The 144,179-nt window shown below is 36.4% G+C and overlaps 3 protein-coding genes and 1 pseudogene across 12 annotated transcripts; 1 reads left to right on the top strand and 3 right to left on the bottom strand.

Annotated features, from left to right (window-relative positions):
- Positions 1–25,917: 25,917 nt before the first annotated feature.
- LOC122294362 (receptor-like serine/threonine-protein kinase NCRK) lies at positions 25,918–36,045 on the bottom strand. Of its 9 annotated transcripts, none has more exons than XM_043103034.1 (12): positions 35,355–36,037; positions 34,998–35,155; positions 34,863–34,912; positions 33,852–33,938; positions 33,377–33,496; positions 30,184–30,297; positions 29,546–29,818; positions 29,112–29,353; positions 28,641–28,937; positions 28,003–28,239; positions 27,204–27,431; positions 25,918–26,618 (listed from the first exon to the last, which is right to left on the bottom strand). In XM_043103034.1, exons 4-12 carry the CDS (start codon positions 33,919–33,921, stop codon positions 26,238–26,240), a joined length of 1,962 nt encoding a protein of 653 aa, XP_042958968.1. In that variant the 5' UTR covers positions 33,922–33,938; positions 34,863–34,912; positions 34,998–35,155; positions 35,355–36,037; the 3' UTR covers positions 25,918–26,237. The 9 variants fall into 9 exon arrangements, with proteins under 9 accessions (XP_042958968.1, XP_042958965.1, XP_042958963.1 ...); XM_043103031.1 differs by lacking the exon at positions 34,863–34,912 and having other exon boundaries at positions 35,355–35,461; positions 35,548–36,035; XM_043103029.1 differs by lacking the exon at positions 34,863–34,912 and having other exon boundaries at positions 35,355–36,035.
- Positions 36,046–59,210: 23,165 nt separating this feature from the next.
- On the bottom strand, positions 59,211–64,261 carry LOC122294759 (E3 ubiquitin-protein ligase WAV3-like). Its single transcript, XM_043103691.1, has 3 exons — positions 63,688–64,261; positions 59,665–61,595; positions 59,211–59,519 (listed from the first exon to the last, which is right to left on the bottom strand). Exons 1-2 carry the CDS (start codon positions 63,910–63,912, stop codon positions 59,673–59,675), a joined length of 2,148 nt encoding a protein of 715 aa, XP_042959625.1. The 5' UTR covers positions 63,913–64,261; the 3' UTR covers positions 59,211–59,519; positions 59,665–59,672.
- Positions 64,262–66,179: 1,918 nt separating this feature from the next.
- On the top strand, positions 66,180–71,486 carry LOC122294760 (annotated as a pseudogene).
- Positions 71,487–72,629: 1,143 nt separating this feature from the next.
- On the bottom strand, positions 72,630–103,430 carry LOC122294255 (helicase protein MOM1). Of its 2 annotated transcripts, XM_043102845.1 has the most exons (20): positions 103,260–103,430; positions 100,372–101,028; positions 99,407–99,953; positions 98,379–98,463; positions 90,289–90,434; positions 89,869–90,065; positions 89,619–89,749; positions 88,706–88,957; positions 85,570–85,719; positions 84,956–85,210; positions 84,051–84,191; positions 83,614–83,922; positions 82,786–82,959; positions 80,594–81,509; positions 80,249–80,454; positions 80,022–80,126; positions 76,175–78,136; positions 75,489–76,079; positions 75,111–75,354; positions 72,630–73,681 (listed from the first exon to the last, which is right to left on the bottom strand). In XM_043102845.1, the coding sequence occupies exons 2-20, from the start codon at positions 101,018–101,020 to the stop codon at positions 72,966–72,968; spliced, it is 7,776 nt and encodes a 2,591-aa protein (XP_042958779.1). In that variant the 5' UTR covers positions 101,021–101,028; positions 103,260–103,430; the 3' UTR covers positions 72,630–72,965. The 2 variants fall into 2 exon arrangements, with proteins under 2 accessions (XP_042958779.1, XP_042958780.1); XM_043102846.1 differs by lacking the exons at positions 100,372–101,028; positions 103,260–103,430 and having other exon boundaries at positions 90,289–90,429; positions 99,407–99,461.
- Between the last annotated feature and the right edge of the window lie 40,749 nt (positions 103,431–144,179).

Consider the following 144,179-nt stretch of genomic DNA (forward strand, 5'->3'; position numbering starts at 1 on the left):
ACACTTGCAATCACCTTACACGTGGTGATTCAACTATTCCCCGTGTAGAACACTTTCTACACGCACAAGGGTTATACATACCCTTTTTCTGATACAAGAGCTGATAGTGGGTAGGTTATCAGAAAACACTCCTCAATCAGTGAAATAAGAACAATACAGCGCAAACTATATCTCTCAAAATGAATAAGGATTAAAGCTCAATGCTTAGAGAAGAGAGAATGAAAGCTTTGAATGAATGTTGTATGCTCTGGATGTTGTGAATGTGAAGCTCTCAAATGATCTATTTATAGACATATGAGACTTCATATTCTAATTTAAAAAGATTCACATGTCAAAGACAACATCATTCACTTTTTCAAAAAAAAAAAAAAAAAAAAAAAAAAAAAAAACCTAATCTTTTACTTTTGGCATATGACAAAAGGAGCACACTTTCCTTTTCAAAAAAATTCAAACCTAATCTTTTACTTTTTGCATATGACAAAAGGAGCACACTTTCCTTTTCAAAAAATTCAAACCTAATCTTTTACTTTTTGTATATGACAAAAGGAGCACACTTTCCTTTTCAAAAAATTCAAACCTAATCTTTTACTTTTTGTATATGACAAAAGGAGCACACTTTACTTTTCAAATTTTTCAAACAAAATCATCTACCTTTTGTATAAGTCTAAAAAAGTATCAATCACTTTTAAAAATATTCAAATAAAACATGCACATGTGAAAGATGACAATCAATCATGATTAATATTTTCAAAATTCAACCCTTTAATCAAGGCATGCACATGTAAAAGATGACAATCAATCATCTTTCAAAATTTTTAAATTTAATTTTCAAAAATATTCATGCACATGTAGAAAATGTATTTTAATGCTTTATGATAAAATATTAATTTTGAGCATTAATCCTAATTTCGAATTTTGAAGAGATTTACAACATTACTCTATAACTTTAATGTGAACTTGTTCCCTTCTTGCTCATACTTGTTTCCTTGATGTGCTTGACTCCATTGTGTAGACAACTTGAACTTGAGACTTCTTTATTCTTTGAATTCATTTGTTATCATCAAAATTCATATGTAGATATATAATTACACAAAACTTGAAACCTTGGGTTCAACAATTATTATATACTAGTATATGTTATAATATACATAATTTAATAATCATTATATCAAATATTATATATGTTTATATATACTAGTATAGTTATATAAATATTAAATTGGTGTTTAAGTTCTATTTTGTCTTCTCTCTTGTTTGAGCTTGGCAAACCAGAGGTGGTGAGCTAGGGGTTTCTTCATAGTTATTGCTTCAGTTATTAGTTAGATCAAACAATGGCCAGTGGAGAGGGTTACAGGATGGAAGTTTTGGAGGATTAGTGGAGGAAACTCAGCTTGACAGAGGAAGAAGAAGAGGTACTGATAGACAATAACAGTGCAAGTGAGGAAATCAAACATAAAAGAGAGAAAAGTCTTATAGGAAAGGTTTGCACCAATCGAGTGGTGGGGAAGGATCTAATTAGTAACACAATGACAAAATTTTGGAGGATTAGTAAAAGGGCCATATTTCAAGAACTGGGAAAAAACACTTATGTCATTACTTTCGGGACCCATGCAGACATGTATAGAATCCTTGAAGGTAAACCTTGGTCTTTTGACACTTCTCTATTTCTCATCATGCCTTACGACGGGACGATGATGCTAGGGAAGATGGTGTTCTATCATGAAGCTTTCTGGATGCAAATTTACAACTTGTATTTGGGCTGCATGTCAGTGGAATGGGGTACATGGATTGGAAATTCAGTAGGAAGGACTATCGAAGTAGGCACAGAGGATGACAATGTTGGTTGGGGGCGATTTCTACTTTTGACAGTGGAGTTGTTATTGCATAAGGCCATTCCTAGGGGTCGTTTCATTGACGTGGACAAGTCAAAGCATTTGGTTTCAATTTCGATATGAGAAGCTTCCTAAAATACGTTTCCAGTGTGGCTAGATTCTTCACGGAGTGCAAGGCTGCCTTGTCCACCGAACAGATCAAGAAGATAAGGGAGTCGTGACCCAACAATTTAGGACGTGGCTTGATGTGGAAAGCAAAGTTGGGAGTGGGTTTTTCCAGCCTAGAAAAAGGGTGGTAGGGTGAAGGTTCAGGAAGGGGACAGCCTGCATCCACCTTTTCCCATACACAGAACCAAACGACCGTAAAAATAGGGGGTAGGTCAACTGCAGATGATAGAGTATATACACTACAAAAAAATACAAAATTAGTGGCATTTATATGCACGGCGTTTGTTTATACGCCGGTAGATATATAAATTTACCGGCGCTTAATGTTTCCGCTAGTAAATTATTAAGATTCTCGGCATTTAAATTGCTACGCTAGTACTAATATATAGCTTTGGCGGTGTTTATAACAACGCTGCCAATATAGTAATTATGCGCCGGGAAATTAATAGTTTCCCGACATTTATATTGTTACACCGGTAATAATATAGATTTTTTGTGGCATTTAAATAAACTCCATTAATTTATTGATTATACGCCATTATATTAATCGTGTTTGCTGGCATTTATAATATTACGCCGGTGATAATATATAGCGTCAGCGGTGTTTCACAAAACGCCGACAATTGATAAAGTTTAAGCTGGTAAAGTGTTGAATTTTTCAGCATTTATATCGTTTGAACAAATGCCGGTCATTGATTAATTTTACGCCGGTACATTAGTAGTTTTCCAGCATTTATAGTGTTATGTCGGTAATAATTATATAGCACTGGCAGCGTTTACAAAATGCCAAAAATTGATCAATGAAACACTGATAACTGATAAATGCACTGGCGTCTATATTGTTACGCCGATAAGAATATATAATGTCAGTAATGAAAACTATTATAAATTTATTAGTAGTAAAATAAATAATAATAAAATTTTATTTAAATGATATGAAAATATCCACAAAATCTTAGTTAATTGAATATCTGAGATGCCCTATCGGTAAATGCTATATATCGCATTCCAATTCTGAAGGGAAGGAGGGAGGTTAAATAGAACTATAGAAGAGTAGGGCTGTTCATCCGAGTTTCGAACCGAATACCCTAGTATGCCCAACCCGAAAACTGGATTTCAAACCTAGACCAAGTCCAGCCCAGATTATCCGGGTTATGACCCAAGTTGGAACCCGGATGAATCCGAATTCCAGGAATCCGAGTTTCGCACTGGACCCAAGTTTTCTCTTTTTTCTTCTTCTATTTTTCTAATAAATAGAAAAGCCTATATATTATTAAATTTTTGCAAAAAAATAAAAATTAATCTTGAAAAGCTTAATTTTTTTTTTCTAAAAATTTTACAAGCATATATTTCAAAAAATCATACTAAAAAACATAATGCGTTGAACATGGTCCATAATAATAAAAATATATCAAAATAGAAAACTTTATGTAAAAAATAACTAAAGTTAGAAACTAATTACCATTTTAACTAAATGCATGCAAAAGAAAATATATACAATATTCATCATGTAAAAATGTATGCAACACACAATATAATTCACTACATTATTTTGTATTTATACATTGCATTATAAAATAAAAAAATTACAATATATGAATCATTTTGATTTTGGAGACATTGTTTTGGTCATGCCTCTCGGGTTTGGCAGTAAAATTTGGTTTCATCAAGTGGAGAGCTGGAATCTTCAAGTTTTGGGCCCTCTTCATTTGGATTTGCTGCAGCCATGGAATTCTCAAATCTCCAATCTACAAAGAATTCAAAATGTCTCTGCTAAAAATATATATACATGTATATAATTGATAAAGTGACCAATAACCAAACTGCAGTGCAGAAATTGACCTTAAATGAGATGGGAAGATGCAATTGGTTCACCTAACAACCAAACTTCATATCATCTGTGGGCTGCAAAAAATACCCTCTATTCTTTTTGTTACTCACGGTTGTTGGACGATTCAAAAAATACCTCAGGCTCATGACTTTTGGACAGCAAGTTTCATTCCATAAGCTTCCATTAAAATCATAATCTAGCTAGTCATCTCCATTTTATGAATAAATCTACCAAAATTCGACCAAAATCCATGTATATATATGCTTAAAAACTCACCAATAATTAGCTGAATTGAATAATAAAAGTAAACTAGATTGACAGTAGTCTAACTGCACTTGATTTTCATTTGCAACCCTCTATGGTGCAAGCTTATCCTATGCCTTTACAGCATAGGTTACAAATGCTTCAACCTTATGAGCAACAGAAAACATTCTATGGGCAAGAATGCAGATCAAAACATCTCATGTTTTCATACATTGATCTCACCCAAACATTTTTGCCAAATTAAGCAGAACATTACATGCCAAAGACTTTATTTCAGTTACCATTTTTGGCAAACAAAGATTAGCTCTCTGATCATTCATTTATATAGCTGTTAACAACAGATCTTAAGAAACAGAAGAACCAAAACGTAAACCCTCAAAAACTTACAACAACAAAAAAAAAAAAACTCATCGAAATAGACCCAAATCTAAAAATGTGTTATTCTAAGACATGAAAATCCTTCACCATAAACAGATCTAGCCAAACGGAAAACATGCCCAAACATCCTCTGCTAAAAGAAAACAACATAAAAATCCAAATAAAACAACATAACTAGACAAGAAATAAGAGGTACCTACATCTGGGAAGAGTCTCAAACCTGTTTCCAGCATTGCAAAGACCTGCAACAATTGCACTGTCACAATACATGTTAACCATAGAAACAAAAGGTGCCAAATCTCACAACCATAATAGTCATATGCAGGGTGCTTCTTCTAAGCTACAAACAAATGTGGGAAGCATAAAAAAATTGCTAGTAGCACCAAAACATTTACTAAAAGGTTGTTTTAGTAAATGTGCTTGTAGGAGAATTCTCAGTTAGTCTAAGGCATCATAATTAATACAACTCAACATAAGAATAATTATATCAGGATAAGGATTATATATGTAGGAGACAAACCATGAGGAAATAATAATGAATTTTAATAGATGGAACTTTACTTCACCCTACGAACAACAATGTATCAATTATAAATAAATAAAGAGCTTAACTTCTTTTTCATACCTGTAGTTTCCCCCTTTGAAGAAAGGATTGAAAGTGAACCAAATAAACTGGACATTCGCTCCAATGTTACTTCTGAAATGGACCTCTCAAGAGACTACAAAAGAAGCCAATAAACAAGGAAAAACTCTAGTTAGAACTAATTGGTTGAATTTCACCTTTAAACTAAGCACAATAATACAGAGAAGTAAATAATACATCAACTGCAGTGTAGAAATGAGTGACATTAAGTAGGAACCCCTACATTGAATTCATGCTAAACCTTCATTTACTTAATATTTGGGTATGCTTGGAAAAGTCTATGAGGTTCAAATGAACATATGTAGCACTTGCTTGTCAATCATTCCTCCACTCTTATTGAGAGAAACCTTTCATCTCTTCTTTAGATAATTGTAAAAAACGGCCTTCAGTCTCCACCTCATGTGCTTGACTAAATAGTGCTAGCAATTTACTTATTCTAGCCTGCATAACACAGGTTTACGACTAGTACTATAGAATACAAGGTTAAGAGTTAACCTTCAGTTCTGTATCCTTCATTTTGAGTAAGGCATCCTTGCATACAAGCACATGACCAAGTGTTTCTATCTGAAATAAGCAGTGTTGGGAGTTTAAATACAAAATAGAAGCATAAACCCACAACCAATTTGCATGAAAGAGTTGAGAGTTCAAAACCAAATTACCCTTTCTCTTCCAAAATTAAGTTCCTGCACAATCAGCAATGACAGTTACAATTGTTAAGAACCAGAATTGTAGCTATGAGATTAAAAGATTTTTTTCAAGCGAAAAGCAGGCGCACCACTAACATATGGCTATTTGATTGAGCAAGGTTTCAATTCTGAAGCTATAATTTTTGAAGACTCGCTCGTAGTTTCTGCAACTCAGCTGCACTTAGTTCTATTGTTTTACTATTGTAGTGTAATTAAGGACACCCACTTTGATTTGTAGGTAACAACAAACGTATGCGGGTATTTTCTTTTTTTCTTTTTTTTTTTTTTTGTGGTGTTGGTGGTGGTTTTTTTTTTGGGGGGGGGGGGGGGGGGGGGGGAGGGTTGCCATGAAGGGAGGAGAAGGAAAGGAAAAGAGATAAATTATGTTATATGAAAGTTTCCTCCGCAAACAAACATAAAACCAACCAAACAATAGACCCTCCAGAGCGATATGGAAAGATAGATAGATAGAACAATCAAAGGATACTTCCTCTCATAGATAAGTTTGAGCAAAGCCTTTCTCTCCTAGTGTGGAAATTGAAAACGTAAACAACCTTAGTAAGTGGAACCGCAAATATCAGAGAGTATCGAGAAGCAAGCAAGATTGTACCTGGAGGAGTTGGTCGATGTAGGCCTCATCTGGGGGCAGCTTGTCGTCTTAGCTGAGGAGAAAACTGTGATGGTGCTGTGATGGATTGGTGGGTTTTTATCAATTGGGACTGGAGAGAAGGAGAGAGAAGGAGAAAAAGGAAGGAGTCGTGCGGGAGAAAAGTGGACCGCGGGAAAGAAAGAGGGAAGAGAAGAGTTGCGGGAAGGGTGGGGAAATATAATAAAAAAGAATATAGTTAGAGGGAATGATTCCCGCATTTTTTTTCACGGCAAATTTTATTATGGACAGATTTCGTCTTTAAAAATTACTATTGGAACAATAAAATAGTTGTTCGGATTAAATTTTGAATCATAATATTTTTTGAGATGAAATTTAAATTTTGTCTCAAAAGATCTTTTAAGGTTGTAAATCCAATTGGAAGAGATACTTTTTTATTTTTTAAAAATTAAGAACAACAAGAAAGTCTAGATTGGCATATATGTAAATGCTTCTAGGAAATGATTCTAGAGTAGATTCCTTTGAGAATTGGAGGTAATGATCTAGTTCGTGTTTTTCTTTGAGGATTGAATATATTGAGCTAGTTTAGAAAAATATTTACTGTTAACCCGAGGTTGTAGTGGCAGATTTTAGGAAATGATTCTATTGATTCGAAAGATATAGGTCCATCAGGGTGTTGGAAATAGTAGATTTTGTGTTGGTGTTGAATACGATTGAATTTGAGGCTATACGATCCGTAGACTTTTGGGAATGGATTCTTAGCAAGTTTAAGGTCATTCTCGGTACCAAACTTTAAGCAATGACTAGTTGCTGATTTAAGGATATAAGTTTAGTAGATTTGGGAACGATTCTTGTTGAGTTGAGGATATAAGTCTAGGTGATGGAAATGTGATAATGGATCACTTGTACGTTTGAATGATTTTTGGTGTTGGCTAAGAGTGCATGAGATCGGTGAGTAATAATGGTACGTGCGTATGGATGTCGGAGAGTGCTGGTCCTACTCTCATCTATTTTTGGCTTGGTAGGGGTTGAAGAGGAATCTGTGTGGTAATATTAAATTCAAGAGATTTTGGCTTTGAGTTGTTTGGTAAATTGAACGGAATGTGCAGTCGAAGCGGGTTACCTATTGGGATGATGGTTTGAAACGACTGTTGTGTTTATCTTGAAAATTAATTGCGACTTGAAGTCATATGAATTTATATTGGTGAGGCTATACTTTTCTTTGGAGATCAAGTATCCAATTGGGAGAATTGGGGATATGGTTATTTAACTTGAAAGGAGATCGTTAGGTCACCATGTGGGGTGTATCAAGTAATAAATCTTGGAAGTTGAAACTTATGCATCAAAGGTGGGTAGCATGATCATATGTATGAAGTAATAAAGCAGTAGGATCCTTGAATGTTGTTTAATAGTTTTTGATGGATTGAAGATTTACACAGTATGACCTGTCTTGAGATGTTTTTTTTTGTGAAGTGCTATTGAAGGAATTAGTTATGCCAAAACTAGAGTTTTTGAGAGTACAAGTAAGTGGGTGAGTTACCAAGAGCGTTTTAATTATGTCTAGGTGAAGTCAGTGGTAGTTTATAGTGAGTGAGTTATTGCAAGATTATATGTTATTCAAAATATAGGTAATGAGTTTGAAGTATGGGATATCGGATAGAAGTTATAAGTGCTCTCGTTGGTTGGCCAGGAAGGACTTGGGACTTTTGGAGATGTTCCTTATCTTTAGAAGAGACAGGTGTATTTTGGGATGATGTTATGCAAATTGGGGCCTGGAGGTTGATTCGTACTGGTTTCCGTCATCAATCATTGGATGTATTTTTGCGGAATGTTGGTTTTCGTTAGGGCAGCGATGACCAACTGAGGAATGAGTGGAGATTTGTGATTTCTGGAAGTATATGATTTTCTATGGAAATGTGGTAAAAGTTTTCTTGTGATTAGGTGTGGATTGAGCTTGTTCTTCATGATAATAATTTTTGAGGATACAGCCTTTATGTATGTTGGTGAGTTATCAGAGTGCGCGTGAAAGCATGATTTTTGGAGATTTTTAGAAGTTCAAATTTTGTATCGATTTGAGGAATTAGTAGTGATTCAGAGTTTTAATGTGAGATTAATCTTTTGGTCGTGCAAATTTTATTTATTGATGGTTAATTTTAGGAAGTGGCTATTAGGTTACCAAGGTTGGAATAGGATGAAAATTCAGAAGGTAAAGCAGAGGCGTTGCCGATATTAGCAATTTATGGTGTGAAGATAATAACTTTTGGATTTGTTGGGAGTTGTCGATGATATGTATCTCTCAATTAGGTTCAGAGTTGTATCTTGTATCTTTTTGGCGTTGATGGTTGATCTTGCAAATTTCGAGGACGAAATTTGTTTTTAAGGGGGGGAGGATGTGATGACCCGCTTTTACGTGTATTTTCACTGAATGGTTGTTTTTAATTTAATTAATATATTAGTTTATTTATTTTAAATTAATGTATTTTAATTGATTTTAATTTATTTGATGTTGTGTTTAATTTATTTTAGTCGTTTTACGGTTTTTAATATCGTTTTCGGCGGATCTGTTTTGATTTCCGGAGTGAGGACTGGACCTTATTTCTTTTCCCTTATATTTTCTTTTCTTTTCTTTTCTTTCTTTTTCTTTTTTTTTTCTTTTTTTTCCTTTTCTTTTTCTTTCTTCTTCCTCCTCTCCCGCCTACGCACAGCAGCCCCTTTTTCTCCTTCCATCGCCGCTTGTTTGTCAGCCCAGTTCTCCGCCGTCCGGCCACTGTTTAGTTCACCGCCACCACCATTCTCTTTCCCTACCTCTTGCCAACCTAAACGACCCATTTCCGGCCTCGATCCGTTGCCGGAGCAGCTCCCACGAGCTCAACTCCGTTCGGCCCCTTTTTGGCCTTCGACCGCCATTTCCACCACCACCCACGGCCAAAACTCATTTCCCTTAGCTTCATAAATATCTCAAGGCCATTCCCTATCAATCCCGAGCCTTGGTTTATCCCCGTTCAAAAGTGGGTATTTTACAACCCACGGCCACAGTGAAATTTGCACTGTTACGTTGCTTTCCTTCCGCCGTTTGCAACGCCGCATGTTTTCTAAAAATACCATATAGCACTATAAGTATTTTTCAAATCCTACTTTCAGATTTAAATATATTTTACTCATTCAATAATTATTTATCTGTTGGTTGGCTGATTCCGGACTGAGTCCGAGGAGTTCGGGGGTCGGATGGATGGAGGACGGAGTTGCTTGTTTTATTGATTTATGGATGGTTGTTTATTTTTTGTGCATTGATATCGCATTTACATGGTGCATGCATATGTATTTTTATTTAATTGAGAAAAGCCTGTTTTATTGGCGTAGGTGGATTTTCGGGTGCGTGTGTATCACGACCCCAAGCCGGGATGGGGTATTATCTCGGTGGAGCTCCTCTGGTCACTCGGGAGCGGAATAAACTGAGTGACGTCCCCTGATTTGTCGCTGGGCGACGACGGGAGCGGGGGCTAGGGGATGCTTGGCTACGAATGCGCCGGGCGCGGAACTGGGCATCGCTCTACGCACCGACTCCATGGCCCTTCGCTGGCAAGGGCTAGAGGATGCTTGGCTACGAACGCGCGGAGCGCGGAACTGGACATCGCTCATTAGGTGTCACATGCATGGTCGTAACCTGTGATGTGGCACTGGAGCCAGGGTGTGCGGATGACCCCTAGGGGAGGTCATGGTGCATACGGATTAATTGGATAATGGGTTGAGATGGATATGGGCCAAATGTGATGTGACGCCCCCAAATCCCCACGCCCGAACACGGGGAAATTGAGACGTCCGGATGGTGACAACCCGGGTCACCATCCCATCGACGGGTGCCGAGTGTGTGCAAGCCAACATATGTGTACAGAGAAACACGCAGCGGATAACGAAAGTCATAACTAAGTACCAGAATTTTTCTTAACGTAATACAAGCTGTTTAAAACGTACATAGATAAAATATTACAAAACACAAATACAGTTTTAACAAATATAAAACACAGCATCAGCAGCCCGGCGGAGCCGCATCCTCGGGCTCAGCCTCCTCCTCTTCGTCCTCTAACTCTGCACCAAAGGCTACGGAACCAAAAATGGTACCGCAGGTAAGTAAAACCCAAACACTACCAGATAAAAACACATAAAACTCAAACAAGATGCATGATACATGCCCAATGCACAAAGCCCATAAAACACAAGTTTTCCACACACGCCAAAAACCCATTTGGCCCAAAAACACATCCTTTCCGAAAAACACGCCAAAAGTCACATTTGGCCCAATATCTCGCCAAAAGTCCATTTGGCCCAATACCACGCCAAAAGTCCCATTTGGCCTCTCAAACCATTATCCAATTTTAACCGCGTGCACCATGACCTCCCCTAGGGGTCATCCGCACACCCTGGCTCCAGTGCCACACCGCAGAGTACCACCACGCGTGTGACACCTAACAAGCGATGCCCAGTTCCGCGCCCCGCGCGTGCGTAGCCAAGCATCCTCTAGCCCTCACCAGCGAAGGGACACGGAGTCGGTGCATAGGGCGATGCCCGGTTCCGCGCCCGGCGCGTTCGTAGCCAAGCAACCCCTAGCCCCCGCTCCCGTCGTCTAGCGACAACTCAGGGGACATCACTCAGTTTATTCCGCTCCCGAGTGACCAGAGGAGCTCCACCGAGATAATAACCCATCCCGGCTTGGGCTCGTGATACACACGCACCCGTAAAACGACTCACGCCAATACACAGGCTTTTCACACAATTCCACAAACACACGTGCATGCACCATGCAATGCCATAACAATGCATAATAAAATAATCCAACAATCATAAATCAAATAAACAGGCAACTCCGTCCTCCATCCATCCGACCCCCGAAACTCCTCGGACTCAGTCCGGAATCAACAACCAACAACAGTAAATAATTGAATGAGCAATATATATTAAAATCTGAAAATAGGGTTTGGAAAAATACTTACAGCGCTATAAGGCAATTTTAGAAAACTTTCGGCATTGCGAACAGCGCCGGAAAAGCAACGTCACAGTGAAAATTCACTGTGGCCGTGGGTTTGAAAAACCCACTTTTGAACGGGGACAAACTAGGACACGAGATTGATAGGGTATGGTCTAGGGATGGTTGTGAAGCTATTGGAAGTGATGAACGGCCGTGGGTGGCGGCGGAATCGCCGGAAAATGGCCGAAAGACCCAAATCAGAAACTAAACTCGTAGGAGCTGTTCCGGTGGTCGTTGGAGGCCGGAAATGGGTGGGTTAGGATGGCAAGGAGTCGGTGATGAAGTGGTGAAGAAGTGGTGGCCGGAGGTGGAGCGACGGCGGCGGATCGGAGCAAAATCCGTGCGCCCTTCTTGGAGCTTTTCCGGCCAAACGGCCGACCGGTTGGGGGTGGGCTTTGGAGGGGTGGTGCGCCGGAGGGAGGGGAAGAGAATGGGACCGGTGGGGGGCCGAGTGGTGGCCGGACGGCGGTGGGCCAGTAGAGAGAAGGGGTTCGGCGTGAGGGAGAGGGAGGAGAGAGAGAGAGAGAGCTCGGGGGGGGACCGATCGGGGAGAGAGAAGAGAGAAAAAAGAAAAAGAAAAAAGAAAAAGAAAGGAAAAAGAAAAGAAGAAGGAAAAAGAAAGAGGAAAAAGAAAAAGAAAGGAAAAAAAGAAAAGAGATGTAGGGAAAAGAGGAGATCTAATCCTCATCCGGAAAACAAAACTAAACCGCCAAAAAGAGATTAAAACCACAAAACAACTAAAAGAAATAAAACACAACATCAAATAAATTAAAAACTAAATTTAAAACGCAAATAAATTAAAATAAATAACTAATATATTAATTAAAATAAAAACAACCATTTAAGCGAAAATACACTTAAAAGCGGGTCATCACATGTGACTTTTAGCGTGATATTTGGAAAGGATATGTTTTTGGGCCAAATGAGATTTTTGGCGTGCGTGGAAAAAAATATGTTTTTATGGGTTTTGAGATGTGGTTTATGAGACATGTGCATTGGGCATACTTCATGCATATTGTTTGACTTTTATATGTTTTTATCTAGTGGTGTTTGGATTTTACTTACCTGCGGCACCATTTTTGGTTCCGTAGATTTTGGTGCAGGGTTCGATAAGGAGGAGGAGGCTGAGCCCGAGGATGCAGCTCCGCCGGAGTTTTGAGTTGAAGTTGTGCTTTGTAGCTGTTTTTAAAACTATATTTGTGTTATGTAATATTTTATTTATGTATATTTTAAACAGCTTGTATTATATTAAGAAAAATTCTGGTACTTAGTTATATGACTTTCGTTATCCGCTGCGTTTCCTTTTGCACATTTGTTGCTCTTACACACACCTGGCACTCGTCGTTAGGGTGGTGACCTGGGTTGTCATCATCCGGACGTCTCGATTTCCCCGTGTCCGTGCGTGGGGATTTGGGGGCGTCACAAAGGTTTTGTTAAGATTAAGTCTTTGTCTAGTTACTTGTTCATAATTGCTGAGTACTTGTTGTAATCTACTCCATTTGGCTAGGTTGGATCGGCAAAAAACTAAACTATCATCTGCAAATAGAAGGTGATTCACCTGTATGCCACCTCAAGCAACTGGAAATCCAGAAATTAGGCCCTGAATCTCCACTCTGATTAGACTATGACTCAGGAATTCAGAACAAATGATGAAGTGTTAGGGAGGGAGAGGGTCTCCCTGCCTGATTCCTCTAGTAGGGGAGAAGGACTCTTGAGGAATGCCATTGATCAATAATGAGTAACTGACAGTTGTAACACACTACATCACCAAGTCTACTCGTGTGACAGCAAAGCCCATTTTAAGTATTACTTTATTCAAGAACTCCCATTCCACACGGTCAAGCCTTACTCATGTCTAGTTTTAAGGCCATAAAATCATTACGTTTCCCTTTTAACCTGGTTTGCATAGAGTGCAAAAGTTCATATGCAACAACCACATTATCAGAAATTAATCTCTCTAGAACAAAAGCACTTTGAGATGGGGAAATCAGGTTGAGTAGGATGGTTTTAAGCCTATTAGCAATCACTTTGGAAATGATCTTATAAAGTACATTGCAGAGACTGATGGGTCTAAAATCTAAAATAGATTGGGGGGATTTCTTCTTGGGGATCAAAGAAATGAAAGTTTGGTTGAGATCACTAATGCCCTTCCTGTTGTTGAGTGCTTCAAGTACTGCTCCTGTTACTTCCTTACCAATTGTGCCCCAATGTTGATGGTAAAATACAGTGACGCCCCCAAATCCCCACACACGAACACGGAAAAATCGAGACGTCCGGATGATGACATCACGGATCACCACCCTATCGACGAGTGTTAAGTGTGTGTATAAACAACAAATGTGCATGAAGAAACACGCAGCGGATAGCAAAGTCATAAACTAAGTACCAGAATTTTCATTATTTAATACAAAGATGTTCCAAACATACATAATAAAATATTACAAAACACAAATATAGTTTCAAAGCCAAATACAAAGCATAACCCAACTCAGAACTCCGGCGGAGCCGCATCCTTGGGCTCAGCCTCCTCCTCCTTCTCGAACTCTACACCAAAATCTACGGAACCAAAAAATAGTGCCGTAGGTAAGTAAGATCCAAACACCACTAGATAAAAACATAATAAACTCCACAATATGCAGGAAAGAATGCAAATGCTCACATCCCATAAAATCACATTTTTCCACGAACTCGCGCCAAAATCCCATTTGGCCCCAAAACATATCCTGTAAACATAGCCTCGCCATTATCCTCGATAATGGCCCGAAAACCAGACCGTCAGAGCACTATAGGCGGGAATCACAGGCGGGACTCTACCACCATCCCTATTCACCACCGTCCCTACGCAAGCGCCGTAGGCGGGAGTCACAGGCGGGACTCTACCACCATCCCTGCTCACCACCGTCCCTACTCGAGCACCTTAGGCGGGAATCACAGGCGGGATTCTACCACTGTCCCTGCTTACCACCATCCCTACGCGTGCACCGTAGGTGGGAATCACAGGCTGGACTCTACCACCATCCCTGTTTACCAACATCCCTAAACGTGCCTCTGACTCAAACCAGTCAGTACAACCGTTCACATATACCATAATTCATTTCTCGCTTACAAGCCCAACTTTCATTTTTCAAACATATGTACATGCATGCAACTACACGAAAAATCCAGTTTTTCCTTTTTAAACATGAACATGCGTGCACTATACAAAGCAAACATCAAGGCACAAATATATCAAACAAACATCAACATCAACCCAACAACTCCGTCCTCAATCCATCCGAACCCCGAACTCCTCGGATTCAGTCCGGAATCAACCAACCAACCAGATAAATATTTATTATAAGAGAAAAATCTATTTAAATCTAAAATTAGAGTTTGGAAAATACTTACAGTGCTATACGGTATTTTTCGAAAGCTCGCGGCATTGCAAACGGCGGAGGAAAAGTAATGTAACAGTGTAAGTTACACTGTAGCCGTGGGTAATAAATTCCCCACTTTCGAACGGGGACAAACCAAGGCACGAAATTGATAGGGAATGGTCTTGAGATGTTTATGAAGTTAAGGGAAACAAGTTTTGACCGTGGGTGGCGGTGGAAATGGTGGAGGAAGCGGAAAAAGCTCAAATCGGAGTTGAGCTCGTGGGAGCTACTCCGGCAACGGATTGAGGCTGGAAATGGATGGGTTAGGTTGGCAAGAGGTAGGGGAAGAAGCTGTGAAGAGATGGTAGCCAGAGGTGGTGCGACGATGCTGGAATCGGTGAAAAATCGTGTGGCTTAAAGGAGCTCGTGGTGGCTAACGGTGGCTCGGATGGAGGTGAAACTTGGTGGAGATGTTCACCAGTGAGAGGGGAAGAAAACTGGGTGGGTGGTGTAGGTCACGCCGCCAGCGAGCAGCGGTTCTGGGCTGAGAAAGCAACCTGCGACAGAGAGGAAAAACAGAGGTGGTGCCGTGACTTCCAGCCGTGCGTGGCGGCTAACGGCTGGTCCAATGGCTCTGAAAATTGGTGGGGATGATCTCTGGTTGGAGGGGAAAATTTTGGTGGGGGTGGTGCACTACACGGCGGCCGGACGGCGGAGAACCAGGCGGTCAAAGGGGTGGCGATGAGAAGAAGAAAAGAGAGCTGTTCGGCGTACGCAGGAGAGAAAGAAGAAGAAAAGAAGGAAAAAGAGAGAGAGAGAGAGAGAGAGAGAGAGAGAGAGAGAGAGAGAGAGAGAGAGAGAGAGAGAGAAGAAAAATAAAAGATGAGGGAAAAGAAATGAGGTCTAGTCCTCACACCGAAAACCAAAAACTGATCCACCGAAAACGATTTTAAAAACCGTAAAACGACTAAATAAATTAAACACTACATCAAATAAATTAAAACCAATTTAAAATACAATAATTTAAAATAAATAAACCAATATATTAATTAAATTAAAAACAATCCTTCAGTGAAAATACACGTAAAAGCGGGTCATCACAAATACAGCTGGGAAACCATCAGGGCCAGGAGATCCAAGAGGGTTCATGCCTTTGATGGCTGCTACCACTTCTTCTTCAGTGAAGGCCTTAGTAAGTGAGGAGTTTCATCTCTACATTGACTAGAGGATAGAAAGACTGTACAACAGCTTCTATATTCCTCATGTAAGAGGTGGAAAAGAGGTCTTGGTAAAATGATTGAAATGTCCTGGCAATTCCTTCTTGGCTAGATTCTACAACACCTTTCTCACTTAAGATCATTTTAATAGAGTTCACCTATTTCCTCTGAGTAGCACACTTATGAAAGTATTTGGTATTTCTATCCCCATCCCCAAGCCAACTTTGTTTGGCTCTTTGTCTCCATTTTAGCTCTTCCTCTTCTAGATACCCATCTACTTCCCTTTGAGTCTTGTAATCTTCTAAGCCTCTCTCTCCTTTGATTAAGAAGTCTTGAAAGTCTCCTTGCTCCAGGACTTGATTTTTTCTCTGCATACTTCCAAGCCTTCTCAAGTGGTTTTGAGCTTTGATCCATTCGAAATACCTTGATTCCATTCATCTTGGATAAGCTCAAGGCATCCCTCTCTTTTTCCCCAGGCCACTTCATACCTGAAAATCTTCTGTTTGGGAGCTTCTTCTTAAGCAGGGCTCATACACTGGATTAGGAGTGGATTATGATTAGAGATCTGGCCAAGTAGCACAAAGGCTTGATTAATTGCAAATAGATTTGACCATTCCTCATTTACCAAGGCCCTATCCAGTCTAGATTTCATAAAATCAGACCCCTTCTTTCTGTTACACCAAGTAAATTTGGAACCTATGAAACCAATGTCAACTAATCCACAGTCCAACAAGGCCAGTCTAAAATCTTCCATTTGCTTGAAGGGGCAAGTGTTAGAACCAAATTGTTCATCTTGGTAAAGAATTTCATTAAAGTCTCCCATACATAACCAAGGGCTTTGGATTTTGGACTGGATTAACCTCAAAAGGTCCCAACTTTCATTTCTTTTTGCAGTAACGTGTTTGCAATAAAAACCAGTAAGGGTCCTTCTATTATTCAAGTTATCTGAGTTGATCAAGATAGAGATGTGGTGATGTGAGTAGGAGTCTAGCTTAGTAGTCACCCCCTCCGAGCTTATACTAAGTTATAATATAAATATAAGAAATAAAATATATGACGCCCCCAAATTCCGTTTGGAATCGGACGGACATTTGAAGCGTCAAGACATGCAACACAAGGTTACCTGCCCCCGTTCATGACATATAAGATGCAATGTTCCTAATATGTATCTAACATTATGCAATATTCGCAACGGATATTTTTTTTTTCTTTAGCAATACTATGCACCAAATTGAAAATATCTCAAATGCTTAAAACATACTTCATACATAAAGACCCATTGAATAGATCACAACACTAGTCCAAAATGGTTATGATCCAAAAAATACTAGAGATGCAACTCCATTGTACAAGTAGTAATTTACGTTAACTACTATATTAACATTGACGTCGCACCGTCGCTTAGTCAACTGTGTCTAGTTGATCAGCTCCTGATTCTCCTTCAGGTCCTGTAACAAGATCTACCATTCGGGGGGAATGGTAGTTAGGACTACCAAAGTGAGATTTGATTACAAATCTCAGTAAGTTAACAAAAAACTTCCACACAAGCTAATGATGCATGGATGACAGTAAAAGCATAAATGCATAATCAAATTCATAAGTAATTAAAACATAACTTGGCGTACAACATAACATAATTGACATAACTTAAATTGAAACATGAACTGAACTTGACTTGACATGAACTTGATCTGAAACTTGACTTAACATGAAAAATACATACTCCACAGTTGTTGTGGTCCCATATATTTTACGTGTAAATACATACTCTACAATTGTTGTGACCCCATATATTCTACACAAACTTGACTTAACATGAAAAATACATACTTCACAGTTGTTGTGGCCCCATGTATTCTACGTGTAAATACATACTCCACAGTTGTTGTGGCCCCATGTATTCTACGGAAACTTGACTTAACATGAAAAATACATACTCCACGGTTGTTGTGGCCCCATGTATTCTACGTGTAAATACATACTCCACAGTTGTTGTGGCCCCATGTATTCTACGGAAACTTATTCTTTAACTGTTTAAATACATACTCCACAGTTGTTGTGGCCCCATGTATTCTACGTGTCACAATTGCTGTGTCTCACGTAGTGTATACGTCACAATTGTTGTGACCCCATACATAAGTAATCAAGATGAAACGTGACTGGAATATGAAATGACTGAAGCCCTGACGTAACATAACGTGACTTGAACATAACTTGAAATACATGACCAACTTGAGATAGAAACATTTCGTAACATGGCATAACATATAATAGACAACATATTTAACATGACATACTTGTAACAATAAATATTACATGACTTGATATACATGTAATAGATGGTATACTTAGCATGACGTACTTGTAAGGTACAGAAATACATGACAGAATATATTATGTAACAGATAAAAATTGATGACAGACTAAATTCTGTATAATAGACAATTACGTGATAACTTGGCATGGCATGACATATATGATAACACACATACATTCACTGTAATTCCTTTACTTAGCACACATACACAGTAGATTGCTAGTAAGTTAAAAGCTAACTTACCTCGATCTCCGCATTTCTTATAAAACTTTAAGCGCGATCACGAGGAACTGTAATTAGTGATTCTAAAAGTTAGCACTAAATTACTAATAAATTGAAATATATAAAATACTAACTTAAAGAGTAAAATTTCCATTTTACTCTCTACATGTAGGAAAATGACCGTTTTACCCATAACTTAAGGATTTTGCATACTAACTCCAAAAGTCACCAAAATTTACATGCCTCATGTAAATTTTATCCTCAACTCAAATATCAATTTAGAAAAATTTAAAACTAATCACAACTATTAAAACTCCATAGGGCCGAAATTCCCATATGCTATTTCCATTGATTTTTGTTTCCAACTTGTTTTGATCAACCTTTTGATCTATGACTTATAGATATGTGATCTTCAAACCAAACCATCACATGGTTTAAAAAGATGTCCTAAAACATATATTAGCTTCTAATTCAAGATCACATGGTTAAAAATTAACCAAAACATAAATTTAGCCAAGAACATCCACGCTTTGGCTTATTTGAATATCTCTTTGCATAAAATTTCATATCTTTGAAACTAAGATCAAATATCTTCAAAATAATAATATAACATGTATATAAGATGCTTAGGATCCTCCAATAAAATTATCAAAGTCATTGGAATAGGTTTAGACCACCAAAGAGTTAAACTTTCTCAAAACAGAAACTGTTTTTCCTCTTCCAGTTTCTAAGTTTCTAAATCTAAGAAAATATTTCATCAAAACCTTTAATCATGCAAAAATCCTCAACCAATAGTCATATATACATGTTAACAATACTCCATAAAAATTTCGGACCAATATCTATCCATTAGCTTGGTCAAAAACTCCAAACTATAACATATTCTCCAGTTTATCTTCCAGAATGACATTTCTATAGTTTACATAATATTTGACTGACCAAATGATCTTCAAATGGGATAAATAAGATATCCACATAAACTAGACTCAAAAACGAACAACTTATATGAAGGAGACTTTATGATAAAACACTTATAAAATCTTCGAAATGGGCATACAAAAGAACTCCTAAAAGCTGTCCGAGAGAGAGTGTTTGATATTCTTTTAATGGAAAGTATAAATGAAAATAATTTCATGGGGAGAGGTAGCTGGAGATACTTATGGATGAGATATGGAAGAGATGAGGCTGGAGTGAGAGTTAAGTGTAGGACTCTCTTACCTAAAGTGAGAGTTAAGTGTAGGACTCTCTTACCCGGAGTGAGAGTGGAGTGTAGAACTCTCTTACCTAATAATATCTACAAAAATCAATTCAAGATATTTTTATCCAATAATATCCACGAAATTAGCTTAAAATATTTTTATCTAATAATATCCACAAAATTAGCTTAAGATATTTTTATCCAATAATATCTACAGTTTTGAACAGACGTTTTGTCCGAAAATATGAAAAAATGTTATTGCGCCATAAGATCTTAAATAACCCTCCGAGTCTAATGGCACAAACCATAATACATTTTGACACTTCTAACTATCTCCAATAATCAAAAACACACTTCTGATATCATAGTAAATAATAACACTAACTATGTAGTTAGACAAAAACCTATACGATTAATGGATTCGTGAAAACTTATGGGGTCTTTACGAGGTTCGTAAAGTTAATAAAAAATTCACAATTGAATTTCTAGCGGGTTGTTACAAAATAAGTATTAATTATAATAACAATTATATAATAAAAATTATAATTATAATTTAAGAATAATAACAATTAAAATTATATAATAATCTGAAACTTCTTTTCCTTAACTAATAATTTTTATTTGTTTATAAATTAATAATGTCAAACAAATAAATTTGAGATATTGTTAAACTAGAGAGAGATGGAAGAATATGCTCACAAGTTTCTGTCTTATAGACAACGATTGAGAATTATCTTAAAAAAATGTCTGCCAAATTGCTTCACTGTCAAAGCCTCTCCAGCCTTGAGAGTTGTCAAGGCCAGAGAGTTTGCAACAGTTTAGTAATTAGACTAAAATTCAGACATTTCTTCAATATCATTCTCAATCGTTATGTACTGACAGGAAACTTGTGAGCGTATTCTTCCATCTCACTCTAGTTTAACAATATAACACTACTATTTGTTTAACATTGTTAATTCAAACAACCTAGAAATATTGTTTGTAGTGTATTTTGATAGATATTGTGTGACATTGTATAAATAACTTTAGACTTGTTTGAAAATTAATGTACATTTAGGTGTCTACTAATTCTTGAATTGTCCAGTGTGGATAATTTAGGATTATATTATCTGTATTATACATTTTTGTTACTCATACTAAACACGTTTATTATGAAGTTTCGGTATCTTCCTCTATTGTTTTTCGAGTATACTATTCGTAGGGTCACAATCCATCTATGTGAATACATATATACTTGGAGCACTATGGAAAGGTGCTATCAAAATTTCTACTAATGTGGAAAGTAGTAGAGTGACGAAATTTGTGCAATATAGATAATATAATTTCGAATGGGATAGGACCAACTATTTTATCAAAGAAGCAGTGAGACCTACTAGGAAGATTAAAGGGGTGTTAACTTATTTGTTAACCTCGGTGCACTCGAGTTACTCCCCTTGTGTAGAGATGACGTCCCACCTGTCCATCTCAACTCATCCAAAGTAAGTGAGGAAGAAGAAGAAGACGAAGACAAAGACGAAGAAGAATCTGAAGAGAAAGTGGATAAGAAGGACGAAGAAGAGGTTGATGATGATGACGAAAATGTTATTGAGGAACATTCTGAAACAAACATAGAAAATACATCCGAAGATGAAGAATAAAAGTACTAAATATTGTATTCATATAGGTGACTATACAATATTATACTTTTAATAATTTCTTCTAATTAATTTTATTTATCATATTAATTATTTTCAAGGATGTGACCAAAACGACAATGAAGAAATGTGTCTCCTCCGCCAAGTCCCAAACCTGTTGAGGACTCCCCATCCGAGGAATCCACTCCTAAAGAAGTTAACAATCAAAAGACAGACAACCAGTCGACACCTACCAGAAAGGAAATATCGTTGATAATTAATTATATTTTAATACTCTCAATAACTATATAACTATAATTATACTATTATCTATTAGTTGATGCATCTACTCGTCGTAGTCATGGATATCCATGTGGCATCTCTCTTGATAGAAATATAAGGCATAGAAAACTCAAGGTCATCATTCCTGATAATTCCACTTGGAGATTGGATGATAGTGCAATAGTGCTTTCTTCCTATATTGGCACAGTAGTCCAAGCGTATACTCCATTTTATGTGCGATCATGGCAAGATGTTTCAAATGAGATTAAGGAACATATTTGGAGTCGTGTGCTAGTGAATTTACTCTGAGAATACATTTTTTTCACCTAAAATATTATATGTGATACCCTATTTTTACATGTGTTTTTATTGAATGAGTATTTTAATTTAATTAAAATATTGATTCTTTTATTTTAAATTATCGAATTTTAATTGAATTTATTTAGTTGTAAAATTTATTTTGTAGAGTTTTCTTAATATTAATTATTGTTTTGAGTTTAAATTTGCTGTTTAATTTATTTTAGTTTTTTTTTTATTTAAAATTTTGTTGTTAGTTTTTACTAGTTATTTATTATATTTTAGCTAGATATTGTGTTTAGTTTATTTTATTCGATTTATAGTTTTTAAAGTTGTTTTCGTTGGATCAGTTTCTGGACTCCAGAGATGAGGACTGGACCTCATTTCATTTCCCTATCTTTTCTTTTTCTCTTTTTCAAAAATGAAGCTTACGAAAACTCTCATGTTTCCAAGGAAAGAATAAAGATTTTTCATGATAAAAATATTTTTTGAAAGTCTTTTGAGCCTTCCCAAAAATTTTTGTTGTATAATTCAAGGCTCCATTTGTTTCCTAACAAGCTTCGATCCCAATGGATCGGTCCATTTGTTATAAAAATTGTTTATCCTTTGGGGCCATTGAGATAGAAAATCCAGAGAGTAGTAATGTTTTTAAAGTTAATGGACAAAGGTTAAAACCATTTTTGGGTGATTTTACTCCAGAGGTTGAGTCCATTACTTTGGAGGATCCTACTTATCAGAATTAATTTCTGATTTCTCATTGTATATACCGTATTTGTTTGTTTTGTTTTTCTTTCTTTTACTTTTTGTATCTTCTAACTTTAACATAAATCTACTCCTTGTGTGCACTCAAATATCTCTAGTGACTTATTTCCTCTCTGTTTAATCATTTTCGTTTCAATATATGTTCTGCAGTGTTTATCTTGCTTTAATTCATGCATGTATAGCATACGTCACCAAATATTCATTTGCTAAACATTGAGGACAATGTCACATATAGTTGGGGGAGGGTCTTCTATTGAAAATGTGTTAGTTTATAAAATTAAAAAAACAAAAACAAAAAACAAAAAAAATTGTTGTGATGTGCATTGAAACACAAATGATTAACACACACTCCTTCTAGCATTTTTGTAAAATTTGAGCATATTGGTGGAGTAATTGAGCGGAATTATTTAGGAAGATTTATCTTCAACCCTAAGCGTAGAGCATGACTTATGATGCATCATATTTTGTTCAGGTATGACTTGAAACATTGGGATGCGATATTTATATAGATGAGAATTAGTATGATTTATATAGAAGGAATGACAAGTTTTGAAAGAACATTTTGGACATACTTACATTTGTAGTGTTCCTTATTAATGTTCATTGATTTTAAACATGAAAAATAAACTACAAGACTATCGAGCCTTATATATATATAAAGAGAGAGAGAACAAAGACGAATAAAAAAATTAAAAAAAAAACAAAAAAGAAAGAAAAAGAAGATGAGAGCGTGTTAGTTTTTCCTGAATAAAGGGTTAGAAACAGTTACCCAAAATTTTGGGAGTTGAGTGTTCAACCTTTAAACAAAGTTGGCGTGAAAACTGCTAGTTCCTTGAATTTTAAGGTAGTTAGAATCAATAATGATTAATTTTAAGATTGAAAAATCTTATGATAAATCATGCTTATTAATGAGGAACGCACAGAGGTTTAGCTACACACATCCGAGTTCTAAGACATTTATCACAATTTTATGTGAACAATTGTTGAGACTTTCCTTGTAGATACAACTCCTGGTGTTGAGTAGTTACGAATCGATCTTTTGTGAGAATTCAGAATTATGTTTGATTGCTTTTATTTGAATTTTGAGTTTTATGCAATTTCATCTCAATTAATTTTCACTATTTTGCTCAATGATTAGAAAAAAGCTAGTTGGAAGGTATGTTTGAGCCAAAATATTGCATGTTTTATATATTTAAAACTAATATATTTTAATTATTTCGTGACATTATTATTAGTTTTAGATAGAAAAATGATTAATAGGTATAAATTTAAATTGTGATTTAAATTGGTTAATATCATAGTTTATACTTAAATTTATAACATCTAATTTAATTAAGCGATATTTTTTTACATGAATAATATTTTTGTTGATATTTTATTTTTACTTTTTAATTTATTTTAAATTTTCTATTTTTTTGATGTGTCGTTTTTTTTCCTTATTTTTACTTTTCTTTTAATTTTATAGCTTCTGAATTCCTATATTTGAATAAAATGCACGTAGTTTTAACACATAACTGACTGGATTTTGGGCAGAAGTCAAAAGCGAATCACATGCAAACCGTGGGATCCAGTCGTTATTTTATGTGCTGGAAGCACATGGATTTAGAAAGCACAAACAGACACGGCAACTATTTCAACCATCAACTATGTAAAAAAGGCACATGCAGCGCACGTTTTGACCATGATGCAAACACATAAACCAGAAATTTTGGAAATCAGCTTGGGACCTACGTGAGATGCAACGGGCTTTGCAACGAGAAAAGAAAAGGCTAACATTTTCTTGTGCAGAGTATAGACTTACACAGACGGCATTTTTGGGGAGTGATTTACAGAGAAATGAAGGAAAGACGGCCAGGGACTTCACGAAAAAAATGGGGAGAAATTAATGGAGGAAAAAGGCGAGAGGGAAAGAGGTTTTTTTTGGGTTGGAACATGGAAGGCGCAATTGGGACTGAAAAAAAAAAGTAGAGGGAAGGACCGAACAGCTAGGACCGAAAACAGAGGAAAGGATACTTTTCGTGCGGGTTCGTTTTGACGGGCTGGCTGGGAGTGGAGCTACTGGGTAGTTCGGAGTGGTGTTCTTTTTCGTTTGACCAGATGAGTTATTGACAGAGGGAGCTAGAAGAATTTCTGCAGCTAAAGCTTTTAGTGCAAAGGGAAAGAGAAGCTGGACGTTTGGGTGGCTCTGTTTTTAGAGGGAGAGAGCAGGGGAGCTCTTGTTCTGGTCAGCTTTTAGCTTTTCACCATTTGGATATTATTCAGCTTTTCACAAAAGGAAAGCGGACAGCTTGTAGCTGAGAGAGGCTCTGGTTTCCATTGGGATGGAGACGCAGACCCGGACGAAGAAAAAGTGGTTGGACGGAGAGGAAAAATAGAGCTGGGACACTGGACGTGGGGAGCATTTCTGTTTCGGTTGGGACGCTGGACAGCTGACACAGGGGACTTCAGGAGGCACGCAGTGAAGAACACAAGGGGAGCTGGACGAAGCCTTATTTTTTGGGACTTTGTTTCATTTGAATATACTCAGCTGAAGAACACAAGTAGGAAGTATTGAAAAAGTTTGATGATCATATATGAATAAGTTTGGCGATTATTTTGGTACATCGAGTTATGAGTAATTTGAGTTTTTGTGGAGTTGTTATTCTATTTTATTAAGGATTTTTGTTAGTATTTCTGTGGAAAGACGTGAATATTTGTATGGAACAAATAAGTTGTTTTATGGAGTGCCTGGTTTATTTTTATTGTGTTAGTGGAGTTGATATGGAGTAAAAAGAACTAACTTCCTGGTCCTCTGGGACCGGGGCATTACACCCTACCCTTTTCGAAACAAAGACAATGAATGTAGAGTATCAAGACTTTTTTCAAATTTCGTTAGAGAACTCCTTTGATTTTGAGAAATATAATTCATTCAGATATAAGCTATTAACTTTTTCTTCAACTTATTCGCAAGCTGAAGAAATCCAAGATTGAGATTTTAAAATCACCCCTCAAACCTCAATTTATAGACAATTTTAAATATAATAATATTATTTATTAAATTTAAACCCATAAAATCAAAAGTAAAATTCAAAATAATATTTAAAATAATATTATTTTATTACATAATTGTAAACAAGTTGGTTATACAATAATAACTCTCATTTCTCTTTTTCAAATCTGAGAATTCACATCAAAATGCATATGGTACCACTTAGTTGTAAGAATTGTAAGTATATCAAATCTTTCACGAACTGAACCCATACCATGTGAATTTTCTATGGTTCCTCTTCATTTACATGCACGAGCAATATATACATTAACTACAACAAATAAACGTGTATGATTTTCTAATAAGAAAAAGCCTGTGACAGGATCTTCAAAGGAAAGAACACAAACAGCAAAGGGAAAAAAAGGACAGAAAATATCTGTTTGCTTCCTCTCTTTGATATCCTCTTGTGCAATCTACAACCGATAATGTATTTCAACGAACTCGTACACCAAATAACCGTGGAGTTTTCTTCCTCTTTTCCCAAAACCCCCTGCACAAGTCGGGTTGTTTTCGTCAAGTGGTCTTGATATTGGACATACAGAATGATTCGAACCGTGGTTCAGTTAAGTCGACCATCTCATCATCCGAGGCACGGCAACTCCTAACACTGGCACTCAAGAGTATCAGGCTCTGAATATAGTTGGCCGAAATGGAATCTGCTTCCTTACTGCTGTTTTCACTACGCAGAATACCGTCAACATCTACTGGCAGGTAACACGAAGTTGACTCTTTAGTTAATGGGGCTAGCCTTGCTTCCTCAACATCAATAGGACCTGCTGACAATTGTAGTGAGCATTGGGAAGACCGTTTACTGGATGGGACTGGCTTCTTCTCCACTTGGTTGTTAGGTCTCTGAATGTGTGAACCACTTCTTATCCCTTGTGGGGATGACCTCTACATGTACATGAAAGTTGAAACATCAGTTGACCACCTCTTGCTACATTGCCGAGCAGCTAGTGCTCTTTGCCAAGCTGTTTCTAGCCTCTTTGGGTTGAGTTGGCCATGCCTCAATGGGTGTTGGAACTTTTATTTGTTGGAAATGTCAGTTTGACAGCCTAGTCAGTGTAAACCCTGTGGAAATGATCCCCGATATTTCCCTATTGTAATGTATATGAAGGGACAGGAATGCTTGTAGCTTTGAGAATTGCGAGAAGAACAAGTATGAGCTGAAGGACTTCTAAAGTCTATGCCATTCCAGAGCAGCTTCCTCAAGTTTTTCCAACCTTTCGGTTTTGCAAGCTTTTTTCCCCTTTATACTTTTGTGTTTCTAACATATAGTTCATGTACTTGGTACTTGGTAATGCCTCTTATATTTTAATAAAGTTGTCTACCTTAAAAAGGTAGTGAGAAAGGAGGGGGGAAAGGGGGGGAAGGGAAGGGGGGGGGGGGGGGGGGTGTCAAAGATTAAGTAGAAAGAAAAGTAAGACATGTGATGGCCAAGTCAAAAGTACCTAGTGTATAGTGGCAAAAATGTAATACCTGGTAAAAATATAAAGGAATGTTTCTCCTTCTAGATTTCTGTGGTGCCATAGTTGAGAGAATTTGAACAACCTCACTCATGGTTGGCCGATCATCGGGATCCAATAGTAAGCACTCCTTTGCTAGGTAGGCCATTATCTGCATCTCTTCTTCCGGGAAATTCCCATTCAAACATGGATCAGCCAACTCCATAATTACTCGCCTTCTATCCTGTAAACGAGGGGTAGCCTACAAACACAAATGATATACGTGCTACATCAACATTAAATCTGCATATGATCAAATTTTATCAATAAATATAATGCAGATACGGAATGACCAAAAAAGGTGCTTGAGATAACCGATTCTTGTCAAATGTAAATATGAAAATTTAGTTAGCAAGATAAAGATAAACAAATAATTAGATAGATTAAAAAAATGCTGATGCAAAGAGTCAGACCGGCATGGAGTTATAGGCTCATCTGTTTGATCACATAAGTCCAAAATAGCATTCTTGTGCTCTCAACAAATTACCGAACATCATCGGGATGCTTACAGTTTCTGTAGTGAATGAAGGTGGAGTCTTTTATGCATGTGCAAATGTGTATCAAACAATGGTGGAGATGAATACCATGTCCATGTGCCTAGCATACAACAATTTTCCAATACAAGCATCCGATAATTCAACTTGATATTTTTATTATTCCATCCTTAGAAGTGAAAGAAGAAGAAATAAAAAAAACCTTCAGATAGCAGACAATATAGAAATTTCACTAAAAATATGGCTTTCTTGCAATAACATAACGTGAATTTACCATACCCATATGACAAGGCTTTCTTCTCCTTTGTTGGTTGATTTATATATGGGCTTCCGACCACTAATAAGCTCAAGAAGAACTACCCCAAAACTGAAAACATCTGATTTGAGTGAGGCTTTTCCTATAATAGCATACTCTGGTGCAAAATAGCCAAAAGTCCCTAGCATTTTTTCTTGAGAATTGGAACTGCTGGGGAGACCATCAGCTCTTAAGCATTTAGCCATACCAAGATCAGTTATCTGTAAATACGTATGAAAGGAAATAAGAAAAAAAAGAATATTATGTATGTCCACTAGCCAAACAGGAAATTCTAAAAGCACCTATTTCCCAAAGATTTCCCACGATATTTTACCAGGACACGTGAACTTCAGGTGCTAGGTGATTATAACATCACCTATTTTGAAAGATTTTCCATAATATTTCACTAGAATAAAGAACTTCAGGTGCCCAAGGCAATCAGTTGACTGATTAAAAAAACCAATTTCTCTGAAGATGAAAACGTTAATAGGATAATTAGACCCCTGAAAGCAAGTTCACCCCAGCAAAATCCCTTTTAGAACCTTGGCTATGGTCTTTCCCCCTCCCCTCTTGCTGATGTTTTATGATTGTAACAGATGTCTAATAGAATCAAGATTCTTACTTTTGCTCTCCAAGTATCATCCAGGAGAATGTTTGTTGATTTGACATCACTATGCAGAACCCTTGGAGCGGCTGCTTCATGAAGATATTCCAAGCCTCTTGCAGCTCCAATTGCAATTGCAACTCGAGTAGCCCAATCTATGTCTCTCCCCGAGTTCCCATCCAAACATTCTCTCAAATTACCATTAGGCATGTACTCAAATACCAGCAGCCTCTCAGTAGTTTTTCCAAAGGATTCTGAACAGTAGCCAAGCAAAGGCACCACATGACAATGGTGAAGTCTGGATAGTAGTTCAATCTGAGCAAAAAGAGAGTGTAAATTACACACAAATCTCTTCTTTTTTTCTTTCAGTGGTGTTATCCACAAACCTCATGAGAAGAAAATAAAATCACACTCTTATTTAAGAAACCTATATATGAGATAGTTTGAACCAAGAAATAAAACCTATATATGAAAGTTTTAAGGTATTACCTCTGTTAAAAATAGAGATTCTGCATCTGGTTCTCCCCAAGTTTTTAGTCGCTTAATTGCCACAGTTCTGCCATTTCTGAGCTGACCATGATAAACATAGCTGCTTCCTCCAACTCCAATAAGATTAGAGTTTGAGAAATTTTTGGTTGCGCTTTCCAACTGAGAATATGAAAATTGGATGATAGTTCCATGTATATTCCATCTTCTGTTTCTAAATAATGAAGAAGGGTTCTGAAAGCATCCTATGAGATTAAAAAAAAAATGAAGATTACAATGGTTTGATTATCAAATCCAGGTTGAGTAAAATTAAGCACATTAGAAAATGGTAAAAGCCAGAACTAAAACCAGGTTCATATCATAATCTGGTGATAGAAATAAACATTAAAGAAAATGTGGAAATTTTTTTTATCAAAGCATTGTAAAAGATGACTTGCCTGTGAAAGTACTTATGGAGAAATCTATAGTAGTTTCACTTTCCAGTGCTGAAGAAGTCCTAAGACTTAATAAGTTGGTAGCACTATTACAACTTGTTTCTTTATCAGATGAGACCATTGGTGCTTGAATAGGGCGCTTGTCCCTTCGATAGATGTAGCACAAGGCAGAGGCCAGAAATGCAAAAGTTGTGAGAATAACACACAGTAACAGAATAATAACAACAACTTTGCTTGAAATGTGCTTTTTTGAGACACGCGCCATGCTGAGAGATCCTGTTAAGAAGAAATCAGACACCCAAGAAGTTTTTGAGCACCTTGATCTAAACAAGCAAATACCTTTATCTCTAAAATAAATTTAATAGAAAACGGATGATTCAAGCACCAATATTCATGAAATACCTCAATCAAACACGAACACAAATAAACATGAATGCATATAAATTTGAGCATTATTGGCAATAGAGCAAATGGTCAACCACCGATATAAGCCATCCTCTGACTTTGAGCATGATGGAGCACCCAGTTCAGCAGTGAATTCATACAATCACATTAATCACCATTGAGTGATAATTAAGCGATTAAGTTATCAGAAAGGGAATTTCAATGAGGATTTCAAAAGGAAACAGTATTAGACATACCATAAGTGCATTGGCAGGCTGTAAAACAGTTGGTATCAAGATTTTCAGAAGCTAACTTAGGGAACCCTTTGGCAGTACATGTACACGTCCATGTGCTCCCATTTCCTCCAGAATCTACATTGGAGGGTAATGTATGCAGTTAGTGTTGCATATCAAAGTGATCACAACTGCCCTATGATACATGTTCTAAATAGAACATTAGCATTAAATGCATAAACAAAAAATGATTATAAATCAGATAGTAAAACAATTGTTGGAATGCAAAGCAAAGGCTCTTGCTAAATAGATTTGATAAACTAGAAATGTGCAAGGACTCAATGAAACATGTTTTTTCTAGGTTCTTCCATGGGAGCATAGTATCCAAACTTTGCAAATGATCTGGCGCAACTGATATCTCCTTACAATGGGATGAACAAAACAACTATGGGCATATAATCTTCAAAGGCAGGTCCCTGCACTACACATCATACCAAAATCTTGACTTGAGACCCGTCACGCACCTCAAATCTAATAATACAATAGAAATCCCCCATCCCCTCCTGATGTTCTTCCACACCACAACCCCCCTAAGGCCCATCAACCTCACAAACCCCAACCACCCCCCAAGCTACCATATTTTACTCCTGCACCATCCGCCATGAAGCCTGTCATTGTATTTTACTTCAACGAAACATGCTTTTGAGATATGCAGATCTCTACTAAGAGTTCTGATTGCAAAGTATATGAGAAAAACACACATACACATTAGCCATACAGAGTCGCCTTCCATTAAATACTCTATATATATCACATTGAAAAACTGACTATAGTGGCTATGGCTCCAGCATACTTCATCTGGGCAAAAGGGGGATATTAATGAGATTATTTCGTTTGGTTTAACATTTTCAAGAAAAAAGTAAGTTACACACTTCTTTATGTTAACCATCAACCACAAAAATGTATTGCTTATTTCAATTTGTAATACATAAAAGGTTCAATTAAAAAGAAAAAGGAAAATAAAACTGAATTATTAGTTACAAGCATTGAACTTTTGTCCAGAATGAACTATTATGCAAATGTACTTTGCCTGCAGGAGTGGCTAATAGAATAGAAAGGATATTCCGTGACTTCTTGTGGGGTGGATTGGAGGATGAGAAGAAATTCCACTTGCTCAAGTGGGATAAGATTTGCTCTCCTTTTATATTTGGGAGGTTTGGGGAATTGAAAGTTGAAAACTTCCAATAAGGCACTTTTAGGGAAATGGTTGTGGCAGTATCATCAAGAAGGGGATGCTCTTTGGAGGATTGTTATCGATGCCAAATATGGGAGTATTTGGGGAGGTTGGTGCACAAATGAGGTTAGAGAGGCATGTGGAGTGGGAGTTTGGAAATTCATTCGCAATGGATGGGGGAAATTCTTCAGAAATTTCAGACTTGAAGTAGGTAGGGGTAATTGGATCAGTTTTTGGCATGATTTATGGTGTGGAGATGTTGCCTTGAAGATTGCTTTCCCTTCCCTCTTTAGAATTGCTTTGGATAAAGGCGCTTCTGTAGCTGATTGCATGAGCAACACTGCTTGTCTTATTTAGTGGTCAGTAAGTTTTATTAGAGATAAGCTGTTTAGACATAAGGCACCACCGAAAGCGGCGTTTTTTGTGTGGACTGCCCTGCCTCCCTGGGTAAGATCCTCACAATTGATAATTTGAGGAAACGTAGGGTGATTATCGCATATTGGTGTTGCGTGTGTAGGAAGGGGGGTGAATCTGTGGCCCATCTCTTACTACACTGGGAGATAGCGAGAGGGTTGTGGAATGAAGTTCTCGGTAGATTTGACTTGTCTTGAGTTATGCCTAAGACTGTGGTAGCTGTTTTGGCCAGCTGGACAGTGTTGAGAGGTATCCAACAGATTAAAGCGGTGTGGAGGATGATCTCTATATGCATCATGTGGTGTTTATGACAAGAGCGTAATGATCGGACGTTCGAGGACAAAGAGAGATCGATGGAGGAATTGAAAGCTTCCTTTACTAGAACTCTTTGTACTTGGGCATTGCGGTCGACTTTAATGGCATAGATTTTGATAATTTTCTTATATCTATTGCTCCTACTTGGCTAGGGCAACTATACATTGTATCAGGCTTTGCCTATTCTTTGATTAATATATTATATTTACTTATCAAAAAGTTTTATTAGAGATGCCCAAGATTGGGAAGCGGGGGCTATCACTGATTTTTACAGCTTGCTCTATGCCTTAAATTAAAATCTGGAGGGGAGGATAGATTAATCTGGAATCAGCTTGGTAATAAGAAATTTTTGGTTAGATCTTGTATAAGGTCTTGGTGCCACATTATTCTAGTGATTTTTTCCCTTGGAAAAATATTTGGAGATGCAAAGTGCCTCTCAAGGTCTGATTCTTCAGGTGGTTGGCTGCTCATGGGAAAATACTATTGATAAGCTGAGAAATCGTGGAATTGTTGTAATGGATTGGTGCTTTATGTGCAAAAGGTGTGGGGAATCGGCTGATCACCTTCTTCTTCATTGCGATGTGTTGAGGGCTTTATGGGATGAGGTCCTTGTCAAGTCTGGCATTTCTTGGGTGATCCTAAGAGTGGGGAATCTTTTGGCCCGTTCAAGAGGGATTCAAGGAAATCATCCAATAGCAGCTGTTTGGAAGATGATTCCTCTTTTTCTTATGTGGTATATTTGGAATGAGAGGAATGGTCGCTGTTTTGATAATAGAGAAAGCTTGGTGGATGGGATTAGGGCTTTCTTTTTTCATACTTTGTTGCTTTGGGCTTTGGTTATTGTAATGGATGGATTTAGTTCCAATGACTTTTGTGCTGTTTTTCAGCTTTAGTTTGTAATTAGGTGTTTCTCTTTTATACTTTCTATGTACTTGGGCTATGCCTAATTACGTGAATTTTTAATAAATTTCTTCTTATAAAAATTTTTTAAAAAAAGAAAAAAGAAAAAAACTTTCCATTTTTCACCTTCTTTCCAGGTAAGTGTGCTGCTGCTGGTATAAGTTTCTAAGAACACAAACACATGAAATTCTATATATAAATTAACCAAGAGGAATGAATGAGTGTGTGTGTGTGTGTGTGTGTGTGTGTGTGTGTGTGTTTTCTGCAAAATGTTATCAGCAGCAGCAGCAGCTGTTTAACATGCCAGTCAAAGCTTCTAGATTGGTGCTTTATACCATAAAAGTAGTAGCATACCTGGAATGCAATCACATGATGTAGAACAGTTGGATTTAACAGCATAACTATGATTTCCTTGATATGTATAAGAACATTTACATATCCATTTGTTTATGCCAGAAGTATCAGAAAGTTCATCTGCAACCAAATATTCAACTTGAGACACAATCTTCATAGCTTTTATACATAGATGTCACATATTACTAAGCAATGCTGGGGAACGTATCAATTCAAATAAGGAAGCGCTTAACATACTGAATTAAAAGCAACACTATTTTGCCACAAATAGTTTAACATAGTGGGAAACCACTGTGTTATTTGGTTGACCTTTCCATTCCATGTTAATATTACCAATTACAGATTTCAATTCACAGGATTTGGGCCATTTTAAGTTTCACAAGCTTACTGGGAAACATTTCAGTCTGATTTCCAATTGTTATCCTTGCTATAATGAGAGATAAATTGGAGTGATTATATAATTGTTGATACCAACCACAATGAATCTGTTGAATCCAAATCAAGCTGCTGAGATAAGCAATGGCAACTGCTGTGTGAAGCTTCATATATTCCCACCCTCACACTAAAAGGAAGAAAATATGGCCATTAGTTATAATGTTGGAAATCATCAAAACTTTGCACTTCCTAGTTTTACAGATTAACGAAGAGAGAATATCTACATCAACATCTTACAACTGACAGCAGAATTTTCTCGTCATGTAAAAGCAAATTAACCATATGGTGTGTTCCAAAATCATTCTAAACTTACTAGTCAGATCTGCCAATTGTGGACTAAAACAAATAAAAGAAAACAAAATGTATAAAAAAGGCTATATACAAAAAAGAAAAGGAAAAAGAAACATAGACTCTTATGCTCTTGCAGCAATTATAAAACAAAATAATGGACAGGGAATGATCTAAATCAACCTTGACTAGGGACACGCTTTACACGTTAATTTCAGTGATTTCAAAACCCTCCAAACAGCATAAAGCCAATGATAGATGACATTTCAATTCCATCAATAATATATGTATCCATGCAGTGGGAAGGAGAAGTAGTAAATGAAATCAAAATAAGACGGACATCAAAGCAGAGTTGAAAACAACCGAGTCAACCGACTGTGGTTCAATTTTCAGCTTCACATCATTTATTCTAAAATAAAATAGGGGAGGAAGCAGGGAGGAGGGCTAAACCTTGAAGTACAAAACAGAGAAATAGGGGAAAAATCTACCTGAATATTTTAGCAGGAACAGAAAAATTCATGCTTGGCCAACAAACATCTGAAGCTACCAATTCATTCCGATCTAAAGTACTTAACACTCGAGCCATCTACCAGTAGTATAAAGTTAGAGTTCACTGAACTAGGATGCTCTCACCCCAAACATTTGGTACAGTCACTCCCCATAATTAATGATCAGCTACAGCTGGAATAGCTGCACCCAGTGAGATAATGATACACAACTAAAAGTTTAAATGCAGTAATGCATGAGAAACGAGGATGCCCACCAGCCGAGTTGTCCGTACAAGTTACACTTGTTCATTTTCTTAACAGCACACTGCCATTTGTTAAACCAACACCAACGATCATTTAAAGCTGTTACGGTAGTAGAGTAACATCTAATAAGAAAGACAACCGCTCACCTGGATACCAGCGCTACCTCAAAGTGATGTCCCTACAGACCCAGCTCCCCCAACAGAATAAAGCAAATTGATGGAGACAAAGGAGCCCAATGGAATTAAAAATGTTGCCTACAAATTGCTTGTACTAACTGAATGAAAGCAGCAAATGAGCATCTCACCTGTCAGAGTAGAAACAGGAAAATTCAAACCGACAGAATCCATGACTCCATGAGCTTATCGGAAAATTTACAGACTAATATAGAAGCTTCAGTTAGTTTAGAAGTATTCCAAGTATAGAAAAATCGAAATGAAACCCTTTCTCAGAAACTTTTCATGCTCCAAAGACGGGAAGATAGACCGAAAGTAGAACGTACGTACCCAGAAAATCGAAGTCCAGATTATATGGGCATACCCATCAGATATAATAGCTGTAGGTTCTTTTTTTTTTTGTAAGTCAGTGCAGACGCGACGTATGACAGCAAATACTGTGGACCGGGACAAATTGAGTGCTCGAATTTATTAAAAAACGATTGAAAAATGAAATGGGGATAATGAAAACAAGCTCATCAACCTCACAGAAAGCAACCCTTTTGCAAATCCGAAAGAGACTCCTCAACCACCATAGGAGCTAATCATCGTTACTTTTACTAGAGAGTGAAGTTCAGAAACCCACAAGTTTCATTCATTCTCATTTTGGGGAGCTCTGCGAATTCGTAGGAATATATATGTTCGGACCAAAATGGAAGTTTTCAAGATTTTGAAAGAAAAAAGACTGCCAACGGTTAAAAATTTATCTGTTGAAAACTTGGCTTCAAAGACATACGATGTCGGCTACTAGAGTGTCCCGAGATATAACCACAATGGGCCCAGTTTGACGCAGACAACCTATATATGATCCGCCGAATCAGGACCGTCGAATTTAATTTAACGGCTAACTTAGCAGAATAGGCTTTAGAAACATGGAATTTTGTTGATGAAGCGAGCATAGAATTCAAAACCTCGAAATGAAATAAAAACCTCTAGAAAATAACATTACAAGAAGAAAGGGAAGACTAGAGAATTGCGAAACTAGAAAAAGGAAACAGAAATCAGGTTGTCTGAGACACCTGTAGTCGGTAAAAGCAGTGTGAGAGTTCCACTAAACGAATTAGCTTCAGATCTGCTCAAAGAAGCTGAAAAACTTGAACATTTCAAAATTATAAATGTACTGAGCGACTGAGGTTAAGGTAACGAAGAAAGAAAGCCAAAGCTTCTGCCTTGTTTTGTTAGTCAAAATTAAAAATTTCATCTTATCTTATTTTATTTTAACTTATCATTATATTTTTTTAAAATTTTAATATAAAATATAATAAACAATCTAATTTTTTTAAATCTTAATATAAAATTAATATTTAAAAATTATATTATAATAATATTTTATTTATTATTATTTAAAATATCTTATTTTATTTTATTTTACCTGTATAATCAAAAGATACCTAAGTAATTTTTAGAAGAGAGAGAAAGAGAAAAGTCTTCGAAGATGAGAGAGGCGTCATGGATAAGTTTGATGCAGACTGCATGCAGCAGTGCCGAGGTGGTGCTTCGAGCTTTTTGCAGGTCCATCCACTGATCACGCGGCAGTCCCCATATGCATTAATTATCTTAAAACCATACAAATCTTATATGAATTCAGAATTCAGAACATTAAGATATCTTAATGAGCAAAAATACACACAACACTCAAAATGAAGGCATTTTTATAAAGTGATATTATTTTTATATAATATTTTACAATAATACCTTTTATTTTAAAACATGATTGTGAATAAAGTATTATGTATTTATTATTTTTCTATCTTAATACATTACAGTATGCAGTGGCAGTCCAATGCACTCCCACGTTTTATAAAAATATAGAGAAATTATATTTACTGAATTACAGTAATAAAATATATAATTTCTCTACATTCTTTTTGAAAAATAAATAAATTTAAAATTTATATAAAAATTTAATTTTTTTTAAGAATAGGCTCTATTTTTTTCTAAAAACAATACGCGAGACTTAAAAATAAAGAGATAACATTTCTTTCTAATCAATCTAATATGTTTAGTAGTATGAGACTAGGAGTTAGTACGAGATGGCCATAGAACCACCTCAACTCTAGGTGCCGAGGGCCACCTCACATCAAGGCAACTAGATCCACCCTAGCAACAAGATCAACTTAATGGTAAGGCCATTTAGGCCATTGCCTAAGGTCTCTACCCTTAAATTTCGCCCAATTTTTCAATTTGTTTTGAACTGCCCTAAAGCTTACGATGGGTGGTTTGCAAAGCAACATGTCAGGCCAGATTTGATAAAATGGCCCCATATCCTGTCAATGTTGGTGGTTTTTCAGTCAATGCTTGTAGCTTCTGGGCCAGGTCCGCTCCAACGGGGAGTGACTACCATGACCCTGTGACGGTGATTTTTTAAATGCACCCAGAGTGGAACCACCACCTCAGACATACGGTTGACCGAATGTAGCTAGTGGAAGTAAAAAATGTAGTAGTGTTCATATAAAATGTTTTATTAAAAATTAAATAAAATATTATAATAATATAACTTTTTAATATTAGTTTTATTTTAAAATTTAAAAAAATTAAATTATTTATTATATTTTGTATGAAAATCTAAAAAAATTATAATAATTATATGAGATAAGATAGTTTAATTTTGTATAACCAAACCAGCCATAAGCGTAGGGTTTGTGATTTTAGCATTTGGAGTTTATATGTATGAGTTTTAGAATATGAAAATTATATGGTTGGGTTTAACTTTTCTTTTAAGAAAAAAAGTATAGAATCTTTATGCGACATATGAGGATCTAAAGATGTAAATATAACTTTTTAAAATTCTACTAATTATCATTACACCACACAACTGTTTTAATTTTTAATTTTTTAATTTATTTTCTTTAGCAAGTATATGATATAGGAATGATGAATAGAATAACTCAATAAATTTGAAAAAAATTTAAAAAAAAAAAATTAGAACAAGCGTGTTATACGATATAGATAGCTGGATAGCAAAACTCTAACTTTTATACCTCATCCAGTAAAAAATTAAGGACTCATGAATTAATGGGATCTATAAACTATAAAATAATCATTCTAATTAATTTTTGGATTAATGATAAGTTTTTTACATTAATTAGTGGCAATGATAAACAAATACTACATGGAAGATGGGTGATCTTCTTTTAATGTCTTTCTACTTATCTCAGCCTATCCCCCGATAAGTAGATCAAGGCTTGCAGATACAATTATTGTATTTAATATCCATTATTGTGAAAATGTGTTGTAAGAATTTTATTGTAGAGATTTATCTATTTTCATGTTTGAATCGAGAACTTGAGTAATTTTTAAAAGATATTGTCTTCATAGAATTATTATTGATTTTTAATGTGTTGATTTGTACATCGTCGCAAAATATAGATATATAAAATTTATATATTTTTTAAGGTTTTTTCTTTTTGTAAAAAATTGAAACTAAACATTTACTTTATAATAAAAAATTGTGAGATTGACGATTGCCGAGATAATGATTATTATGAATGAGTTGTCATTTAAGGAAGATTGTGGAAGGGTAAAAGTTTAAGAAAGTGTATTAGTCTTTTGAGCCAGGGTGTAAGGTCTTATGTCATGTCATAATTGCAAAAATTGTATGAAATTGTTTGTATCGACAAAAGTTAAATTCAAAAAGCCTTTGAAAGATGGTGATATAAGGATTTCTTTGACTACTAATATATGAACAGAGGTACAAAATCTTTATTTTACGTGTTTGATTACACATTTTTTTTTATAGAGATTGGAAATTATTAAAAAAGACTCATAAATGTTTATTTAAGTGTTAATCATCGAGTGGACGCTATTAAAAATATGTGGAATCATGCTTCTTTAATTGAGGTATTGAGAGAATATTAACTGTTATAGTGGATAAATGCTTCTTCAACGTGATAATGTAATATTTGAGACAGTCTTATAAGAGTTTAAAGGAGTGTGATGATGCCATACAATGATTCATAATGTGGTTTGAAATGCATGTCTCTCCATAATATTTGATAAGTTTAAAAGGAAATGAGAAAAGTAATTATGAAAGAAATATTGTTCCTTGATGTGCCAATTCGATAAAATTCAATATACATGATGTTGGAGAAGAGACAACTAAAAAGTTTGAGATGACTTTTAGGTGGATGGAGGATGGAAATTACAATTTCCTCTTTTATTATATGATAGACATTGGGGCCCTCCTAAAGTTAAAGAGTGTTAGATAATGTGGGTATTTGTTAGATTTTTAAAATATTTTATAATACGACTACAAGATTTTTTTAGTTATTTGTTATCTCCTGACCAACATAAATTTTTAAGAAATTTGTCAATTTAAAAAAAGAGTTTATTAGGCCGACGTAAAAAGAGAACCATTATTTGATGAGTGTGCTACAAGCATAAAAAGGAAATATAATAAATATTAGAGATTCTTGGATAAACTAATTTATTAATGTTGATCGCTATTGTACTTGATCCTAAAAGCAAGTTAAAACTTCTTAATTTTTATTTGAAAAAAATTCATGACGAGACATGGGCGAATGAGTTGGTGTCAAGTGTGAAATAATTATTAGTAAATATATATGTAGAGTACAATACCACCTTCAAATCTACCACGACCGACAACATGAGCCATCTCCTTCCTCTACAGTCATAAATCATGGTAGGAGTAATGTCGAGATATGATAGTGAGATCAAGTATGCTCCACCTTGATCAAGCAAGGCCAAGGCCACACGTGATTTAAATAATTATGCACGTGTGAATTAGTTTAGCATGGTTGGGCTCTACCTCCTTAAATGAGAGTTAATTAGCTAGGCTGAAATTGTAATAAATATTACGAAAGGTGCCCTATAAACAAATACAGTACCTTTAACGATAAAAACATTTCTTTAACAAGGAATGCTATATATAATTGTTGAGTGCATAAGTACTGTGTAATAATTTTAAAAATAAATAAGATTTATTATTAAAAAATTAATTTTTTTAATGTGGATCTTATATTTATTCACTTTTTTAAAAAGATTGCATGACTTTTACATATTTTACGACTATAAATATCATTTTACTTTTTAGATTCTAGGAGGTTTTGTTTTCTAAAACACACTAGCGTTGGGTGAGTTTGAGTGGCAATGGTTGATTTGGATTTTGATTCCTCGATCTTGTTGTATTCTCGACCTCTAAGGAATTTAAATTTCTTAAGCAAAAACTTGTTGGCAGTTTTGTGAATGCTGGGGAGTCAATCTTCATTGAGTGTTTTCTTTTCTTTTTTTTTAAAGTGGGTTGATTGCACATTAAGAACAAACAAGATATAGGATTTTTGGATGGAAAAATCTTCTTGCAAATATATTTTGTATACCAATTTACATACCGATATTAATATATAACATATATATTTAACGAAATAATATAAATTGAAGATGAAAATAATTTTCATGAAATATGATATTTTTTTTTTGTCAAAAATTTTTTATATTTTTTTTTAAATAAAAAAATATTAATGTGTGAATTAATATACAAAGTACGTAACAAAACTCTTACTTAGAAACTTGGTGCACTAAATTTTCTGGATAAAATTTTGAAGGAAAAAAGATTGCCAACGGTTAAAAATTTCTCAGCTGAAAACTTGTCTTCAAAGACATACGATGTCGGCTATCAGTGTCCCGATATATAACCACGGCTTCAAAGACATACGTTGTCGGCTACTAGAATGTCCCGAGATATAACCAAAAATGGGCCCAGACGTAGACAACCTTGATATGATCCGCTGAATCAGGACCGTCGAATTTAATTTAACGGCTAGCTTAGCAGACTGGGCTTTATAGACATGGAATTTTGTTGATGAAGCGAGCATAGAATTCAAAACCTCGAAATGAAATAAAAAGTAAAAACCTCTAGAAAATAACATACAAGAAGAACAGGAAGACTAGAGAATTGCGAACCTACAAAAAAGGAAACAGAAATCAGGATGTCTGAGACACTTGCAGTCGGTATAAGCAGCGTGAGGATTCCACTAAACGAAGAAAGAAATTAAGCTTCGAAGTATTTTCTAGAAAGAGAGAGAAAGGGAGGAGTCTTCGAAGATGAGGGAGGCGTCATTGATAAGTTTGATGCAGACTCCATGCAGCAGTGCCGAGGTGGTGCTTTCGAGCTTTCTACAGGTCCATCAGCTGATCACGCGGCAGTCCCCATATGCATTAATTATCTTAAAACCACACAAATCTTATATGAATTAAGAATTAAGATATAGTAAACATAAACACAACACTCTTCGTAATAAATCATATAAAATGAGAACATTTTTATAAAATGATATTATTTTTATATAGTATTTTATAATAATATCCCTTATTTTAAAACGTGATTATAGAATATATTAAGGAAAATATTGTGTGTTTATCATTTTTCTACCTTAATAAATTACAGTATGCAGTGGCAGTCCAATGCACTCTCCCGAGCAGATCCTACAGTACGTTTTATAAAAATATAGAGAAATTATATTTACCGAATTACACTATTGCAGTAATAAAATATGTAATTTCTCTACATTCTTTTTAAAAAAAAAAATTAAAATTTATATAAAAAATTAATTTTTTTAATAATAAACTTTACTTTTTTCTAAATAAAATGAACAAGACTTAGAAATAAGGAGAACATTTCTTTCTAATCTAATATGTTTAATAGTATGAGACTAGGAGTTAGTACGAGATGGCCATAGAACCGCCTTGACTCTAGGTGCCGAGGGCCACCTCGCATCAAGGCAACTATGTGGTAACTCGTTTTTATATGTGTTTTTATGTGTATTTTTACTGAAAGAGTATTTTTAATTTAATTAATATATTGATTTATTTATTTTAAATTAATGTATTTTAAATTAGTTTTAATTTATTTGATATTGTGTTTAATTTATTTTAGTCGTTTTATGGTTTTTAATATCGTTTTCGGCGGATCAGTTTTTGGTTTCCGGAGTGAGGATTGGACCTCATTTTTTTTTCTTTTTTTTTTTTCTTTTTCCCTTTTTCCTTTTCCTTTTCTTCTTTTCTTTCTTTTCTTTCTTTTTCTTCTTCTTTCTTCCCCGTTTTCCTCTCCCGCGCACTGCCCCTTCTTTTTTCCCTTACCATTGCTGTCACTTCGGCCGCCCATCACGCTGCCGTCAGGCGACTGTGTTGTATACCACCCCCACCAATCTCTTCCCCTTCCACCAGAGTTCATCCCCACCAATTTTCAGAGTCATCGAACCAACCGTTAGCCGCCACGAGTCCCTGGAAGTCACGGCACCTGCTCTGTTTTTCCCCCTGTCGCCGGTTGCTTTCGCAGCCCAGAACCGCCGCTCGCCAGTGGCGTGGCCTACATTACCCACCCAGTTTTCTTCCCCTCTCACCGGTGAATATCCCCATCAAGTTTCACCTCCATCCGAACCACTGTTAGCACCACGAGCTCTTCCAAGCCACACGGTTTTTCACCGATTCCGGCGCCGTCGCACCACCTCCGGCCACCATCTCTTCACAGCTTCTTCCCCTACCTTTTGCCAACCTAAACCACCAATTTCCGGCCTCGATCCGTTGCCGGAGCAGTTCCCACGAGCTCAACTCCGTTTAGCCCATTTTTGGCCTTCGACCGCCATTTCCACTACCACCCATGGCCAAAACTCGTTTTCTTTAACTTCATAAACATCCCTAGACCATTCCCTATCAATCCTGAGCCTTGGTTTGTCCCCGTTCAAAAATGGGTAATTTATTACCCACGGCCACAGTATAAATTACACTGTTACGTTGCTTTCCTTCCGCCGTTTGCAACGCCGCGAGCTTTCTAAAAATACCATATAGCGCTGTAAGTATTTTTCAAACCCTACTTTTAGATTTAAATATATTTTGCTCCTACAATAATTATTTGCTGTTGGTTGGCTGATTCCGGACTGAGTCCGAGGAGTTCGGGAGTCGGATGGATTGAGGACGGAGTTGCTTGTTTGGTTGTTATGGATATTTGGAAATTGTTGGTTAATTAGTGTCGTATCATTTGCATTGCATTGTGCACGCATATGCATGTGTTAAATATTGAAAACTGAGTTGTCAAACGAAAAATGTTTTATTGGTATATATGAACGTATGGATTGATTGGTTTGATTCAGAGGCACGTGCAGGGATGGTGGTAGAGTCCCGTCTGCGATTCCCACCTACGATACACGCGGCGTAGGGATGGTGGTAAGCAGGGATGGTGGTAGAGTCCCGCCCGTGATTCTCGCCTACGGTGCACGCGTAAGGATGGTGGTGAGCAGGGATGGTGGTAGAGTCCCGCCTGCGATTCCCCCTACAGTGCTCTGATGGTTTGGTTAATGGACCATTTTCTGGGAAAATAGCAATATTGGTTTTTGGGCCATTATCTGAGATAATGGCGAGGATATGATTAAATGATATATTTTGGGCCAAATGAGATTTTTGGCGTGCGTGGTAAAAAATTATGGTTTTATGGGTTTTGTGCATTGGCATTCTTTCATGCATATTATTTGAGTTATAATATGTTTTTATATAGTGGTATTTGGATTTTACTTACCTGCGGCACCATTTTTGGTACCGTAGATTTTGGTGCAGAGATTGAGGATGAGGAGGAGGAGGCTGAGCCCGAGGACGCGGCTCCGTCGGGTGCTGAAGTTAAAGTTAAAGTTTTGTTATTTGGTTTAAAACTATATTTGTGTTTTGTAATATTTTATTATGTATGTTTTGAACAGCTTTGTATTAAATTAAGAAAAATTCTGGTACTTAGTTATTGACTTTGCTTTTCGCTGCGTATTTCTCGTGCACATTCGTTGATTTTTACACACACTTAGCATGTCAATAGGGTGGTGACCCGTGATGTCATCATCTGGACGTCTCGATTTTCCCGTATTTGTGCGTGGGGATTTGGGGGCGTCACAAACTAGATCCACCCTTGCAAGAACATGATCAGCTCAATGGTAAAATCATTTAGGCCATTGCCTAAGGCCTTTACTCTTAAATTTCGACCAATGTTTCAATTTGTATTAAACCACCCCTACAGCTTACGATGGATAGTTTGCAAAGCAACATGTTAGGCCAAATTTGATAAAATGGGCCCATATCCTATCGATGTTGGTGGTTTTTCAGCCTGTTTTTGGGCTAGGTCCGCTCCAACGAGGAGTGACTACTATGACCCTGTGATGGTGATTTTCTGAAGGGCTTTACTAGATACAGTCGGCAAATGCAGTCAGCGTGTAGTCGGTTGTACGGAATGAATAAAAAAAATTATTTTATATTCAGGGGGACCTACATGAATAAAAAAAAGTTATAAAAATAATTTTTTTTTCATGTAGGTCCCGTATTAATTCACTTTTTTCTCCACGACTATACGTCGACTGTATTTGCCAACTGCAAAAAGTATTTCTCTTTTCTAAATGCTCCCAAAGTGGAAGCAAAACCCCAGACGTGCAGTCGACCGAATGTAGCTAGTGGAAGTAAAAAATGTAGTAGTGTTTATATGAAATTTTTTTGTTAAAAATTAAATAAAATATTATAATAATATAACTTTTTAATATTAGTTTTATTTTGAAATTTGAAAAAATTAAATTATTTATTATATTTTGTGTGAAAATTTAATAAAGTTATAATGATTATACGAGATAAGATAGTTTAATTTTGTATTACCAAATCAACCATAAGCGTAGGGTTTATGATTTTAGCATTTGGAGTTTATATGTGTGAGTTTTAGAATATGAAAATTATATGGTTGGGTTTAACTTTTCTTTTAAGAAAAAAAGTATAGAATCTTTATACGACATATGAGGATCTAAAGATGTAAATATAACTTTTTAAAATTCTACTCATCATCCTTACACTACACAATTATTTTAATTTTTATTTATTTTTTATTTTTTTCCTTACCAAGTATGTGGTATATGGATGATGAATAGAATAACTCAATAAATTTGACAGAAAATTAAAAAAAAAATTGAAACAAGTGTGTTGTAGGGTGTAGACAGCTGGATGGCAAAACTCCCAACTTTTATACCTCATCCAGTAAAAACTTAAGGACTGTCATGAATTAATGGGATCTATAAACTATAAAATAATCATTCTAATTAATGTTTGGATTAATGATAAGTTTTTTACATTAATTAGTGGCAATGATAAACAAATACTACATGGAAGATGGGTGATCTTCTTTTAATGTCTTTCTACTTATCTCAGCTATCCCCGATAAGTAGGTCAAGGCTTGCAGATATAATTATTGTATTTAATATCCATTATTGTGAAAATGTGTTGTAAGAATTTTATTGTAGAGATTTATCTATTTTCATGTTTGAATCGAGAACTTGAGTAATTTTTAAAAGATGTTGTCTTCATAGAATTATTATTGATGTTTAATGTGTTGATTTGTACATCGTCACAAAATATAGATATATAAAATTTATATTTTTTTTAAGGTTTTCTTTTTTTTTTTGTAAAAAATTGAAACTAAAATTTACTTTATAATAAAAAATTGTGAGGTTGACGATTGCCGAGATAATGATTATTATGAATGAGTTGTCATTTAAGGAAGATTGTGGAAGGGTAAAAGTTTAAGAAAGTGTATTAGTCATTTGAGCCAGGGTGTAAGGTCTTATGTCATGTCATAATTGCAAAAATTGTATGAAATTGTTTGTATTGACAAAAGTTAAATTCAAAAAGCCTTTGAAAGATGGTGATATAAGGATTTCTTTGACGGAAAAATATAGTTGTAAGCATAATTGTGTATTAATCTGTGCACCAATATGATATGATTGATCAAAAAGTAAATTTTATTGAAAACAGTGTTAATTTAAATTTTAAGTATGAATAAATCAATATTAGTAAACAGATTAGTGCGCGACTGTGCTTGTATGTAGTAAAATTCTTCTTTGACTACTAATATATGAACAGAGGTACAAAATCTTTATTTTATGTGTTTGATTATACATTTTTTTTTATAGAGATTGGAAATTATTAAAAAAGACTCATAAATGTTTATTTAAGTGTTAATCATTGAGTGGACGCTATTGAAAATATGTGGAATCATGCTTCTTTAATTGGGGTATTGAGAGAATATTAACTGTTATAGTGGATAAATGCTTTTTCAAATGACGTGGTATTGAATTATTTTAGACAGTCTTACGAGAGTTTGATGGAGTGTGATGATGCCATACAATGATTCTGTAATGTTATATGCCTGAGTCTTTCCTTTAGTACAACACTTTGTTTATACCAAAGTCTCAACACGAATGCAAAACTCTATACAGATATGTTCAGAGTAACCTTTAAGCATATACATATACAAACTGTACTACAGGTAATGATATTGAAAACATATACTGATTTATTCAAGACAGAACCAACGAGCCAAACAGATTTATGACTAAACCCTAATATGCAAACAGATCCAAATAATAATCAGGAATCGTATACAACAAGATTAATAATCAAGAAGATAAAGAAATAAGCAAAATAGAGCAAGAAAGAAATAACACAACCGATTTACGTGGTTCGACCCTAATGGTCTACGTCCACGGCAGGAATGGGCCTCAGAGCTTTATTGATATCAATATCCATCACAGAGAAGCCTTAGAAACGTTCTCAGATTACAGAGCACTCATTTGCACTCAAGAAAATCAAAGATTTTCTTCCCAAACATGAACCCTAGTTTCCCCCTTCTCTTCACTCTCTCTCGGACCCCCCCTCTCTCAATCAGCCGAATACACAAAATGAAATTAGGTTAAAGAATACAGCTGAAACGATGCATTTATATGGCATGACAGATGGCTCCACGTGGACAGATCCTACGGCTCAAACTTGGCCTCGGTTTGAAGTAGCTTACAGTCACGTGCTGGTCATGAGGCTTCACTAATCCAGAAGCTTCTTTACATCCATCCAAACGTAACACATAGAAACAAGAGAGGTCAGATTAATAAAGCATAATAATAAATGTAATTGCCATAACATTTACAAATCTCCACCTTGGCAAAACATTTATTTGCCAAAAAAAATATCAATCCTCATCATTGGCTCATTCTTGCACCTTTCCCCCTAATGGGGACAGACTCTAGACTCCATGCCAATTAAGTTCAGACAGTGTCTGAACTTAGACTTTGGGAGTGACTTGGTCATCATATCTGAGGGGTTATCCTCAGTTGAGACCTTCTCCACACCCACAACCTTAGACTCTATAACATCCCTAACAAAATGAAGCCTTATATCAATATGCTTAGACCTTTCATGGAAAACTTGATTTTTAGCTAAGTGAAGTGCACTCTGATTATCACAGTGCACAGAAATATTACCATTAAAAAAACTTAACTCATTTGCAATGCCCTTTAACCAAATGGCCTCCTTTATTGCTTCAGTCAATCCTATATATTCAGCCTCTGTTGTGGACAAAGCCACAACAGATTGTAAGTGTGACTTCCAACTAACAGCCCCTCCAAAAGCAGTAAACACATATCCAGTTAAGGATTTTCTAGAGTCTATGTTTCCTGCAAAATCAGAGTCTACAAAACCAATTAACTCACATCCTTTCTCAACACCCTTTCCATAACTGAGTCCTAAGTTAGTAGTGCCCACTAGATACCTTAGTACCCATTTAATAGCTTGCCAATGGGGTTTACCAGGGTTCCCCATAAACCTACTAACCACACTCACAGCATAAGTCAGATCAGGTCTAGAGCAGACCATTGCATACATTATGCTTCCCACCATGCTAGCATAGGGAATTTGTTGCATAAAATCAATATCAGAATCTGTTTTAGGGGCCTGATCTGTAGATAATTTAAAGTGTTGACCTAAGGGTGTGTTAACAGATTTAACAAGTTCCATACTAAATCTTTTAAGAATTTTAGAGATGTAATTTTTCTGAGACAGGTATAACAGTCTAGCACTCCTGTCCCTCTCAATTTCCATACCTAAAATTTTCTTAGCAGGGCCCAATTCTTTCATTTCAAACTCTGATTTCAGCATGCATTTAACTTGATCAATTATAACAGTGTCTTTACAAGCCACCAGCATGTCATCAACATACAATAGGAGGTAAACAAATATTCCTTTTTCCTCCTTGTAATAGACACAGCTATCATAACAACTTCTTTTAAAATTATTGTTAATCATGTGTGTATCAAATCTTTTATACCACTGTCTAGGTGACTGTTTAAGACCATATAAAGATTTTTTAAGAAGACACACTTGATTGTTTTTAATTTCATTAGTAAAACCTTCAGGAGGTTGCATATAAATTTCTTCTTCAAGTTCTCCATGCAGAAAAGCAGTTTTAACATCTAACTGTTCTAGATGCAAGTTTTCAAAGGCTGTATAAGCAAGAAGTAGCCTAATTGAGCTATGTTTAACCACAGGAGAGAAGATTTCATTGAAATCAATCCCTTCTCTCTGTGTAAAGCCTTTGGCTACAAGCCTAGCTTTAAACCTGGTCCCTTCTATCCCTGGTATGCCTTCCTTTTTCTTAAAGATCCACTTGGATCCCACTAATTTTACTCCTTTGGGTTTTGGTACTAGAACCCAAGTTTTATTCTTATTCAGGGATTCCATTTCTTCATGCATGGCTAATACCCATTTAGAGGAGTCTTTGCTGGTCACAGCTTCTTTGTAAGTTCTAGGTTCCTGATACACTACTTCATCAGCCACTGTTAAGGCAAATATGGTAAGTTCAGCTTGACCATATCTTGAAGGTGGTTTAATCACCCTCCTCTGTCTATCTCTAGCCAGATTCCAAGATCTAGCTCCACCTTGACTTGTATCCTCTGAAGTTTGACCCTCAGAGTCACTGTCATTACCAGTTACAGATTCAGGTTGGGTATTAACCTGCTCCACCTCAATCTGAGATCCCTCTAGGAACTTGTCATTATTATTCACTGACTGTGACTCTTGTACCCGAGCCATCTGTGACTCATTAAAGGTCACATCTCGGCTCACTATACATCTAAACCTACCAGGTCCTTCTACCCATAGTTTGTATCCCTTAACCCCTTCAGGATACCCTATGAAAATACACTTAAGTGCCCTAGGTTCCAATTTGTCAGTTTTTGAATGTGCATAAGCTACACACCCAAAAACTCTAAGGTGGTCATAAGTGGGAGGTTTTCCAGACCATAGTTCCTGAGGTGTTTTAAACCCTATTGCTGAAGAAGGACACCTATTTATAAGATGAACTGCTGTGTTTGTTGCTTCTGCCCAGAAGGTTTTGGGCAGCCCTGAATTTGACAACATACACCTCACTCTTTCTAGGATAGTCCTATTCATTCTTTCAGCAAGTCCATTCTGTTGAGGGGTTTCTCTCACTGTTTTATGTCTAATAATTCCTTCCTTTTTACAATACATGTTAAAATCATTTGACAGGAACTCTAAACCATTATCAGTCCTTAAAACTTTGAGTTTTCTACCTACTTGATTTTCAACTAGGTTTTTCCACTCTTTAAACTTCTCAAAAGTGTCACTTTTATTTTTCAGTATATAAACCCAAACCTTTCTTGAGTAATCATCCACAAATGATAGGAAATAGCTTCCTCCATTGTGTGAATTTACTCTTGCAGGTCCCCATAGATCAGAGTTGACATAGTCTAAGGTTTGTTTGGTATTATGGATTGCTGGCTTAAAGCTAACCCTTTTAGCCTTCCCATAAATGCAGTCCTCACAGAAGGGTAGGTTGCTTAGATTATGGTCAGTTAACAAACCTTGTTTTTGCAACTCTATAAGTCCCCTCTGACTCACATGCCCAAGCCTCCTATGCCACAACACAGATTGGTTCTGTACAGTATTCTGTACAGAAGATGCTTCCCCAACTATAGTTTTACCAAGTAGTGTGTATAAACCATTCTTAATCACTCCTTTCATAATAACCAAGGACCCTCTTGTAACCCTAAGAACCCCTGCCTCAGATTTGAAGGTATGGCCTGATAAATCAAGCATGCCAAGAGAAATTAAATTTCTCTTCAACTCAGGTATAAATCTAACCTCCCTTAAAACCCTTTCAGTACCATCATGTATTTTTAGTCTCACTGACCCTATACCCATGATTTTGCAGGACTTATTGTTTCCTAGAATTACTTGCCCCCCATCTAACTCAGAGAATGTCTCAAACCATTCTTTGATTGGACACATATGAAAGGAACAGCCAGAGTCCATTATCCACTCTGTTTTTGAGTCAACCTCACTTACAGTGAGTACCTCAGCACTTTCATATCCTTCTAATACTACAGAGGCATCTCCTGCCTCTTTATTCTTATTTTCTGTATTATTCTTTCTTTCAAGACAGTTCTTCTTGAAATGTCCTTCTTTATGACAGTGAAAACACTTAAAGTGTTTTCCTTTTGACTTAGACCTAAACTTCTTGCCCTCATTCTTGCCCCTCTTTTCTCTTTTTTCTGTTCTACCCCTGACAGTCAAACCTTCCCCATGATTTTGTTTTGATTCCCCTATGTATTGCAGTTCCCTAGTATGAAGTACAGATTGTACTTCATCTAGTGTAAGAGAGTCTCTTCCAAACATCATGGTTTCCTTTATGCTTTGATAAGATGAGTCCAAAGAACTAAGTAAAAGAATAGCTTGATCCTCATCCTCCACCTTGATATCTATATTTACTAGATCTAGGATGATTTTATTAAACTCATCAAGGTGCTGCCCTATTGAAGTTCCAGGGGTCATCTTAAAAGTATAAAGTTTGGTTTTCTTATGAAGTCTATTTGCTAGGGATTTAGTCATATACAAGTTTTCTAATTTGAGCCATATACCAGCAGCAGTTTCCTCACTGGCCACTTCCCTCAGGACCTTATCCCCAAGGGATAGGATTAAGGCACTGTGTGCCTTTTGGAGAATGTCCTTATGGACAGATTCCTTATCTTCCTCTTTCGAGGAAGATCCTTTCTTTTTCTCACCTAGGAGGGCATCTTGCAGTCCATGTTGGACTAGCAATGCCCTCATCTTAATCCTCCATAGCCCGAAATCATTCTCCCCAGTAAATTTTTCAATATCAAACCTCATGGTCCCCATCAACCTAGGCTCTAGATACCACTTGTAATGTTATATGCCTGAGTCTTTCCTTTAGTACAACACTCTGTTTATACCAAAGTCTCAACACGAATGCAAAACTCTATACAGATATGTTCAGAGTAACCTTTAAGCATATACATATACAAACTGTACTACAGGTAATGATATTGAAAACATATACTGATTTATTCAAAACAGAACCAACGAGCCAAACAGATTTATGACTAAACCCTAATATGCAAACAGATCCAAATAATAATCAGGAATCGTATACAACAAGATTAATAATCAAGAAGATAAAGAAATAAGCAAAATAGAGCAAGAAAGAAAGAACACAACCGATTTACGTGGTTCGACCCTAATGGTCTACGTCCACGGCAGGAATGGGCCTCAGAGCTTTATTGATATCAATATCCATCACAGAGAAGCCTCAGAAACGTTCTCAGATTACAGAGCACTCATTTACACTCAAGAAAATCAAAGATTTTCTTCCCAAACATGAACCCTAGTTTCCCCCTTCTCTTCACTCTCTCTCGGACCCCCCCTCTCTCAATCAGCCGAATACACAAAATGAAATTAGGTTAAAGAATACAGCTGAAACGATGCATTTATATGGCATGACAGATGGCTCCACGTGGACAGATCCTACGGCTCAAACTTGGCCTCGGTTTGAAGTAGCTTACAGTCACGTGCTGGTCATGAGGCTTCACTAATCCAGAAGCTTCTTTACATCCATCCAAACGTAACACATAGAAACAAGAGAGGTCAGATTAATAAAGCATAATAATAAATGTAATTGCCATAACATTTACAGATTCATAATGTGGTTTGAAATGCATGAATCTCTGTAATATTTGATAAGTTTAAAAGGAAAGGAGAAAAGTGATTACGAAAGAAAAATTGTTTCTTGATGTGCCGACTTGATAAAATTCAACATACATGATGTTGCAGGCCAAGACAGCTAAAAAGTTTGAGATGACTTTTAGGTATATGGATGATGAGGATTATAATTTTCTTTTTCATTATATGATAGACATTGGGGCCCTCATAGAGTTAAGGAGTGGTAGATAATGTAGGTATTTGTTAGATTTTTAAAATGTTTTATAATACGACTACAAGATTTTTTTAGTTATTTGTTATCTCCCAACCAACATAAGTTTTTAAGAAATTTGTCAATTTAAAAAAAGAGTTGATTAGGCCGACGTAAAATCAGAACCATTGTTTGATGAGCATGCTACAAGCATGAAAAAGAAATATAATAAGTATTAGAGATTCTTGGATAAAGTAATTTATTAATGTTGATCGCGATTGTGCTTCATCCTAAAAGCAAGTTAAGACTTCTTAACTTTTATTTGAAAAAAATTGATGATGAGACATGGGCGAATGAGTTGGTGTCAAGTGTAAAATAATTATTAGTAGATATATATGTGGAGTACGATGCCACTTTCGAATCTACCACAACCGACAACATGAGCCCTCTCCTTCCTCTACAGTCATAAATCATGGTGGGAGTAATGTCGAGATATGATAGCGAGATCAAGTATCCTCCACCTTCATCAAGCAAGGCCAAGGCCACAGGTGATTTAAATAATTATGCACGTGTGAATTAGTTTAGCATGGTTGGGCTTTACCTCCTTAAGTGAGAGTTAATTAGCTAGGCTGAAATTGTAATAAATAGTACGAAAGGTGCCCTATAAACAAACATAGTACCTCTAACGATAAAAATATCTTTTAGACGATTAATGCTATATATAGTTATTGAGTGCATAAATATCGCGCAATAGTTTAAAAAATTAGTGAGATTTATTATTAAAAAATTAATATTTTTTTCACGTAGATCCTGTATTTATTCATTTTTTTTAGAGAAATTACATGATGCTTGCATACTTCATGACTGCAAATATCATTTTACTTTTTAGATTCTTGGAGGTTTGGTTTTCTGAAACACACTGGCGTTAGGTGAGTTTGAGTGGCATTGGTTGATTTGGATTTTGATTCCTCTTGTTGTATTTTCGACCTCTAAGGAATTTAAATGTCTTAAGCAAAAACTTGTTGGCAGTTTTGTGAATGCTGGGGAATCAATCTTCATTGAGTTTTTTTTTTTTTTTTTTTTTTTAAAGTGGATTGGTTGCACATTAAGAACAAACAAGATATGAAATTTTTGGATAAACTTTGTGCACTAAATCATACGAGGTATCTTAAAGTAAAATCATGTTGTTTGTGTGATTGAGGAAAATGTTTTTATAAAGAGAAATGATAGTTGCAGTTGTGAGTGCGTAAGTACCATACAATCATTTTGAAAAAATAGAATAAACAAGAGATCTACATAAAAAAAATTAATTTCTTAATAGCAGACTCACTTTTTTTTAAAATGACAGCATGACATTTATGCAATCTACTACCGTATCTATAGTAGCATTACTCTTCTATGAAATGAGGGCCGGCTAAGGTTGGCAGGTCGGTATCAAAAATACTAAAAGTGAGGTGGAAAAAAAGGTTTAATTTTCATATTGTCAATTTGAATGATTGAAAACGAAATCGATTTCAGTAGATTCTTTTTAATCATTCACAAAACCGGTTTGAGTGGAACCGGTTCAATCGGCCCACTCATATCCATTCTAGACAAGTTCAATCTGATTTGAATCGATTAAAAAAGTATGTATTTTATTATGTTCGAGAAACATGTTTTTCTTTCTAAATTTGTTGTACGAAAAACATCATAGGATTAAAGATATGTGAACTTTTCCATTCTTGTGTTCAATAAGAAGGGTAGAAAAAATTAAATACTAAAACATGAACTTCTTTACTATTTTTAGTTATTTTTCATGACATGGTAACGCAAGGAGTATTTATCTTTTATAAATGATAATATTTGAGGCAACATAATGAGATCAATCGAGGTCATATTGAAACTATTTAGAAGCACCTCATAAGTTTTTAAGAAAATTTTCAATTTAAAAAAGTTGATTAGGATGAAGTAAATCAGAACCATTATTTGATGAGATGAAAATATAATAAATATTAGAGATTCTTGGATAAACTAATTTATTAATGTTGATTGCGATTGTGCTTGATCTTAAAAGTAAGTTAAGACTTTTTAATTTTTATTTGAAAAAATTCATGATGAGACATGGACGAATGAGTTGATATCTAGTGTGAAATAATTATTAGTAAATATATATGTAGAGTACAATGCCACCTCCGAATCTACCACGACCGACAGCATGAGCCCTCCCCTTCCTCTACAATTAGGCCTGTTCATCCGGGTTCCGACCCAAGAATCCGGGTGGACCCAAACCGGAACCCGGATTTCAAATCCGGGCCGGAACCCGGACCAGGTTATCCCGGGTCAGAAACGGGCCGGAACCCGTATGAATCCGGGTTTTGAAAAACCCGGATTCCGGTCCCGGATTGAACCCGGGTCTTTTTTTTTTTTTTTTTTTTTTTTAAATTAAACCCCTTAAATTATATTGAACTGTTTCTGCAGATACAAAAAGATGAAAAAAAAAAAAGAGGGAAAGAGCACGGTTTACTTTCTTAACCAAAACTTGAAAATGGTGAAGCAAGAGGCATATGTTGTCACAAACCCAAGATTTGGCATAGTAACATGGAACTACAAATCTCAATACTTACAACAATACTAGATCTCAAACATGGGAAGAAATATCATTTTTGAAGTAAAAGTTTTCTAAATAGAATACTAGACAAAACCCAAGTTCACTCGGTGTATACAAGAGAGATACCTAATTAAGAGGAAGAAGAAATAGCAATAAGAAAGTCATGAAAGTTATATAAATATTGTCTCAAGGAATAATGTCTTGAAAAAGAAACGTCTGAGATCCTCCATGTGAATGCTCCTTCATGACTTCGAAGCATCAGTCTTTTCCCTCCTTCCTTCCTTCCATATGAGACAAATAGCTAGGGACCATATTCCCAATAGCTGCAACTTGTGGAAAGGCATAAAGACTTCTCCAACTCTATGCAACCATTTATCATGCTTTTAAGGTGAAGAAATATACAACAAGGAGCAGAGAGCTTTCACTGCTTACATAAACAATTCACTTTGATCTACTCGAAGCCACATAAAGAATCTCATCTACTCGAAGTCACATAAAACCCAAATCAACAAAGTAATAAAAGCCAAAAAAACCCTAAAAAATTACTTCTTACATTCAAACATTCTCATCACAACAGACCCAAATAAAAAAAGTAATAAAAGGAAAAACCCTAAAAGATTTGAAGAAGGATGCAATATATCTGACCTGAAAAAAAGCTACACAATCCGTAGCACAGAACAAAAGCTACAAGACACAAATCGAAAAAAAACAGAACCAAATTGCAGAGAACAAACTATAACAAAAACACCCATGTAAAACAGAAACCTTAATGACTTAGATCTAAACAAAATCTCTTCAAATCTATCGAGATTTGTTCAGATTGTAAGGAAACATAGAAATAAAGAACAAGAACTGAACGAAAAAAAAAATAAACCCACTAAGATAGAAAAAGGGAAATCCCAAAAAAACCCTAAAACTCCCATTCGACACTTCACTAGATCTACCAGATCTATCCAAGCACAGAGACCCAATTCACCAAATCGCTAGATCTACCACTTTTACATGCATTGTTCACAGATCGGGAGAGAGACTTATCGAGGTTTTTCGGCATCGGCACTAGAATGAAGACTCTCAGACCGCGGGATCCCAAGCTCAAGCTCGACAACAGAGAGATCGTGGTCGGGGAGTTGGGGAGTGAAGAACGAAGGAGACTACGGGGGCGGCTAGGGTTTCGGGTGTTAGAGAGAGAGAGAGAGGACTTGGGAAGTTGGGAAGACGGGGAGACGAGGGCTTTAGAGAGAGATACGGATTTTTGAAGTTTTTATACAAACCCGGTTAACCGGGTTATAAAACGGAACCCGGGTTTCATACCCGGGTCCGGACCAGATGTATCCAGTTTTGCAAATGCGGAATCCGACCCGGATTTCATCCGGGCCGAAAACCGCAACCGGAAACCCGGTTATCCGGGTTCCGGTCCGGACCGAATAAAAACCGGTCCGGATGAACAGTCCTATCTACAATCATAAATCATGGTAGGAGTAACGTCGAGATATGATAGTGAGATCAGATATCCTCCACACCCTTGATCAAGCAAGGCCAAGGCCACACGTGGTTTAAATAATTATGCACGTGTGAATTAGTTTAGCATGGTTGGGCTCTACCTCCTTAAGTGAGAGTTAATTAGCTAGGTTGAAATTGTAATAAATAGTACGAAAGGTGCCCTATAAACAAACACATTACCTTTGACGATAAAAACATTTTTTAGATGAGTAATGCTATATATAATTGTTGAGTGCACAATCACTATGTAATAGTTTTAAAAATGAGTGGGATCTATTATTAAAAACTCAATTTTTTTGTCACGTAGATCCTGTATTTATTAGCTTTTTTCATAGAGATTTTTCGGCGAAAGCACTTCACGATTGTAAATATCATTTTACCTTTTAGATTCTTGGAGGTTTGGTTTTCTAAAACACACTTGCGTTGGGTGAGTTTGAGTGGCAATGGTTGATTTGGATTTTGATTCCTCTTGTTGTATTCTCGGCCTTTAAGGAATTTAGATTTCTTAAGCACAAACTTGTTGGTAGTTTTGTGAATGCTGGGGATCGACCTTCATTGAGATTTATTTATTTATTTATCTTTTAGTGGGTTGGTTGCACATTAAGAACAAACAAGATACGGGATTTTGGATAAACTTCGTGCACTAAATCAGACGAGGTATCTTAAAGTAATTCATGTTAGTTGTGTGATGGAGGAAAATGTTTCTATAAAGAAAAATGATAGTTACAGTTGTGAATGCGTAAGTGTCATACAATCACTTAGAAAAAATTGAATAAACAAGAGATCCACGTAAAAAAATATTAATTTCTTAATAGTGAACTCACTCTCTTTCAAAATGACAGCATGATATTTACACAATTCACTACTGTATATAATATCATCACTCTTCTATAAAATGAGGGTCGGCTAAGGTTGGCAGGTCGTGTTGTAGTAGTAGTGAGTTTGGATCATGTCAACTCAGATTTGAATCAAATCTAATCCACAACCTATTTGATTAAACGTGTCTACCCTAGCTCATTAATTTTATGTTGGATTTGTAGGTAGGTTGATTGGTAACTCTGAATGTTGTATGTTGGATTTGAGTTGTGTCAAATTGAGTTATATATTAGTAAACCCTAATTCAACCAATTTAATTAAACGGGTTAGAATCCTCATCTATAACTTGCTTATTTATTATTAGAATTGTATCGAGTTCATGGGTCATATAAAAAAGTAGACGGATGCTTAAACACTTAGCTATGGTTAGGCAACAATTTAGAGGATGAAAGATAACTATAAAAAATACTAAAAAGTGAGGTTGACAAAAAGGTTTAATTTTCATATTGATTTAGGCCTTGTTTGGTTATATAGTTTAGATGAGATGAGACATAATGAAATATTTTTTTGAAAATTGAATAAAATATTATTATAATATAATTTGTTAATATTAATTTTATTTTAGGATTTGAAAATATTGAATTATTTATTATATTTTATATGAAAATTTGAGAAAATTGTAATAATTATATAAGATGAGATGAGATAATTTAATTTTGTGTAACCAAACTAGCCCTTAATCGATTCAATATGAATGATTGAAAACAAAATCAATTTTAGTAAATTCTTTTTAATCATTCACAAAACCGGTTTGAGTGGAACCAGTTCAATCAGCCCACTCATATCGATTCTAGACAATTTAAAACCTGATTTGAACCGATTCTAAAATTATGTATTTTATTATGTTCGAGAAATATGTTTTTCTTTTAATGTATATTGTACGAAAACATCATAGGATTAAATATATGTGAACTTTTCCACTCGTGTTCAATAAGAAGGGTAGAAAAAATTAAATACTAAAACATGAAGTTCTTTACTATATTTAGTTGAATAGAAAAAATAAGGAAATGAATGAGTACTTTGTATTAGATTTATAATTGTCCACAAAATACTACCATTTTTCATGACATGGTAACGCAAGGAGTATTTATCTTATATAAATGATAATATTTGAGGCAACAGAATGAAATCAATCGAGGTCATATTGAAACTATTTAGATGCATCTCATATTTTCAAATTTTTAAAAAATAAAGAAAAAGAAAAGGAGGACGGCATCTCTATTTATTAATAAAACCCTCACTCTGGCAGAGGAAACGGCCATAATTATAACAATAATTCCAATCAAAATAAAAAATTTCACCTAAGGTCTAACATTAGAAATGCCCAATCTATCCGTACGAATAAGACCCTAAGCCTCCCCAGACCAAACTCCTTCCCAAAGAAATCCCAAATCCCTCCATTAGCCCCATGTTTAGCTAAAAAATTCACCACCGTGTTTGCTTCTCTAAACGCATGCCTACACTGAATGTTTATAGAAGAAATAATAGAATGGGCTTCTTCCCAAAAAATCCCTAAATACCAATAGTTACAAATCCCCAAAATAAACCAACCCACCACAACACTTGAGCCCGACTCAACAAAAAAAAAAAAAAACCCTCAAACCCAGCAGTTGACATAGACAAAAGCCCATCAAGAAAGGCTCGGCATTCAGCAATTGTGTTGATAGCTTGTCCATAGCAATGAGCAAAACCCCCCAAGTACGACCCTGGGCATTTCGAACAATACCTCCCCCGCCAGACATCCCCGGGTTAACAAGCGAACCACCATCAACATTTAATTTAGCCAACCCCACCTCATATTCTTAATAAAGTTGGTAAATGAATTCCTATTTTAAACTTCTTAATATATGATTTTAAATGCTTGAAATGTATTATATATACTTTTTACTATATTTTATTAAAACTAAAATAGTTTGTTCAATATTATCATGAACCGTCCGATTCATTAAATTAGTTATTCCCGATTCTGAATTCAATTTAGGTGTGCTCGCTTGAGGTGTACCATGTTGGGTCAGGGTGGGGGTTGCCCGAGTTTGACCAGACGGGTAATGATATATCTCCAACTTTTTTACAAATTACAACTCATTTTAAAACTAATCAACGGAATCATATCACAGAGTTTTAAAATAATTGCAAAAGAGCTGAAAGTACATTCAAGAAGTGTCACAAAGTAGTTAATTTTGTATGGCATAATGAAAAAAGAATCAGGAGCAGTAATTCAGAGAATAATATATATACCAAAGTGAGCCCCAAGAATACCCACAATTACAAAGCTATACCCCCCCTTTCTTCTCAGAGAAGAGAGAACAACAAAATCTCTATATACATCACCACAGAAATCACAGTGTAATGCTTAAGTAGCACCTTCACTTTTCACCTTTTATCTCAGCCGAGCCCCATTAGAACACCTTCCCCCAATTCTTATTCATCTTCAAGCCAAAACTAGAAACAACTTCAACCAGCTCAACACCTGAAAATTCTCTGCATTAACACCCCTCTTCCAAAAGCCACAATAGGGTATAAAAGACGACAATAACAAAGAATGCAAAAAGTTCGGCTGATACAAAATATATGTGAAGTGAGGATAATTTTGCAAAGACAATTCTAACTATTACCATGACTGTTATCTTGATAGAAACAATTGAGCAGGCTGGAGAGATCGATGAGGTGCTGAGTTCTCTGCAATCATGGTTTGGGACCGGTTTACCATGTCAGCCATGGATGGGGTTTGGTACGCTTGCACAAGGCTTGTACTATCTGTGGAATCACCTCGCGCTGTTGCCCTCTGCCACGAGTGTGAGCTCAATCCTGATAGAATATAAGCCCTTCCAGATGCCTCGTATACCTGACGATTTGCCATTCTTTCTTGTATCTCCTTCAACTCAGCACAAAGTGAGTTGGATAAGCGGTCACTAGCTTGTGCAGAGGCAGTTTGAGACAATACCCTATGACAGCTCTCTAGGATGGAGACTGCACCAGCTAGATCACCATTTTCAGCTGCAACTCTAGCCTCAGCCATTGCCTCTGCTGCACGAAGCCTATTCCGCTCCCTGTCCACTTGCATGGAAACGACCAGTTCACTAGTGATTTCGGGTCTCTGGATCTTTACTTCATTCGTTTCTTCCAAACTCACCATTTGCTTTGTAATAGGGTGTCTATAAATGCATCTAACATTTAACAATGACATCTCCTCAGAGGAACAAACTGGAATATTGACTGCCACCAAAAAATTCCTTTCCTCTTCAGCATACAAGACCCCAAGATTGATAAAACCCATTCTTCCATCTGCCACCATGCTGGTTTGGTAACCTCCTGCCTTTATTGAACTGAGTTGCAAACTCGGGTGAACGCACTCAACTCCGATTTGTAGCTCTTGTACCACAACACTCAGGAGGCCTCCAATGCATTGTGCGAATGCATCCTGAATCACACCTTCAGCTTCTATGAAAGAAAATGTCCCCCCTGAAATCTCAGAGATCGAGTGCATTGATGCAGCATCATGATCTGTGCCAAATCCAAATGCATGCACCGGAATTTGCAAGCCTTCACCACCATTACGACATATTGAGGGGGGTAAAAGTGATTGGTAGTCTATTTGAACACGGGCCCCATTATAACTGACAGTATATGTATCCTGCCCATCAGATAATAGTATGATGCTGCCAACTGGGTTCTTCCACTTGCGGTCTACCAACACCTTGGCGCCTTTTCTTAGGCCCTCAGCAATGTTTGTCCCACCATTTGAAATCAGAGCATTGACATCCTGTAAAGCCTGCCGCCGTCCGCTATCAGTCATTCGACGGAGAGGAAAGAGGCGACAGGCTGTAGACGAGAAGGCAATGATGGAAAGCCGATCAGAGGGCCCAAGGTTCTCTATTACAAAGCCCATGGCTCTTTTTAGCAAGGCCAGCTTGGTACCTGCCATGCTGCCACTAACATCAAGCACTGTGACAAGGTCAACTGGAGCACGAGAGTTTCGACATACTGGCGGCAATTCAGTCAGGTTTCCGTTTCGATCCTGCCTTTCACTTGTAACAGGAGCCTTGAGATGTATTAGTACAGTGAAATCAGTGTGAGAGGCTGATCTAGGAACAGCAGAAACTTCTGGATAAGTTTTAATGTGTATTATTCCAATAGCATTGTCAACAGCAGCTTCATTAGCAGATGTACGTGTCTCGGTAATCTCAGTTTGGTGATCCAAAACTTCATCATCATCAAAGACACTGGGCTCAGGGGTTTGAAATATTGTAGAAATCTCCCCATTTGTGCCTAACCGAGGGGGAAGGAGGCGTCGCCGAACAGTCATCCAGCCATCACCTTGGGGCCTACTTACTGGGTTGATTTGGGACCTTCCATGGGAAAGATCATATGCAGGGGTTTGAAATGGAATTTCTTTCCATTTTGCACGACAGATTGGGCAAATTTGGTTCCCATGTTTCACATTAGAGGTAATACAGTGGAAGTGAAAAGAATGGGAGCATTCTGCAGTGAAAATGGCATGACCCTGGCCTGGTTTCATGTTGGTCAGGCATATTGCACAGGTCCTCTGCAGTTTTGAAAGAGAAGCATGTGAGATTGAATGATCCCAATCTAGGATAAGAAATAGGTACAATCACAAGCATTCATGCAAAAATAAACAAAGTAATGAAATTTCATTGCCATGAATTGATCTGCAAGCTTAATGATGCACAATTAAATAAATCACTATTTTACAAGCAGAGAACAGGCTATGCTTTTCTTTTTGATAAGTTAGAAAAAAGGCTATGATTATTGTTGTACTTCAATGATGATAAAAAAAAGATTGAAATTAACAATGAAATTATTTTCAGATGCTGGAACTCTTTTTTTTTTTTCTTTTTCTTTTTTTTTTTTTTGTCAGGGAACCTCCCCAAGGCAGGGCCCTTTGGACCCACCCCCTACAAAGTAAACCCCGGTCCCTTGCACCCCACCCTCGGAAGTTTTCCTACACGGAACTGGTTAAATCACTGGCTTTTCACTAGGGGGTGTGGCCTCAAATGATTGTTTACACCCGTGAAGTGTTGAATCTTGGACCTTGAAGAAAGTGAGACCCCAAGACCAAGGCCTTCACCACTTGGGCCAATCCCTTGGGGTTTCAAATGCTGGAACTTTAAAGCCCTCTTCGCCTAGAATCCCATTTTGTGTATTTTCTAAAGCTAGAATAGCATTTTAAGTTATTGCAGAAATGTTCATATTGAAGTTCATCATAAGTAACAAAGAAATCATATTTCACAATTCAAATGCTCATAATAATAAAGGCATCCGCTTGAATTTTACAAGCAGAGCATTACCATTATGAAAGTAGAGATCTAAAAATTTCTCTCCCTGACGAATATGAAAGGTTGCATTATGAAAGTTCTTATCGAAAAATGTTTTCGTATTTCAATTTCGGGACTCAGATCCAAAGCAGATTCGTGAATCTGAGTACACCAACAAAATGATATTCTAGGATAAATGTAAGATTGCCAGAGGTCATCATGAATTATAGAGTCTAGGAACGACCCTTTCTGTCCACATGCTGGTCCACTACCAAGACCAGTGCATGAAAAGATGAAATACAATGTAACTTATCTACACTACAGCTGCCAATTTCGAGAAAAAAGTTAAAAACAATTTATTCCAGATACTGTATGACCCCTCCATAGATCAGCTAAACAACGAGTAAAGGAAGTCAATGATAGGTAGTCAAAAACTTGTGGACAACATCATGGATATTTAACTGCAATCAACCGGTGACTTTAAAAAGTAAGAATAATGAAACAATTCTCAAACCTGTTCTTTTTCTGGCAGAAATACTCCAAAACTAATGATGAAGCTTTCAATAGCAAAAGAAAAACAAAACAAAGAAAAGAAAATACAAAAAGTCCATCAAAAGAAGTGTAAATAATGAATTGCTCTAGTATTTCCTTTTTATTTTTATTTTCTTCAATCCTGCCATCTGATCTGTAGAAGCTTATTGCAGGAAAGTTCCCAATCAACGGTATGGTCTTTTGGAAAATTGACATCAAAAGGGGAGAGAGAGGAGAGAGGGAAGGAGGCTAATATGCACTTGTGCTGACAAGACAAATCACTTTGGTTCAAGGGGGGATGAAAAGGAAAGAAATAGAGAAGTGCAGCAGGGTATTCCTTTTCTAATAAGCCAAAAGACCAAGGTCCTCAAAGGGACAACTCCACTTTACCCAACCCCACAAGCCTCGGCACACTTGAAAACAACATGACAATCAATACCCACCTCCACAATAGTCATTGATATCACATTATCACCATCCCCACCAATTGAAAACAATGAGTGAGACAGATTATAAGATACATATTACCAGTAACGATATATTTATAAAAATAGATCACATCAACTAACTCCGGTCAAAAGAAAATTTATTTAGCTAGCTTAAGTTTACAATCAGAATCCACCATGGATATTCACAAATGCGAAGAACACACTAAACGATTCAATGATATAACAGGAGAAAAACAAAATCAAGAACTTCTCACAAAACAACCTCAGAAACAAATCTAAATACCTATCCCAATGAGTATTACCATGCAAAGATTCATACAAGAAAAACAAATAGCTGCCCTATATAACCAGATAATCTCTTTCTATAACCATAGATGCAAACCTTAGAGGATGTTGGTCCAGTTATGGAGACTCGACGGCCCGAGGAGGATGGAGTCTGCGTTGTCCGACGAAGACCAGAGCCATGACCCGTGGAGGGTGAAACGGCATCGGAGAGTCTGGCTGCGGATGCCATAGGAGGCGAGCAATCGTCCAGAGTTTGACGAACGTAAAGGCAGGAGGAGTTGATGCCAAGAGCTAGCTTCACTTTCCTCCATTTGCTTCCCATTTCTCGCTCTCTGAGATGGTGTCTAACAGTACTTCCTCTCTTGCGCGAGAGAAAAAGTGGCAAAATCAGATCATAAGAATACAAAACTCTAACTGGGCATTTGCAAAAGATTCCAAAGCTCACCAATTTACACACTTTATGCTATAAAAGGTAGAGAGAGAGAGAGACGGGTTTGTTTTGGCTGCATTTGGTTTTCGACCTTTATTAGGATGTAATGGTGAAGAGAAAGAAGCCAAACAGAGTGGTCAAATTTGAGAGCAGCCTTTTCTTCTTGAAATCTTTGGTTTTTTCTTCTATCATCAGCTGTGGTGGATTAGAACAAGATATGCACGTATGTGTGTGTCGTTGAACGTGGAACAGGTATTTAGGGTCTTTATCTTTATCACCTATTTTCTAGGCGTTGGTGCTTCTCCAGTTATGAAATGGACGATAGTTTGAAAGGTAAATGATCCAAAAGATGAGGAATGGTATTAATTTTTTTCTTAAAAGTCGCCAACAAGAAACAACCATTTGAATTCTTCTTACCATTTTTCTAGAAATAAAATCTATAGATATTTGTTTTTCTATCATTCTTTCATCATCTCATAACATTAGATAATAAATTTATAAATAAATTATAAAATATAATAAATAATATTCAATTATTTAATATTATATTAAAATAATAAATAACATTATTCTTTTTTAATTATTATTTCAATCTAATATGAAAGTATTCATTTTTATTAAAAAAAAAATAACAAAAAATATTTCTGGAATGGACTAGAAATTATTAAAGAGAAGAGAGGCTGAGCATTTTTGGACATCCTATGCCAAAATAAATAAATAAAATCTCATCAAAAGAGGAGACGAGACAAGTGCTGTCAAAAGAAATATAAAAATAATAATAAGATTACGTAAAGTTTTGGGATTTGGAGAGTCAAATCTGTACAAGTTATCAGTTGTCATTCTTCCTATTTTTTTTTTTTGTCATTCAACGTGCATGGTCTAATACAAATCTACGCCCCCCAGAAAGACTGCATTATTGTCTTGTACAGTTCCCGAGATTCCTAATGATGTGACTGTTAATTATGTATATTTTGAAACGGAAAACGTTCTCACGGCGATTTATCTATATACATATATTGATGTATAAGTATATTAATTTAAATAAAATGATAAATCACATTGTATATGAGGTAATATTTTTTTTTATTAAAAAAATTTTATTTATCATCATCTACATTATACATTATGTGATTTGTTATTTTTATTATTTTATTTGAAGTAATATATATTGATGTGCAAATATGTTAATTTAAATATAAGGATAAAAATAATACATCATATACTGATGTGTGATATATATAATAATGTTATAAACTATACCACCATCTTATTTATATTCTATTATATATAATGTGGCGCATTTATTACTATTTGATGATGAAGAAATATATGATAAATGATTATTTAATAGTGGTAAATATGCAACATCTTATTTAGTGAGATGTAAGTGAAATGATATTATGATGTATAGAATTTTCCTATATATATATATATATATATATATATATATATAGATGATAATATCATTTATTTTTTAAAAAATTTTATATAACATACTATTATCTTACTTGCATTTTACTGAGTAAGACGTTACATATTTATTATCATTTAATGATCATTTATTATATATATTTTTATTATGAAATAATGATAAATATATAATATTATATATAATAAGATACAAGTGAAATGATAATATGATATATAATATTTTTTTTTATTAGAGTCATTTTCATCTTTGGTCTAATTTTATCTCATTTGTTTTTAATTTTATTTATTAAAAATAAGCCAGCTGTCTCAGTCAGGAGCCATTCTCGGTAACCAACGTCGGTGCTTTTTCGTTGTCTTTATCCCATAAAATCCCACTTTTGGGTCAAAAAAACATATGGTAATCATCATTCCTTTTTGTACGTGAAAATTCCTTGCCCATAGGTCTGACTCAAGTAGCAAACTCAAAAGTACAATGGTGTTGGCAAAAATGAGTAATTCTACGGAGCATTCACTGTAGTAGTGTACTCACTACGTGGCATCTATTATAGTAAATTGATAAAAAAAAAATCGAAAACGTGCGTTTTGATGGGTTTTGAAAGTCTGTTTCTTGGCATTCGAAATCACTCTGCAAAATTGCTGGCCTCCTCCCTCGACAGCAACCCACGCCAAGTTCGACGTACCCAGCTCCACCACTCGACACCGACTCTCTCGTCAGCGCCACCGAACAACGGTCCTCCGTCTGCCCAATGCCTTTGCTCCATGCAAGCTTGTTGAACAGAGAAGAGCTTGTGTGCATCCAGTGACACTGCTCTAGTGGAGGAAGGTTTCGTTGTTGCCCTTGCTCTCGCACTTAGATAAGATTTTTTCTTACAAAAAGCATGCCGTCCCGTCCATTTCCACCACCTCAAGATCACCACAGACACCATCCTGTGCTCCTCCCTATATTCCTCCCCATCACCCTATCTCTCGTTCTCATCCTCCTCTTCGCCGTCTTCCTTCTCCTTCTCCTATATCGCAAGCTCACCCTCAACCGCACCACTCCATCCGACAACCACCAGCGCCGCTTCTCCTCTTCCCTCCTCTGCCACTCCACCTCCTCATTTTCCTCCACCCTCCTCGACCATGGTGGTTTTGGTTCCGTCTACAAGGCCACTCTACCTTCGGGCCAGTATTTGGCACTAAAGCTCTTGGACTCCCCTGGCTCCCTCCAAGGCGAGCGCGAGTTCCACAACGAGTTATCCATCGCCTCCGCTCTCCACTCCCCTTACATCCTCTCTCTCCTCGGCTTCTCCTCTGACACTTGTCGCCACAAGCTCATCCTCGTCTACGAGTACATGTCCAATCGTAGCTTACAGGACGCACTGCTCGACAACAAGTGCTCGGAGCTCATGGGTTGGAAGAAAAGATTCGACATTGTTCTTGATATTGCCACCAGTCTGTCTTACCTCCACCATTCCTGTCACCCGCTGGTAATCCACGACAATATTAAGCCCAATAATATTCTGCTGGATGCTAATTTCAAGGCTAAGATTGGGGACTTCGGTTTAGCGAGGTTGAAGACTGAGGATCTTGTAGATAAGAGGGAAGGTGGAGTGGTTGAGGCTGTAGAGGATAACAGGTCGATTTTGGAGGAGACAAAGAGCGTGACGACTGGGTTCGATGAAGCCAGTGGGATGGTTGTCAATCGGTCCGCGGAGAGTTTGGTGGTTGGAATATTGGATTCAGAGGCATCGCCGGTGTGACGCCCCCAAATTCCGTTTGGGATCGGACGGACATTTGAAGCGTCGAGACATGCAACACAAGGTTACCTGCCCCCGTTCATGACATATAAGATGCAATATTCCTAACATGCATCTAACAATATGCAATATTCGCAGCGGATAAATTTTTTGTCTTTAGCAATACTATGCACCAAATTGAAAATATCCCAAATGCTTAAAATATACTTCATACATAAAAATCCATTGAACAACTAAGATCACAACACTAGTCCAAAATGGTTATGATCCAAAAAAAAGTAGAGATGCAACTCAATCGTACAAGTAATAATTTACGTTAATTACTATATCAACATTTATGTCGCACCGTCACTTAGTCAACTGTGTCTAGTTGATCAGCTCCTGATTCTCCTTCAGGTCCTGTAACAAGATCTACCATTCGGGAGGAATGGTAGTTGGGACTACCAAAGTGAGATTTGATTACAAATCTCAGTAAGTTAACAAAAAACTTCCACACAAGCTAATGATGCATGGATGTCAGTAAAAGCATAAATGCATAATCAAATTCATAAGAAATTAAAGCATAACTTGGAGTACAACATAGCATAATTGACATAACTTAAATTGAAACATGAACTGAACTTGACTTGCAACTTGACTTAGCATGAACTTGCTCTGAAACTTGAATTAACATGAAAATACATACTCCACAGTTGTTGTGGCCCCATGTATTCTACACAAACTTGACTTAACATGAAAAATACATACTCCACAGTTGTTGTGGCCCCATGTATTCTATACAAACTTGACTTAACATGAAAAATACATACTCCACAGTTGTTGTGGCCCCATGTATTCTATGTGTAAATACATACTCCACAGTTGTTGTGGCCCCATGCATTCTACACATCACAATGCAGTTAAATACATACTCCACAGTTGTTGTGGCCCCATGTATTCTACATAAACTTGACTTAACATTAAAAATACATACTCCACAGTTGTTGTGGCCCCATGTATTCTATGTGTAAATACATACTCCACAGTTGTTGTGGCCCCATGTATTCTACACAAACTTGACTTAACATTAAAAATACATACTCCACAGTTGTTGTGGCCCCATGTATTCTATGTGTAAATACATACTCCACAGTTGTTGTGGCCCCATGTATTCTACACAAACTTGACTTAACATGAAAAATACATATTCCACAGTTGTTGTGGCCCCATGTATTTTACGCATCACATTTGTAGTTAAATACATACTCCACAGTTGTTGTGGCCCCATGTATTCTACACATCATAATGTACTCAAGATGAAATGTAACTGGAATACGAAAGGACTGAAGTCCTGACGTAATATAACGTGACTTGAACATAACTTAGAATACATGACCAACTTGAGATAGAAACATTTCGTAACATGGCATAACATATAATAGACAACATATTTAACATGACATACTTGCAACAGTGAATATTACATGACTTGACGTACATGTAATAGATGACATACTTAGCATGACGTACTTGTAATGTACAGTAATACATAACAGAATATATTATGTAACAGATAAAAATTGATGACAGAATAAATTCTGTATAATAGACAATTACATGATAACTTGACATGGCATGACACATATGATAACATACATACATACACTGTAGTTCTTTTACTTAGCATACATACACAGTAGACTGCTAGTAAGTTAAAAGCTAACTTACCTCGATTTCCGCATTTCTTATAAAACCTCAAGCGCGATCACGAGGAACTGTAATTAGTGATTCTAAAAGTTAGTACTAAATCACTAATAATTTGAAATATGGAAAAATACTAACTTAAAGAGTAAAATTTCCATTTTACTTTCTATATGTAGGAAAATGACCGTTTTACCCATAACTTAAGGATTTTGCATACTAACTCCAAAAGTCACCAAAATTTACATGCCTCATGTAAATTTTATCCTCAACTCAAATATCAATTTATAAAAATTTAAAACTAATCACAACTATTAAAACTCCATAGGGCCGAAATTCTCATATGCTATTTCTATTGATTTTTGTTTCCAACTTGTTTTGATCAACCTTTTGATCTATGACTTATAAATATGTGATCTTCAAACCAAACCATCACATGGTTTAAAAAGATGTCCTAAAACATATATAAGCTTCTAATTCAAGATCACATGGTTAAAAATTAACCAAAACATAAATTTAGCCAAGAACATCCACACTTTGGCTTATCTGAATATCTCTTTACATAAAATTTCATATCTTTGAAACTAACATCAAATATCTTCAAAATAATAATATAACATGTATATAAGATGCTTAGGATCCTCCAATAAAATTATCAAAGTCATTAGAATAGGTTTAGACCACCAAAGAGTTAAACTTTCTCAAAATAGAAACTGTTTTTCTTCTTCCAGTTTCTAAGTTTCTAAATCTAAGCAAATATTTCATCAAAACCTTCAATCATGCAAAAATCCTCAACCAATAGTCATATATACATGTTAACAATACTCCATAAAAATTTCGGACCAATATCTATCCATTAGCTTGGTCAAAAACTCCAAACTATAACATATTCTCCAGTTTATCTCCCAGAATGACCTTTCTATAGTTTACACAATATTTGATTGACCAAATGATCTTCAAATGGGGCAAATAATATATCCATGTAAACTAGACTCAAAAAGGAACAACTTATATGAAGGAGACTTTATGATAAAACACTTACAACAGCTTCGAAATAGGCATGCAAAAGAACTCCTAAAAGCTGTCCGAGAGAGAATGTTTGATATTCTTTTAAAGAAACGTGTAAATGAAGATAAGTTCGTGGGTGATGGCTGGAGATGCTTATGGAAGAGATAAGGGAGATGATAAGGCTGGAGTTGAGAGTTGAGTGTGGTTTTCTCCTACCCAAAATATCTATAAAATATTATCTCAAAATATTCTATCCAATAATATCTATAAAAATCAGCTCAATATATTTTCCAAATGTGGAGTAGACTTGGAAGAGTAAGGTGGCTAAAATCTTTCTATGTGTATTTTAAATCTCTATTCTTAAGATATTTTCCAAATGTGTATTTTGCTTAGGTGTCATAATCTCACACCTTGATTTCCTTCACAATTTCATCTAATGGTTTCTCTTTGTGCCAAGTATCTAATACTATTCATTATGTGTGGTTAAGATCTTGCCAAGTGTCTAAATAAAATATCGCTATCCTAATTTGGACATTTCACACTATGATTTTGAAAACACTACGCTCAGTACATTTACCGAGGTTACTATTCACTCCAAAAATAAACGTAATAAACTTAGTACTGAAAAATTCTAAATATTCAATTAAGCCTAGTGGTGTAGACTATAATGTATTCTGACACTTTTAACTATCTCAAATAATTAAAATCGCATTTCTGGTACCATAGTGAGTGATAACACTAACTATGTTGACAGGCTAAAATTTATGCGATTAGTCGATTCGTGTAAACTTACAGAGTTTTCACGAGGTTCCTAAAGTCAATAGAAATTCCTTAATTGAATTTCTAGCGGGCTGTTACAGCCGGAGTATGCGGCGGTGTCCCCGGAAGCTGGGATCGATGAAGCGAGTGCATCTTAGGGGTGCTTCGATAAAATCAGCGTCGACAATGACAAAGATTTTGCCGGTCACAGTAGAAAGAAAGGGGGTTCAAAGAGGGATAGTGGTGGAAGCAGGACAATGGAGGTGGCTCTGAGTCTGGTAGAGTGAAGAACTACGTGATGGAGTGGATTGGTAGTGAGATTAAGAAGGAGAGGCCCACCAAAAGTGAATGGATTGAGTCCTCGAGCTCAATGGAGAACGATGGGTTGGGTTCAAAGATTGAGCAGAAGCAGAGAAAGAGATTGGGGTGGTGGGCCTCAGATGAGGAAAGGATATCGAGAAGGAAAGAGAAGAATCGGAAGCCAAGGGAGTGGTGGAAGGAGGAGCTCTCGAAGAAGACAAAGAAGAAGAAATGAGGGACTGGACCGAGTAGCGGTAGAGAATGGGAGATGAGTGGGGGATGAGACAGTGGAGTCGGAGACAGTGGCGTTGGTTTTGTGAGACGTACGCAATTGATAGAAACCGGTTCAGTGTTTAGTGAACCCGGTCCACACGTCATGAGTGCGATGGTTTCTCCCAAACAGTGGATGCTCCGAAGACTTATTGGGCAAAAATATCAAAGTGTTGGGCTTGGGCCACTAAAGTATTTTTACATTTGAGAAAGCTATACTCTTTACACAAAATAAGTCGCACAATAGTATAAAAAAAAATTAAATTAGACCGGATTGCATCAAATCGGTAAGATTAATCTGATCTCAAATTTGGTTAAGTTCGATATCGATTTTATTTTTCTTAAAACTGGTCAAAATCGGTTTGATTCTGATTATTTTTTTCTAAAATCGGATCGAACCGAACCAGACCGGTTTATATGTATTTTTTAATTTTTTTATTGTAATATTATATATGATAGTTATATATAAAATAGTTTTGTATCATATAATAAATTACTAATTAATATAATATTAAAATTTAAAATCTTATATCATTTTATTTATTGTATAAATAGTTATACTAATATTATATAGTGCATATTAATAGTTATAATATATTACAATATATCATCACTATAATATTATATACTATATTATATATATTATAATACATATATAGTACATTATAATATATAATATAATACATTAAAATCGAAAAATCGGACCAGAAACCGGAATATCAGTTTAGAAAAATAATCGGTGCGTAATTAATTTTAAAAAGTATAAAACTAATACATATTGATTCAATCTTAAATTTTATCCAAAACCAAATTGGTGACACTCTTAATAATCCTTAACAAAAATTAAAAAATCTATCACATCACGTAACACTTTATTAATAGTCAACTAAAGCCGATAAATACAAATATACATTTTTTCAAATTTTTTTATTTTAACCATTTTTTATAAATTTTTATAAAATAAAAAATATTAATTCATTAATAGTTACTTCTTTAATTATTAATTTTTTTTTTTTAAAATAAAACACAATCACTTAGTTTTGTCGGTAGCAAATAGTTTTTTCCTATAGTAGTGCTAGCATGCTTTGACACCGGGCGTAACCGCTAGCACAAATTTCCCTTATTATATTTTTCTTTTTCATATTTATTTAACATATTTAAATATTTTAAAAAATAAAAAAAAAATACCAATACACTAAAATTTAATTTTTTAATGATTAAGTTAAAAAGAAAAAAAATTAAGTACATAAACAGTCGAAAAGAAGGGACAAATTTAATTGACATAATACTAGTATTTTCCTTTTTCCTAAATTAAAACGTACTTCAATCAAGTGTAAGTGGATGTGACTTATTTTTTGGGAGTAGGATTTGTCTTTGCACTATAACATATTCATTAAGCAGCCAATCTTGCAAGATGTAACATAGAGAAATCCACACCTAGAAGCTCCTCCTACTCGCCATACCAGATGAAGAATATTATACACGGTTTGCACATTGTGTTTTCGAATAAATTAATATCTCAAACATTCTCTCTATACCACCCATTTACAGAGCATTTCAACAATGTAAGACCATGTATCTTACATTCTACAACACAAAATTTCGAGAATTAGTGTTACCCCCCATTTCTGCCTTTCTCACTAGGCCATCCCCACAAGCTCTCTCTTCAGGTAAAAAGTCAGTTTCTCAAATGCAAAATGCTTCAATACGTATTTTGATGGCGGGGAGTTAGTTTGTCACAAAATATTATATACCCGGCTAGTCATCATCTGATAAACAAACAAGGTCAGGGGCCCCACCTGTACGTACAGCATTAACCACCGTACTAGTTGTTGGAGCAGATTGATTCAGGGAGTTGGAGTACGTGCGCAAATCTGGTTGTTGGAGCAAATTTGGCAGATTTGCACAAGGTCGACTGACAATGTCCATGAGAAGATCTAAGTGAGGTCCAGATGTAGGAAGAGATGAAGACGACCTGGCTACAGTTTCATGCAACTGGGGCCTATTGTGAGGACCATATAGGCATGCAGGCGCTTCTGCCATGGGTGGATGATGGGGAAGTGAGGGCAAGGTTGTAGCAGTGTTACTAGGTGGCTGGGGACTAGGCTGTCCACGTGGAAGAGAAGGCGGACTCGTTGCAGCCATGGCTGTAGACCTAAGCAGGTGTGGGGCTGGAGCACGTATTTCACTGCCAACCCGAAGATTTCCTGAGGGAGGAGGGAAAATGGAGCTGATGGCAATTGGAGGAATACTAGAGAGAGATGCAGATGGATGGTGAAAAGCCTGGACAGGTGGGTATGTAATATGCGGGCCACCCAAATGTGGTGCTCTCTGAAGGTTGGATGCAGGTGCACCGGTAGTCTGAAGGCTAGGTGCAGAAACGCTGGCTGAGGACGGAACAGAAATAAGAGATCCTTGCACATTTTGCTGCATCCATGGCTGAACCAGGTGCTGCATTAAACTTGAATGCACATCTGAAAGGAACATGAGAAAAGCAAAAACTAGAATAAATGAAAAATTCAATATGCATGAAATACATCAATATTGTCTACTTAAATAATAGATATTCACAAAGCTTGTTTCCAGATAGGATAGAAACATCACAGGCAAATTTGAGATGCATACATACATACATACATACATACATACATATATATATAAGAAACAGCTCTAGTATTAGTAAAGATAACCCCCTGTCAAAATGTTTTTATGATGAGCCACAAGATATTCCATAACCTTTTATTTGCCTTCTCAAGGAAGCAGCAACATAACGAATGTTATCTGCCCTTTCTCTCTCAACCCTTTCTTCTTCATTTTTGTGCTAACTTTATTTTGTTTTTCTCTTCCAAAACACATTCCATATATACAGTGAACTTTTTGAATGTAGAACGATATTACACTCATAATACCCCAGATCTACTATGTGCAGCACTAAATATATATAAAAATGTTACACTCCTAAATATGGTGATAAACTTGCTAGGTTGCGCAAACCTCAAGAGTAATTGGACCTAATCCATTTAAAAAAAAAAAAAAAAGTCTTAAGATTATCTATAGAACCAACTGGTGTATATCTTGTTTTTAAAACATACCACATGTAAGTATCCAAAAACGTCAGTCACTTCTGTGCAGAAAGAAGCATTAAGTTTATGTCTTACCTTATTTTCTGTCATATATACGGCCCTTAATCTTTGACAGACACATATTGATATGATAATTATGAAAGCTTTTTCATTATACTTGAAAATAGTCGAGGTCCCATCAATCTTGATAGCATTTTTGGTAAAATCTTCAAACTACATTTATATTGAGTAAAATCTCATGGAATTTAATTCCATTTGCAGTTAGAGCGAGCAACACATGCTGCTCAATGGACAACACAGTACACGTTTTATTTGGTTTCATAAGATAATCAGTTTATATGGATTCCAGCATCTTTTATTTTTCTACACTGTTAATTAGTGGATAATTACCTATACCAATAACTAACCTTGGCCAGTACTGCGAACAAACAGATCAGCTTCGTACTGCTAGAACTGAATCCATCATGACACAAATCCATGTGAAACAAGTGTCACTTGGATCTAAGAGCATGCATCCATATCTAATTCTTGATAAAAATAGATGCATTTTCCTAGATAATTTTGTAAGTTCATACCATCCAAAGTTCAATTTCTTTGAATCATTTTTTAAAAGGATTAAATTTATAGAACATGCCTCTTCTTCATGCCTTCAATCCTCATAGATTTCTGTTTTCATTATTTAAAATAGTTCACTGTGTCTGGCTTTGTTCTGGGCCAAGCACAGAGCCTAACTGAACAAAGTACTGATCTAACAAATAATTTGAGTAGCCAACTAAGGAATGGAAAATTAACCATTCAAAAGGAGTGAGCTATAAGATACCTTGCTGCATTCCTGATGGACCAGGTATTCCTGATGGACCGGGTACTCTGAGATCCATGCATTTAAACCTGAAAGCCTCAGCCAAAAATTTACTATTCTGGACTCCAGTATGATTTGCATCCATTTCCTTCTTTTTAACAAGAAATTCAGCTTCCATATCCCGAATTTTAGTCTCGTACTTTCTATGAATTTGAGCAACAACTTCCTCAATCTCCTTCTCGCAATCAGACTTGAGCTGCAACTTCTGCTCAAAAGTTGAAAAAAGAACTTTTGAGCCTTTAGATAATAATAAAGTAAATAACAACCAAATCAAGCAGCTTACTTGTCTTTCTAAAAACAAAAACTAAATCAAGCAGCTAAGAAAATTGGAAAACTAACTGTATCTTCATGAATTTTGATAAATTGGTCGGTTTCTTTACGTATTCTTTCCAACTCAGTTTGAAGCGGGTCTGGATAGAAATGCATAGGCATGCGGGATGCCATTGGGGGTGCAGTTTGTATAGGAGGATTACTAATATCTGTTGCGATCGGCATAGTCCTTGTATCTGAAAAATGTGTCCCCAAGCCACTGACAGGTGCCTCAATGGGCAACAACAATGCTAAAGAAGTTGATGGTTGCATAACAGCTTGATCTGGAAACTCGATAAGGTTTTCACCTAATTGAGGAGTCTGAGTAAGTTGGTTGGATGTATGGCCTTCAAAGTTTAGCTGATGTTCAACTCCACCATCTGAAAGTAAATCACAAGTATTGTTTCCAGAATATGAATCTGCAGATGATAACAGTTGTATCTGCTGTACAGGCTCAATTGCAGGTGCTTCATGATTCAATTGATTAGAGGGCCCAGCATCAACCCGATGGGATCCTGAAGGTTCAACTTCTTGTGAAGTATTCTGCATCTCATTAGCCAGTGTGTCTCTAATGGGCGTATGGGCAGATGTGGATGGTGGAGTACATTCATCTTGGACTGCCTGTGCACGTATATTGATTGGTTCATTAAGGAAAATAAAACAAGCCTCTCTTCTTAATCATTTCAGTGGATACTACTGAAGCAGAATAAAGATACCTGAGAGAATGGCACAGGGTCACCTTGAACCATGTTTGTCGTGGGCTGCACTGAAGGAGAATTTACCAGAGAAAGCTCCTGAGAACGAGCACTCTCCTTGATAGCAACACTTAATACATCCTGGTGGTCAACTGTAGGACCCTGACCTATTTTGATTAAGACCGAAAACCTATCTAAAATGGAACCTAGTTTATTACCTGAGGCAACATAAGATGCTCCATCATTCTGATTGTTGGTTTTATCAACCTCTACTCCTTCATGAGGAGCTGTTTCACACTCTCCCAGTTGAGTTTCTCTATCAGGCATGCTTGATTTGGCTCCATCAGGAATTTGTTCATCAGATGGAGGTGCACTGACTGAGAAAAGATTCTCAAGATCATCATTGGAACTGACAGTCTCTGACACCCTTATGGTGATCCCTTCATCTGGGACACAGGATCCTTCAGCAAGTTGTTCTCCAGACGAAGGACTTGTAGGCAACTTCTCAGTGCCATCACTGGAACTGACAGTTTCAGGCACTTCCCTTAGGACTTCTGTGTCTGGATTGCTACAGACGACTTCATCAGGATTATGCTCTTTGCCACAAGAATTAAGAGAGTCAAAATTAACTGGATCATCACCTGAACTGCCAGCTCCATTGCGGTTCTCAGACCCAGTAAGTGCCACACCCACAGAAGCCATGGTACTTAATTCATCAGGATTATGCTCTTTGCCACTAGAATTAACAGAGTCAAAATTAACTCGATCATCACCTGAACTGCTAGCTCCATTGCAGTTCTCAGACCCAGTAAGCATCACACCCACAGAAGCCATGATATTTAATTCATCACTCACACTATCAGGCCCACACAGGTGAGCTGGAGTTTCAACAGCACTGCTACATACTACAGCTTTCTTAGGAACAGGTTCTGGAGTTTCAGAGAATCCCAATCCATTAACTGGTAAGGCATGTACAGTTCTATCACAACTATGTTCTGAAAGATGAACAGAAGCAGTTGAAGCGTTCTTGGGACTATCAAGAGCTGTAAAGGCTTTTTTAGGAACAGGTTTTGGAGTTCCGGATAATCCCAATCCATTACCGGGTACGGCATGTACAGTTCTGTCAGAACTATGTTCTTCTGAAAGATGACCAGAAGCAATTGAAACGCTCTTGGGACTATCAAGAGCTGTAACTCTTGGGACTATCACCCCATTTCCAGGTTCATCTGAAGATATCTTATATAACAGTTCAACTTGAGCCCAGGATTTCACTTCTTCCACCCAGTGGTCCTTCCTCTCAAGCACCTTTCTCCTAGCAACCAGCTGCATTTCCTCAAGATGCTTTAGGCGTTTCTCCATCTGTTGTTCCAGTAACTCAATTCTTTTATCATATTCATTATCCAATATCTTAAGCTTATCTATTCTCATAGAAACCTTATTGTGCATGGTACAGATTATAGCATATTTCATTCTGCGTTCTTTTTCAAGCTGTGCCTTCTGTTCCTCAGCAGTTCTCTTAATCTCATCCTTTTCTTCCTGTTGCTTCTGAATCAGTTTGTTCCACTGTTTGTTACACTTCTTTTGAACTTCTTTAATACTTTTCAAAGCATCTTTTAGTGCCAGTTTCAATACGAGCTCCAATCCAGGCTGTGGAAGGACATGTTTATCAGAGCATTCTAGATGCTGTGACCAGGATTCAACCTCTGCCTTCTCCTTTTGCAGGTTAGATTTTGTCGACTGTGGAAGCCTTGTAGGTGAGTGGTCCTTTGTAACACCTTTTTTTGATAAGTTGGAAACATTGGGATAGTCTGCAATTTGTAAATTCCCTGTACGGTATAAAAATATGTTCTTCAGACACCGCAACAATGAGTAAACATAGTCCACCTCTATTTTGTTGCAGAGAAAATTTAGATGCTGTTTTGCAAGTGCAAGAGATTCTTTATGGTCAACTTTGTGCTTCAGCAAGGAAGCTGCAGTCCAACACTGAATTTGAACAAGACACCGGTAAAGTACGTTGTTAGAAATGCCAAAGTACCATGAGAGAGAGAGAGAGAGAGAGAGAGAGAGAGAGAGAGAGAGAGAGAGAGAGAGAGAGAAATTGCATGAACAAACAATCTCCGTACAATAGTAAAATATATAATCATATTCAAATATTGCTATACTTTAATTTGGCAGAATAAAAATTTTATTCAACTGAAAGACGCACAAAACTGGTTAGCAGAAAACTGGAAACAAGCAGCTCAGGTGCAGATTTGGGAATGCATTACACACAAGTAAAACAAAGAAGCGCCTATACATCAATGAGAGAGAGAGAGAGAGAGAGAGAGAGACAACTGGAATATAAAGTGTGATTAGTTTAATATAGTACTCCCTCCATCCCAACTAAAATGTCTGACTTTCCTTTTCGGAAGCACTAAATCAGGCCTCGGTGCTGCACTGGGGCCAGGACATTTTCCAGACCCCACACCAATGGGCACAAAGATGGCTAGGAAAATCCCTTCTTAACATGGCAGCCCTTGTAAGCCCTCCTCAATTTTTCTTTTGGCTTTTTAAAAAATTGTATTAGATTGTTTTTTTCTTTTTTTAATTTTTTCAGTTTTTTTTTTTTTTTAAATTAATTTTATACTTTTTTATAACTCTTTAACCAAATGATAGGCCATGTGTAGACATGTGGCATGCCATGTTAACGGAGGCTTTCTTACTAAAAAAACTAAAAGCAAAGGGAGCGAAAAGGTCAATATGCAAAACCCAAAGATTGTTTATGTACTTGACCAACTCATGCAGAAAGTTGCAAGGTAGGCCCGTATGTTTGAAAAACTCAATTGGGAATTTGGACCAGAAAAAATATGAAATTTGGGCAAGAACAAAACATGATATTTGGACTTTGATTTTCAACCCAATGATCATCTTTATCTCTTTATCAGTCATTTTGCATGCCTAGAATGAATCTTAAAAATGCATAAATTTTATTTTTCAGATCCAATAAATCCAATCCCAATTTAAATTGGGATTAAGACACATGTGCCTCGCTTTTAGGCTTACTCCTAGCCTCAAAGAAGACTCAAAGTTTCACCCTGAACAATTTTCAGATCCAGAATTTGGACACAGGACATTAGTTTTAGGCAACCTAAATACATGAATTGAAAGAAATTGTTCCGGCAGGTCAAGTACATAGGGGGACTGCAGCGCTGTTGCAGATGTTGCAAGAGATATTGCAGGTTAAACAAAATCTACAAGCATAAAAGACTTGGCAAAAGGGCACAGAGGGATGATATAAAACATCAACAGTGGTAAACATTAAAACACTAGAACACTATATTATATAAATTTATTATGTCCATAAAAAAAGGCTAGGCATGATCCACTTCAATGATTCATTTTGAGTATTGTTGGTCAACCCAATGATTTGATTGAGTCCATTCCTCAAAACAACACGCATTAACATAAATACCTCCACACAAAAAAAGCAATATTGTTGTTTCTTTTAAGGCTACCAGAGGAAAAAGCATGTATGATGAAGTGGTAATGAATACAAACACAAGCTGTATAAAACAAATGATCTTTCAACCAAAATAAATAAAATAGGATGAACAAAAATAAGAATCCATGAATAACAATAATTTCATAGTTGGTACCCAAAAAAAAAAAGTACACATCTAACATTATTTTATTTTTCTGGATCAATACGTCTAATGTTCTAATATTCATTGATAAAAGGACCAATATTTATATTTCATTCAGATTATGACAGATGCTTCTTTTCCTCAGCAAATTTGAAAGATACTTTTACAAACAGACGATGGGGTTGGAGAGAGAGAGAGAGTATTTTTCACTTCCCAAAAAGAGAATTGGAAAAAGAGATTCTAACCAGAGATATCTGAAAAGCTTGCAACATAGTCGCTTGTCCTCGGTTGACAGAATGATTATTCATAACATATTCGAGAAACTTTTCAACCATGTCTTTGACATCCTCCTGCATAAGAAAAAATGTATCGACGTCATGAGCGAACAAAATGTATAAAACCATTGTCAAGGAAATGAAAAAATGGCAGCTCAATTCACACAAAATCCTTATAAGGAGAATGAGTTTCATACAGAGAATTGTAGAATTTGGCAAAGTTTTTCTATCTGTGGCTTCAGAAGAAGATGAAGACTACTCTGCGCATCACCCAACTTGTTTTTCTTGTCAAATTCAATCTTAACACCTCCCAAGAATTCTGAGATAAAATTAGGCAACCAAGGGGCAGTAGGAGCATGGTGTGCATGAACATTATCATTCGACTGACTCGCAGTATCCAAACCTGCAGAAGTAACAGATGCCATGAACATCTAAAATTTCAGGATTAAGGAGATGTACAATCCTTCCCAAACAATAATAGAACTTTCATGCACCAAAAGAGCCCTATCAAGCAGAATAGAAAACGGAAATCACCCACTTACCTTCCTTGTCCCCAGCAATTATTCTTTTCTCTAATCCAGATTTCAGAGAGGGCGGATCGATGTTATTATTGAGCACCTTCTGCTTCTTTACAACATCACTCTCAACTTCTGGTCTCTTTGATAACTCAGGTTGAATCCTTTTACGACCCCTCTGAGTTGAAACAGAATGATATTTCCATTGAGGTTGCTTTCCCTCCAACAATTTCGTCCAAAATATATGGGGTAGAGATTCATCCAACAGTGGAACTGTAAGCTCACCAGGCAATGGAGAACTCGTGCTATAGGTTCCTCCAACTTGTTGAGCTTTCAAAATTATAGATGAGTTACTTGTGGCAGTTTCTTCATCATTCTCAAGGAGTATGGACAAAAACTCCTGCACTACATCTTTCAAAAGTGATTGTTCAGACAAAATACTTGCATCAGAGGCTGGGGTATTGGCACCATGAAACTTATCCAAACTATCAAATAAATGGGATACTCCCAACATTAGCAGCATATGACAAGTACTCCGGCTTATGTTCTGTAAGCTATCAATGAACTTATTTTGCTTTGCAAGGATTAGAACATTTTCCTCCACAGTAAAGGATGAATACAGCCGGAATACTTTTATCTGCTCAAACTGTGAATCAAGTGATATCTTCTGCAGAGCTTTTAAATTATTCATGGGGGACCAGTCACTATCAAAAATGATCACAGAATCAACCGATAACAGTTTGATGCTAGGAAAACAAGCACGGGATTCCAATAAAAACACAAATCTCCCAGACTCCTTGTTGTTGAACCTGCTCAAAGCAGCTCCCTTCTTAGAAGGAAGAACACCCATTTCAAGGCGTTCAAATGAATCTAGACCAAATCTTTGCCGTAGGAAGTCATCCAATATATCTCCAAGAGAATTCCTTCCGGAACCACTAATTGACTGTCAATAAAAACTTATTGTGATAAGACACTATAACAGCAAACATAAAATGCACATCATCCAGCATGTGTGCAAACACACACACCCGGAGATGAATATTTCTATGTAACTTACTAGAGTCACGAGGTAATTGAAGATTTAATTTCACTTTGTTATTATGCAGACTCAAACTCAATGCACAGTATATATTCAGTGCTGTAGTCTAACATAATGGAATTTCTAGAACATGCTACTGCTATTGACTACAATGACTGATATTAAAACATAAGAAATAACCTTTTGGTCGCTTCAGTTTGTTAGTGGTTTTGATTTAATAATGTTTTCCAAAATAAAGCTTTTTAAAGTTTATTAAACCTTCAAAACATAATCCAATTCGGACAGGAGTCCAATTGACATTCCAAAAAAATATCAAATTGTACCCTTTTTTATCAGTAAAGTGGTCCCCTTTTATGACATGATGTACTCGTTAATTGACATTGCTTTCCTTAATTGACATTGCATTAATTGGATGATGACAGTGCAATGCATATAACATGTAAACCATTCCTTACATCAAGTCAAGACACAAGGCCTATTGAAATCAAGGGCAAGTCACACGGTCTATTAAAATTGATGTTTGTGTCACACGCATTGACTGCCATATCAGCCTCACATTAATGCCGCATCAACTAGTGAATAGCCCATGATAGGAGCCCTGCCCTGGCATAATATAATACATGTGCAGAAAATCTGCAAATGACTGAAATTTACTGACTCTTAAACCTAAAGAATCATACATTTGAAGAAGAAATATTCTATTTTCAAGACAATGTGGAGGGCACACTGACCTGTCAAGTCGAAAAATTTAAAATTCAGAATTTTAAACTTCTCTTGCAAGTCAACTCCTGCCATGTTAGCGGTATAGAGGATGTGTCCTCCATATTGGCTTGCAAGTGAAAAGGCTGTTAAAAAAATCTACCAACTTCCTAATGCACACACAAACTTTAAGAGATCTCATTTAAATGAGAAATTGATTGCTTATCAATTACTATATTTCAAGGTTTTACTACACAATAAACAATCCAAAAAAAATGTTTTGCTAGATAATATCAACAATTGCCATCAAAGAAAATGGACATATAATGATACACAACAATAGTCAAGAAAGCATCAACAAAAGAGTACCACAAAAGTTCATGCAAAAAAGATATGACAGGAAGGAATTACAAAACGAAAAAAAAAGGGGGGGAAAAAAAGATTGAACAAAGGATATGCATTGGTTAAACAACCCTTGTACCTGAAAAAGAATAAGTACTCTTAAACCTCGATTTCTCATCTCCATAAGCATCATGTCAAGAAGTTGTAGCTTTCCACTTGCTTTTATTCCAACATCCAAAAATGCAACTTCTTGAAGGCCCTTAGTGAGCAAGATTTGTAGGGGTGGATCCACAATATAAGGATGATCGCAGCACTGTCAAGGAATACAATCCAACCACCATTAAAGAAAATAACAAACATACATGAAAAGAGTTATGACATTGCAAAGAAGTATTACTGACTAGGCTAACTGAAATGTAGACATCTTTTCCTTTTTTACAAGTATAACGCATTCACATCAAAACTCAGATGTAAAAAAAGTAAATGATGGTAACTTCAAACTCAGATCGAAAAGAAATAAGGTAATGTCAAAACAAATAATTAGGTCACCATTGCCCAACCTTCTGGAGTTTCAAATTATATACAACTTACTAAGAAAATTTAAAAAGTCAAATTACTAATTATGAATGATGGAAATCAAATTATAAACCTTTTTAATTCTCTAGATTACATCTTTTAGCTAAGTCTTAAAAGTCAAATTATTAATTATGAATGATCGAAATCAAATTATAAACCTTTGTAAATACTCTAGATTACATAATTCATGGATCTTATCTACAGATCTATAACTATTCCCATCCAAAATTGACTTGTAATTGCATAACAAAAACTGATACAATTTGTTCATATGATCTTCAAACTGCGCAAAGTCAGACAACAAGAATAAGGGGGACTACAAAATTAAATGAAATAGCATCTACATCTCATGTATCCATGTGATTAATGCAGTATGTTAAATCAAGCTAACCTTCCGGGAAGAAGTAAGAATATCTCGGATAGCCTCAACAGAGCCAATCTTTGAAAATGAGCGAAGTGCCATGGAGTTCGAGAGTAGGGTAGCACAATACAGCTCAATCTGCACATTGGATAACTGTGCAGGTACCCAATACTCCAAAAACCTAGAATAGTCTAACTTGGATTTATATGCAATATGACTTGACAACCTCTCCTTCAATTTACTGATATTGCCATTGGCACTTGTTATTAATGCACTGTTATTCAAATCACTCTGGGAATCAAGCAAAGACAGCAATTTAAGGTATTCCTCTTTGGTATCCTGCAAAATCCAGCAGCATTGCACAAACAAGGCCATCAGAAAAATAATAACCACATACATGGACATATAGATATATAGATATGTACGCATATAATTATCCACAAAAAAAAAAAATCCATGAAACAAACCTTTAGTTGACCATTGACAACAAGAAGTCTCCTATCAGCATGTAGCACCTTGATGTGTTCCATATGTAAAGAAATTACAGAGTGTTGACACTCATCAACTATTACTGCTTCCCAGCGTATGCATCCCAACATATCAATATCCTGCCGAACAACACAAACCACATAAACAAGACAGCTCATGGCAAGTGAAAATTGAAACTTGCAAGTAGAAGAGGCCTTTCTTCCTGATAGAAGCCAGGAAAACCTATACCAGTGACATTCTAGAAAGTAATTACCACCTTGGACGAGCACTTGTTAGAGCATTCTCATTGGATTGACCAAATGCATCTTCAAATTTTTGCTAATATCACATGAATTTGCATTTGCCTATTCCATTTAAATTCAATCCCCACATTAGATTATCATTTACTCTCAATATAATAATAATATATTATTAATTTAATAATATTTTTATTTAATTTATTTTTATCACATTTTGTAGTTCTAGCAATTAAATGCTAATAATAATTATATTGTTGAAGTGAGAAAGTATTATTTTAATGTTTTGTTAAATATTATTTTTATCACATTTTGGAGTGAGAAAGTATTATTTTAACGTTTGCTGAAGTTACTGTAGTCTTCCATATTTGGTGAATGACTGTAGCTAACATCCAAATTCGTTTGGCAATTCCCAATCCTATGTGGGGCTTTTTTGGCACATATTAACCAAATTTTAGCCATCCTTGAACTTTGGCCAAGCCAATGAGGATGCTCTTAGAAAGGTAGAAATACCACACATTATGATAACAGAAAAGAAAAACAAAATCATTGAGTTGATCTAAACCAATAGAATAACCCATCGCAACACATTAAGTCCAACAGAATTTTTCTACGTGAAATGGAACATGCTGGCTGCAAAGATATACCGTCATTATAACTTCGGGTGTGGTTATGAGTACATGAAACAATGGGCAACCATCCTGGTCATAAAACTCCAGTGCCCTAATACTGTCACGCATATCTTTGTTTCCACTATAAACCACAACATCAAGAGGTGGTGCCAAACGCAAGAATTCCTGATCCCAAGAATATAGTGCCGCAGAAGTTGAGACGATGAGAAATGGTCGACAAACATCAGGCTGCAAAGATAATATAAATGCAGCCACCTTTCTAATGCGTTCCTGCAAAAAAACCAAAGAATGATCAGCTCGACTGAAAATGAAATTTTTTCGCATCTAAATAATAAAACAACGAAATATGTTATGGGACCAAACTTGTCATTTTTTTTATATGGGTATGGGACCAAACTTCTCATTGATATCACAACTTAGGATATCAATTTTAGAATTAAAAAGCAAACATGTAGCGAGGAAGAGAGAGATATGGAGACAGATTTCAAGCAGTTGTACAGTAAAAAAAATTCTAACACAATCTTCAGGGCCTTCAAAAGTTATATGACCAAAATCTCATCCGTTGAGAAAATTCTTAACTACAACTATCAATGAAGCTCCTAAATCACAGAATCATATATTAACCTCACCTGATCATCAATAACAACTGCATTCCGGCCATTGTCCCAAAACTCACGTAGCTTGTTAACGTATGACAGATGATTATTATCAAATCCAGGTGAACCTCCAGTCATCAGCTGCAATAACTTATCTAAAGAACTTTTTTTCCTCTCTGGTATCTGCAGGAAGTTGATTATAACCAAAAGGGAAAGTTAAGGAGATGAAAAGTAAAATAAACTAACGATAAATAAATGTCACACAACATAGTAACAGAACATGAACACATTGACATGATAAATTCAATGGAGCAGTGAAATAGGTCAAAAGTATTATTATATAATTTCCATAATTTCTGGACATGGGCCTTAGTTTCAGGTTATGCTAAGTGAACCAAGTTTAATATATTGAGCCTTTAAGCCTCTAGGGTTGGCTCAATTGGGCTTGGGGTTATGCACCCCCCCCCCCCCCCCCCCCCCCCCCCCCACCCCCCCCACCCCACCCCACACACACACACACACACACAAACACAAAAAAGGGTGTCTAAGATTCAAATCCCCTTGGGTGCAAACAATCACTTGGGGCAATTAGACTGGAGGATTTTCCCCTTAAATTACCTGAGGCACACTTGTGGAAAACTCCTTGGTGAGGGCCTGTGCACCCATGGGATTAGTCAGGACACTTTGCTCAGACACCCAGCGCAGACCAAAAAATAAAATCAATTGATCCTTTATGTGCAGGCTAAAGCATGGTCAAGTTGGTCAAAACCCTGAGGTTAGGTTTGGTAACTAAGTTAAAACATAAAATCCTCATCTCATCTCATCATTACAACTTTCTCAAATTCTCATACAAAATATAAAATTCAACTTTATCAAATCCCAAAACAATAATAATATTAAAATATAATATTTTAAACTTTTATTTAAAACCAAAAATTCTCATCTCACACCCCAAACTTAACTTGAGTCTTTAGCCACCAATCAACAAAACAAGATTCTTTCCTGAAGAAGCTTATGGAGGGAAAATACTTCACTACAATTTTTTTTTTTTTTTCTTTTGATAAGTAATACTTCACTACATTTATTCATTGATGTATAGTAGCATATATATATACTACATACAATTGACGATTATACCCTCACAAGCTACACTTATTACAACCATGTCCTCTAACATTTCCTATCATCAGAAACCATAAAAAAAAAAAAAAAATCCAGACTTTTTATATGGTAAGGCCAACCAAAACAAAAGGATTGGTTCTCAACTAAAGTCTCATCTCAACATTCAAACACAAACATTTTTCAATTTCAAATTTTCAACGTTTCAACTTTATCATCTTATCATTACCTAATCATTACAACTTTTCTAAACTTCCAAACAAAACATAAAAAACAATTCAACTTTTTCAAATCTCAAAACAAAAATAATATTAAAAAATTATATTCTAACAATATTTTAACTTTACAATATTTTTATTCAACTTAATCTCTCTCGTTTCCCAAAACCTTATAAAACATCTAAACTTAAACAATTTCACTATTATTCACAAACTATCTCATTACTATTCATAAATTTCTCATCTTATCTCATTTGTGTAACCAAAAAGGCCTAAGTCAACTATGAACTTGTACATGCTAAACTCAGAGAACCAATGAAGATTACCACCAGCCTAAAAATTGCAAAAAGTGTTTGTCAACTTATTCTAGGATTGCAGTTGTCAACTCATTCTCGTTACTAATGAGAACCTGGATAATAGGTTGAGATCAGAAACCCTCGGTTGCTCTACAAGATAGACAAGGCCTACGATCGTACCAGTTGCAAATTCCTTCTATACTTAATGAGGAGATGTGGTTTTGAGGGGAAATGGTGATCTTCCTCTTCCTCTTGATCAAAACAACAAGTATTTCCACAAAGCCACAACCCAAAGAAAGAGCTACTTTGTTTTAGTGCACAAAATTCCAAACTAATCTTCCAGGAGAAATTCATTTGGAAATAGAATTCCAATGACCAATCCCTCGTGTTATTCCCATATATTTCAACGAACAATATCCATATTTGCAGCAACTTGGAAAGTTCTAGAAAAGTAGATTTAGCAACTTATCCACTCATAATATATCATGCCAGAAATGAGCCCAGCTCTTTTTCTTTTTGACAAGTAAGAGATAAATTATATTAATGAGAATGAAATAGGCAAAGCCTATATACACTGGAAGTATGCAGAAGAAAGCCTACACACATTCTAGAGGTGCTAAATTAAAGAAAATAAGTCATGGACATTGGTTCCATTAAGCACAATGGCTGAAAACCATATCAATAACATGTGTAAAAAGAAATTCTGAAACTCTGCCATAGTGCACTCCCTATCTTCAAAGCACCGCGCATTCCTTTCTAACCAAGTACACCACATAATGCCCAACGGTATCATCTTCCATATTGCCGCCACCTAAGGACAGCCATAAATGTCCTTCCAAAGAGCAAGTCAACCACCCTCAATGGCATTGCCCAAGAAACATCAACTATTCTAAAAATCTTATATGAGCCCAGCTCTTATAACCAATTTCACTTAAAAATCTTGAAAACATCCTAATACCTTCACACAAGGCCACGACAGGATTAAGTACTTTCAAGAATAAAAGTATTTGCAGAAAATAAGGCCTTGTTTGGCAACAAAGAGATGAAATTTCTCATGTCATCTCAAAACTTCTCATAATTTCCTTCTCAAACTCAGTGTCAAATACAACATTATTCAATTTCAAATTTTCAACATTTTCATTTGATCATTACCTAATCATTATCCAAACACAAAACAATATAACTATTCCAAGCTTCCAAACAAAACACAAAAATCAAAACCATTTTTCAAATTTCAAAACAAAAATAATATTAAAAAATTATATTTAAACCATTTTTAACTTTATAATATATTTTTTTATGTCATTTCTCAAAACCAAATAAAACATCTTAAACCATTTCAATACTATTTACAAACTTCTCATCTCATTACCCAAACATGCCCCCAAGTCTCATCTATCAACCAACACAAATAGTCATCTATTCATATAAATACCGAAGAAATTCCACAAAGAAAGTATGAACAAAAGGTGTAAAATGAATAATATGAAATCTAGTTTCTGGGGGCACCTTATCTACGTTACAAGTTAACTTTACCTTCCTTCGACGAGTTTCATAATCTTGAATTAGGCTCTGACCTTCAGGTGAATGTAAAAATGAAGCACTCTCCAACTCCCATGTTGCATGTTCATAATTTAGACCACGCCATTTCACAAGCCATTCGCAATGGCCATCTAGACTATCACCATCATGGCCCTCATGACATTCATCAAACTGTCTGGAAGACATTAACAATCTTTTTTGTAGCAAGCGGTGTGGGAGACTCCACTCATGCTTCCACCTCATGATCTGAAGAACAAAATTCTCATTTTAAAGGGAAACGCATATCACATTAAGGAATTAATTATCGTAACAATTTCCATTTTTGGAAGGAAGGGTAAGTAAGAAAAATCAGACTAATTCCAGGAGGTCCACAGGGCATTGCACAAGAAAAAGGGTAGCATACAGGTTCTCTATCAATATAGATGAATGGAAAGCATTTTGTATGAATCTACAGTGTGCAAGCCCTAAGCATACTTTTTGATAAAAAAAAATGGAACCCACATTAAAAACTCACTTTTTCATGATGGGTCCCACTTTTTTTCAAAAAGCTTGCATGGAGATGGCACAACCTAGGCATATAGTATTACTCGAAATGGATAAATGTCCAAAACATTTTTTTGATCCGTAAACAAATTTTTAATGATCAAAAGAGTACACAAGAGCCCAAGTATATGGGATTATATATAAGAGCAACGCCTAAGCATCCTAGTTTAAGAATGAATGCCCAAAACATAAAGAATCTAAGGAAAACATAGGTTAAAAAAGTGGAGACGTCGAACAAAGGAAATAGGCTCAATAAATAGAACAGAATTAAATCAAATGCAGAAGCATCTCACTACCATAAAAAGCACGTGTCACTTTGCAACTAGGCAACATCATCTATTTAATTATCGAAGTGATAAAGAACCTGTTTTGTTTTGGTGAATTTCTCAATAAGCCATGGGGCTTCAAGAAGTAACTGTTTTTCTGACACCCAACGATTATGAACATGAGCAAGACCTTTGTATTTAACAAAAAACTGCTTCTGCTTTTGCAAACCTACAATAAAGTCCCATAAGGCCAATGCATATTAACAAAAATCAACATTTTATAATATTATTCCAAGTTTATGAAAATTAATAACAAGGAAGATGAGAAACATAAAATGATGCCCATACCATTAACATCTGGCACCTCTACTTCTCTTTCATCCCAAATTGATTCTATTCCTTGTGAAACAGAATGCACGCCTGATTCTATCTTTTTTCTAACACATGAAATACAGTGCCAAACTCCTAGGGGAAGGAGGATGTTAAAAGGAGGATTTAGACAAGAAAGATGGTATCCTCTTCTGCACCCTTTTCCATCGCAGCACCTGAAAATGAACAAAAGCCATGAGAGAATAATATTTCACAAAATCAATGAAACTCAAGGAAAAAAGCATGTATGTTGCATTACAATCTGCGCGTGCGCACAACCATGCGACAATAAATATCTATCCATTAAATGAGAAGAGACATTTGGTATGTAAATCAAAATAATGCTAACACAGCAACCAATAACCCTCATACATAAACCAATAAAAAATGATCACCCACAAGAGCTTCCCACCAAGCTTGCAGACAACGCATGTATTTTGGTCACTTTCTGATTGAAGATCTACAGAAGACTCCTTTTGCCGCAAACAATTGATGCACTTTCCAGAATAACCAACCATAACAGCAGCTTCAGGATTCCCTCTATCCTAATGCAACACATTCAGAGAAATTATATTCATACAAAGATCAATTTCTCATCTTAGAAGATATGAAAACAAGCATACACAATTTTCAAGTAAACTGGCAAGGCACAGCCCAATGGTGAATTTAACCAGAATAAATAGTTCAGCAAGTTCTGAAAACATACACCAATGAAGCAGAGGTAGGACTCAAATTCAGAAAATAACATTTTATAGACAAAACCTATAAGCAAAAAAAATCAGTAGTATAGGTTTTGTCATAGTTCTAGGTTTTATTTCTCGTCCAATACATATTGCTACAATGATAAATGTATGCTTTTTCACCCTTATACATTTTGCTTCATAGACCATGGAGCATGTAGTCTTATAAAGCTTTATTTCTAAATTGGGAAGAGACGTATCATTGTTTTTCACAAGAACACCCATCAAAGATAGCTTCTCACAAATGCAACAGGAAAAATAATAGAATTAATTTTTGTTTGGAGGGAGGGCAGGGATACCCAAAGATTTTCCAATAAAATGTTCCATTTGAATCTTCTTAAAATGTCATCATGAACAAAAATGTATGCTTTCACTCATAGAAAATGATCGTTGGATGCCCCCTACCATTGCATATTGGTACTTAATGGGTACTTAGATTAATCCTCCCCCGAACTGACTGAGGCAGTTAAAGAACAGATGGCTTGGGTCAGGTATTCAGGCTGGATGGTATTGAGAATGTTTTTCCCCTCATTAACAGTAAGCCCATAATGATTATTTTAGACTTTTTATTTTATTTGTTTTTTCTTTTTTGTCTCAGGCAACTTTAAAAGCCCATGTTGAGAATCAAGAACAAAAAAAGAGAAAAAAAACTGATAAACATCCAAATCCAAAAACCCCAAAAATTATGTTCAGGGACAGAAACTCTTAAACAAGGGATGCCTAAAAAATTAGCAGTAAACATATGATCAGTAGATAATTCTTTTCAGCTAGTTTGACCGACATAATCAGAAGAAAATTTGAATGATTAAATAACACAAACTAGAGCAAGCACCAAATCATGAAGACACAGTAGCAAAAAGCGGCAACAGAAAGATCTATGCAGCAGAAAGCTATAAGACCTACCTTCTTGATGACCAACAAATACAGAAGGCACAGAAACAATTCCATCCTTGGTTTTGATCATTATACACACAAAACAGGCAGACAAGTAGGTACAATATTTCAGATAAAATCCCTCTTTCAAGGAGGCAGCGGGGATTCAAATTCCCCTGGGCAAAAAGTATAAAAATTTAGGCTTTCAAATTTTGGGCATAGATCCTCATAAAGAAGGCAATGAAAGATCTAAATTACTTGAAGGAAGAGCAAAGAGGATGCAGAGAGAGAGAGAGAGAGAGAGAGAGGATTTGGGGGGGGGGGGGGTCTGTATGCAAGGTGGTTCTCTGTACATCTAGCTTCCTCCATGTGGGCTCTGGATGACACTGACCGACTGCTATCAAAATCAGTCAACCAAGGCAAGAGGAGTGTGGGTTTTAAGATAAGGTGTAGATAACTCTTCTCAGCTAGTTTGACCGACATAATCAGAAGACAATTTTAACGATTAATTAACACAGAAATTGGAGCACCAAATCATGAAGACACAAGTGACAGCATGATACGTCTCCACTTGCCTTATTTTCTGTTATGAGTTGTATATATTTACTTCCTTATTTAGATAGCAGACTTTCCATACTTAGACAGATTTTGTACATAGTCATAGTTTCCTTTCTTGTAAATAGATTTAATTCCTGTAATTTAGCCTTGATTTCAGCCTTGTATCTTGCACACTTGTGCCTATATAATGAAAGGAAACCCTCACTCAGGAGGTATTGAATCATCTTGACATGGTATCAAGAGCCAGACCTTAAGGAATATTTCTGGTTCATTCTCGTGGGATATTTTTTTTCTGGTTGGAGGCTAGTGTTGACTCTGTCGGCACTTTCTGTGAGTTGTTTGCTTGTGGCTGGGCTGCGATTATTTTTTTCTTGGTGGTGGGTGTCAGTTTTCATCCCATCGGCACTGTTTGTGCTGGTTTCTTGCTGTCGTTGTTGCTGGGCTGTGCTATTTCTTGGAGTTTTGTAGCTGTCGGCAGTTTCTGTGACAGATTTGGGCTTCTCGGCAGTCTCTGTGTAGCTTTCAGCAGTTTACGTGCAGGAGCTTCTTGGCATTTCTATGAGTTTAATTTTTTTGGTTTCTCGACACCTTGGGTTTGTTTGATTCATGGCAGTTCCTTTTCTTTGGTTCTCGGCAATTTTCATTTTTTTTTGGTGCTTAGTAGATACGTGCAGCAGTATTATTCTTGGCTAGTTTCCATTTTATGAGCATCATGTCTTCAGATTCTTTTACTGTGAAATTTACGGGTAAAAATTATTCTGCTTGGGAATTTCAATTTCGCTTATTTGTTTTGGGGAAAGATTTATGGGGTCATATTGATGGTAGTGATCCCGCTCCTACTGAGCCTCCTAAGTTGGCTCAATGGACAATTAAAGATGCTAGGGTGATGACATGGATTTTAGGCTCTGTTGATCCCCTTATTGTTCTCAATCTAAGGCCTTATAAGACTGCTCAATCTATGTGGGAATACTTACGGAAAGTATATAATCACGACAATACTGCCCGGCGTTTTCAATTAGAATACGAGATTGCCAGTTACACTCAGGGCGATCTTTCTAGTCAAGATTATTTTTCTGGTTTTAATACTCTGTGGGGAGAGTTTACTGACATGATTTATGCCAAGGTTCCGGAAGCTTCTCTCTCTGTTGTGCAGGCTGTTCATGAACAAGTAAGCGTGATCAGTTTTTAATGAAGTTACGACCTGAATTTGAGGTCACTCGCTCCAATTTGATGAACCGTGATCCTGTGCCCTCTTTGGATGTTTGTTTTGGGGAGTTACTTCGTGAGGAGCAGCGTCTTGCCACCCAGGCCACTTATCAGCATGACAAAATGATACCCAATGCTGTGGCTTACACTGCTCACGGGAAAGGCAAGGGACGGGACATGCGGAACGTTCAATGCTTCAGCTGCAAGGAATACGGACATATTGCTGCCCACTGTGCCAGAAAATCTTGCAACTACTGTAAGAAGCCGGGCCATATTATTAAAGATTGTCCTACTCGTCCCCAGAATCGTCAGGCTAATGCTTATCAGGCTACTGTGGGTTCCTCTTCTTCTGCTACTACAGGAGATTCTTCTACTCTTACTACAGAGATGGTTCAGCAAATGATTATTTCAGCATTTTCAGCCTTAGGGCTACAAGGTAACGGTTCCCTTACATGGCTTGTTGATTCGGGTGCGTCTAATCACATGACTAGCTCTTCTGATACTCTTAGCAATGTTTGGCCTTATTATGGCTCATCACACATTCAGATTGCTAATAGTAGTCAGTTACCTATTCATGCTATTGGGGATGTTGATTCTACTGTTCAGGATGTTTTTGTATCACCTCAGCTCTCTACTAGTCTTATATCTGTTGGACAATTGGTTGATAACAACTGTGATGTTCGTTTTTCTCGTGATGGTTGTCTTGTGCAGGATCAGGTGTCGGGCCAGATACTCGCGAAGGGGCCAAAAGTTGGACGTTTATTTCCTCTACATTTTTCTCTTCCTACTGTTATTTCGTTTGCTTGTCACACTGTGAACAATAAGTATGAAGTATGGCACAAACGGTTGGGTCATCCTAATTCCGTTGTTTTATCTCATGTAATAAATTCTGGTTTGTTGGGCAATAAAGATAATTTTTCTTCTCATCTTTCTTTTGATTGCTCCACATGCAAATTAGGTAAAAGTAAGTCTCTTTCTTTTCCTTCTCATGGTAGTCATGCTGAACATTGTTTCGATTTGATTCATAGTGATGTATGGGGCATTTCTCCTGTTATCTCGCATGCCAATTATAAATACTTTGTTACTTTCATTGATGATTATACGAAGTATACCTGGATTTATTTTCTTCGTTCTAAATCTGAGGTCTTCTCTGTTTTCCAACAATTCACTGCTTATGTTGAGACTCAATTTTCTTCTCACATTAAAATTCCAAGGACTGATTCAGGTGGTGAATATATGTCTCGTGAGTTTCATGATTTTCTTCAACAACGTGGCATTGTTTCTCAACATTCTTGTCCTTATACACCTCAGCAGAATGGTGTCGCTGAACGTAAAAATCGACATTTGTTGGATGTTGTTCGTACTTTATTGCTTCAATCATCTGTTCCTTCTAAATTCTGGGTTGAAGCCTTGTCTACGGCTGTTTATTTAATTAATAGATTGCCGTCGAGTGTCCTGAATTTTGAAACTCCTTACTTTTGTCTTTATCATCGGCATCCTAGCTACCTTGATATGCATACTTTTGGCTGTGTTTGTTTTGTTCATTTACCTTCCCATGAGCGTCATAAACTATCTGCTCAATCGGTCAAATGTGCTTTTATGGGTTATAGTACTTCGCACAAAGGTTATGTTTGCTATGATCCATGCTCTAATCGATTTCGCATTTCTCGTCATGTTGTTTTCTTTGAAAATCAGTCATTCTTTTCTTCTCATGTTGAGTCTTTGCCTGAGATGCCTGTCTTGCCTAATTTTGATGACTTGGTTTCTTCTTCTATTCGCTTCAAACCTGGCCTTGTCTATGAAAGACAACATCCTACTTTGCCCCTTCCTGAGCCTGATCCGCCATCTGAGCCTGCTCCGACTGCATCTTCTACGGGTGATCCGGACACTATCACAGTTCCTCGTCGTTCGACCAGAGTGTCTCGTCCGCCTGATCGGTATGGTTTCTCCCATACCTCTCTTCATACTACTTTATCTTCCATTCCTATTCCGTCCGGATATTCTGCGGCCGCTAAACATGATTGTTGGCGTGGGGCGATGGCTGATGAACTTCAAGCTCTTCAAGATAATCATACATGGGATGTTGTCCCTTGTCCTGCTCAGGTGAAACCTATTGGTTGCAAATGGGTTTATTCTATCAAGCTGCGTTCCGATGGGACTCTGGATCGATATAAGGCTCATTTGGTTGCACTTGGCAATAGGCAAGAGTATGGAGTGGACTATGAGGAGACTTTTGCTCCGGTGGCTAAGATGACTACAGTGCAAACCGTCCTTTCTGTTGCTGCCTCTAAAGGTTGGTCTTTTCATCAAATGGATGTAAAAAATGCCTTTCTTCATGGCGACCTTAAAGAAGAGATATACATGACCATTCCACCTGGTTTGTCCTCTTCTTCTCCCTCAGATGTCTGTAAGTTGAAACGCTCGTTATATGGGTTGAAACAAGCTCCTCGTGCATGGTTTGATAAATTCCGCTCCACTTTGCTTCAATTTTCCTTTAAGCAGAGTCAATATGACTCTTCTTTATTTTTCTGCAAAACATCGATTGGAATTGTTCTTCTTCTGGTTTATGTTGATGATATTGTTATTACTGGGACGGATTCTGTCTTGATCACCCAACTGCAGCAGCATCTTCAAGCCTCATTTCATATGAAGGACCTTGGTCCTCTTACATACTTCTTGGGGTTGGAAGTTCATACTGATCTATCTGGCATTTTTTTGAATCAGCATAAATATACTCAGGATCTGATTACTTTGGCTGGTCTCCAGGATACTTCTTCTGTGGATACTCCTTTGGAAGTAAACACGAAATATCGTCGGGACGAGGGTGATCTCCTCTCTGATCCTACTCTGTATCGACAATTAGTGGGGAGCCTGAACTATTTGACTATTACTCGGCCTGATATTTCATTTGCTGTCTAGCAGGTTAGTCAGTTCATGCAGGCTCCCCGTCATCTACATTTTGCTGCTGTTCGTCGTATTATTCGCTATCTTCGTGGCTCTCCTAGCCGTGGCCTGTTCTTTCCTACTGGGACTTCTCTTAATCTTGTGGCTTACAGTGACACTAATTGGGCGGGATGTCCTGATACGCGACGCTCTGTTACAGGCTGGTGCATGTTTCTTGGTGACTCCTTGATCTCTTGGAAGAGTAAGAAACAGGATCGTGTTTCCAAATCTTCCACTGAATCTGAATACCGTGCGATGTCTGCTGCTTGCTCTGAGATTCTTTGGCTTCATGGTCTCCTCGCTGAGCTTGGTTGCGCTCAGTCTGATCCTACTCCTCTCCACACTGACAACACTAGTGCCATTCAAATTGTTGCCAATCCCGTTTTTCATGAACGCACGAAACACATTGAGGTGGACTGTCATTCCATTCGGGAAGTATTGGACACACACATCATTTCTCTTCCTCATATTTCTACTGACCTCCAGATTGCTGATGTATTTACTAAGGCCATGACACGACACCGTCATCAGTTTCTTGTGGGCAAATTGATGCTTCTTGACCGACCAGCATCAATTTGAGGGGGGATGACAGCATGATACGTCTCCACTTGCCTTATTTTCTGTTATGAGTTGTATATATTTACTTCCTTATTTAGATAGCAGACTTTCCATACTTAGACAGATTTTGTACATAGTCATAGTTTCCTTTCTTGTAAATAGATTTAATTCCTGTAATTTAGCCTTGATTTCAGCCTTGTATCTTGCACACTTGTGCCTATATAATGAAAGGAAACCCTCACTCAGGAGATATTGAATCATCTTGACAACAAGTAGCCAAAAGTGGCAACAGAAAGACCTAGGCAGCAGAATGCTATAAGACCTACCATCTTGATGATCAGTAAATGCAGAAGGCACAGAAACAATTCCATCATTGGTTTTGATCAAGATATACCCAAAAAATGCAGACAAGTAGGTACAATATTTCAGATAAAAGCTTTAAGAGAATAGGAATCAGACCCAAAAAATATAAAAATTTAGGCTTTGAAATTTTGGGCATGGATCCACAATAAAGAAGGTCATAAAAGATCTGAATGACTTGAATGAAGAGAGAAAGAGAGACTGTTTGTGTGCAAGGTGGTTGCTTCCTCCATGTGGGGCTCTGGATGTCAATAGCATGAATTCAAAACACTGACCCACTGCTATCAAAATCAATCAACCAAGTCAAGAGGAGTGTGGGTTTTAAGATGAGGTGGGAGTGATGCAAGAGATGAAGGGGTCTGGAGGTCTGTGGTGCAACAGAGACTCAAAGATGATGGGATTGAATCGTGTAGGGTTTCAGTGAAAATAGGATAATCATGTGAGCCGGGTTCTTAATTCATTTAAACCAACAACTGTTCAACCTTCCAATCAGGTTGCTTAATTTTCAACTCGAACCAACCCAATAAAGCGGCCGACATTATCAGGTCAGATCTGACGGGCAGATTGGGCTTACTGTTTTCCTGAACAGCCCTAATGCACTCATACAAACGCCTAGTTCACTTTGATTTCATAAGTAACCAAGCTAGCACACAAACTTTTATCATGAAACGATCTTTCAGCCTTATCATTTTGCACCTCTGCTATTACAATCTGCAGTCAAATTTGTGTGATGGAAATTACAGGGGTCACAATCTACAGACTAATATCAAGATAACAAATCTGACTGCTAGGACTCTTATCAAAACTACAGTACTATTTCCAAGGGGCTTCAAAACAACTAGATAAAACAAATATCCACTATATCAGATCTGTTATTCAACTTCTTCCACAAAATGATGGAAGTGCCTCGCCCAAAAATAAAATGACACATAAGGGTCACCATGAATAGAGAGGGCAGAAATACCATACCAAAGGATAGACTGGAAAAGGAAATTTTTCATATCTGATTAAGTTACATTTTAATCTACCTAGACAGCATGAGAAACTATTAATAGAATTCACAAAAAAAAAAAAAAAAAAAAAAAAAAAAAAAAAAAAAGAAACATTACTAGAATTACAAAAATATTTTTATGCTCCCAATAAGAGAACCAAGAGAATGCAAGATAATAGATGAAGTGGAAGCATGTGCAGAGAACAAGAAGTAAAGAAAAAGTAAACACATTTCCATTTTTTAAGTAAATATGAACCGACCTTATTGATAGAGATGTTGGATGACTCCCAGTTTAACTTCGTGTTGCAAGAGCAGTACTGCTCCTTTGTTGAATCATCATCAACTCTGCAAAATATATAAGACAAGAAAAGCAAAAACAAACAGGAAAATAAATCTTTAGACCATACACAGGATTTTTTTTTATATAATCTTTAGACCATACACAGGATTTTTTTTTATATAATCTTTAGACCATACACAGGATTTTTTTTATATAAGTAGCATAGAGGAAGATAAACATTATATGACGATCCCAAGCATACAATCTAAGCAAGTTTCTTGCCATGTTGGAATGGCCTGAGTCATAATGTCAATATTCTAGACACAGGAAATTATAAACCAGAAGGTTAGGAAGTTTATATATCAGCAAACAATATACAGTTTCTAATTTTTACTTTTACCTACTACAAAGTTATATAGTGCCTCTCATTTCAATTCTTTAATCACTTTTGCTTAAGAGTTACATACATGGTGATTGGTCAAATGCATTAATTAACTGCAAAAATTACAAGAATATGAGAATATTCACAAAATTATAATAAAAAAGATTGGAATGTATGCAGTTGAAAGGTAGAGAACAACCTATGTGGCAGGATTTACCAGGTATAATTTGGCGAAAACCTACACTTCGATACCATATACAGCTTCTGATTTACAATTCTAAACAGGTACATAAGACAAGGCTATGAGAGGGATTCACACATCAAGAAATCATATACATAGTATAATTACATGTACCTAATATAAAAAAGCATTCACCCTCTAGAGTACAATTTCATAATATTGTGCTTAACAAGTTTAATGCGTGTTAGTCAACGATATATACCAATGCAGAGTGTAACAATAGCAACAGAGCTAATTCTGAATCCGGACCTCTTAGATGTAGAAATAGCAAAAGCATGTACACAATGAAGAAATAGTGATTGGCATCATATAATATTTATAGCATAGCGAACTACCACCTATAGAAAAAGTGGATACAGTTAGAGCATTCTGAATAAATAACCACCTTTGTCTCTTATAACAACTGCCACTTGTCTCAACAAGATTGTTTCTTTCACACCCAAATGGCGATGAAGGGACAGAATCAGCAATTGGGCTGCAGATATCTTTACTTGCAATTATTGCAGAAGTATCAGAATCCATATCTACTGCCTTTCTTTTTCTATTTGAAGTTATTAATTCCCAATACTTTTCCAAATTTCTGTCAAGTGTCTTCTCCTTAAATGCAGAATCTATCAACTTCGTTGTTTGCAGTTTCTCCTCTACAGAGCCATCCACCAGTAAGGACACACTAGTTAAGTCCACAGAAATGTGCCTCTGACTTGGGTGGGACGATCCTACTGCCCTGTTATCTTCTAATATTTCATTTAAGAATTTATGCACATTAGAATCTGACCTCACCAAAGCTGTGTCACAAGATCTCCCAACAGATTCTTCTCTCAGTTCCTGCTCTCTCTTTTCACTGCACTTGTCAACTCCATCACCTTCACCTCCACAATTACCACTACCTCCCTGGGAGGACTTATCCAGCGTATTCCACTCCTTGTGATGTGCTACAAGACAATCAAAGTGTAAGAATAATCAAGATAACTGATTAAACCTTCCCCTCAGAACAATCTATTTGCAAACAACTGGTCTACCATAAGAGAACTAGTATTTGAGAAGTGTTAGGTCTACACACAAAGAAGTTTACATGTTGATGTGGCTTAATGTAATACTTGGATAAAATTAATTAAAAAAGCTTTACAATCTGATGGATCACATTTAACAACATCCACATGTAAACTTTTTTGTGTAAGATTGTGTGTGTAGACCAATCATTTCTCCTAGTATTTATAATCACTGCATAAACTAATTGTCCATTCCTACCACAAAAGTTGCAAAGCATTTTCTCCCACAAAAGAGTATGACTTTACAACACCAAATAACAAAAAAGAAAATTAAAGGAGGGGAAAAAGAAATCTCAATTACCTGCTGCTGTAACTTTCTTTAATTGTTTTTTAAACAATGCCCTATAAGCACGAGCATCCATTCTCCTATTTTTTGCAGGTTCAGATTTCAAATCCTTTTTTTCATTTTTTTCAATCTCTTTAGTTTCCAGCGTCAACAGTTTCACACGCTTTTCCTTCTTTTCCTTTTTTTGCTTAATATCTGTTAACCTCAAGCTTTTATCAGATTTTTTTGATCCAGAAGAACTTGGCCAGGAGATCTTCTTACTCCTCTCAGCCCCTCTCAAAGGACTTGTCATCCCCTTATTCTCAATTCTCTCGGATTTCCTCTTGATTGAAGGAGGACTTGCCATCCCCTTATTCTCAATTCTCTCAGATCTCCTCTTGATTGAAGGACTTGGTGTCCCCTTATTTTCAATTCTCTCGGATTTCCTCTTAATTGAAGGAGAAGTTGGCGTCTGCTTATCAAGACGCTCAGATTTTCGAGTACTTTGAGGGCTTGGAATCATCTTGCTCTTCAATGATGATTCTCTAGTAGATCTTCTCAAACCAGATGTATCTAATGTTGTGGAGCCTGAGGTACTCGATTCTTTGCCAACGCTATGCCTCCCTTTGGAACTGTTACTGTCATTATCCTTAATTTTGCAACTAGATTGAGTATCACTTTCCATCCCTTCGGCTGTAAATGGTGAACAGGAGAATTAATGGCTACAAATCCATGATTAACATATCCATTGAGTATTTTACATTAGTTCACAATTCTGAATAAAAAGAATGCCACAAGATGAATGAGGATCTTCCTCCAACAAGAATATATATCAAGCACACATTCCAATGGATGCTCAAACAGCCTTCTACATGTCACCATAGAATCAATTACAACATTCTACTAGATTTTGAGATTTGTTTAGAGTTCTAAGGAATATAAGATGTATATGCATCATATATCAGCTAATTCAGCACCACTGAATACACCCTCAATGTTTCTTCACAAGTCTGGTCCCATGATGCCTCTCCACAATGTTGCTTCCCAGGACTAGGGGAAAATGTGCCAAAGGAAGAAGAGCACTCCCAATGGATGCTCTATAATACAATTTTCTTTAAAATATAAAGAAATTCTCTCAAAAGTGTCCTCCAATGGATCTTGTATTCCATTTTTTATTTTACATTTTGCGATAGGAACCCACTAGATGTGGAGGGAACTATTCATCATTGTAAACATTTTAAATTAGTTTCTCTCTCCTGTTGTTGATTTTCTATTGGAGAAAAAGTATTAAAAAGTATAATATTTAAATGATATGAAGAAAAAATTGATAAACCGATGTATGGTATATTGTAAAAATTAGTATGTAAAATAGAAAAAATGGGTTTTGGTGATGTATTTTGAGGGATAGGATGAAGGATCCATTGGGAGTGCTCAGCTACATGTATATATTGAGCATGCTTTTTTGAATCAAGTGCAAATGCAGGTGTAAAAATATTCTTCTCACGAGAAGAAACTTATAGCAACCTCCAACTTTACATGAGATTAAAAAAGTGGAAGTAGGTGACTTCTTCTAAGCATATGAATACTTGATGCTACTAGGCATGTGAGAAGACCCCTTCTTTAGAAAATTATTCCATTATTAAGCCATAGTCATACCCCAAAGGAAGAACTAGTGTTTAGATCGTCTACCAAAGTTACTCAATCCAGGAAGGGAATTTTGAACAAACCATTTCCAAAATTAGGATAATGACACAGACACCTTCAATTACAAGCGTGGGGAAAATGAATGTACAACAAAATGAAATTACCATGCCGAAGATAAAAATGATAGTATTTTTATAAGTGATGATAAAAAGTCATAAGTCAAAAGAAGCAACTCACACTAAATGACCATGAAGAAAAAGGGCAAAAACAAGTGAATGTTTACCCAGTGATACTATTAGAAACGTCCTGCTACTTATAAGAAAAACTATTAGCTTCTATGGCATTAAGTTGGAGAAAGAGTTCACAGACTCCTATTTTTTTTAAAGGAAGTGACAGGAAAAAATATTCATTTTGAGAACCCCATAATTGAATGTCCTTCTCTTTCTTTGAAGAATACCAGGAGAAAACTAAAATGAAATCATTCTTAATCAATTCCTCAGTCTTTCTTTCATTCCATAAGAACCAAATGGAACCTAAAACTTTTGCCAAAGATACCAATAAACATATTCCAGTCTTTTCAGACACCCTTTCCAAAAAAAATTGGACCTAAAGGCTTTCTAACACATAATGAGAGCAACATTGATTATTCATCAGCTAAAAAATAAAGATCCAAGTTACTGCCTCTAACACCTGAGGAGATACTATCTATGCTAACCATCTATTATACATTTGTCTACATTTCTTTTTTCTCCAAAAATGAAACTTGTCATCGTCCAGCATAAGCAATCTCTCAACATACCCATAACACTTATCGTGCCACTGCAACATCATCATGTTCAGAGGACCAGCTAACAGTAATGGTAAAACCTTATACTGTTGGATCACCTTAATGGAATTTCTAGAGGTACAACTCCAAGTTTAAATTATACAGAATTAACTTCAACGTATAGACACGATCACAACCAAACCAACTGATACGTAAAAGAGTACAAAAGGCCAAAACCAAGCATGCGTCTTTCGCATTCAATAAAAGGCTCAAACTAGATCTCAATCACACAATGTCACAGCTCTGAAACCTGGAAACCCTAATTTATTTCCCACAAACAACAACAGGCAAGCAAATCAACATCAATTATTTACCCACATTTTTAATTACACAATCATACAATCATGAAGAATCCAAACAGAAGCCCTAACTACCAAGTAAGAACAAATTTCAGTTTGATACAGTTTCATTGCAGAGCACAGGCCTACTTAAGAAATGCGAGAAACTAACCCACCCGCATAAAAACTTCGGCGTTGAACTAATTTCCAAGGGGAAAAAAGAGTTGAGAAGCTTTCTTAGAAACTGCTTAGCTAAGCATCTTCATGCAAAACCCACGAAATTTCCCGAGAGAACAACCAGAAAAGGAAAAAAAAAAAATACGAATGAAAAAGTTGATGCGTTCTGTGGCGAGTGAATGTATATAATATTTATAGTTAGAATTCCGTGTTAGTTTCGGACTTCGGAGGATGAAGATAATTTGTTTCGTGACTATTTTGACCTTGTATTAAAGGACGAAATTACCCTTAATTAATTATACTTTCCTAAAATTTATTAACTCATCTCATCTCATATTATCCTATCTTAACTTATCTAATCTAATTATTAAAATTTTTACAAAAAATAAAATAAATATTTAATTTTTTCAAATATTAAAAAATATATATTAAAAATATATTATTTTATTTATTATTTATTTTTTATTTTATTTCAATTCACCGATCTCAATCTCATTTTACTTCAAAAAAAAATTTTTTTTATCATTCTCACACTTCACACATCACATTTATTTTAATTTTTTTTTATTTTTTCTATAATAAATATATAATATATGAATGATAAATAAAATAATTCAATTAGTTTAATAAAAATAAAATGAAATAAAAAATAAAAAATAATATTTTAATATATAAAATGTATGTTGTAAGATAATATGTAGGACTTCTCTTTCTAAAATAATAGAAAACTTACCGTAAAATCTCAAACGACTTTCCCGCCATTCGAGACACGAGTAGCTTTTTCTATCCCAACTTCGGCCAACACGTGTCCATAATATTATTACATCGTAGTAGGGGAACGTGTTGGATGATCAATGATTCAATTCGTAGGTTAAAGCTAGGGTGTAAAAAAAACTAATTCGGTCTAAATTTTAAGCGATGTGATGCGGTAATGTAACAATCCGGCCCAATATTCTGAAAATAAAATTTTATTGGGCCTAGATTTCGTTGATGGGCTACGTTGGAAGCCCAATTACTATTAGATAACCACGGATCCAAAACTTATTCTTTGGCGATTAATAGTTTTGTGAGATCCAATAGTTATTTTTCTCAATCCAAATATTTTACTCAGTTATAATATGTCTAATTATATGATACCTACGTTTAAATGACTTTTGTATAAAATTTGATGTGTATTAAATTATATATTCTCCATGATATGTATTAAATCAGCATAATATTAAGACATATTATTTCATACAATTTAGTGACGCTTAAATACTTCTTATAGGTGCAAGCTACAAAGTAAGTAATTTAATCACAAATTAGAATTATCACAGTTCAGCTTATATAAATTATTATTAGAACCAGTTCTTTAACTGTCATTTTTATATACCACCCATGTCATATGTAAGCATGTCACCCAATATAGCATACGATCATGTGCATTCAGTATCATGTTCAGATTTAGTAATTTATAGTTATTTATATCAATATGCATATCATATATCTCATGTCGCATAAGACACATAAGCTATCTTAAGTTCAAGTATAAAATAAGATAAGATCAGTAAATCAGATAGTCATTCAGATACATGGTACCAGTGCAGCTCAAATCAGGGTGGCTGTGCAAGCCACGCTCAAGCGTGGTCCACCATAGTATGCCAGAATACTATACGCGGCTTCCCTTGATGCAACAGGATGTGAGGCCAATGCAAAACCTTACACACAGAGTTAAGTGCAATGGTCAATCAACTCAATAAAATCAAATCATTTAGACATGTCAGAATAATCAGTTAATTCAGATAATCAAATGAAGTTATGCACAACATAAGCATAAGCATGATCAATCATGTTTTAAAGATTCTCAACATGAACGAAAATCTGAAAAATCCTCTGATTAGTAGGTTATATTGTGATGAGTTTCTTACTGAGTGTTCAATTTATTTTAGGTTATTCCTATTTTTTCTTAAAACTCCACCCAAGTTAGGATGATGATTAGTACGAGCAGGTGGGCCAAACTTAGAAGGAGCAAACTATAAACTTAGTGACTTTGTTGTTTGATCTTCATTTCAATTGGTTTGAGAAATTGAGTTATGTTTTATTAAAACAACTTATTTTATAAACTCTTTTAAGTGATGAACAATATTTTCACAAATTATGCAAGTTTCTTGCATGGCTTTATGTGAGTAAGCAAGTGACATTTCTGACCTTAATAGGGGAAGGGGGGGTGTTACAGGTACCCATTCTAATCCTAAATTAATGTAGTATTTATTTTCATATTTTGAAAATCAATTTAAACCAAATCAGATCAGTGTATAAATTTCTAATTTTTTATATTATATATAATGTTTTGTCTTATATTATATATATATATATATATTATATGCTAAATTTGCAATTAATATAATATGGAATTCTAATTTTATTATTCAAAGTATATTATTCTTATAACATAAAATTAATACAACATGTCATATAACATAAAATTAATTTTATAATTTTCAATATAATATTGATATCACATATAAATTTTAATCTTATAACATAAACATTAATATTAAGTTATTAATATAAACTTATTTTTGATATACATGTAATGTATTCATACTATAATATAAATACACTAATAATTTAGTTTATGTAAACATCATATTATTACTAACACAGATAATCAGTAAATAATAAAAAAGTGTGTAACTTTTATGAGTATAGTAAAAGTTCTACATAGAGAATATCTGAGTCATCAATCGTAAGGTGATTGTAAGTATAAAATACATTCTACATAGATGTTTTGAAGCGGTATTACTTAAATGTGTAATAGGTTTCTATCTCTACCTTTAAGTAAGTTAAATAGTGAATTTGAGAATTCTCAATGGATACTTTGAGGCAAGGATGTAGGTAGTAGGGTTAAATCTTGTTAAAATACTGAATTTGTATCTCTCTTACTTTTACTCTTTATATTTATTGTTACTTAGTATTTTATTCAACTTTTATATTGTGTTTTTAATTTGTAATAATTAATTTATATATATATATATATATATATAAAACAACCAAATTCACCACCTATTGAATTAGTCATCTAGGCAACAAATACAAATGTATTCCTGAATTGTTTTCAGTGCGGAGTGATCAAAAATGGCCAAGATGTTTGCTCACTCCTACCAAAGACAACCATGCATGGGGTAGGATAAAGATCAATATGGTCCATGGATTCGAGTGAAGGAACAAATTTCATTTTAGGTGATCGATGACAAAAATTCTATTTAACAAATAAAGAGTTCAGAGGTTGTTAATGTCTAAAATTTACATAACAAGATGAAAAGGAGAAAATAATTATTCTCGACCCATGATGATAGTTCGAGCTTCGATACGGTGCTCTTTACATTCTTCCTTGAAATAAATAATAAATAATAAATAAGTGAATAAAAATAAATAAAAAGAGATATAAACATTTATGTTGTTTGACATAAAAGCATATGTTCACAAGTTGTTATTCACTATAATATGCAATTTTATAATATCTCATAGCCTTACAAATATCTCAATACAATGGAAAAATTTAGGGTTTCGGGAGGTTGAGTATGATGCCTCCCTTGAGAAAAGATCATTTGGAGTCGATGTGTGTGTGGAGTCTCGGCGTAGAGAAGTTGTGGATAGAGTCCCCTCAATTTGTAGAGATCTTCTCCTTTTATAGAAGTCTATTTTCTTTCTTAGAGTGATTGAGTCCAACTTGCCTTGTCAAACCTTTTCTTTTTAGGAGTATGAGCTAACTTCTTTTGGTTTATCTCTTTATTGCCTTATCACTTCCCTCCCTTATCCCTTGGCCTTATCTCTTCCCTTAGTGATAGGTTTTCAATAGGCTGACACAATCAATCTTATCCCTAATAGATGCTAGCAATTCTTAAAGTCAACTTGCTCAATAAAAAGGTTTTGAAAATCTTCAAGTCAACTGTGATGGAGGTAACCTATAGAAAACTGCTAGAAAAACCAATTCTATAAACTGGTCCATAGTTTATTGTTGTTATGCAATGTACTGGAGATCTCCATGAATGATCCTAAAGAAGAATACATGAAATTTGTAGTAAGAGCCTTTGAGAATCGGCTCTTGGAAGTTTGTTTGTAAGAACATTTGCATAATAATTGAGTGTATTGACGATTGCATGTGACTGTTTATCATTCGCAAAGTGCACATATTTTTTTATTTGATGATTTTTTTTTTTGGTGGCATTAGTGGATTTTGCCTTATGATGCAATTTTCTATAGGTGTATAATGTTTTCGTTTTGATGTAGATGTAAAAGTTTATTTGTAGTAACCCGTGCTTAAGTGGTTAGAGAGCCCATCGCCTGGGTCCATCTTAGAGGGTTGTTGAGCTTGTCAACTCTTTCTCGAAGGAAAACCGCATGAGGCAGTTATAGAGCTCATAAGATTATTCTTGAAGGTAATCTACTGGCGACGGTATTGGCGAATGGAGACACTTGGCTTGTGTTTGGTAGGAGGATGCCTAGATCGTACTAAAGGGGCGAGTAGAGACACTCGAATTATGTTTTGGCAAGAGGATGCCTCGACCATACTGATGGTGTGAGTGGAGTCATTTGGCTTAAGTGTAGCAGGAGGTTGCCTCGATCGCATAAATTGGGCGAGTGGAGTCACTCGGCTTTAAGTGAAGCAAGAGGATGCATTGACCACGTTAATTGGGCGCATAGAGAAACACTCTATTGAGTTTCTTCCTCCTTTTGTCATCAAGGGAGAGTGTAGAAACTTAGCTTAGGTGTTTGCGGGAGGATGCCTCAACTGTGTAAAACAGGGGGGATGTAGGAACTCGGCTTAGGTGTTAGTGAGAGGACACTTCAATTGCATAAACTGGGGTGAGTGTAGGAACTCGATTTATAGGTATGAGCGCGGAGCATCAGCTTTGGCAGGAGATTAACTTGACTGCTTTGTTGTGGTGGGAGACAAAACTCGACCGCACCCTGTAACGGGAATGGTAGGACCCCATGAAGAGAAGGGTCAACCTAGCTCATCCATGAGCTCATGCATGCCATGGGTCAACTTGGCCCATGCCAACTTTGTTATTGCTTCTTGTTTATTTTAATTTAATTATTTATTTTCCAAGGGACCTATTGGGGATTTTCAAGTTGTAACCCTTATAAATAGGACCCTTAGTTTTTGCATTTACATCTTTTGGCAAATTTTCTAGAGGAGGATTATTTTAGTTAGGAAATCAACAATCGGTGCTAGGCACTTGGACTTTTTGGGTGCAATTCGTGAATCCCAAGAAGAGGATCACACATTGCAATTCGTGAATATGTGTGATTTATTTATCTTGATTTTGTAACTTGGTGCAATTTGTGAATCCAAATTGTTGTTATCCTTATTTTTATCAAGTTATCAATTCATGAGGTTTATTTAAACTATTGCGCAATCCGTGAATCATTAGTTGATTTGTTACTTTTTATTCATTCAAGTTCTTAAGTATTTTACTTTGTTCTTGGTGTTCATCCTTCCATTGCTCATTTGATTCTTCCATATTCTCATTTTCGACCACTGAAGTGTTTGCCACTTTCCATAAATCATTTCCTCCACAAAACCCTAACTGCCACCTCAAGTCCCTATAAAGTAATTCCTTCCTTCTAGGAGTCATGACTCCCTCTCATTTCAAATCTCTTAATTTAAAGAATTGATAATCACATTCAATCCCTTAAATCACTCTTTCTAAAATCTCTCTAGTCAACTATTGACTTGTCATTCTGGTCCAAATTCGAATTCCCCCATTACCTCAAAGATTCACTCCATCTTGAAAACCTTCCATAAAACCCTAACCAAATCATCACTTACCATACACGGCATTACCATCTTTACCCTTCTTTCATCCCAATTTACCTTAGCCAAAACTCCCCAATTCTCCATAAGGAAACTCTTTCCTTTTAGGAGTCTTGATTTCCTCCAATTTAAATCCCTTAGTTTAAGGAATTGATAGTTTAAGGAATTGAAGAGAATTCTTTAAATCCCTCATCCCTTTAATTTAAGGAATTGATAATTCTTTTCAATTCCTTAAATCTTTCATCCCTTAAATCTCTCAAATCAACATTGACTTTATAAACTAGCCCCACCAAATCCTTAAGGATTCCTACCACTTGAGAATCTTTCCAAAATCTTAGCCTCCATCCATCTTTGCGCCAACCTTAATTCTTTTTGGTTAATTTTGGTAACCCCTCATACCCGAAACCCTAGCCTCACTATCTCTCATCAACGCTAACTCAATCAACTTGACACCACACTCAGAGGACAAACCCTAGCCATCCATAGTGAATTGCAAGCTCTAAACACTTAGCCTACCCAATTCCACCATTATCTCCATCATTCCACCTCCCAAACACCTACCCTATGTTGAAGGCTAAGCAAGTTGGAAAGATCACTCGATCACCAACATCACCAAGGTGTGCTCGTGGACTTAATATTTAGGGACAAGATCGGGGTCCCTAACAGGGAGTTAGAGCTCAGTTGTAAGTGAGGCCCACCATGCACGGTGAGCCCCGCATGGTGCCTTACTGTGTCTTTAACAAGCTAGTCCATAAGCTATGCACATTACATGCCTGTGCATGACATATGTTTCAGTAGGGATGTTAAATCCTATTAACGGGTTGTGTTCGTGTCGTGTCGAAATAAGTATATATATTGTATGGGTCAATCTGAACACGACCCGTTAAGGCTTCCGTGTCAAATATTCAAACCCTAACACAATCCATTAAAATAACAAGTTGACACGACACAACTTGTTAGTGAATCTTACAAAAAGGTTAACATAACATGACATGACTCGACTCGTTATGACCTGTTTTAACCCGTTTATATTAATTGACATCAACAGGACCCATTAACCCGTTTAACATGATTAATTATATATATATATATATTAAAATCATAATGTCTCTAAAAAATATAAAACTAACTACAACTACAAATTACAATCCAAAAAATAAATATACTGAAATTAAAATCCCGAAGTTACCATATATGATAAACAAAGTAACAAACTCAAAAAACCATGCATACTGCATAGTGTTGCAGTGCATAGTTAGAACACCTACCCAACTATCACTTATTATATTACATCCAAGAGTACCAAATATGATAAACACACATTGTAAATAATAATGTTACAATTCTAAATATGATAATACACACACAAATCTAAACAAATTATAAACCCACAGAAGGAAGTGTAGCTTCCTCATTGCTCTTGTTGGTCTCCAACTCCAGTATATTTTTAGTTAACTTGTCCAATTGCATTTCTTGTTGTTCCTTTTAAAAAAATGACATTAGTAAAAGAATTAAGATAGTATTTAATAAATAAATAAATAATGTTACTCTCAACTTCGGCTTCATCGTCATATAACCAATCTTTTGTGTAAACTAATTCTTCAACAATATTTAGTTTTAGTATACTCCTAAACTGATCAATAGTACGACCACCAACACTAAAAGTAGATTCAAATGCAACTGTAGGAACTGGAACACTCAAAATGTCACAAGCCATACAAGCAAGATCAGGATAACGAAATTCATTTCCTTTCCAAAATGAAATAATATCAATCTTTGCATTTCTATCTACCCTAAGTTCATCCAAATAAAGCTCCAATTGACTTTTTTGCATATGAACAGCGAGATCATCATTTCCAAATAAATCAAATTCCTATAGAAAAAAAAAAGTTCAATTGAGAAGATGTGATATAAAATAATAAAACAACAATATAATATAAATCATTAAACAAAAAATATTATTTGAAATTACCTAAAATATTTGTTTATTAACTTTATTCCATTTACTAGAAAATGATTGACTTTCTGCTCCACTAACACTTCTTTCAAAAGTCGTGGTAGAACTTGTGAGAGTATTAGAAGAACTATATTCTATGAAAAGAGATGCCATTTTGGTATGAACATTCAAAAACTCCAGGGAACCATTTCCATAAAGTTTCGTATAAGAAAAATCAACAAAATGAAGTTTGTATCGAGGATCCAATATAACTGCTGTAGCCAATAAAACATTGAACTCATACCAATATTTCTCAAACTTAGCAAGCATTTGATAAGATATTTTCTTCATCTAGTCATCTTCACTTTCAGAGTGTTCTTTTAATGTCAAATAAATCAACTGCTGGAAAGTACAAATTAGCTGTAGGGTATTTGGTTCTAGAAAACTCACAAGTGGCATCATAAAAATCTCCCAAAAAAGTGTTAATCTTCTCCACTTTTTCCCACTCAGATGTTGATAGACAGTGTTTAAAATTAGAATCAGTGAACTCCAAATGGCAAAAGGCACAATGATGCAAAAGAGCACTCTCAAGCATAAAAAAAGTTGAATTCTATCTAGTGGGGACATCCTGTCTTAGCCCTTTCTTACCATTTAAAGAATTTTCTTTTATTGAATCTAAAAATTTTTGTTTCCTTGATTGTAATCCTTATACTTGATATTGTCATGGATTTTTTGGATAGCACAATCAATTGCTTTTAACCTATCTTGTACTACAAAATTTAAAATATGACAACAATAACGAAGATGAAAGAACTCACCATCACAAACAATGACTTTTTTAATGTTCAATTGAGTTCTTAACAACTCTAACGACATGTCATTAGAAGAAGTATTGTCTAAAGTCAATGCAAAAATCTTTTGTAAAATTTCTCACTCACATAGCAAATTATAAATTTTCTCAGACAAAGATATGCCATTATGTGGTGGTGGCATAAAAGAAAAATTTAAAACCCTTTTCTCTAGAACCAATTTCTTATCTAAAAAATGTGCTATAATGCACATATAACCATTAGTGCTCATAGAAATCCACAAGTCAGATGTCAGACAAATTTTACCAGGAGCATCACTCAACATGCATTTAATTTTTTTTTCCTTGATGATGATACTTAATTAACCAAATCAGTTTTAGCAGTATTTCTAAAAATAATTGGAATATCTGGACACGCATATTGTAATAAAGATCTCATCCTTGAATATTCAACAAACCGAAAAGGCAAATCAAGCTTCACAATCGCTTTTACCAAAAGTTTTCTATATTGTTCAGGATCAAATTTAGAAGTGTTTACCAAAATAGATCCACTATTTTGTACTAACATCAACTAACTAATATCTCTCGAACTTCTTCGATCTAGGGCATGTGTCAATGTGATGCTTCAAATTTTCAGTTCTATTGTGATGACCCGCTTTTATGTGTATTTTCACTGAAGGGTTGTTTTTAATTTAATTAATAAATTATTTTATTTATTTTAAATTAATGTATTTTAATTAGTTTTTATTTATTTGATGTTGCGTTTTATTTAATTAGTCGTTTTACAGTTTTTTTTTAATCTCGTTTTCGGCGGATTTGATTTGCTTTCCGGAGTGAGGATTGGACCTCATTTCCTTCCTACATCTTTTCTTTTCCCTTTTTCCTTTTTCTCTTTTCTCTTTTCTTTCCTTTTTTTTTTCTTTTTTCTTCTTCCTTTTTCCTCCTCTCTCTCCCGCGCGTAACCCCCTCGTTCGTCTCTCTCTCTCTCTCTCTCTCTCTCTCCTCTCCCAAGCCGGAACCATCATCAGCCCAGACCCACTACCGCTGGCCACCGTGTGGCACACCACCACTACCAAAATCTTCCCCTCCCTCCGGTGAACCACCCCACCAAATTTTACCGCCAACGGAGCCGCCGTTTGGCCGGAAAACGCCCGGCAAGCCTCACGGATTTTCCTCCGATCCGCCGCCGTCGCTCCACCTCCGGCCACCATCTCTTCACCACTTCATCACCGGCTCCTTGCCGTCCTAACCCACCAATTTCCAGCCCCTAACAGCCACTGGAACAGCTCCCACGAGCTAGCTTTCCATTTTGGAAAATCCGGCCTTCCTCTGCCATTTCAGCCGCCACCCACGGCCAAACTTCACTTCCATTAGCTTCATAAACATCCTTAGACCCTTCCCTAGCAATCCCGAACCTTGGTTTGTCCCCGTTCAAAAGTGGGTATTTTACAACCCACGGCCACAGTGAATTTTCACTGTTACATTGCTTTCCTTCCGCCGTTTGCAACGCCGCGTGTTTTCTAAAAATACTATATAGCGCTGTAAGTATTTTCCAAACCCTACTTTTAGATTTAAAGATATTTTGCTCTTTCAATAATTAATTGTTGTTGGTTGGCTGATTCCAGACTGAGTCCGAGGAGTTCGGGGGTCGGATGGATCGAGGACGGAGTGCTTGGTTTTGCTTGTTTGTGTTCGCTTGATTATTTGAGCCATGAGGCGTGAGTTGCATATTGTATTTATGTGCATTTTGTTTTAAATCGAGAAAATCCTGTTTTATTGGCGTAAATGGTTTTTGGGTGCATGTGTCTCACGAGCCCAAGCCAGGATGGGTTATTATCTCGGTGGAGCTCCTCTGGTCACTCGGGAGTGGATAATACTGAGTGACATCCCCTGGGTAGTCGCAGGGCGACGACCGGATCGCACGATATGGTAATGCTGTCGTGACGACTCCGTGGTCCCTAGAGTGGCGGGGACTAGAAGATGGCCTGGCCAAGTACGCGCGGGGCGCGAGTCTGGGCATCACTCGTTTAGGTGTCACATGCATAGTCGTTATCTGCAGTGTGGCACAGAGCCAGGGTATGCGGATGATCCCTAGGGGAGATCATGGTGCATGCATAACCGGATTGTTTTTATGGTTTTCGGATGTGCGCCATTTTTTGGGAAAATGACAATGTTTGGTTTTCGAAACTTTTGATCCATTTTCTAGGAAAATGGTGGTTTGGGCCGTTATCTAGGATAATGGCGAGGCTTGGTTTTAAGGATATGTTTTTGTGGGCCAAATGGGTTTTTGGCGTGCGTGGGAAAAATTATGTTTTATGGCGCATGTGCATTGGTTTTTTATTTCATGTATATTGTTTGAGTTTTATATGTTTTTATCTAGTGGTGTTTGGAGTTTACTTACCTGCGGCACCATTTTTGGTACCGTAGATTTTAGTGCAGAGATCGAGGATGAAGAAGAGGAGGCTGAGCCCGAGGATGCGGTTCCGTCGGGATGCTGAAGTTTATGCTTTGTATTTAGTTTAATTTATGTTTGAGTCTTGTAATATTTATTTATGTATGTTTTGAATAGCTTTGTATTAAACAAGAAAAAATTCTGGTACTTAGTTATTGACTTGCTTTTTGCTGTGTATTTCTCGTACACATTCGTCGATAGGATGATGACCCGTGATGTCATCATCCAGACATCTCGATTTTTCCGTGTTCGTGCCTGGTTATTTGGGAGCGTCATAGGTGGTATCAGAGCGGTTTGGCTCTGGGTAAAACCACATGTCCATAGATAGTACCAGAATGTTTTTAAGGTTGTGTTTTAAAAAATTATGTTAAGTAAAGTTGTTATTTGATTTGTTTTATTTGTTTGAGCTAGTCTGCTTGTGTTTGTTTATTTATTTAGTTATGTTTTTGCAAGCTGGTTTCTTTTGTTTCTTGTGATGTGGTGTTGGTCTTTGGTTTTGTTTTAGTTTGTTGTTGGTTTTATTTGTTTTTGTTTTCTTAAAGGGGGTCAAAGGTTGTGGTGGCAGGAAAATGGGGAGGCCAAAGAAATCTACTCAGGAGCCACGGGACAATACATCAAGAGATGATTCCATAGCCCAAGCCATACGGCAGATGACGGAGTTTATGCAGTAGAATTTTAGGCCACAGCAGACAGGGCCTTGGCCACAACCAGGAAGACCTTGGCCACAATAAGGGGGTCCCTGGTTGCCACAAGGAGGGCCTTGTCCGCAACAAGAAGGACTTTGGCCGCAACCAGGAGGTCCTTGGCCATATCAGGGAGGGTCTTGGCTTTACCCGGGAGGATCTAGTAGCATGGTGCAAGCCAGATGCACCTATGAGTGCTTTATGGCTCATAAGACCCTACACTTCACTGGAGAAGAGGATCCGCTTCAAGCTGGAAAGTGGATCAAAGACCTGGAAAGAACTTTTGAGGTGTGTGGTTGCACCGAGGCACAACAGGTACTCTACGCCAGCTATCTGTTGCAAGGCACCGCTTTTGATTGGTGGGATACCAAGAGGGTGATGCTAGAAGCAGAGTTGGGATCATTCGCCGCTGTAACCTGGTAGCGCTTCAAGAAAGTATTTAACGACCGCTTCTTTCCCGCATCGGTAAGGAAGCAAAAGGTAAGAGAATTCTCAAATTTGGTCCAAGGAGGCATGACAGTGGAACAGTACGCCCGAAGGTTTATAGAACTTGGGCGATTTGCTCCCCACCTTATCGCTACAGAGGAGATGCGAGCTAAGCGTTTCTATGAGGGACTACGCCCTGATATACGCTGTATGGTGGTTAGCCACCGGATATCCACTTTTCAGGACTTAGTGGATGTGGCCACCCTTGTGGAGCAAGAGAATAATCTGAGTATGGGCTCCCCTCCGGGTCATAAGAGGCGGAGTTTTTCTGGTGAAGGAAGCAGCTTGGGTTTACCTCAGAAATTTATTCAGCGGACCGGAACTCGACCGCAATCATCCTCAGGTGTTCGCATGGGAGGACGTGTGCCTGTTTGCGGAGTTTGTAATAGAGCTCATGTGGGTGAGTGCCCTTGTCGTGGGGCTCGATGTTATAATTGTGGCCAGCAGGGTCACTTTGCCCGTGAATGTCCAAGACCAGTTCAAGGAAGCCGTGGAGGTAGACGTGGTGGAAGAACAAATCCAAGGCAAGCAGTGCAAGCCTGGGTTTATGCTGTCACACCCGGAGATGTGGATGATGAGGCGCCAGCGACCCATGATGCTGGAGTAATTACAGGTATGGATTAATTTAATTTTATGTTGGATTTAACTTTGGTGTATTTGGTTTCTCCTTTGTTATTTTGGATTTCATGGGTTATGTGTTTGGTTCAGGGAGAGTTCATTTGTATGAGTTTTATGCTTGCACTTTGTTTGATTCCGGTGCTTCATAGTCATTTGTATCTTCCACGTTTGCGCGAATGTATAATTTGGTCACGGAACCTTTGCCAAAGTCATTGGTAGTGGCTTTACCCGTTGTGAAATGGTATGGTGCTCCAAGGTTGCGTTGGGATGCCCGTTAAATTTTGATGGAATTGGATGCTGATTTGGTGGTGTTTAAGCTGTTGGGTTTTGATATTATCTTCGGGATGGATTGGCTATACCGATATTCTGCGAGTATTAATTGCAGAAGTCGGGTAATTACCTTTCAGCTTCCAGATGGTGATTGTCTGGAATTTGAGGGGAGTAAGTTAAAAGAAAAGCCGGTAATTATATCGGCAATTCAAGCAAAAAGAGAGATTGCATGGGGAGCGGATGCATTCTTAGTTCAGATGGTGTCTAAGCCGTCTGAGAAGAAGTCTTTGGCAGACTTTCCAGTTGTGAAAGAGTTTCTCGATGTGTTTGTAGATGACTTGCCTGGACTACCCCCTGTTCGGGAAATGGAGTTTGTTATAGACTTGGAACCTGGAGCGGCTCCTGTACATAAAGCTCCTTATCGCATGGCACCGGCTAAATTAAAAGAGTTGAAGACTCAGTTGCAAGAGCTGGTAGATAAGAGATTTATTCAACCTAGTACATCGCCGTTGGGGTGCGCTAGTTTTGTTTTGTTAAAAAGAAAGATGGAACCCTCCGTATGTGTATTGATTATCGGGAATTAAACAAGGTGACCATAAAAAATAAATATCCTCTCCCGTAGATAGATGATTTATTTGATCAGCTTCAAGGAGCAGCTGTTTAGCGAAGATTGATTTGAGGTCGGGATACTACCAGCTGAGGATCAAAGACAAGGATGTGCCTAAAACTGCTTTCAGGTCGAGGTATGGGCATTATGAATTTAAGGTGATGCCGTTTGGGTTACCTAATGCCCCTGCTGCTTTCATGGATTTAATGAATCGAGTATTTCGACCTTATCTGGATTCCTTTGTGGTAGTGTTCATTGATGATATTCTGATTTATTCCCGAGATGTTGAAGAGCATGTGTATCATCTTCGTCTGGTACTTGGGAAATTGAGAGAACACCAGTTATATGCTAAGCTCAGCAAGTGTGAATTCTGGTTGGAGGAAGTCAGATTTCTTGGGCATGTGATTTCCCGAGACGGAGTGGTTGTTGATCCTAGTAAGGTGGAAGCCATTTTATCATGGCCGCGTCCGACTACAGTGCGCGAGATCTGGAGTTTCTTGGGGCTTGCCGGATATTACCGAAAATTTATGGAGGGATTTGCTCGCCTATCCGGACCTCTCACAGCTTTGACTCGAAAGAATGTAGAATTTGTTTGGTCAGATAAGTGTGAGAGAAGCTTCCAAGAATTGAAGAACAGGTTGACTACGGCACCAGTGTTAGCGCTTCCAAAACCGCATAAGCCATTCGTAGTCTTCAGTGATGCGTCTAAGTTTGGTTTGGGTTGCGTCCTTATGCAGGAAGGATGGGTTGTTGCCTATGCATCTCGCCAGCTAAAGGACCATGAGAAGAATTATCCGACCCACGATCTAGAATTGGCTGCGATTGTTTTTGCCCTCAAGATCTGGCGGCACTTTTTGTATGGGGAAGCATGTGAGGTATACACTGATCACAAGAGCTTGAAGCATTTGTTTTCCCAGAAAAATCTGAACATGAGGCAGAGGCGATGGCTAGAGCTAATCAGTGACTACCAGTGTGAGATCAAGTACCATCCAGGGAAGGCCAATATAGTTGCTGATGCTTTGAGCCGAAAATCGCACTTGGAAGATGAAGCCGAGCCGTCAGAATTGGATTCTTTGCTTTGTGGGATGAGAAGGCTCCTTATGGAAAGTTCGCAGCAAGAAGAGATTCTATCTTCAGTTCTTGATGTTCGGGTAACTGATTTTGAGGAATTGAAGACTCTTCAAAGGAAGGACCCGAAGCTGCTGAATATCAGAAAAAGGGTCAGAAAATCTCGAGGGTCGTTGCATTATGGCATGGATAAAGATGGAATACTTCGGTTCCGAGATCGCAAAGTGGTCCCCAAAGATTTAGAATTCAAGGAGCGGATCATGGCAGAAGCTCATGCGGCCCCTTATTCAGTTCATCCCGGCAGTATGAAGATGTATCGGGACTTGAAGAAAAATTACTGGTGGGATGGAATGAAGAGGGATATTGCCTTATATGTTGAGAAATGCCACACATGCCGTCAAGTGAAGGTCGAGCATCAAAGACCTGCAGGTATACTCCAACCCCTCCCTATTCCTGAGTGGAAATGGGATGACATCACGATGGACTTTGTAGTGGGCTTGCCGAGGACGCCTAGTGGGAAAAATTCTGTTTGGGTGATTGTTGACCGGTTAACAAAAAGTGCTCATTTCTTGCTTGTTAATAACACTGATTCCTTGGGTAAGTTGACCCGCTTGTATGTCAAGGAGATAGTGCAGCTGCACGGCATACCGAAGAGTATAGTGTTGGATCAAGACCCAAGGTTCACGTCGCAGTTCTGGAAGAGTTTGCAGGCAGCTTTGGGTACTAAGTTGAAGTTCAGTACTGCATATCACCCACAAATAGACAGCCAATCGGAGCGCACCATTCAGACCCTTGAAGACATGTTGCGAGCATGTGTCATGGAATTTCAAGGGAGTTGGGAAAACCATTTGCCGCTCATAGAGTTTGCATATAATAACAGCTTCCATATGACCATTCAGATGGCTCCCTATGAAGCTCTTTACGGGAGGAAGTGCAGATCGCCCTTGTGTTGGGATGAAGTCGGGGAGAGTAGGATAATTGGACCATAAATAATTCTAGAGATGCAAAGCCAAGTTCGGATCATCAGGGATAACATGGCGGCAGCTCAGAGTCGTCAGAAAAGCTATGCTGACACCAGGAGGAGAGAGTTATCTTTTGAAGAAGGTGATTGGGTTTATCTCAAAGTCTCTCCCATGAGAGGTGTTAAGCGTTTTGGTAAGAAGAGGAAACTGGATCCGAGGTATGTCGGCCCTTTTCAGATTCTGGAGAAGGTAGGGCCCGTCGCCTATAAAGTTGCTTTGCCAGAGTATTTTGGGGATATTCATGATGTCTTCCACGTATCGTCCTTGAAGAAGAGCTTTGGACTACAAGACCCACGCTTTGTCGACCCAGAGAGTATTCAGTTGCAACCGGATCTCACTTATGAAGTTGTTCCGTCGCAGATCATGGATTGGAAGGAGCAACAGTTGAGGTCCAAGACGATACCTTTGGTTAAGGTGGCATGGGGAGATCCGTTAGCTCAAGACTTCTCTTGGGAGCGAGTAGCGGACATGAGGGAACAATACCCATACTTGTTTGAGTAAAGCCGGTACGTTTCTTAATCTTGGTCACAATTGGTTTATGTGTTTTTGTGTGGCTTCTTGTTAGTTGGTAGTTGATCTTGCAAATTTCGAGGACAAAATTTGTTTTAAGGGGGGAGGATGTGATGACCCCTTTTTACGTGTATTTTCACTGAATGGTTGTTTTTAATTTAATTAATATATTATTTTATTTATTTTAAATTAATGTATTTTAATTGGTTTTTATTTATTTGATGTTGCATTTTATTTAATTAGTCGTTTTACGATTTTTTTTAATCTCATTTTCGGCGGATTTGTTTTGCTTTCCGGAGTGAGGATTGGACCTCATTTCCTTCCTACATATTTTGTTTTCCCTTTTTCTTTTTCCTTTTTTCTTTTTCTTTTTTCTTCTTCCTTTTTCCTCCTCTCTCTCCCGCGCGTAACCCCCCATTAGTCTCTCTCTCTCTCTCTCTCTCTCTCTCTCTCTCTCTCTCTCTCTCTCTCTCTCTCTCTCTCTCTCTCTCTCTCTCTCTCTCTCTCTCCTTTCCCACGCCGGAACCATCATCAGCCCAGACCCACCGCCACCGGCCACCGTGCGGCACACCACCCCTACCAAAATCTTCCCCTCCCTCCGGTGAACCACCCCACCAATTTTCACTGCCAACGGAGCCGCCGTTTGGCCGGAAAACGCCCTGCAAGCCTCACGGATTTTGCTCCGATCCGCCGCCGTCGCTCCACCTCCGGCCACCATCTCTTCACCACTTCATCACCGGCTCCTTGTCGTCCTAACCCACCCATTTCTGGCCTCTAACAGCCACCGAAACAGCTCCCACGAGCTATCTTTCCATTTTGGGAAATCCGGCCTTCTTCCGCCATTTCCACCGCCACTCACGGCCAAACTTCACTTCCATTAGCTTCATAAACATTCTTAGACCCTTCCCTATCAATCCCGAGCCTTGGTTTGTCCCCGTTCAAAAGTGGGTATTTTACAACCCATGGCCACAGTGAATTTTCACTGTTACGTTGCTTTCCTTCTGCCGTTTGCAATGCCGCGTGTTTTCTAAAAATACTATATAGCGCTGTAAGTATTTTCCAAATCCTAATTTTATATTTAAATATATTTTGCTCTTTCAATAATTAATTGTTGTTGGTTGGCTTATTCCGGACTGAGTCCGAGGAGTTCGGGGGTCGGATGGATCGAGGACGGAGTGCTTGGTTTTGCTTGTTTGTGTTCGCTTGATTATTTGAGCCATGAGGCGTGAGTTGCATATTGTGTTTATGTGCATTTTTTTTTAAATCGAGAAAATCTCGTTTTATTGGCGTAAATGGTTTTTGGGTGTGTGTGTCTCACGAGCCCAAGCCGGGATGGGTTATTATCTCGGTGGAGCTTCTCTGGTCACTCAGGAGTAGATAATACTGAGTGACATCCTCTGGGTTGTCGCAGGGCGACGACCGGATCGCACGATACAGTAACGCTGTCGTGACGACTTCGTGGTCCCTAGAGTGGCGAGGACTAGAGGATAGCCTAGCCAGGTACGCGCGGGGCGCGAGTCTGGGCATCACTCGTTTAGGTTTCACATGCGTAGTTGTTATTTGCGGTGTGGCACAGAGCCAGGGTATGCGGATGATCCTTAGGGGAGATCATGGTGCATGCATAACCGGATTGTTTTTATGGTTTTTGGATGTGCGCCATTTTCTGGGAAAATGACGATGTTTGGTTTTCGAGGCTTTTGATCCATTTTCTGGGAAAATGGTGGTTTGAGCCGTTATCTGGGATAATGGTGAGACTTGGTTTTAAGGATATGTTTTTGTGGGCCAAATGGGTTTTTGGCGTGCGTGGAAAAAATTATGTTTTATGGCGCATGTGCATTGGTTTTTTATTTCATGCATATTTTTTGAGTTTTATATATTTTTATCTAGTGGTGTTTGGAGTTTACTTACCTGCGGCACCATTTTTGATGCCGTAGATTTTGGTGCAGAGATCGAAGATGAGGAGGAGGAGGCTGAGCCCGAGGATGCGGTTCCACCAGGATGCTAAAGTTTATGCTTTGTATTTAGTTTAATTTATGTTTGAGTCTTGTAATATTTATTTATGTATGTTTTGAATAGTTTTGTATTAAACAAGAAAAAATTCTGGTACTTAGTTATTGATTTGCTTTTCGCTGCGTATTTCTCGTGCACATTCGTCGCTTATACACACACTTGGCACACGTCGATAGGATGATGACCCGTGATGTCATCATCCGGACATCTCGATTTTCTTGTGTTCGTGCGTGGGGATTTGGGGGCGTCACATCTATATTTGCTCGCAGCCAAGCAAATAGCTCCACATATCTTACACTTGGCTCATGCCTTATCATCACCTTTATCAGAATTAGGAACAATCTCAAAAAAACTCCACACGTCTGACATTTTTCTTTGTTTTATTTTAGCGTCTTCATTTGCAAAACTTTTCAAGTCCAGCCAGTCCAAGTCAATCAAATCGTCATTTCCCCTTACTACCTCACTCAACTGACATTTTTAAAAAGTCAAATATGAAAATCAACAATTAAATAAGTACTTAACCAAATACTTCACAATTCACATCCTTCCAAAAAACATAGAAAATAAATATACCAACATGTCTAAAAAAAGTTCTATTGTTGTTGGATCCTGCCTACAAAAAATTCTTACAAATTGAGGGTCTATTTATTACCCTTATAATCTAGCTCTGAAACAAGGCAAAATTCTGCCTATTCCTTATGATTTTTTTTTTCTTGCTTATGATTCCGTTAAAGAAACTTAAAAGTTGTAGTTGTCTTTAATTTTATTTATTTCTTGGCTCAAAAAATAGTTGAGTCGGTCTGCTTTTGGATGGATGAGAAGGTGTGAAATTTTCCAGCAAATACTATCTATAAGTTTGAAAAAAAATATTAAAACTCAATAAATAAATTTACCATTTGGCTTTTGAAACATTAAATACAAGTTCAAATGCATGAATCAAAGTAAACATGAAAGTAATAAATAACCTGGAAATCCTTAACTAATTGAATGAATTTACTTACACAAAGAAAAGATTGGTGAGTTTATCCAAATATTAAGAAGTCTCAAAAAAATAAGAATAGAGAAGAGCAAAAAAAAAAAAAAAAAAAATCAAACTATCATTCACACAGGATCTAGCAAAAAAAATTTAACTAATTGAGCAAATACTAATAAGAAATGATGGGATAATAAAAATGAAAACTTTAGTTTGGAGGAGCCAAAAGCCCCAAATGAGAAGAATTAACAAACATTATAGGGAGGAACTATCATTCACAGATTTCACACAATAGTTCTAGAAGCTACAGACACTAAGAGAGAAACAAATAACTTACAGCTGACAGTCTAATTGCAAAGCAACAGAACACAAAGATCTCAAAGTTTATGCACCTTCCTCAAACCCCAAAGCTATGTTTGAGACCCAAATCAAACACACAACACTTCAATCAATCGTTGAAGATTAACAGGGGGTGGCGTGAGAAGAAGAGAGGGGCTGAGGTTGCGCCGCTGCGTGGGTTACACCGTTGAAGATGAAGACACTAAAGAGGGGGGTAGTGTGAGAATAGAATACTAAGTTTAGTTGAGAACAATGAGAAAATGAGGGGGGGTGGCATGGGATAGGTTAGGAAGCTAGGGTTTTTTAATTTTAGGTCTAAAGGTATAAAGGTAAATTCAATTTTCTTAATGGGTCATAATGGGTTGACCCGTTAAGCAATCGTGGTCTTAATGGATTAACTCATTTTGACCTAAACTCGATAAGGCTAAACCCAAACCCGCTTTGGCTAAACCCAAACCCGCTTTTATCGTGTTCGTGTTGGGTTAATATGTTATCTCACATATTGTCAACCCTATATTTTAGACATACTTAGTGCTTAGTGCATGTTCACAGTGCACTCCCCCCTTTCCCTAGCTCCCTCCATATATATATATATACACACATATATATAGTCCGTTCTAACAGTATTGACAAAATAAAATAATAAATGCAAGGTCAAGAAATTTATTTGATATTGGAGAAGAACTCGTGAGCGGGAAAATCATCCTCCTACCATTATTGGTAATAATAAAAATTTGGATCCCACAGACGATGCCAACCGATAATGACCGAAATTTGCATAACAGGCCATAAGGGAGGAAAGAATTATTATGATGGTCTGGGCTTCGATATGATACTTTTCGCTTTCATCCATGAAATATATAATAAATAAGTGAATAAAAATAAATAAAGAGATAGACAGAGATTTATGTGGCTTGGTACAAAAGCTTACATCCACGAGTTGTTTTGGGTGAAATCTAGTATAAAAGGTGATTTTATTGTCTCTCTTAGCCTCATAAATCTCTCGATACAATAGAGAAATTTAGGATTTTAGGAAGTTGAAGATGATGCCTCTTTTGATAGAAGATTCTTTTGGAGTCGTTGTGTGTGTGGAGTCTCGACATAGAGAAGTTGTAAAGAGAGACCCCCTTTATTTGTAAAGATCTCCTACTATTATAGAGGTCTATTTTCTTCTTTGGAGTTATTAAGTTCAACTTGTTTTGTAAAACTTTTCTTTTTAGGAGTCTGAGTCAACTTCTTTTGGTTTACCTCTTTATTGCCTTATATCTTCCTTGCTTTATTTATTGGCTTTATCTCTTCACGTAGTGATAGATTTTCAATGGTTTGGACCCAGTAAATCTCATCCCTAACATAGGTAGTGGTTGAAAGAGAGAAATCTATTGAGGTGAAAGGAGTTGATAGCTTGCACGATATTCTAACACAGGTATCTACAATAGTGGGGGAGGAAACAATTATGCAGTTACTAAAAGAAGGAAAGCCATGCAGTTTTTTATTTTTTTTTAAGAAGCATAATCAATTTTCGAAGCAAGCTTTTGGTCAAAAAAATGTGGCAGCTGATATACACTAACAATGATGAGGAGAAGATAACAACTAAAACTAGTTCGGTTTGGATTGAGAGGACTCTCAACCTATTTCATCTCAATTCATTATTATAACTTTCATAAATTCTCACACAAAATATAATAAATAATTCAATTTTTTCAAATGCCAAAATAATAATAATATTTTATTCAATTTTTAACTTTCGTCTCAACTTTCTATCCAAACCTAACCTTACCTTTTTATGGAGTTTTGAGAAATAAGAGAGAAAATGTTGAATAAAAATTACTATAAAGTTAAAAGATTGTTAGAATATAATTTTTTGATATTATTTTTATTTTGAAATTTGAAAAAGTTGAATTATTTTTTATTTTTTGTTTGAAAGTTTATGAAAATTGTAATGATTATTTTGAAAAAGTTGTAATAATTAATTTAAAAGTATTTATTTTGAGTGATATTTGAAAAGAAAATAAGATGAGAAAAAAAATCCAAACATTGGTTTGATGTCAAATTTTATCTAAAAATTAAAAAATAAAAGACACTAGGTAATGAAAAAGGCTCTCTAAATAATTGTCTTTAAAATGGGAAGGTAAAGATATGGCAAATAATCTAGATTGATATAGACAATAGGAATCACGTCGCATTAATTATGTCTCCATCGGTTTTATTGGCATTAAAATACAGTTTGGATAGTGAGATATATGAAATGAGATAGTTTTGGATAAAAATTGAAAGTTAAACAAAATATTGTTAAAATATTATTTTTATTTTGAAATTTAAAAAAGTTGAATTGTTTATTATATTTTTTGTAAAAATTTGAAAAAATCATAATGATGTGATGAAAAGAGATAAAACACATTTACTATCCAAATGGAGCCTTCTCGTTTGGCTATATAAATGAGATGATATAAGATGAGAGTAGAGAGTTAAATAATTTTTTGTTAAAATATTACTTTTTAATATTATTTTTGTTTCAAATTTAAAAAAGTTGAATTATTTATTATATTTTGTGTAAAAATTTAAAAAAATTGTAATGATTATATAAAATGAGATGAGATAATTTGAACTATATGACCAAACCAGGCTAAATCTTAATCAATCTTTTTATCAGTATTTTATAAGAAAATCATAACAAACCTTAAAAGTCTACACCACGATTTGGTACAATTAAAATGTCAATCAATGTTTTTGAATATTTCTATCAAAAGAATCATAACAATTAAAAAATAGAAGTCTTCATGTCGAGTAAAAAACATAAAAGAAATAAAACATAAAATTTTAAACAATTTGTTCAAATTTTGACTTATTACAGAGTAAAGAGTTCTGCTACATATAATGATACAGCCAATCACATTAATAGAATACGAAAAAAGTACGTAAAAGTGACTATATATAAAATTTTTGAATTCTATCCATAATTCTAAAAAGAATTATTAGTTCACAAAATTATATAACTAATTAAAATTTCAAAGTCTTGGGAATTCTCAAAATAACTTCCACAAAATATTTCATAAAGGAATAAAATCTGCATCAATAATTTGGGCCTCATTGTCATATATCTCTTGTCTTGCGTTCCCATGCACGACCCTCATTGCCTATACACATAAATACAGTTGCATGTATCGAATAATCAAATATGAAATTACTTCATTACGTTCCCATGTATCGAATATCGAATAGGTTCCTCAAAATGCAATCTCTAACAGTACAATCTGATTCCTTTTGACTCTTATCTCCACTTTTTTAGCTCATTTATCCCCCTTGGTTTGTATGTTAATGTAGATTAAACTTTGAGACCAACTAAGTCCTACCAACTAAGTCGGCAAATGAAAATCTTTATGGCGCACTATTGAATCAGGTTTGGTTGAGATAAGATCTTATCTTGATTCAATCTTGAACTTTCAAATTGTGCCCTTGTTTCCTTCCTTGAATGTACCAAAATGTCCTCATTTTGCACTAAATCTTCTCATTCCTTCAATCACAAGAAAATAAAGAAAAATAAATAAAAATAAAATGAAATCAACAGAAATAAAGGAAAACTAACAATTTTAATGAGTAAAAGAGTATAAAAAAATGCAAAAATTACACTTATCAACATGTCAACTCAAAATATTTATATGAAACGAGTTAAATGGATCATGTCCAGAATACTTAAATGGGTCAAGCGGGTTATATCGTGTTACCTATAATTAAAATGGATCGTGTTGCGCCTAAACTTTCACTCAAATTAATGAAACAAAAATTTAGTACAGTTTTACCTACAAGTATACAGGTGTTGTAGTATCTTATAGGGTCAAATCCACATGAATTGACTTTTGTGATAAAAAAAATAAATTCAGACAATGAAACGAAATTAATAAAAGAAGCGTGCAATCGAATATAAAATAAAATTATTGAGATGAAGATTGATCAAATAACTGAATCAAACTAAAACAATAAAATGAATTGATATGGAGAAAGACTAAGGTTTCGAGGATCTGTCTAATAATTTATGATATTGTTTCCGATCGATTTACTTCAATTAAACTAGAATAATGATTTCATTTAATTGGAAGATTTAGCATTTAAGATCAAGAAAAATAGTCACTTATGATTGAGCATGAACAATTGATAATTAAAACATTCACAAATCTATTTGAATATCACAGGGATTCCTCAAGCATTCACTGTATTCAAAAATCACAATGAATCAAGATAAATATATAGATAATCAAAATATCCAATAATAAAATCTTTCAATTGATCAAGCTCACAAAATAAATTTTATGTTGATCCAAAAATAATATTTAAATCATTAAATTTCACCTCTAACCTTAGTATGAAAATTTAGCCAACCATATTTATCATAAGTGCTATAGAAATCACATAAATATTCTCCATTAGAAAAATAAAACACAAGAAATACCAAGAAATAACTATAGGCAATAAAATCTGGAAAGCCGAAAACCAACTTCCCTAAATGTAAAACGTAAAAAAAAAAAGAACAAAAACAAAAATGAAGTAAGCTGCTTAATTTCCGTCTGGACGAAAACTCTGATTCAGCAAAATAAAACTCCCTTTCCAGACTTTTCTTCACTTTCTTCACCGACTTCTCTCTTCAAAAGCAGCACCGACTCTCCCTCAACTCCCTAGACGTCTCTCCACGTCCCTTTCTATAGACTTCCACCGACTCTCTAAAGTGTCCCTCTCTACAAGTCAAGCACGGCACCTTTCCTCTTTTCTTTCACAATGAATTTATTCCAACCAATAGAAATAACCAACACTCCCTCTAAGAAACCGACTTGCTCTTTCCTCTTCAATAAAAACTCAAGCACCCTCTTACATTCACGTACCTCAGGTCTCTTAATCCAATCCCAGACCGACAAACCTCAACTCCACTCCTTTCTTTTTCAACTCAGCCAAATGAAACTCCAGAAAATCTCCCACCTCCATTCCTCACTCTACTCGCCATCCCCTTTTATAGAACAAAGAATATATCATTAAATAACTGAAGGAGCCTCCAACATGAAGACTCCACCGAAAATATCCTCCAATCCCGTCCACTTTAGCTGCACCAACCGACATGAGAGCTTTCAAATATTTGATTCTGCTTACCTCGTTTACAACACCGAAAGGAAAGCTACACTTTCAGTCTTCACCTCTTATCAACGCAAAAGTCAAGCCAAATAACAACAAGTTACCGCCTCAAGCCTTATGTTCACACTCCACCGAAAATTCAATCACAACTTCTTCTTTTTTTCTCTTTTCACTTTTGCCGTATACATCCATACCACCCACCTCCAAGTCCTTTACTTGTTTTTCTTTTCAACATGCCTCTACTTGGTTTCAGCCCCCTTTTTAGACTTTGACTTTGCATGTATTTGTCCACCGCAAACCATTTTCTTCATCGCATGTGTTTATGAACAATAAAGGTAAGAAAGTCACCACCGAAAAGTCATCTGTGTCTTTTTTTTTTTTCAGCTGCCAAGTACACTACTTCCTTCCTTCTCTTCATTCCTCTCAATTAATATGCACTTTTGGTCAAAAGTTCCAACCAAATCCCATTGAAATTTTATTTAAGCTAAAAATAAGAAGAAAGAAATAACACTCAAAAATAAATTAAAAGAAAAATAGATAATCAAAAATAGACTATATATGTGAGGAAATATTGTCCCATTAAATCATAGTTATAAAATTAAGCATAAACATGATATCAATCAATTAAAAATCACAACTCGTATTTATGCTTATTAACCATTTTTTCATCTAAAACCTATAATAGTGTCACGAAAAATTTAAAATACATTAGTTTTAAATAGCTAAAACATGCAATATTTCAGCTCAATCAGATCGTGTTAGGATTTTAAAATTTGACTCATTTGATTAAACATGTCATATTTGGATTGACCTATATAGTCTAATACTTTTGAAGACACGAATGTGACCCATGAACATAAATTGCCACCCCTACTTACAGGTAGCCAATGACTTTGTTGACATGATATGAAGTAAAATTTGTAACACACATAAATAAATTTGATGAAAAAAATTTCTTTTATTTCGACATTGGATATACTATGAAGACTTTGGAGAAATTCATGAATTAAGAACTAGTAAGGTTTTCGGTTTGAACGCATGGTTGAATTATAATCCACTAAGAGAAATGCTATTTGGATTTTTTTGAGGCATGGAATCATAATTAGAAAAAAGGATTGCACCATTGGATTGGTGAGAATTTTTAGAATTATATAGTGCAATAAGAAATTTCGTGATTTTCGGGTGCCAAAAGTCGGAGAGCACTATATAGCATCTAGCATGTCACATCATCAACCAGCTATTAGCATGCCATGCAGGACACCTAAGTTAGCCAAGAAACACTAGGGAACCTCATTGACACTTAGCACCATCATCACCCTCCATTTGGATTTCATTTACACGTGTCAAGCTTATTACATATATGAAAAGGAAGAGTGTGAAACAAGGCAAGATCATGCATTTCTTACAAAAGGTCTTACACCTTTTTAAAGCCCATACCATGCCCTCTCCAACCATATAACCCCCTGCCTTGCCCTTATTTTTGGTCTGAATTTCAAACCCCAAAACCAAGCAACATGCCTTGCCCTTCCCTTCACACATGAGTTTAAGCTCTTTTGCAAGCAACCAAGACACCCTTGTTGTACCACCTGCACAGCTCCATATCCTACCATGTACCATCCATTTCAGCCACCACCTCACTCAAGCCAAATTGCCTCCTTCCCTCGTGCCATTTGGTCACAACAAGTCTCTCACACCAAGTCACTCATCCAACTCCACAAGCAAGAATAATTCAGCCCCTTACCTCACCTACCGAAACACATGACTCCCTCTCATCTCAATTCCTTTTTTCCCACATGTCCACCATATCACTTCCTCACTTGCACACAAGCTTGCACATCAACTCTTGCACAATAGAGAGAAACCGAGTGAGTAAGAAAGTGAGTGGCAAAGATCCAATCTTTGTCCAAGTGCTATTCTTTGTAAGTCCTCTTTCCCTATCCTTTCCTCTTTTTTTTTTTCTTTCTTTTTTTTATACTCAAATTTAGGAACATGATAGATTCTGCGTTAGAATGTTTTTTTTTTTTTTTTAAGTAAAATAGTTGGTTCTTGGTGAAGTTAAAGAATACTCAATTCAGCAAACATGATTGTGTATGGTTTGGAATTTTGACTTGAACTGCCATGTAGTCTTAGGAGTTGCTTGATGATTTCTGTTTTGAAGGAGTTTGGTGACTTGTTTGGTGTATCAAATCTTGGTTTGAGCTCGTAACACAAGTTCTCTCATTTAAAAATTTGCATGAATGAGTTAGGGTTCATGAAATCGAAAGTTAGTGTGAGCTTTCTTTGTGAGTTGGTTCTTTTGAACTCTAAAGTTTTGGTTCGGTGAGTAGATCCTCTAAACCTTTTTAATGGGAGTTAGATCTATGTGTTAAGCTTTGATTTGAAACATGAAACTTGTGATTAAGTTGAATTAGTGATGTATGTTTATGTGCATGATTTGGGTGAAAGCTTTGAAGTTCTTAGCTATTTGTTTGATTTAATCTTAAAGCTTGATAGTTAAAATGATGCTAAAACCTAGCTAAGGCTTGATTATGATAATCATGGGTGAGTTACTTCAAGAAGATCAATATGCTATATAAAGTTTGTTCAATTATTCAAGAGTAAAGGACATGCATGTCTCAGTTTTAGGGTTTGTCATATGGTTTGTATTCTATCTCTTTGATATCATGAACTAGTTGCTTAGTTATGTGTAATACCATCTAGAAATGAGTACTAAGTATGTTAGAAATTAGGATGTGTGATTTATTGAAGTATGTTAGAAATTAGGATGTGTGATTTATTGAAGTTCTTAAAGTTCATTGGGAAAAAGAAAAGAAAAGAAGAAGAAGCTAATAGCACCATGTTATGTCTTGGGTTGTGTTTTGTGACTATGTTGTCTTTATTGTATGACGGAGATTTGGTTTTGACTTGAACCTAGGGTGCCAACATGTTGGTAATATTTGATTTAGTCAATGTTTTACTGTTAAGCTTGCGGATCAAGGGATTTCAATGATCCTAGGCCTAAATCACACTTAGTGAGAATTTAGTGTATCTTATGTTTTGGCCAGGGAAGATTTCTTGGTAGTAGTTGCATGATTCATTAAATTCTAAGTTTGAAAATGAATTTAGAATAGAAAATACCTTGGGTTGTGAAGTTTGGGGCTAGATTGTAATTATTGAAAGTTTAAGGAGTGTAGATTCTTTGATAATGAAATTCTTGACCTTACTATATTTCTCATTTTGGCCCGCGTTGATTCATTAAACTCAAAGACTTTATAAGTTAACTTCTAACTTACTCTCAATATATATAATATGCTAAATAATAAATGCGTTAGTGATTCATATGTTATTTAAATTCTTGTCAATATTTGAAACATTTATGTTATACCTTGTTGCCATTTGTCATGAAGCATGAGTATGTCATAAAGCATGGACAATTTTTGGGAAGCATGAATGTTTGTAATGAATTTTGAGTTAAGTTTGTAATGAATTTTGAGTTAAGCACGAAATTACAATTTCATCATGAACCCAATGCTAGGATGAGAGATTATCTTAGTAGAACTCTCATGTCCACTCTAGAGTATATAAAATGGAGTGGAATTTCCTAAGTTGATAAAAAAACTAGCAACGAACTTCGAATGGGGTCAAAAGATTCCCGAAGCGAAGTTAAAGGCACCTAATGTTGGTGGGTGCCACTAAGACTTATGATAATAGTTAATTTGAACTACCATGAGGAAAAACTCTGCTGACATATTCACAGCTAGTCTAAGAACTTGTGATGTGGTTAGGTAACCAGTAGGAGCACACAGTCTATGGGGAACCGTGAAGTGTCCACCCTCTATAATAACAAGAATAAGAATGAATGAAATCTTTTTATAAAAGCAATTATGTTATGAAGTATGAAACTCTGATATCGATGATGTTATTTTTCTTGTAAAAGCAAGCTCACGTCAATCATACATACACCCCATGTTTATTATCATGCATGCTTTGTAAATTGATGGTAGATTAGTTGCATACCTTACTGAGATTATAAAATCTTAACGTAGTAGCCCCAACTACCATTTCTACTCGGAATGGTAAAAGTTGTACTAGGTTACCATTAAGACAGACTAACCAGCCTTGATGAGATCGATTAGCAAGAGGCTAAGGCCTAGTTTAGATAGTGAGTTGAGGTGAGACGGGACAAGATAAAAGTTAAATATAATATTGTTAGAATATTATTTTTTAATATTATTTTTGTTTTAAAATTTGAAATAGTTGAATTTTTTATTATATTTTGTTTAGAAATTTGAAAAAATTGTAATGATTAGATAAGGTGAGATTAGTTGAGATGGTTTCACTATTCAATCCAAGCTTGAGAAATCTAATGGAGACTATCCTCCAGTTTTTTAATGTTGTTTTACTTTTGATAGCTGAGATGCATAAGCGGCTACCCCTGTAGTTAAGAAGCTTTGTAGTCATCTATAATTAAGGAGTTCATACTCTAGTACTATGTCTCTTTTGAGTTAAGGTTATGTTTGGATGGATGTTATTAAATGTATTTTGGGATTTAGTCTATTGAGAAAAACTGAAGGCTGGTTTGGTGTAATACCCAATTTCACACCGACCAATAACAGAGCACCATGTATGAGATTTATTTCTCTTACAATCTGACCTACCTTACAGCATAAGGAAATTTTCCTCTCCTCTGTCTCCTCCCATTTCCTTTCACTCTCCTATGTCTCCTCCCAAAGACTTCACGGAATAATATCCGTATGAACATTTTTCCCACTTTTGAAACCATAAAGACCAGAATACGACTTAAGCAATGGCGCAAACACGTATTCATCAGGCCAAATGTTGTGACTTTTCAAAAGGAAAACAGATGGAGAGACTTGGTTGTGCGTTTGGAGAAAGATGCGATTTGCATCTGCCATTTTGTCAAGGGACCCATAAATGAAGATTGTGAGGGAGGACTTGGTTGGATTGGTCAAGATCGTGGTGGAGGAAGTGGGCGTGGATTTGGGGAATCTGGGTTTGGGTTTTGTGGCCATTGAGAAGTTGGACGACTCGCTGTTCTATCTCGTGGTAGGCTTTGCTCATGGTTCCTACTATAGCAAAAACAGAAACACAAATGAATCAAATGTGAGCCTTTTTTATTCTTCCGAACATCATATTCAACAAAGAATCTTAGACGATTTTTTTCCCCTCGCAAAATTATAGCCACAAACACAAACCGTGGGTTATTTTGTATAATTCTGCTTTCTTTTATTATTTTGTGTTCTTGTTGTATAAATTATTCTTATTTTTTAAATGAAAGGAATTGAGGCAGAGACAACTGTCTTATTGATAGAAATTGTTCTGGTCAGTTCCCTTGATTCTATGAAAACATTCATTAAACGCTTGCAAAGGATTTGGGTAAAAATTGCCACTTGGGTTGGGTGCTACAAGACCAAAAGCAACACCTTGAGATTTTGTAATAGCTAGTGGCTATTTGGGCGAAAATTTCTAGTTGGGATGAGTCTTGCATTGGTTATTTGCAATGGGTAGGTTACATAAATCTTGATTTAGTTTTGTTATTTCCCATGCGTGGGACTTGATTCTGTTATTTCCCTTGCGGGGGATATGATGTATGGAGTTTGGAAGCCCTCGAAGTCTTCCTCATCAATATTAATGAGTCTATGAGAACATCCATCAAACAACTTCCCTGCTTGCTCTTATTTCATAATTGAAACATTTCATCACATTTTGTTGGTACCCTTAATACAATACGGCAACTGCAATCAACATTACAACAAATTCACAACATGGTTCATAACAATCAGTTTGCTACTAATGGCTGAAATAATTTAATCCAATTGATTTTTAGTAATCGGATCATGTATGGAAGGAAAAATATTAGCAGTGCTATAGATAAAGTCTATCTTAAAAATCCAAATAGCTAGAGAAGTCATGGATGAATGACAGTTTAGTTCTCATTTGATACAAGTTAACCAAATCCAGCCACAGATCATCAGCAAATCCAGCCAACCTAAACTTACAAGTTTAAAACCAAAATATTAAGTTTAAAACCAAAATAGTAGGAGTAGTCATGCTAAATGTTCAAATTCCATGGAAACAAAATATCAAGTTATATCTTTTCATATTGATAAACTGAATATGGAGATGTCCTAGTGCAGCTAATCATGTGATAGATAAAAACTCCACGATGCTCCAAAATCTTGATTTTGTGACATAGTCGAGTCTTGCACATTCCTGTAAACATAAAAAATAAATAAATTACCACACGACTATTAAAAAAAGAACCAATGAAATAAAAAAGTATATCTATATAAAATAGATAAGTATAGTATTCAAACATGTCAAATGTAGTTGACATAGTGGCTAGGTCTGGATATAATATAATTGAGCTTGGTTCTCCCATATTACTGAAGGAAAAAAATATCTTTCATCAAGTTAAAAGCTCATAAAAGGAAAACTCTTGCATAAATAAAAATATAATAGAATCATTGGATTTACATATGTGCTGGACATTTGCTTCTTACATGCCCTTCTTCTTTACAAATGCTGCAATGCCACTTCTTTATTGGTGCATTTTCCTTTGGATTCTTTTGTCGTAATGATTTTGGCCTTCCTTTGATGAATAATGATTTTGTCGTAATGATCTTACAATGAAAAATTTGAGAGTAATTGGCTTTGGACTGTATCTCCCTTTGTGTTACCATCATCATCAATATTCATCAAGAGAAGCTCCAGATGAATATTCTCTATTCCCCTAGAAGCATGCTCAAATCTTTGGATAGATAGTGACCCCACCTTGGAAACTTTATAAAATTGTCTCATTAAATGATACTTCATGACTAATGTAGTTGGGACCATCTCCAATAACCCATCATCAACACATATCCCATTTATCACACGACTTTTTGCATTGATCGTCCATATCTCTAAAACATATGATTGTAGTACACTATTCAAACAACTTTTTTTTTTCCAAAACATGTAGGTTGTGTTGCCATAGAAAGCCAATAAATTCAAACTTACAACAGGTACAAGAAACTAAGTTGTTCTCCCTCCCAAGTGTCACTTCATATGCTGGTTTTTCTTTCCCATCAATGCCCACAAAGTAAATTTTTCATCCATCTTCCTCACATGTTTTGTGTGCATTGTACTATTGGCTATTAAGTAACTCATCTTGGAAGATCAAAAACGATTTTCTTGTGTAGATCTTGGTCACTTCCTCTTCAATATTGTAAGTAATTCTCATAATTGCCATTGATGTTTTTGTTCTCACATTTTTCTCTTTTTCACTAAGATAACAGATGTTCAATGCTTTATCATATTGATGAATGAAATTACTTACCATCGTACTTGCATGAACATGGTTTTTAAAAACTTGTTCATACTCTCACTTTGTTGGGTTGTGGACATTCCAGAGCAAAATGTGCCTCTCAAGTAAGTCGGTACCCACTTTGCTCTCCTGGTATAAATATTTTGTAACCAACTATTTTCTTCAATATTGGACTTCAATAACATTTCATGCCATTCTATCACAAACTCCTCAATAGTGAGTGTCTCATGAATACAATGATTAAAATATTGTCCAAATTGTGGATATTTGTTATAAACATGAAATAGATATCCAGGAACTTTTTGTAAGAGATGCCATAAGCACAATTTGTGCATTGTGCTGGGCAAAACTTCAGTGATGGTCTTAGCCATTGCCTTGTCATTATCAGTTATTATTATAAAGGGAGCTTGACCAAGCATTGCCTATAGCCATATTTTTAATAACCATGTGTAAGATTCAATTGTCTCATTTATAAGTAACACACATCCAAACATCACATATTGATGATGATGATTAACTACAGTGAATGGCAAAGGGCATCTTTATCGATTTGTGAGATACGTAGCATCAAACGTAACAGCGTCTCCAAAATATTGCTATGCGGCCCTTGATCTAGCATCTGCCCAAAAGCAATACCCCATCGACTCATTCTCATCAACTTGGATTGAATATACAAAGCCTAGTTTATTACATTCATTTTCCAAAAAATAAGCATATAACTTTTATGTGTCTCATTCGATTGCCTAAATAATTCTGAATGTCCTTGGCAATGCAACCAACATTATAATCACTATCGAACTCCTTCTCTCGAACACACATACTCTACCTAATTAATGATCTGTCTATATTTGACAACCATGTATGGTTTGTTCGAATGCTAAATCCAGTTCGTCTTGAGAAGGCTTTATAGCAAATATGTGCATCCTTTATATTGTCAAACTATAGCCCCCGCATACGGCTCCACATATGAAAATGACGTCGCATTAGTTGCCTTGTCTTGTTCAACCTCGCCATCTTTTTCAAAATTTTTAGCTACATTAGCACTAGAATCAATTAAAATCTCAACATCATCTCCTCCTGAAGTACTCATCATTCAACCTAATATCAAAAAAATATTTGAATTATTTTCAAAAGTATTTTTGGACCAATTTGGTGGGTTAGACATAGTAGTTTTGTCATTTGTTTTTAAGACTAGAACCCCATATATATATATAAAAATCATGTGAGTCATTTGATTAAATTTTTGGACCACATGAAGACCCACCACATCTTTCTGAAAAGTGAGACCCACCACATATTTCTCTTTCATTTGATTAACTTTTTAGACCACATGAAGACAAAGACATCCCTTGATTTAGTCACCTTTAATTTTACACTAGTTGTGGCTTTTAGTTGTTATTTAGGAACCACATGAGACCCTACTTTGTCGCCTCTCTCTATACATAAACATATATATATATATATATATATATATATATATATTTATATACTGGTCCAACCTTTCATAATATGGATCCAACCTTTCATGATATTGGTCCATAAAATTAAACTGAATAGTTTTTAGTGACATTAGTCCAACCTGATATGCAACCTTTCATGAATAAACCGTGTACCACCATCCACATACTGAATACTTTAAAGAGCTTGCCTATATGAATTAAGAAAAGATCCAAATCAACCATCCAGATACAGATTGTGTACATTTGTCAACAGAGCCTCACATTTTCTCACATTTTCTTACAATTTCTCATCAACCAAACAAAACTTAATAGGCAACTAAATCAGAATTTAATTTATCTTATTATCAATCACAGATTGATTTTTAACCTCAGATATTCTTCAATCAATGGAGGCCAATGGGGGGGTTTCGAAGGGATGATGGAGGCCGACGAGGGTGGGGGGAGGAGAAGATAGTGTACGGTGGGAGCAAGCCTACGGGTGTGACGCCCCCAAATCCCCACGCACGGACACGAGGAAATCGAGACGTCCGGATGATGACATCACGGGTCATCACCCTAACGACGTGTGCCAAATGTGTGCAAAAGCAACAAATATGCACGAAGGGACACGCAGCGGATAGCAAAGCCATATAACTAAGTACCAGAATTTTTTCTTAATTTAATACAAAGCTGTTCAAAACATACATATTAAAATATTACAGGACACAAACATAATTTTAAACTAAATACAAAGCATAAACTTCAGCACCCCGGCGGAGCCGTGTCCTCGGGCTCAACCTCCTCCTCCTCATCCTCGATCTCTGCACCAAAATCTACGAAACCAAAAATGGTGCCGCAGGTAAGTAAACTCCAAACACCACTAGATAAAAACATATAAAACTCAAACAATATGCGTGAAAGAAAAAACCAATGCACATGCGCCATAAAACCATAATTTTTCCACGCACGCCAAAAACCCATTTGGCCCACAAAAACATATCCTTAAAACCAAGTCTCGCCATTATCCCAGATAATGGCCCAAACCACCATTTTCCCAGAAAATGGATCAAAAGCCTCGAAAACCAACATCGGGCGATTTTCCCAGAAAATGGCTCACATCCGAAAACCATAAAAACAAACCGTTATGCATGCACCATGATCTCCCTTAGGAATCACCCGCACACCCTGGCTCTGTGCCACACCGCAGGTAACGACTATGCATGTGACACCTAAACGAGCGATGCCCAGACTTGCGCCCTGCGCGTACCTGGCCAGGCCATCCTCTAGTCCCCGCCACTCTAGGGACCACGGAGTCGTCACAACAGCGTTACCATATCGTGCGATCCGGTCGTCGCAGGGGATGTCACTCAGTATTATCCACTCCCGAGTGACCAGAGGAGCTCCACTGAGATAATAACCCATCCCGGCTTGGGCTCGTGAGACACACGCACCCAAAAACCATTTACACCAATAAAATGAAATTTTCTCGATTAAAACAATATGCAACTCACGCCTCATGGCTCAAATAATCAATCAAACCCGAACAAGCAAAACCAAGCACTCCGTCCTCAATCCATCCGACCCCCGAACTCCTCGGATTCAGTCCGGAATCAGCCAACCAACAACAATTAATTATTGAATGAGCAAAATATATTTAAATCTAAAAGTAGGGTTTGGAAAATACTTACAACGCTATATGGTATTTTTTGAAAGCTCGCGGCGTTCCAAACGGTGGAGGAAAAGTAACGTAACAGTGTAATTTACACTGTGGCCGTGGGTTGTAAAATACTCACTTTTGAACGGGGACAAACCAAGGCTCGGGATTGATAAGGAATGGCCTTGAGATATTTATGAAGCTAAGGGAAATGAGTTTTGGCCGTGGGTGGTGGTGGAAATGGCGGTTGAAGGCCAAAAATGGGCTGAACGGAGTTGAGGTCGTGGGAGCTGCTCCGACAACGGATCGAGGCCGAAAATAGGTGGTTTAGGTCGGCAAGAGGTAGGGGAAGAAGCTGTGAAAAGATGGTGGCCGGAGGTGGTGCGACGGCGCCGGAAACAGTGAAAAACCGTATGGCTTAGAGGAGCTCGTGGTGGCTAACGGTGGCTCGGATGGAGGTGAAACTTGGTGGGGATGTTCACCAGTGAGAGGGGAAGAAAACTGGGTGGGTGGTGTAGGCCACGCCGCCGGCGAGCGGCGATTTTGGGCTGCGAAAGCAACCGGCGACAAGGGCAAAAATAGAGCAGGTGCAGTGACTTCCGGCGGCTCTCGAAGGCTAACGGCTGGTCCGATGGCTCTGAAAATTGGTGGAGATGATCTCTGGTGGAAGAGAAAGAGAATGGTGGTGGCGGTGCACTAAACGGTGGCCGGACGGCGGAGAACTGGGCAGTCAAAGGGGCGGCGACGGGAAGGAGAAAAGAGAGAAGTGCTGCGCGGGGAGAGAGAAACCGGGAAGGAAAAGAGGAAGAAAAAAAGAAGAAAAGAAGAAAAGAAGAAAAAGAAAAAGGAAAAGGGAAAAAGAAAAAGAAAAAGAGAGAAGAAAAGAAATGAGGTCCAATCCTCACTCCGAAAACCAAAAACAGATCCGTCGAAAACGATATTAAAAACCGTAAAACGACTAAAATAAATTAAACACCACCTCAAATAAATTAAAAACCAATTAAAATACATTAATTTAAAATAAATAAACCAATATATTATTCAAATTAAAAACAACCCTTCAGTGAAAATACACGTAAAAATGGGGTATCACAATGGGGGCTTGGGGGAGGAGAAGAAAAGATCAATGCCAACTTTTTTTCATAGAGAGAGAGAGAGAGAGAGAGAGAGAGAGACGAGGCCAATGGTGGGTCGAGGAGGAGAGGCAACATCGGGCTCAATATTCTACAATCACAATTTTGGGATTTTGGGTGGTGAACTCAAGATGTGAAATTGATCTGGTGCATGTTGGTCTATTCACAATGAAGCTGAAACTTGTACGTGGCATCTGTTTATTGCTTGGTGTAAAACAACGTTACACACCTGATCGGCTCCAAGTGCCTCTCTAGTCTATTCTATTGCAACTATTGATTGAACAAAAAAAAAATCATTTTGATTATTACATATTGCTAGAATCATGTTAGGTGCATTGCATATTATCTGTAATGAATTGAGGTTTATAACTTTGTATTACATGTCCCAACGCTTCAATTTTTGTCAAATCCTAACGGAGGTTGGGGGCATCACAAAATATAATGGAATTGCAATAGAAAAGAGGAGGAGAATGAGAGAGAGACACTTCAAGAATTACATGATATTCATTATTCTCAATTAATTGGATTCAAAGTATGCATTTATGATAAAATAAATCCCTTAATAATTATGAAAGTCAAATCTACTTATGAGATACATCTCTAAATTAAATCCCTTGGTTAAAATAATAATCCAACCAAGTCCTTGTTTAATTTGGTTTTAAGTCTAACAATTAACGTCATGATCCCTAAAAATTTGGATGAAGCAATTTCTCTTCACTGTGGATGAATCATTTTCTCTCACCTTGCTTTTCTTATTTCTGTATATTATTGATGGAAAACATCCTAACTTCAGCTGAAGTGCAAAGAACGGCCAAGTTCCCTTAAGATTGTGTGCTAAAGTAACTCTACCCAACAAGAATGTACTTACAAGCTTTTTAACTCTTCATAAACCCAACTTTTTTCAAGAGCTATTTAACTTTGACATAATAGACTTTATATATAAATACTCGAGTCCCTCTCTTTTTTCTCTCAAGGAATAGGAGGAGGAGTGTCTTAGTTCGTGACTTTGGTTAGGTGGATACGGCGGTGAATTTTACAATGGAAGGTCTTGAAAAGAAGTGGGAGAAATTAAGATTAACAGAGAAAGTGAATAAAACTATAGAGCTCGAAGGGGAGTTTCCAGATGAAGCGAGATGAAAGGGTAAGAGGAGTGTGGTGGGGAAAGTGTGGTCATAGAGAGTTATCAGAAGGGAAGCACTATGTTCAATGATGGGAAAAATTTTGAAAATCAGCAAGGCTGCATACTTTATGGAGTATCAAAAAAATATTTCCATTATTACGTTTGAAACTGAGGCGGATAAAGTAAAGATCATGGCTGGGAGTCTGTGGTTGCTTGATAATTGCATAATGGTTATGAAACATTTTGATGCTTATACCTAGCTACAACGAATGTCTTTTGACCATAAAGAATTTTGGTTTCAACTTCATCAGTTGTCGATGGTGTTCATGAATAAGGAATGTGGCACACATATTGGCAACTTCGTTGGGAAAGTAATCGAGGTAGATGTTCTAAAGGATGGAGTGGGATTGGGAGAATTTCTTCGGACTAAAGTGGAGATATGCTTAACAAAGAAACTTGCACGAGGAAGGATGATTAATGTACAAGACAATCGAGAGTGGATTCCTTTCCAATATTGAAAGCTACCCAAGATATGTTTCAAATGTGGTCAAATCATGCATTCATCGTGTAACTGCACTGATGAAGGAAGAAAGGACTCTGAGTCAGAAGAAACAATCATCCAGTTTGGTTATGTGCTGACATCGTACAAAAAAGTTCCTATGTACATGCAAAATAAAGTTTTTTCAGGAACGAGAAGAATGTTTCAAGTTCTCACTAGCGGACAATGCATCCATTACAGTCGCACAATGCCAAAAAGGGACGGCCGGAGTTTGGGTTGGTGGAAGGAGGAGGATCAGAAAGGGCTGCAAAGGGATGAAATGAAAATTCAAAATTCAATTTGGATTGTAACGTGCCTGTTGGAGATAATGGTGAGGGCGAGAAAGAAGGAGAAACGGCTTCATTAAATGTGTTGGAGGATACATAGACTGATGATCAAGAGAAAGGGAGTGATAAGGGGGAAGGGAATCATGTTTGTTTTAAATAGAATACAGTGAAATGGGTTGTTGTGGAGTTGGGCTTAAAAGAACAAGGCCCAGACCATTGTTTAAATAGTGGCAATGGGCTAGTAGGTAGTTGCAACGGTGAAGACATAGGAAATGCAAAGGCAGATGTTATGTTTTGTGAGAACGGCAAGGTAGTTGTAGATACCGAAGTTCAAGATGAACAACAAGCTCAAAGTTGGAAAAAAAGGGCTTGGGAAGTGAGTAGCCGATATTCTAGAGAGTGCCAAGGTAGCTTAGGCAAACTAACATGTGAGAATGATGGACATCCTATTTAGAAGCAATGGGTTTCAAAGCGCCTTAGATCTATTTATGGAAATGCCTTTAAGGAGTCTAAAACAGAATTGGTGGTGGCTGCTAGTCAACCCCACCAAGCCAAATGATCTTCCTAAGCTGGAACTGCCGAGGGCTTGGGAACTCTCGGACAGTTCAAGACCTTTGCTTGATAGTGAAGGATAAGAAACCCAATTTTATTTTCTTAATGGAAACAAAGTTATGTGCAAACAAATTTGGTAGACTTAAATGGAGATTGGGGTATGATGGTTGTTTTGTAGTGGAGGCACGAGGTATAAGTGGTGGTTTGGCATTGTTATGGAGAGTTGAATCACAGGTGGAAGTGCTTAATTACTCTGACAGACATATAAGTGCATGGATTATAGATGTGGATTCTTCACCGAGGTGGCTGCTAATAGGATTTTATGGTGAACCAGATGCAACAAGAAGAGTTGAAGCATGGGAACTTTTAGAATTTCTTAAACCAGATTTTCAACATGCTTGGTGTGTTCTTGGGGACTTCAATAAAATCTTGTTTAATAATGAGAAGAGGGGAGGGAAACCTCGGAGGGAAGTGTAGATGGTCAGATTTAGGGAAACTTTGGAGAGATGTCATTTGCATGATCTTGGTTTTAAGGGGGATATGTTTACTTGGAGCAATAAACATGGGGATGGTTGCCAATCCCATTTGGACTAATATGTTTCCAGATTATGGGATTGAAGTGCTAGTGGCCAGAAGTTCAGATCATAAACCGTTATTAATGAGGTTTAGTGGGAGAGGAGAGGAACCTAGAAGAGGTGGGAATCGTTTCAAATATGAGGCAAGATGGGAGCTAGAAGAGGACTATGGTAGTGTGGTCAAGAACAGCTGGCAAGTGAGGGGTGTTACTACTTACCCTATGCAAAATGTGATAGGTCTTCTTGAGAGGTGTGGTGGAGTTTTAAGGAGACGAAGCAGGGAGTTGGATAAGAACAAGGGGAAGGAACTAAAGGCTTTGTCTGATCGACTGAAGCTCTTACAGGAGAATGAGGATGAACATAATATTTAGGAGGTGAAGTCTATCCAACTGAGGCTAGGTTTTCTACTGGAACAAGAACATATCACATGGAAGCAACATGCCAAAAGGCATTGGTAAAAGGAAGGGGATAGAAACATACGCTATTTTCATGCATGTGCTACTGAGAGAAAAAGAAAGAATACTATCAAAAGTGTGAAAGGAGATGATGAGATGGTGTTGACTGATGCAGTAGAAATTGCAGGAGCTTTTCAAAGTTACTTCACAAAGGTGTCAGGGTGTAACCGGTCCGGTTCGGTCCGGTTTTGGATAAAATTTAGGACCGAACCGGTATGCAATGGTTTTATATTTTTCAAAACCGATTACGCACCGGTTACCCTCCTAAACCGGTACTTCGGTATTACCGGTTTCCAATCAGGTTTGGTCCGATTTTCAGGTTTTAATGTACTATATTATATATATTATATAACACTTTAATAATAATATATTGTAGTATATTGTATTATAGACTATAGTGATATATTATAGTATATTATAATATATAGTGATATAGTATTAGTATAACTACTAATATGCACTATATAATATTAGTATAACTATTAATACAATGAACAAAATTATATAAGATTTTAAAATTTAATATTATATTAATTAGTAATTTATCATATAATACAAAACTATTTTATATATAATTATATATTATATATAAAAATTATATACAATATAAAAAATTAAAATATATATATGAACTAGTCCGGTCCTGTTCGGTTTTAGAAGAAAAAGAATCAAAACCAGACCAATCCCACCAGTTTGGTCCAATCTGGTTTACCAGTTCACCGGTTTTTTTTTTACACTCCTACAAAGGTGCACACTTCTTCAGAGCCTTCTCTGGAGGTTATTGAAAGATACTTGGAGAACTTGGAGCCTTGAGTTTTAGTTGAGATGATTCAATACCTAGACTTGATTTTTACCAAATTAGAAGTGGATGCTGCAATCAAATAGATGGGGCCTCTTAAATCCCCAAGACCAAATGGTTTTAGCGCAGGCTTTTTCCAGACACATTAGGATGCTGTTGGAGATGATGTTAGTAAGGCTGTTCTCAGTTTCCTAAATGAACAGGGTACACTTTCTTCTTTAAATCACACATTTATTGCATTAATTCCTAAAGTTAAAAATGCCGTGAATGTTAGTGATTTCCATCCTATAAGCTCATGTAATGTTTTGTATAAGATAATTGCAAAAGTCATGGCTAATAGGTTGAAGTGAGTGTT

The sequence above is a fragment of the Carya illinoinensis genome, chromosome 14 (assembly GCF_018687715.1).
Source record: "Carya illinoinensis cultivar Pawnee chromosome 14, C.illinoinensisPawnee_v1, whole genome shotgun sequence".
NCBI lineage: Eukaryota > Viridiplantae > Streptophyta > Magnoliopsida > Fagales > Juglandaceae > Carya > Carya illinoinensis.

Excerpts from the sequence above, each read along its gene's own strand:
- LOC122294759 (XM_043103691.1), bottom strand. The coding sequence starts at position 63,912 with ATGGGAAGCAAATGGAGGAAAGTGAAGCTAGCTCTTGGCATCAACTCC. Across the intron at positions 61,596-63,687 it reads CTGGACCAACATCCTCTAAG|AGGACCTGTGCAATATGCCT; the intron begins GTTTGCATCTAT and ends TCAAAACTGCAG.
- LOC122294255 (XM_043102845.1), bottom strand. The coding sequence starts at position 101,020 with ATGGAAAGTGATACTCAATCTAGTTGCAAAATTAAGGATAATGACAGT. Across the intron at positions 90,435-98,378 it reads CCAACATCTCTATCAATAAG|GATAGAGGGAATCCTGAAGC; the intron begins GTCGGTTCATAT and ends GTGTTGCATTAG. Across the intron at positions 83,923-84,050 it reads TTGTCAATGGTCAACTAAAG|GATACCAAAGAGGAATACCT; the intron begins GTTTGTTTCATG and ends TGGATTTTGCAG.
- LOC122294362 (XM_043103034.1), bottom strand. The coding sequence starts at position 33,921 with ATGAAGCTTCACACAGCAGTTGCCATTGCTTATCTCAGCAGCTTGATT. Across the intron at positions 29,354-29,545 it reads CTCCATAAGTACTTTCACAG|GATGCTTTCAGAACCCTTCT; the intron begins GCAAGTCATCTT and ends TTAATCTCATAG. Across the intron at positions 28,938-29,111 it reads AATCTCTATTTTTAACAGAG|ATTGAACTACTATCCAGACT; the intron begins GTAATACCTTAA and ends CTTTTTGCTCAG.